Here is a 144,179-nt window from a genome sequence, read left to right on the forward strand (position 1 = left end):
CAGTGAGGGGGTTCAGACCTCTGCAGAACAGTAGTGAGGGGGTTCAGACCTCTGCAGAACAGCAGTTAGAGGGTTCAGACCTCTGCAGAACAGCAGTGAGGGGGTTCAGACCTCTGCAGAACAGCAGTGAGGGGGTTCAGACCTCTGCAGAACAGTAATGAGGGGGTTCAGACCTCTGCAGAACAGCAGTGAGGAGGTTCAGACCTCTGCAGAACAGCAGTGAGGGGTTCAGACCTCTGCAGAACAGCAGTGAGCGGGTTCAGACCTCTGCAGAACAGCAGTGAGGGGGTTCAGACCTCTGCAGAACAGCAGTGAGAAGGTTCAGACCTGTACAGCAGTGAGAAGGTTCAGACCTCTGCAGAACAGCAGTGAGGGGTTCAGACCTCTGCAGAACAGCAGTGAGCGAGTTCAGACCTCTGCAGAACAGCAGTGAGAAGGTTCAGACCTCTACAGCAGTGAGAAGGTTCAGACCTCTGCAAAACAGCATTGAGGGGTTCAGACCTCTGCAGAACAGCAGTGAGGAGGTTCAGACCTCTGCAGAACAGCAGTGAGGGGTTCAGACCTCTGCAGAACAGCAGTGAGGAGGTTCAGACCTCTGCAGAACAGCAGTGAGGGGTTCAGACCTCTGCAGAACAGCAGTGAGCGGGTTCAGACCTCTGCAGAACAGCAGTGAGGGGGTTCAGACCTCTGCAGAACAACAGTGAGAAGGTTCAGACCTCTACAGCAGTGAGAAGGTTCAGACATCTGCAGAACAGCAGTGAGGGGTTCAGACCTCTGCAGAACAGCAGTGATAAGGTTCAGACCTCTACAGCAGTGAGAAGGTTCAGACCTCTGCAGAACAGCATTGAGGGGTTCAGACCTCTGCAGAACAGCAGTGAGAAGGTTCAGACCTCTGCAGAACAGCAGTGAGGGGTTCAGACCTCTGCAGAACAGCAGTGAGCGGGTTCAGACCTCTGCAGAACAGCAGTGAGAAGGTTCAGACCTCTACAGCAGTGAGAAGGTTCAGACCTCTGCAGAACAGCAGTGAGGGGTTCAGACCTCTGCAGAACACCAGTGAAGGGGTTCAGACCTCTGCAGAACAGCAGTGAGGGGGTTCAGACCTCTGCAGAACAGCAGTGAGGGGGTTCAGACCTCTGCAGAACAGCAGTGAGGGGGTTCAGACCTCTGCAGAACAGCAGTGACGGGATTCAGACCTCTGCAGAACAGTAATGAGGGGGTTCATACCTCTGCAGAACAGCAGTGAGGGGGTTCAGATCTCTGCAGAACAGTAGTGAGGGGGTTCAGACCTCTGCAGAACAGCAGTGAGAAGGTTCAGACCTCTACAGCAGTGAGAAGGTTCAGACCTCTGCAGAACAGCAGTGAGGGGTTCAGACCTCTGCAGAACAGCAGTGAGCGGGTTCAGACCTCTGCAGAACAGCAGTGAGAAGGTTCAGACCTCTACAGCAGTGAGAAGGTTCAGACCTCTGCAGAACAGCAGTGAGGGGTTCAGACCTCTGCAGAACACCAGTGAAGGGGTTAAGACCTCTGCAGAACAGCAGTGAGGGGGTTCAGACCTCTGCAGAACAGCAGTGAGGGGGTTCAGACCTCTGCAGAACAGCAGTGAGGGGGTTCAGACCTCTGCAGAACAGCAGTGAGGGGGTTCAGACCTCTGCAGAACAGCAGTGAGGGGGTTCAGACCTCTGCAGAACAGCAGTGACGGGATTCAGACCTCTGCAGAACAGTAGTGAGGGGGTTCAGACCTCTGCAGAACAGCAGTGAGAAGGTTCAGACCTCTACAGGAGTGAGAAGGTTCAGACCTCTGCAGAACAGCAGTGAGGGGTTGAGACCTCTGCAGAACAGCAGTGAGCGGGTTCAGACCTCTGCAGAACAGGAGTGAGGGAGTTCAGACCTCTGCAGAACAGCAGTGAGAAGGTTCAGACCTCTACAGCAGTGAGAAGGTTCAGACCTCTGCAGAACAGCAGTGAGGGGTTCAGACCTCTGCAGAACAGCAGTGAGGGGGTTCAGACCTCTGCAGAACAGTAGTGAGGGGGTTCAGACCTCTGCAGAACAGCAGTTAGAGGGTTCAGACCTCTGCAGAACAGCAGTGAGGGGGTTCAGACCTCTGCAGAACAGCAGTGAGGGGGTTCAGACCTCTGCAGAACAGTAATGAGGGGGTTCAGACCTCTGCAGAACAGCAGTGAGGAGGTTCAGACCTCTGCAGAACAGCAGTGAGGGGTTCAGACCTCTGCAGAACAGCAGTGAGCGGGTTCAGACCTCTGCAGAACAGCAGTGAGGGGGTTCAGACCTCTGCAGAACAGCAGTGAGAAGGTTCAGACCTGTACAGCAGTGAGAAGGTTCAGACCTCTGCAGAACAGCAGTGAGGGGTTCAGACCTCTGCAGAACAGCAGTGAGAAGGTTCAGACCTCTACAGCAGTGAGAAGGTTGAGACCTCTGCAAAACAGCATTGAGGGGTTCAGACCTCTGCAGAACAGCAGTGAGGAGGTTCAGACCTCTGCAGAACAGCAGTGAGGGGTTCAGACCTCTGCAGAACAGCAGTGAGGAGGTTCAGACCTCTGCAGAACAGCAGTGAGGGGTTCAGACCTCTGCAGAACAGCAGTGAGGGGTTCAGACCTCTGCAGAACAGCAGTGAGGGGGTTCAGACCTCTGCAGAACAGCAGTGAGAAGGTTCAGACCTCTACAGCAGTGAGAAGGTTCAGACCTCTGCAAAACAGCATTGAGGGGTTCAGACCTCTGCAGAACAGCAGTGAGGAGGTTCAGACCTCTGCAGAACAGCAGTGAGGGGTTCAGACCTCTGCAGAACAGCAGTGAGGAGGTTCAGACCTCTGCAGAACAGCAGTGAGGGGTTCAGACCTCTGCAGAACAGCAGTGAGCGGGTTCAGACCTCTGCAGAACAGCAGTGAGGGGGTTCAGACCTCTGCAGAACAGCAGTGAGAAGGTTCAGACCTCTACAGCAGTGAGAAGGTTCAGACATCTGCAGAACAGCAGTGAGGGGTTCAGACCTCTGCAGAACAGCAGTGAGCGAGTTCAGACCTCTGCAGAACAGCAGTGATAAGGTTCAGACCTCTACAGCAGTGAGAAGGTTCAGACCTCTGCAGAACAGCATTGAGGGGTTCAGACCTCTGCAGAACAGCAGTGAGAAGGTTCAGACCTCTGCAGAACAGCAGTGAGGGGTTCAGACCTCTGCAGAACAGCAGTGGGCGGGTTCAGACCTCTACAGAACAGCAGTGAGAAGGTTCAGACCTCTACAGCAGTGAGAAGGTTCAGACCTCTGCAGAACAGCAGTGAGGGGTTCAGACCTCTGCAGAACACCAGTGAAGGGGTTCAGACCTCTGCAGAACAGCAGTGAGGGGGTTCAGACCTCTGCAGAACAGCAGTGAGGGGGTTCAGACCTCTGCAGAACAGCAGTGAGGGGGTTCAGACCTCTGCAGAACAGCAGTGAGGGGGTTCAGACCTCTGCAGAACAGCAGTGACGGGATTCGGACCTCTGCAGAACAGTAATGAGGGGGTTCAGACCTCTGCAGAACAGCAGTGAGGGGGTTCAGATCTCTGCAGAACAGTAGTGAGGGGGTTCAGACCTCTGCAGAACAGCAGTTAGAAGGTTCAGACCTCTACAGCAGTGAGAAGGTTCAGACCTCTGCAGAACAGCAGTGAGGGGTTCAGACCTCTGCAGAACAGCAGTGAGCGGGTTCAGACCTCTGCAGAACAGCAGTGAGAAGGTTCAGACCTCTACAGCAGTGAGAAGGTTCAGACCTCTGCAGAACAGCAGTGAGGGGTTCAGACCTCTGCAGAACACCAGTGAAGGGGTTCAGACCTCTGCAGAACAGCAGTGAGGGGGTTCAGACCTCTGCAGAACAGCAGTGAGGGGGTTCAGACCTCTGCAGAACAGCAGTGAGGAGGTTCAGACCTCTGCAGAACAGCAGTGAGGGGTTCAGACCTCTGCAGAACAGCAGTGAGGGGTTCAGACCTCTGCAGAACAGCAGTGAGGGTGTTCAGACCTCTGCAGAACAGCAGTGAGAAGGTTCAGACCTCTACAGCAGTGAGAAGGTTCAGACCTCTGCAAAACAGCATTGAGGGGTTCAGACCTCTGCAGAACAGCAGTGAGGAGGTTCAGACCTCTGCAGAACAGCAGTGAGGGGTTCAGACCTCTGCAGAACAGCAGTGAGGAGGTTCAGACCTCTGCAGAACAGCAGTGATAAGGTTCAGACCTCTACAGCAGTGAGAAGGTTCAGACCTCTGCAGAACAGCATTGAGGGGTTCAGACCTCTGCAGAACAGCAGTGAGAAGGTTCAGACCTCTGCAGAACAGCAGTGAGGGGTTCAGACCTCTGCAGAACAGCAGTGGGCGGGTTCAGACCTCTACAGAACAGCAGTGAGAAGGTTCAGACCTCTACAGCAGTGAGAAGGTTCAGACCTCTGCAGAACAGCAGTGAGGGGTTCAGACCTCTGCAGAACACCAGTGAAGGGGTTCAGACCTCTGCAGAACAGCAGTGAGGGGGTTCAGACCTCTGCAGAACAGCAGTGAGGGGGTTCAGACCTCTGCAGAACAGCAGTGAGGGGGTTCAGACCTCTGCAGAACAGCAGTGAGGGGGTTCAGACCTCTGCAGAACAGCAGTGACGGGATTCGGACCTCTGCAGAACAGTAATGAGGGGGTTCAGACCTCTGCAGAACAGCAGTGAGGGGGTTCAGATCTCTGCAGAACAGTAGTGAGGGGGTTCAGACCTCTGCAGAACAGCAGTTAGAAGGTTCAGACCTCTACAGCAGTGAGAAGGTTCAGACCTCTGCAGAACAGCAGTGAGGGGTTCAGACCTCTGCAGAACAGCAGTGAGCGGGTTCAGACCTCTGCAGAACAGCAGTGAGAAGGTTCAGACCTCTACAGCAGTGAGAAGGTTCAGACCTCTGCAGAACAGCAGTGAGGGGTTCAGACCTCTGCAGAACACCAGTGAAGGGGTTCAGACCTCTGCAGAACAGCAGTGAGGGGGTTCAGACCTCTGCAGAACAGCAGTGAGGGGGTTCAGACCTCTGCAGAACAGCAGTGAGGAGGTTCAGACCTCTGCAGAACAGCAGTGAGGGGTTCAGACCTCTGCAGAACAGCAGTGAGGGGTTCAGACCTCTGCAGAACAGCAGTGAGGGTGTTCAGACCTCTGCAGAACAGCAGTGAGAAGGTTCAGACCTCTACAGCAGTGAGAAGGTTCAGACCTCTGCAAAACAGCATTGAGGGGTTCAGACCTCTGCAGAACAGCAGTGAGGAGGTTCAGACCTCTGCAGAACAGCAGTGAGGGGTTCAGACCTCTGCAGAACAGCAGTGAGGAGGTTCAGACCTCTGCAGAACAGCAGTGAGGGGTTCAGACCTCTGCAGAACAGCAGTGAGCGGGTTCAGACCTCTGCAGAACAGCAGTGAGGGGGTTCAGACCTCTGCAGAACAGCAGTGAGCGGGTTCAGACCTCTGCAGAACAGCAGTGAGAAGGTTCAGACCTCTACAGCAGTGAGAAGGTTCAGACATCTGCAGAACAGCAGTGAGGGGTTCAGACCTCTGCAGAACAGCAGTGAGCGAGTTCAGACCTCTGCAGAACAGCAGTGATAAGGTTCAGACCTCTACAGCAGTGAGAAGGTTCAGACCTCTGCAGAACAGCATTGAGGGGTTCAGACCTCTGCAGAACAGCAGTGAGAAGGTTCAGACCTCTGCAGAACAGCAGTGAGGGGTTCAGACCTCTGCAGAACAGCAGTGAGCGGGTTCAGACCTCTGCAGAACAGCAGTGAGAAGGTTCAGACCTCTACAGCAGTGAGAAGGTTCAGACCTCTGCAGAACAGCAGTGAGGGGTTCAGACCTCTGCAGAACACCAGTGAAGGGGTTCAGACCTCTGCAGAACAGCAGTGAGGGGGTTCAGACCTCTGCAGAACAGCAGTGAGGGGGTTCAGACCTCTGCAGAACAGCAGTGAGGGGGTTCAGACCTCTGCAGAACAGCAGTGAGGGGGTTCAGACCTCTGCAGAACAGCAGTGACGGGATTCAGACCTCTGCAGAACAGTAATGAGGGGGTTCAGACCTCTGCAGAACAGCAGTGAGGGGGTTCAGATCTCTGCAGAACAGTAGTGAGGGGGTTCAGACCTCTGCAGAACAGCTTTGAGAAGGTTCAGACCTCTACAGCAGTGAGAAGGTTCAGACCTCTGCAGAACAGCAGTGAGGGGTTCAGACCTCTGCAGAACAGCAGTGAGCGGGTTCAGACCTCTGCAGAACAGCAGTGAGAAGGTTCAGACCTCTACAGCAGTGAGAAGGTTCAGACCTCTGCAGAACAGCAGTGAGGGGTTCAGACCTCTGCAGAACACCAGTGAAGGGGTTCAGACCTCTGCAGAACAGCAGTGAGGGGGTTCAGACCTCTGCAGAACAGCAGTGAGGGGGTTCAGACCTCTGCAGAACAGCAGTGAGGGGGTTCAGACCTCTGCAGAACAGCAGTGAGGGGGTTCAGACCTCTGCAGAACAGCAGTGAGGGGGTTCAGACCTCTGCAGAACAGCAGTGACGGGATTCAGACCTCTGCAGAACAGTAGTGAGGGGGTTCAGACCTCTGCAGAACAGCAGTGAGAAGGTTCAGACCTCTACAGCAGTGAGAAGGTTCAGACCTCTGCAGAACAGCAGTGAGGGGTTCAGACCTCTGCAGAGCAGTAGTGAGGGGGTTCAGACCTCTGCAGAACAGCAGTGAGGAGGTTCAGACCTCTGCAGAACAGCAGTGAGGGGTTCAGACCTCTGCAGAACAGCAGTGAGGAGGTTCAGACCTCTGCAGAACAGCAGTGAGGGGTTCAGACCTCTGCAGAACAGCAGTGAGCGGGTTCAGACCTCTGCAGAACAGCAGTGAGGGGGTTCAGACCTCTGCAGAACAGCAGTGAGCGGGTTCAGACCTCTGCAGAACAGCAGTGAGAAGGTTCAGACCTCTACAGCAGTGAGAAGGTTCAGACATCTGCAGAACAGCAGTGAGGGGGTTCAGACCTCTGCAGAACAGCAGTGAGGGGGTTCAGACCTCTGCAGAACAGCAGTGAGGGGGTTCAGACCTCTGCAGAACAGCAGTGAGGGGGTTCAGACCTCTGCAGAACAGCAGTGAGGGGGTTCAGACCTCTGCAGAACAGCAGTGACGGGATTCAGACCTCTGCAGAACAGTAGTGAGGGGGTTCAGACCTCTGCAGAACAGCAGTGAGGGGTTCAGACCTCTGCAGAACACCAGTGAAGGGGTTCAGACCTCTGCAGAACAGCAGTGAGGGGGTTCAGACCTCTGCAGAACAGCAGTGAGGGGGTTCAGACCTCTGCAGAACAGCAGTGAGGGGGTTCAGACCTCTGCAGAACAGCAGTGAGGGGGTTCAGACCTCTGCAGAACAGCAGTAACGGGATTCAGACCTCTGCAGAACAGTAATGAGGGGGTTCAGACCTCTGCAGAACAGCAGTGAGGGGGTTCAGATCTCTGCAGAACAGTAGTGAGGGGGTTCAGACCTCTGCAGAACAGCAGTGAGAAGGTTCAGACCTCTACAGCAGTGAGAAGGTTCAGACCTCTGCAGAACAGCAGTGAGGGGTTCAGACCTCTGCAGAACAGCAGTGAGCGGGTTCAGACCTCTGCAGAACAGCAGTGAGAAGGTTCAGACCTCTACAGCAGTGAGAAGGTTCAGACCTCTGCAGAACAGCAGTGAGGGGTTCAGACCTCTGCAGAACACCAGTGAAGGGGTTCAGACCTCTGCAGAACAGCAGTGAGGGGGTTCAGACCTCTGCAGAACAGCAGTGAGGGGGTTCAGACCTCTGCAGAACAGCAGTGAGGGGGTTCAGACCTCTGCAGAACAGCAGTGAGGGGGTTCAGACCTCTGCAGAACAGCAGTGAGGGGGTTCAGACCTCTGCAGAACAGCAGTGACGGGATTCAGACCTCTGCAGAACAGTAGTGAGGGGGTTCAGACCTCTGCAGAACAGCAGTGAGAAGGTTCAGACCTCTACAGCAGTGAGAAGGTTCAGACCTCTGCAGAACAGCAGTGAGGGGTTCAGACCTCTGCAGAACAGCAGTGAGCGGGTTCAGACCTCTGCAGAACAGGAGTGAGGGGGTTCAGACCTCTGCAGAACAGCAGTGAGAAGGTTCAGACCTCTACAGCAGTGAGAAGGTTCAGACCTCTGCAGAACAGTAGTGAGGGGGTTCAGACCTCTGCAGAACAGCAGTGAGAAGGTTCAGACCTCTACAGCAGTGAGAAGGTTTAGACCTCTGCAGAACAGCAGTGAGGGGTTCAGACCTCTGCAGAACAGCAGTGAGCGGGTTCAGACCTCTGCAGAACAGGAGTGAGGGGGTTCAGACCTCTGCAGAACAGCAGTGAGAAGGTTCAGACCTCTACAGCAGTGAGAAGGTTCAGACCTCTGCAGAACAGCAGTGAGGTGTTCAGACCTCTGCAAAACAGTAGTGAGGGGGTTCAGACCTCTGCAGAACAGCAGTGAGGGGGTTCATACCTCTGCAGAACAGTAGTGAGGGGGTTCAGACCTCTGCAGAACAGCAGTGAGAGGGTTCAGACCTCTGCAGAACAGCAGTGAGGGGGTTCAGACCTCTGCAGAACAGCAGTGAGGGGGTTCAGACCTCTGCAGAACAGTAATGAGGGGGTTCAGACATCTGCAGAACAGCAGTGAGGGGTTCAGACCTCTGCAGAACAGCAGTGAGCGGGTTCAGACCTCTGCAGAACAGCATTTAGGGGGTTCAGACCTCTGCAGAACAGCAGTGAGAAGGTTCAGACCTCTACAGCAGTGAGAAGGTTCAGACCGCTGCAGAACCGCAGTGAGGGGTTCAGACCTCTGCAGAACAGCAGTGAGCGGGTTCAGACCTCTGCAGAACAGCAGTGAGAAGGTTCAGACCTCTACAGCAGTGAGAAGGTTCCGACCTCTGCAGAACAGCAGTGAGGGGTTCAGACCTCTGCAGAACAGCAGTGAGGAGGTTCAGACCTCTGCAAAACAGCAGTGAGGGGTTCAGACCTCTGCAGAACAGCAGTGAGGAGGTTCAGACCTCTGCAGAACAGCAGTGAGGGGTTCAGACCTCTGCAGAACAGCAGTGAGCGGGTTCAGACCTCTGCAGAACAGCAGTGAGGGGTTCAGACCTCTGCAGAACAGCAGTGAGCGGGTTCAGACCTCTGCAGAACAGCAGTGAGAAGGTTCAGACCTCTACAGCAGTGAGAAGGTTCAGACCTCTGCAGAACAGCAGTGAGGGGTTCAGACCTCTGCAGAACACCAGTGAAGGGGTTCAGACCTCTGCAGAACAGCAGTGAGGGGATTCAGACCTCTGCAGAACAGCAGTGAGGGGGTTCAGACCTCTGCAGAACAGCAGTGAGGGGGTTCAGACCTCTGCAGAACAGCAGTGAGGGGGGTCAGACCTCTGCAGAACAGCAGTGAGGGGGTTCAGACCTCTGCAGAACAGCAGTGAGGGGATGCAGACCTCTGTAGAACAGTAATGAGGGGGTTCAGACCTCTGCAGAACAGCAGTGAGGGGGTTCAGACCTCTGCAGAACAGAAGTGAGGAGGTTCAGACCTCTGCAGAACAGCAGTGAGGGGTTCAGACCTCTGCAGAACAGCAGTGAGGGGGTTCAGACCTCTGCAGAACAGCAGTGAGAAGGTTCAGACCTCTACAGCAGTGAGACGGTTCAGACCTCTGCAGAACAGCAGTGAGGGGGTTCACTGCAGAACAGCAGTGAGGGGGTTCAGACCTCTGCAGAACAGCAGTGAGGGGGATCAGACCTCTGCAGAACAGCAGTGAGGGGGTTCAGATCTCTGCAGAACAGTAGTGAGGGGGTTCAGACCTCTGCAGAACAGTAGTGAGGGGGTTCAGACCTCTGCAGAACAGCAGTGAGGGGGTTCAGACCTCTGAAGAACAGTAGTGAGGGGGTTCAGACCTCTGCAGAACAGCAGTGAGAGGATTCAGACCTCTGCAGAACAGCAGTGAGGGGGTTCAGACCTCTGCAGAACAGCAGTGAGGGGGTTCAGACCTCTGCAGAACAGTAATGAGGGGGTTCAGACCTCTGCAGAACAGCAGTGAGGGGTTAAGACCTCTGCAGAACAGCAGTGAGCGGGTTCAGACCTCTGCAGAACAGGAGTGAGGGGGTTCAGACCTCTGCAAAACAACAGTGAGAAGGTTCAGACCTCTACAGCAGTGAGAAGGTTCAGACCTCTGCAGAACAGCAGTGAGGGGTTCAGACCTCTGCAGAACAGTAATGAGGGGGTTCAGACCTCTGCAGAACAGCAGTGAGGGGGTTCAGACCTCTGCAGAACAGCAGTGAGGGGGTTCAGACCTCTGCAGAACAGCAGTTAGAGGGTTAAGACCTCTGCAGAACAGCAGTGAGGGGGTTAAGACCTCTGCAGAACAGCAGTGAGGGGTTCAGACCTCTGCAGAACAGTAATGAGGGGGTTCAGACCTCTGCAGAACAGCAGTGAGGAGGTTCAGACCTCTGCAGAACAGCAGTGAGGGGTTCAGACCTCTGCAGAACAGCAGTGAGCGGGTTCAGACCTCTGCAGAACAGCAGTGAGGGGGTTCAGACCTCTGCAGAACAGCAGTGAGAAGGTTCAGACCTCTACAGCAGTGAGAAGGTTCAGACCTCTGCAGAACAGCAGTGAGGGTTTCAGACCTCTGCAGAACAGCAGTGAGCGAGTTCAGACCTCTGCAGAACAGCAGTGAGAAGGTTCAGACCTCTACAGCAGTGAGAAGGTTCAGACCTCTGCAGAACAGCAGTGAGGGGTTCAGACCTCTGCAGAACAGCAGTGAGGAGGTTCAGACCTCTGCAGAACAGCAGTGAGGGGTTCAGACCTCTGCAGAACAGCAGTGAGCGGGTTCAGACCTCTGCAGAACAGCAGTGAGGGGGTTCAGACCTCTGCAGAACAGCGGTGAGAAGGTTCAGACCTCTACAGCAGTGAGAAGGTTCAGACCTCTGCAGAACAGCAGTGAGGGGTTCAGACCTCTGCAGAACAGCAGTGAGCGGGTTCAGACCTCTGCAGAACAGCAGTGAGAAGGTTCAGACCTCTACAGCAGTGAGAAGGTTCAGACCTCTGCAGAACAGCAGTGAGGGGTTCAGACCTCTGCAGAACACCAGTGAAGGGGTTCAAACCTCTGCAGAACAGCAGTGAGGGGGTTCAGACCTCTGCAGAACAGCAGTGAGGGGGTTCAGACCTCTGCAGAACAGCAGTGAGGGGGTTCAGACCTCTGCAGAACAGCAGTGAGGGGGTTCAGACCTCTGCAGAACAGCAGTGAGGGGGTTCAGACCTCTGCAGAACAGCAGTGAGGGGGTTCAGACCTCTGCAGAACAGCAGTGACGGGATTCAGACCTCTGCAGAACAGTAATGAGGGGGTTCAGACCTCTGCAGAACAGCAGTGAGGGGGTTCAGATCTCTGCAGAACAGTAGTGAGGGGGTTCAGACCTCTGCAGAACAGCAGTGAGAAGGTTCAGACCTCTACAGCAGTGAGAAGGTTCAGACCTCTGCAGAACAGCAGTGAGGGGTTCAGACCTCTGCAGAACAGCAGTGAGCGGGTTCAGACCTCTGCAGAACAGGAGTGAGGGGGTTCAAGGCAAGGCAGGCAAGGCAAGTTTATTTGTAGAGCACATTTCATACACAAGGCAATTCAAAGTGCTTCACACAGCAGGAAAAATGCATTCAAAAAGAAATTACAGAAACAGAAATACAATAAAATTAACTAAATTAAAAATTATCAATCCAACTGATTTTCTAAACTAATAAAATCACAAACAAAAGAGAAGAGTGCAAAGAAAAAATCCTTTCAGTCATATGCGCAGCTAAACAAAACTGTTTTTAGCTTAGATTTGAACATTGTCAGAGTTGAAGCCTGTCTCACATCTTCAGGAAGACTGTTCCAGATTTTAGCTGCATAAAACTGAAATGCAGATTCCCCATGTTTTGTCCTGACTCTGGGCACCAGCAGGAGGCCGGTCCCTGAGGTCCTCAGAGTCCGAGATGGTTCATATGGCACTAACATATCCAAGATGTACTTTGGTGCTAGGCCATGGAGAGACTTGTACACAAGCAGAGCTGCTTTAAAGTCTATTCTCTGAGCCACAGGGAGCCAGTGCAGAGACCTGAGAACAGGACTAATGTGATCATACTTCCTGGTTCTAGTCAGGACCCGAGCAGCAGCGTTCTGGATGTACTGCAGCTGTTTTACAACTCGTTTGGAGAGACCAGTGAGCAGGCCGTTACAGTAGTCTAATCTACTGGAGACAAACGCATGGATAAGTCTCTCTAAATCTGGTTTTGACACTATATTTTTGATTTTGGCAATGTTTTTTAGATGGTAAAAAGCTGCTGATGTTATTGATTTGACGTGGCTATTAAAGTTCAAGTCTGAGTCCATTATTACCCCCAGATTTCTAATTTGGTTTGTAGGTTTTAGAGTGAGACTCTGGAGGTGACCGCTAACACTTTCTCTTTGTTTCTGTGGGCCAAAAACGATTATTTCAGTCTTGTCTGAGTTCAGCTGGAGAAAGTTGTTTTGCATCCACAAACTGATCTGTTGGATGCAGTGACAGAGTGAATCTACTGGTCCATAGTCACCTGCGACAGTGAAACATAGATCTGAGTGTCGTCTGCATCATTGTGATAGGACACATTTTCACTGCGTATCAACTGACCTAACGGCAGCATGTAGAGGTTGAACAGAAGGGGACCCAGGACTGACCCTTGGGGCACTCCACAGGTCAGGGTCATGTGGTCTGAGACACAGCTACCAATTTCAACAAAGTACTTCCTGTCTTCCAGATAGGACCTTAACCATTTTAGGGCAGTGCCAGTGATGCCCACCCAGTCCTCTAGTCTCTGTAAGAGGATCCCATGATCGACAGTGTCAAAAGCAGCACTCAGATCTAACAGAATTAAGACTGAGGCTTTGCCCGTGTCAGTGTTCAGGCGGATGTCATTTGTCACCTTGACAAGAGCAGTCTCAGTGCTGTGATGAGGTCTAAAACCTGACTGAAAAACATCAAATGAGTTGTTTATTAAGAGGAAATCTGTGAGCTGTTGGTAAACAACCTTTTCAAGGACTTTGCCCAAAAATGGCAGATTAGAGATGGGCCGGTAATGACTCAGTACTGCGGCATCAAGACTGCTCTTCTTTAGGAGAGGCTTTATGACCGCAGTTTTCAAAGACATTGGGAATGTTCCAGATTGAAGCGACATGTTAACTATGTGAGTGAATGGTGCTAACAAACTGTTCAGCACAGACTTTAGAAATTTGGTGGGTAACACATCAAGGCAGCATGTAGATGAACTCAGACTGGTGATGATCTCATGGACAGTTTTGTCAGTTACTGGTGCAAAGTGAGTTAGCTCTAAGTGTCTTGGTGGTTTTAGGGTAATTTTTTGCATTGTGGGATTTATAGCATTTTTAATGCCCTGAACTTTGTCATTAAAGAATAATGCAAACTCATTACACTTGGATGTGGAAATGAGTTCTAACGGCAGCTGAGCTGGAGGGTTTGTTAATCTGTTTACTGTGGCAAACAGGACACGCGAGTTGTTACTGCAGCTTCCAATTATTTCAGAAAAATATCTTTCCCTAGTTCTACATAAGATTAGGTTGTACATGTTCAGCTTTTCTTTGTAAATCTCTTTTTGAACCTGGAGCTTTGACTTGCGCCATTTCCGTTCGGCCCTGCGGCACTCCCTTTTCTGTGCCCTGACCGAATCATCATTTCTCCACGGCGCCTTCTGCTTATTTTTAACCATTTTAGCCTTTATAGGGGCGATGGTGTCCAGAACATTCAAAACACTAGATGTAACAGAGTTCAACAAATCATTTACATTAGAACATGAGACATTTTCAAAGTTTATCATTTCCATAAACAGTGCACCTGTGCCATCACTTATGTGTCTCCTCTGAACAACTGCAGGACCAACCGGAGGTTGGGGAGAAACAGACAGGTCAAAGAAGACACAGAAATGATCAGACAGAGCAACATCGATCACATTAACATTTGAAATATTTACCCCCTTTGTAATTATGAGATCTAGAGTGTGTCCTTTGCTGTGGGTGGGGCCTCTCACATGCTGAGTAAGACTGAAGGTTTCAAGGACAGCATCAAGCTCTTTAGCGTTTCTGTCACAAACATTATCAACATGCACGTTGAAATCACCTGTAATGACCAAACCATCAAAGTCTGTGCATATGACTGAAAGCATCTCAGTAAAATCATCAATAAAACTTTGGCAGTGCTGGGGAGGCTTGTATAAAACAATGAAGAGAATGGATGGAGACCGTTTTAGCTCCATTTTAAAGGATACATACTCAAATGATGAAAACACCCCAAAAGACAACCTGCGGGTAATTATTTCATCTCTAAAGACAGCACAGACTCCACCCCCTTTTTTGTTTTCTCGTGTTTCAGATTCAAACTTAAAGTTGGGTGGAGCAGATTCTATCAGAACTACATTTCCTGTGTTTTTGTCAAGCCATGTTTCAGTTAAAAACATAAAATCAAGATTATAAGAAGAAATAAAATTATTAATTAAGAGAGATTTGTTACATAAGGATCTGACATTTAGCACAGCAAGTTTCAGACTAGTTTCAGTGGGACTGGGCTTTATCTTTTCACAGGGAATATGAATCACATTTCTCAGATTGGGCCTGACTCGCATTTTGTTTTTCCATCTGTGTGATGATGTGACTACAGAAATAGCACTAGGGGGGGCTCTTTTTACATAGGGCCCCGGGTTGGTTTGATTTTTAATGTGACAATAAGTCCCGGCAACGCTGAGACCCAGTGCATCCTAGCTATGGGAGATACCAGGTAAAAGGCGAGGTTGGATGGGTGGTGGGGCTTTTGTAGCCAAGGAGAGTTTGGGACCAGGTGAGAGGCGAGGGGGGATGGGTGGTGGGGCTTTTGTTGGTGTAGTCGGTATAGCCCTTGCTATATTGGGCGTGAGTGGAGCCATCTTAATGCCTGATTTGATCAGACTTTCAAAATGGCTGGGAAGGCCCATGGGTGAGAGTGGAGATGAGAAGGAGAATGATGAATCTTTAGTGGGAGTAGATGTTGCAGGGGGAACCCAGGGCTGGTGTGAAGGCAGGGGCGATGACAGGGATGTTGTTGGGCTTGTCACAGATGGGTCCAAGGCCTTTGAAGATTGTTCCTTTGCTGGAGGCGGTGGAGGTGAATGTGGAGCAGCTGGAGCTGAATCCTTTGCTGGTGGTGGTGGAGCAGCTGCTGATGAATCCTTTGGTGGAGGCTGAGGTTGTGGTGCTTTTGATGTTGAAACATTGGCTCGGTCTCTGGCTGAGGGAGCAGGAATTCTTCTCTCATTCCTCTCTTCTCTAACTATCTGCTCAGGACCCTGTCCAGGCCCAGTCCAATGCCTCAGAGCGTGGAGCAGGTTCTCTGTCAGCACCCTCACTCCACCTCTGCATAGGTGGGGGCCATTTCTCTTAAACAGGTCCTCTCGTTTCCAGAATAGATAGAAGTTCTCAATGTAGTGTAGTCCTCTCGGGGAGCACTCTTTGGACAGCCATGTGTTCAGCTGAAGAAGCCGGCTAAACTTGTTTATCCTCCTGTCGATGTTTGGAAGAGGTCCACTAATGAAAGTTTTGATTTCCATTTTATCAAGCACGTCGAATAACTTCAAGAAGTCTTTTTTCAAAACTTCAGTCTGTTCCCGCCGCATGTCCACTGCACCCACGTGCACAATCAGCTGTTTAGCTCCTCCATGCTTAGCCATAATATTTGGAAGGAGTGACGTTATCTCAGAAACAGTGGCGCTTGGAAAAGAATGTGTGTTTATCTTTTCATGCGTCATGTGACTTATCGCGCCGTCCCCAACTAAAACAATCTGCGTGACCTTGGCAGATCCTCCTCGCTGTATTTTGGCCACGTCATCTTTCCTTTTTTCATTTAATTCCATCTCTGAAAGTGGTAAGAATCTGTTGGTGAGCTGTATTTTAGGTGACTTCACGTTATCTTTGTATCGTTTAGGCTTTGCTCCAAGTTTGTTCCAAGAAACAGCCTGGTCTTTCTGTTTTTTAGACAGTTTTGGAAACGACACAGAGTCACTGCGGTTTAGGTTGAAAGTAGCAGTTTTTCTTGTAAAAAGTGTGCTCTTCTTACCGTCGGTTGACACAGGAATGGTATCGTGAAGAACTTTTTCAGATTCCAAAACAAATATCCGTGTTTTCAGCTCATTAATTTCTTGTTGATATTTCCGACAGCGTTCACAGTCTTTCTCACTTCTTCTCCCGGACATGTCGCTGGCGTCAGATATGTCGTTAAAACTGGAAAAATGTTCTTAAAATCCTTGGTTTACTTGAAAAAGTCTAAAGCAAAAATGTTTGGAAGACAAAAACTGATTAAAAAGAAAAATAAATAAGGAAAGCAGCGATAGCAAGCGGAGCGAGCAAAAAAGCGTGTGCACTCTTCGGAAGCAGGAAGCATGACCTCTCAGACCTCTGCAGAACAGCAGTGAGAAGGTTCAGACCTCTACAGCAGTGAGAAGGTTCAGACCTCTGCAGAACAGCAGTGAGGGGTTCAGACCTCTGCAGAACAGTAGTGAGGGGGTTCAGACCTCTGCAGAACATCAGTGAGGGGGTTCAGACCTCTGCAGAACAGTAGTGAGGGGGTTCAGACCTCTGCAGAACAGCAGTGAGAGGGTTCAGACCTCTGCAGAACAGCAGTGAGGGGGTTCAGACCTCTGCAGAACAGCAGTGAGGGGGTTCAGACCTCTGCAGAACAGTAATGAGGGGGTTCAGACCTCTGCAGAACAGCAGTGAGGGGTTCAGACCTCTGCAGAACAGCAGTGAGCGGGTTCAGACCTCTGCAGAACAGCAGTGAGGGAGTTCAGACCTCTGCAGAACAGCAGTGAGAAGGTTCAGACCTCTACAGCAGTGAGAAGGTTCAGACCGCTGCAGAACCGCAGTGAGAAGGTTCAGACCTCTGCAGAACAGCAGTGAGGGGTTCAGACCTCTGCAGAACAGCAGTGAGGAGGTTCAGACCTCTGCAGAACAGCAGTGAGGGGTTCAGACCTCTGCAGAACAGCAGTGAGCGGGTTCAGACCTCTTCAGAACAGCAGTGAGGGGGTTCAGACCTCTGCAGAACAGCAGTGAGAAGGTTCAGACCTCTACAGCAGTGAGAAGGTTCAGACCTCTGCAGAACAGCAGTGAGGGGTTCAGACCTCTGCAGAACAGCAGTGAGCGGGTTCAGACCTCTGCAGAACAGCAGTGAGAAGGTTCAGACCTCTACAGCAGTGAGAAGGTTCAGACCTCTGCAGAACAGCAGTGAGGGGTTCAGACCTCTGCAGAACAGCAGTGAGGGGGTTCAGACTTCTGCAGAACAGCAGTGAGGGGGTTCAGACCTCTGCAGAACAGCAGTGAGGGGGTTCAGACCTCTGCAGAACAGCAGTGAGGGGATTCAGACCTCTGCAGAACAGTAATGAGGGGGTTCAGACCTCTGCAGAACAGCAGTGAGGGGGTTCAGACCTCTGCAGAACAGCAGTGAGGAGGTTCAGACCTCTGCAGAACAGCAGTGAGGGGTTCAGACCTCTGCAGAACAGCAGTGAGGGGGTTCAGACCTCTGCAGAACAGCAGTGAGAAGGTTCAGACCTCTACAGCAGTGAGAAGGTTCAGACCTCTGCAGAACAGCAGTGAGAAGGTTTAAACCTCTGCAGAACAGCAGTGAGGGGGTTCAGACCTCTGCAGAACAGCAGTGAGGGGGTTCAGACCTCTGCAAAACAGCAGTGAGGGGGTTCAGACCTCTGTAGAACAGCAGTGAGGGGGTTCAGACCTGTGCAGAACAGTAATGAGGGGGTTCAGACCTCTTCAGAACAGCAGTGAGGGGGTTCAGACCTCTGCAGAACAGCAGTGAGGAGGTACAGACCTCTGCAGAACAGCAGTGAGGGGTTCAGACCTCTGCAGAACAGCAGTGAGAAGGTTCAGACCTCTGCAGAACAGCAGTGAGGGGGTTCAGACCTCTGCAGAACGGGTTCAGACCTCTGCAGAACAGCAGTGAGGGGGTTCAGACCTCTGCAGAACAGCAGTGAGAAGGTTCAGACCTCGGCAGAACAGCAGTGAGGGGGTTCAGACCTCTGCAGAACAGCAGTGAGGGGGTTCAGACCTCTGCAGAACAGCAGTGAGGGAGTTCAGACCTCTGCAGAACAGCAGTGAGGGGGTTCAGACCTCTGCAGAACAGCAGTGAGGGGGTTCAGACCTCTGCAGAACAGCAGTGAGGGGGTTCAGATCTCTGCAGAACAGTAGTGAGGGGGTTCAGACCTCTGCAGAACAGCAGTGAGAAGGTTCAGACCTCTACAGCAGTGAGAAGGTTCAGACCTCTTCAGAACAGCAGTGAGGGGTTCAGACCTCTGCAGAACAGCAGTGAGCGGGTTCAAACCTCTGCAGAACAGGAGTGAGGGGGTTCAGACCTCTGCAGAACAGCAGTGAGAAGGTTCAGACCTCTACAGCAGTGAGAAGGTTCAGACCTCTGCAGAACAGCAGTGAGGGGTTCAGACCTCTGCAGAACAGTAGTGAGGGGGTTCAGACCTCTGCAGAACAGCAGTGAGGGGGTTCAGACCTCTGCAGAACAGTAGTGAGGGGGTTCAGACCTCTGCAGAACAGCAGTTAGAGGGTTCAGACCTCTACAGCAGTGAGAAGGTTCAGACCTCTGCAGAACAGCAGTGAGCGGGTTCAAACCTCTGCAGAACAGGAGTGAGGGGGTTCAGACCTCTGCAGAACAGCAGTGAGAAGGTTCAGACCTCTACAGCAGTGAGAAGGTTCAGACCTCTGCAGAACAGCAGTGAGGGGTTCAGACCTCTGCAGAACAGTAGTGAGGGGGTTCAGACCTCTGCAGAACAGCAGTGAGGGGGTTCAGACCTCTGCAGAACAGTAGTGAGGGGGTTCAGACCTCTGCTGAACAGCAGTTAGAGGGTTCAGACCTCTGCAGAACAGTAATGAGGGGGTTCAGACCTCTGCAGAACAGCAGTGAGGAGGTTCAGACCTCTGCAGAACAGCAGTCAGGGGTTCAGACCTCTGCAGAACAGCAGTGAGCGGGTTCAGACCTCTGCAGAACAGCAGTGAGGGGGTTCAGACCTCTGCAGAACAGCAGTGAGAAGGTTCAGACCTCTACAGCAGTGAGAAGGTTCAGACCTCTGCAGAACAGCAGTGAGGGGTTCAGACCTCTGCAGAACAGCAGTGAGCGAGTTCAGACCTCTGCAGAACAGCAGTGAGAAGGTTCAGACCTCTACAGCAGTGAGAAGGTTCAGACCTCTGCAGAACAGCAGTGAGGGGTTCAGACCTCTGCAGAACAGCAGTGAGGGGGTTGAGACCTCTGCAGAACAGCAGTGAGGGGTTCAGACCTCTGCAGAACAGCAGTGAGGGGTTCAGACCTCTGCAGAACAGCAGTGAGCGGGTTCAGACCTCTGCAGAACAGCAGTGAGAAGGTTCAGACCTCTACAGCAGTGAGAAGGTTCAGACCTCTGCAGAACAGCAGTGAGGGGTTCAGACCTCTGCAGAACACCAGTGAAGGGGTTCAAACCTCTGCAGAACAGCAGTGAGGGGGTTCAGACCTCTGCAGAACAGCAGTGAGGGGGTTCAGACCTCTGCAGAACAGCAGTGAGGGGGTTTAGACCTCTGCAGAACAGCAGTGAGGGGGTTCAGACCTCTGCAGAACAGCAGTGAGGGGGTTCAGACCTCTGCAGAACAGCAGTAAGAAGGTTCAGACCTCTACAGCAGTGAGAAGGTTCAGACCTCTGCAGAACAGCAGTGAGGGGTTCAGACCTCTGCAGAACAGCAGTGAGCGGGTTCAGACCTCTGCAGAACAGGAGTGAGGGGGTTCAGACCTCTGCAGAACAGCAGTGAGAAGGTTCAGACCTCTACAGCAGTGAGAAGGTTCAGACCTCTGCAGAACAGCAGTGAGGGGTTCAGACCTCTGCAGAACAGTAGTGAGGGGGTTCAGACCTCTGCAGAACAGCAGTGAGGGCGTTCAGACCTCTGCAGAACAGTAGTGAGGGGGTTCAGACCTCTGCAGAACAGCAGTGAGAGGGTTCAGATCTCTGCAGAACAGCAGTGAGGGGGTTCAGACCTCTGCAGAACAGTAATGAGGGGGTTCAGACCTCTGCAGAACAGCAGTGAGGGGTTCAGACCTCTGCAGAACAGCAGTGAGCGGGTTCAGACCTCTGCAGAACAGCAGTGAGGGGGTTCAGACCTCTGCAGAACAGCAGTGAGAAGGTTCAGACCGCTGCAGAACCGCAGTGAGGGGTTCAGACCTCTGCAGAACAGCAGTGAGCGGGTTCAGACCTCTGCAGAACAGCAGTGAGAAGGTTCAGACCTCTACAGCAGTGAGAAGGTTCAGACCTCTGCAGAACACCAGTGAGGGGTTCAGACCTCTGCAGAACAGCAGTGAGGAGGTTCAGACCTCTGCAGAACAGCAGTGAGGGGTTCAGACCTCTGCAGAACAGCAGTGAGCGGGTTCAGACCTCTTCAGAACAGCAGTGAGGGGGTTCAGACCTCTGCAGAACAGCAGTGAGAAGGTTCAGACCTCTACAGCAGTGAGAAGGTTCAGACCTCTACAGCAGTGAGAAGGTTCAGACCTCTGCAGAACAGCAGTGAGGGGTTCAGACCTCTGCAGAACAGCAGTGAGCGGGTTCAGACCTCTGCAGAACAGCAGTGAGAAGGTTCAGACCTCTACAGCAGTGAGAAGGTTCAGACCTCTGCAGAACAGCAGTGAGGGGTTCAGACCTCTGCAGAACACCAGTGAAGGGGTTCAGACTTCTGCAGAACAGCAGTGAGGGGGTTCAGACCTCTGCAGAACAGCAGTAAGAAGGTTCAGACCTCTACAGCAGTGAGAAGGTTCAGACCTCTGCAGAACAGCAGTGAGGGGTTCAGACCTCTGCAGAACAGCAGTGAGCGGGTTCAGACCTCTGCAGAACAGGAGTGAGGGGGTTCAGACCTCTGCAGAACAGCAGTGAGAAGGTTCAGACCTCTACAGCAGTGAGAAGGTTCAGACCTCTGCAGAACAGCAGTGAGGGGTTCAGACCTCTGCAGAACAGTAGTGAGGGGGTTCAGACCTCTGCAGAACAGCAGTGAGGGCGTTCAGACCTCTGCAGAACAGTAGTGAGGGGGTTCAGACCTCTGCAGAACAGCAGTGAGAGGGTTCAGACCTCTGCAGAACAGCAGTGAGGGGGTTCAGACCTCTGCAGAACAGTAATGAGGGGGTTCAGACCTCTGCAGAACAGCAGTGAGGGGTTCAGACCTCTGCAGAACAGCAGTGAGCGGGTTCAGACCTCTGCAGAACAGCAGTGAGGGGGTTCAGACCTCTGCAGAACAGCAGTGAGAAGGTTCAGACCGCTGCAGAACCGCAGTGAGGGGTTCAGACCTCTGCAGAACAGCAGTGAGCGGGTTCAGACCTCTGCAGAACAGCAGTGAGAAGGTTCAGACCTCTACAGCAGTGAGAAGGTTCAGACCTCTGCAGAACAGCAGTGAGGGGTTCAGACCTCTGCAGAACAGCAGTGAGGAGGTTCAGACCTCTGCAGAACAGCAGTGAGGGGTTCAGACCTCTGCAGAACAGCAGTGAGCGGGTTCAGACCTCTTCAGAACAGCAGTGAGGGGGTTCAGACCTCTGCAGAACAGCAGTGAGAAGGTTCAGACCTCTACAGCAGTGAGAAGGTTCAGACCTCTACAGCAGTGAGAAGGTTCAGACCTCTGCAGAACAGCAGTGAGGGGTTCAGACCTCTGCAGAACAGCAGTGAGCGGGTTCAGACCTCTGCAGAACAGCAGTGAGAAGGTTCAGACCTCTACAGCAGTGAGAAGGTTCAGACCTCTGCAGAACAGCAGTGAGGGGTTCAGACCTCTGCAGAACAGCAGTGAGGGGGTTCAGACCTCTGCAGAACAGAAGTGAGGGGGTTCAGACCTCTGCAGAACAGCAGTGAGGGGGTTCAGACCTCTGCAGAACAGCAGTGAGGGGATTCAGACCTCTGCAGAACAGTAATGAGGGGGTTCAGACCTCTGCAGAACAGCAGTGAGGGGGTTCAGACCTCTGCAGAACAGCAGTGAGGAGCTTCAGACCTCTGCAGAACAGCAGTGAGGGGTTCAGACCTCTGCAGAACAGCAGTGAGGGGGTTCAGACCTCTGCAGAACAGCAGTGAGAAGGTTCAGACCTCTACAGCAGTGAGAAGGTTCAGACCTCTGCAGAACAGCAGTGAGGGGGTTCACTGCAGAAAAGCAGTGAGGGGGTTCAGACCTCTGCAGAACAGCAGTGAGGGGGTTCAGACCTCTGCAGAACAGCAGTGAGGGGGTTCAGATCTCTGCAGAACAGTAGTGAGGGGGTTCAGACCTCTGCAGAACAGTAGTGAGGGGGTTCAGACCTCTGCAGAACAGCAGTGAGGGGGTTCAGACCTCTGCAGAACAGTAGTGAGGGGGTTCAGACCTCTGCAGAACAGCAGTGAGAGGATTCAGACCTCTGCAGAACAGCAGTGAGGGGGTTCAGACCTCTGCAGAACAGCAGTGAGGGGGTTCAGACCTCTGCAGAACAGTAATGAGGGGGTTCAGACCTCTGCAGAACAGCAGTGAGGGGTTCAGACCTCTGCAGAACAGCAGTGAGCGGGTTCAGACCTCTGCAGAACAGCAGTGAGGGGGTTCAGACCTCTGCAGAACAGCAGTGAGAAGGTTCAGACCTCTACAGCAGTGAGAAGGTTCAGACCTCTGCAGAACAGCAGTGAGGGGGTTCAGACCTCTGCAGAACAGCAGTGAGCTGGTTCAGACCTCTGCAGAACAGCAGTGAGGGGGTTCAGACCTCTGCAGAACAGCAGTGAGAAGGTTCAGACCTCTACAGCAGTGAGAAGGTTCAGACCTCTGCAGAACAGCAGTGAGGGGTTCAGACCTCTGCAGAACAGCAGTGAGCGGGTTCAGACCTCTGCAGAACAGCAGTGAGAAGGTTCAGACCTCTGCAGAACAGCAGTGAGGGGTTCAGACCTCTGCAGAACAGCAGTGAAGGGGTTCAGACCTCTGCAGAACACCAGTGAAGGGGTTCAGACCTCTGCAGAACAGCAGTGAGGGGGTTCGACAGGTTATTGGTCGATAGTTGGACGGGACTGTGTCCTTTGAGGATCCTTCTGGATCAGGATCGTACGCTCTTTGGTCAGACATTCAGGGTGCGTCCTGTCTCTTATCAGTATGTTCATTTGGGCTGGGGCCCGGTGCACGTATCATGTCGGGGCCCGGTGCACGTATCACGTCTTGGCCCGGTGCACATATCATATTGGGGCCCGGTCAACGTATCATGTCTTGGTCCGGTGCACGTATCATGTCGGGGCCCGGTGCACGTATCATGTCAGGGGTCCATTGCACGTATCATGTCGGGGCCCGGGGCACGTATCACGTCGGGGCCCGGTGCACGTATCATGTCGGGCCCAGTGCCACAGTGATGGTTACTATGGTAACTGGGTTCAGGGATGTTGCTGTGGTCCTCTCTCGGAGCCATCGGCCCCTGAGCATCTCAGTTGTGGGACGCTTCTCTTTCCCTCATGTCTTTCCAGCACTGTTCAGTTTCCAGCCTTGGTGGGTCTGCTCTGCTCTTATTACCCTGCCATTGAGCTACACTTTCTGCCATTGAGCTACACTTTCTGCCATTGAGCTACACTTTCTGCCATTGAGCTACACTTTCTGCCATTGAGCTACACTTTCTGCCATTGAGCTACACTTTCACTGGTTGAGACGAGAACAACTTGTTTATTCTCCTGCTTCATTCTCTCTCGTTGGCGGCTGAGGCTTGGAGCCTTTGTTTGGCAGTTTCAAGTATATATAAATATAAATATATATATATATATAAATATAAATATATATATATATATATATATATATATATATATATATATATATATATATATATATATATATATATATATAGTATATAAGTAAGTTCTCCAGCTGAACTAAGACACGATTGAAATCATCGTCTTTGTCACAGAAACAAAGAGAAAGTGTCAGCGTCACCTCCAGAGTCTCGATCTAAAACCTACAAATCAAGTTATAAATCTGGAGGTAATAATGAACTTTAACACATCAAATCAATAACATCAGCAGCTTTTTACCATCGAAAAACATTGACAACATCCAAAATATAGTGTCTAAACCAGATCTGAAGAGACTTATCCATGTGTTTGTCTCCAGTAGATTAGACTGTAACGGCCTCCTGCTGGTGCCAGAGTCAGGACAAAACAGGGACCGGCCTCCTGCTGGTGCCAGAGTCAGGACAAAACAGGGACCGGCCTCCTGCTGGTGCCAGAGTCAGGACAAAACAGGGACCGGCCTCCTGCTGGTGCCAGAGTCAGGACAAAACAGGGAGCGGCCTCCTGCTGGTGCCAGAGTCAGGACAAAACAGGGACCGGCCTCCTGCTGGTGCCAGAGTCAGGACTAAACATGGACCGGCCTCCTGCTGGTGCCAGAGTCAGGACTAAACATGGACCGGCCTCCTGCTGGTGCCAGAGTCAGGACTAAACATGGAGCGGCCTCCTGCTGGTGCCTGAGTCAGGACTAAACAGGGACTGGCCTCCTGCTGGTGCCTGAGTCAGGACTAAACAGGGACCGGCCTCCTGCTGGTGCCAGAGTCAGGACTAAACAGGGACTGGCCTCCTGCTGGTGCCTGAGTCAGGACTAAACATGGAGCGGCCTCCTGCTGGTGCCTGAGTCAGGACTAAACATGGAGCGGCCTCCTGCTGGTGCCAGTTTTGTTCATCTGTGTTTATGACTGAAATGATATTCTTTACTCTCTTCTCTTGTTTTGTGATTTATGTCATTTCTTTGTGATTTTAATGCATTTTTCCTGTTTTGTGCAGCACTTTAAATTGCCTCGTGTATGAAATGTGCGACACAAATAAACTTTCTTATTATTAAATCTAAAGTGCTGCTAATTATCAGTGTTTCATCGCCTGACCAGTGGAGGGCAGCAAAGCACTAGTCAGAAGAAGAACAAGAATTTTTTGCTGACGCTGCGTCTCCTGCGTGTCCCCTGCGTGTCCCATGTGCGTCTCCTGCGTGTCCCCTGCGTGTCCCATGTGCGTCTCCTGCGTGTCTCCTGCGTGTCCCCTGTGCGTCTCCTGCGTGTCTCCTGCGTGTCCCCTGTGCGTCTCCTGCCGCTGGAGAACACGTGAGTAACACCAGCCTGTGTAGCCTGTGTAGCATGTGTAGCAAAACATAACGGGCCACAACAGTTTGACACGAAATGTGATTTCACTAAACGTCACTAAGTTTACATTTTTAGACTCACTATCTGTGCAACATTCAAAGGCTGGACACCTCCTGTAGTGCAGGCTGGACACCTCCTGTAGCGCAGGCTGGACACCTCCTGTAGCGCAGGCTGGACACCTCCTGTAGCGCAAGCTGGACACCTCCTGTAGCGCAGGCTGGACACCTCCTGTAGCGCAGGCTGGACACCTCCTGTAGCGCAAGCTGGACACCTCCTGTAGCGCAGGCTGGACACCTCCTGTAGCGCAGGCTGGACACCTCCTGTAGCGCAGGCTGGACACCTGTAGCGCAGGCTGGACACCTCCTGTAGCGCAGGTTGGACACCTCCTGTAGCGCAGGCTGGACACCTCCTGTAGCGCAGGCTGGACACCTCCTGTAGCGCAGGCTGGACACCTCCTGTAGCGCAGGCTGGACACCTCCTGTAGCGCAGGCTGGACACCTCCTGTAGCGCAGGCTGGACACCTCCTGTAGCGCAGGCTGGACACCTCCTGTAGCGCAGGCTGGACACCTCCTGTAGCGCAGGCTGGACACCTCCTGTAGCGCAGGCTGGACACCTCCTGTAGCGCAGGCTGGACACCTCCTGTAGCGCAGGCTGGACACCTCCTGTAGCGCAGGCTGGACACCCCCTGTAGCGCTGCTTGTCACAGGTTATTCTTGGTACTGCAGTTGGGAACAGCTCAGATCTTTCGATGGAGTTCTTGGCTCGCACTGGCCTCGGCTCAGCTCTGGATGATCTAATAGATTTAAGAGCTCTGATCCAGCATGACGCCTTCTCCACCTGATGTAGAACATGGTGGAGAAGCATCTTCTTCATATTCACTGTTATAAACCTTTTGTAAGCTTCTCCCTCTTGGCCTGACAAACATTTGAATCGACGCCTATTATTTTATGTTCTTGATGTTCGTGTCAGCTCAAAGTCAAAAATTACACCCAGGTTTTTTTTATACTTTTCCTGACGGATTAAAAGACTGCTTTAGTTTGGGTAAAAGAGTCTGTCTGGGCCTCACGACAATGATTTAAAATCTGTCAAATGTGTTTTACATTGTGAGTAATTATTCAGTCGTGTCTTTACTCTAAGTGAATATTATGTATTTGTCACCGTGAAATACTCATGTTCTTGTTTACATCACCACTCACCTGTTGTCTTTTCAGATGGAACTAAAGACATGTGAGCGGGGCCCGGAGCCCGAGCAGCGGGAGCAGCGGGGCCCGGAGCCCGAGCAGCGGGAGCAGCGGGGCCCGGAGCCCGAGCAGCGGGAGCAGCGGGGCCCGGAGCCCGAGCAGCGGGAGCAGCGGGGCCCGGAGCCCGAGCAGAAGGGCTACTGTGGTGTATGTCGAATTCTGTACCAAGACCTGAACCAGGTGTGGCTCCATGCAGAGCTCGTGAGGCCCCTGTGAGCAGGTTTCCTCACTGTCCTGTTGATGTCCTCACAGCACCTGTCCAGTCCCCAGCACCAGGACGCAGTGGGCCGCTCCGGCCCCCAGCAGCATAGCAGCCTATCGACACACAACTTGCTTGAGCGCTTTCTTCATGACGTTCTCGAGCACCACCCAAATCGTTATGGGAAAAGGTACACTTTTTGTCTTGATTGGTTAAAACCTTTTCCCCTATCGCTTTTGTTACGTAAGTTCAGTAATGCATGGTCTGAAGGTAACGCATTACGCTCTGGTACTGTGTACCCTGTCTGGAGCCACATAAATGTAAAAGCCTTAAATAAGCCTTAAAATGAAGGAACACAGGCTGTAAGTGTATATTAGCTATATTAGCCACTATCAACATGACAAGGCTACAAATACATGAGCATTCCTGATTCATGTTCATTGTCCCTGCAGCGCCCCCTGGAGACAGGGACCCCACGTGACTCTGATATACCATATGTGGCGCTTTAAGTTTAACTTCCATTACAATGTTAATGTATCATATTTTGTTCCATTGATCAAAATATAGAAATACAATTAAGAAATCTGATTTTTGTGTCATTTTTATTTTGAGGATTCAAAAAAAACAAAAAAAACGCAGTCCTCTTCAAACTTCAACAACAATATAACCCTCTTCTCTTTCCCCCTAAGCAACAGTGGAATTGAATTCAGCCTGCAATTATATATCTATGCTGGACCATGAGTGTCGCCCACTGCAGGACACTCTGTCCCCTGCAGGACACTCTGTCCCCTGCAGGACACTCTGTCCCCTGCAGGACACTCTGACCGCTCTGGAGAGCAGCTTCAGTGACTGATCCACCCTCGTTGTGTGAAGGAAAGGTTTCGCAGGTCTTTCTTTCTGCTGCTGTCAGACTTTATAACAAACACTGCCCTGAACATGTGCAATACTGATGTAACCATGTGCAATACCTGTGAATAAGAGTGTTCTATTTTGTTTTTATTCGGTTTACTTACTTACTAATAGTATTTACCTAGTCTTGTGCTAGCTATTTTTACTTTATTTTTTTCTATTATCATTATTTTATTATTATTATCTTATTTTTATCTGTATCTTTTTATTTATCTATTTTATTTTATTTCCCCCCCTCCATTCCCTATTAAGACAGGAGAGGAGTTTTTGTCAACAAGAGTTTTTTGTTTTGTTCATAAGAGTTTTATTAAGAGTGTGTTTGAAACGTCCTATAATCTGTCCTTTCCTCCTGTTTCTACTGCAACAACCACATGTCCCTGTGGGACATTAAAGGATTATCTTATCTTATCTTATATTCTATCATTTCTTTCTTCGATATCGATCACACGATTCATCACAGGCACTTGAGTCGCTGGAGCTGAATTCATGTCCTTGATTTGACGATCGGTGATAATGTCCCTGTCCTTCAGTCTTTGCGGCGATTCCTTCATGTCCTGGAACTGTCTTTCCAAATGTCTCTTTTTTTTATTTGACTTCTCATTCCAAAGCAAACATGAGACGATCCATCTGCATTGGCAATGAAAGCAAATGATTCGGTCCATTCTTCCTTAAATCCTCTGTTCTCATCATTTCCTCCGTTACGGTTCTATGTCATCCCTTCTGACCGCCAGAGGCGCAACCTTAAGCACTGAATGATCATCTTTTGCACATGCGCAGGTCGAGAAACGAAACCGATGACAACAAAGTCACCTCTGACCTCTCTGTGACCTCTCTGTGACCTCTATGTGACCTTTCTGTGACCCACGTGACGCTATATAGTCACGTGACACCGAGAGCCCAGCCCCTTTCTTCTTCTCGCGCTCCCGTTTGTCGAGTTGTAAGCGGAAAAGCTTTAAATTGTTTGCTACCTGCCGGTTTGCTCAGCCCCACGACTTACGTGGAGGCAGCGAGTGCTCTCACCTCAGAGGCTGTGATAGCACCGGCGTTCTGCAGCTAGGTAGATGTAGCCGACTACACGCTGTTAGCATCTGCAGCTAGGTGGATGTAGCCGACTACACGCTGTTAGCATCTGCAGCTAGGTGGATGTAGCCGACTACACGCTGTTAGCATCTGCAGCTAGGTGGATGTAGCCGACTACACGCTGTTAGCATCTGCAGCTAGGTGGATGTAGCCGACTACACGCTGTTAGCATCTGCAGCTAGGTGGATGTAGCCGACTACACGCTGTTAGCATCTGCAGCTAGGTGGATGTAGCCGACTACACGCTGTTAGCATCTGCAGCTAGGTGGATGTAGCCGACTACACGCTGTTAGCATCTGCAGCTAGGTGGATGTAGCCGACTACACGCTGTTAGCATCTGCAGCTAGGTGGATGTAGCCGACTACACGCTGTTAGCATCTGCAGCTAGGTGGATGTAGCCGACTACACGCTGTTAGCATCTGAAGCTAGGTGGATGTAGCCGACTACACGCTGTTAGCATCTGCAGCTAGGTGGATGTAGCCGACTACACGCTGTTAGCATCTGCAGCTAGGTGGATGAAGCCGACTACACGCTGTTAACATCTGCAGCTAGGTGGATGTAGCCGACTACACGCTGTTAGCATCTGCAGCTAGGTGGATGTAGCCGACTACACGCTGTTAGCATCTGCAGCTAGGTGGATGTAGCCAACCACACCGCCGGGTAAGTACAGCTGATTACTGATTGAATTGTTTTGGGTTGGTTTATCACCACTGTCCTGAGCAGTTGCGTTAGCCCTGCTTTAGCGTTTTTTGCTGACAGTCTGTAGCGTCCTCTGCCCCAACGACTCGTTGCGTTTTTTTGTACAACCAACACACTAGAACCAGGTGGAGTCTCCGGCTCCACCTGGTTCGGCTTAGCCTCCATTGACCCTGTTCATTTGTGTACCCAATATATCTGATATTCTATACATATACATACATACATACATACATACATACATACATACATACATACATACATACATACATACATACATACATACATACATACATACATACATGTGTATGTATGTGTGTATATATATATATATATATATATATATATATATATATATATATTAGATTAATTATTTAAATAAATATTAACGGGCACACACCTAGTTGGCAGCGCCCGGTGCTACAGCGGGCATTCGTATTCGAGATGCTGGAGACACTTACCTGCAGGGCCTGTATGGCGCCGATGCAACAGTACGAGGGGCACGACTTATGTCCCTCATGCTTGGGCGTGGAGCATTTGACGCTTGTCCCAACTGTATCATTATGCCTCATTCGGCCCAGAGACTCCGTCTGGAGGCATTTGAGCCCGTTGACTGGGAGACTGAGTCGAGGTCAACCAGGCTGTTCAAGACACCCAAACCTTCCAGGGCCACATCAGGCATGGGGGACCACCAGCTGCACCAGGCATGGGGATCACCAGCTCATGGGGACCACCAGCTGCACCAGGCATGGGGACCACCAGCAGCACCAGGCATGGAGACCACCAGCTGCACCAGGCATGGGGACCACCAGCTCATGGAGACCACCAGCTGCGCCAGGGATGGGGACCACCAGCAGCACCAGGCATGGAGACCACCAGCTGCACCAGGCATGGGGACCACCAGCTGCACCAGGCATGGGGACCACCAGCTGCACCAGGCATGGGGACCACCAGCTGCACCAGGCATGGGGACCACCAGCTCATGGGGACCACCAGCTGCATGGGGACCACCAGCTGCATGGGGACCACCAGCTGCACCAGGCATGGAGACCACCAGCTGCACCAGGCATGGAGACCACCAGCTGCACCAGGCATGGGGACCACCAGCTCATGGGGACCACCAGCTGCACCAGGCATGGGAACCACCAGCTGCATGGGGACCACCAGCTGCACCAGGCATGGAGACCACCAGCTGCACCAGGCATGGGGACCACCAGCTGCATGGGGACCACCAGCTGCACCAGGCATGGAGACCACCAGCTGCACCAGGCATGGGAACCACCAGCTGCACCAGGCATGGGGACCACCAGCTCATGGGACCACCAGCTGCACCAGGCATGGGGACCACCAGCTGCATGGGAGACCACCAGCTGCGCCAGGCATGGGGACCACCAGCTCATGGGGACCACCAGCTGCACCAGGCATGGGGACCACCAGCTGCACCAGGCATGGAGACCACCAGCTGCACCAGGCATGGGGACCACCAGCTGCACCAGGCATGGGGACCACCAGCTCATGGGACCACCAGCTGCACCAGGCATGGGGACCACCAGCTGCATGGGAGACCACCAGCTGCGCCAGGCATGGGGACCACCAGCTCATGGGGACCACCAGCTGCACCAGGCATGGGGACCACCAGCAGCACCAGGCATGGAGACCACCAGCTGCACCAGGCATGGGGACCACCAGCTGCGCCAGGCATGGAGACCACCAGCTGCGCCAGGCATGGAGACCACCAGCTGCACCAGGCATGGGGACCACCAGCTCCACCAGGCATGGGGACCACCAGCTGCACCAGGCATGGGGACCACTAGCTCATGGGGACCACCAGCTGCACCAGGCATGGGGACCACCAGCTGCATGGGGACCACCAGCTGCACCAGGCATGGAGACCACCAGCTGCACCAGGCATGGGGACCACCAGCTGCATGGGGACCACCAGCTGTACCAGGCATGGAGACCACCAGCTGCACCAGGCATGGGGACCACCAGCTGCACCAGGCATGGGGACCACCAGCTCATGGGACCACCAGCTGCACCAGGCATGGGGACCACCAGCTGCATGGGAGACCACCAGCTGCGCCAGGCATGGGGACCACCAGCTCATGGGGACCACCAGCTGCACCAGGCATGGGGACCACCAGCTGCACCAGGCATGGAGACCACCAGCTGCACCAGGCATGGGGACCACCAGCTGCACCAGGCATGGGGACCACCAGCTCATGGGACCACCAGCTGCACCAGGCATGGGGACCACCAGGCATGGGAGACCACCAGCTGCGCCAGGCATGGGGACCACCAGCTCATGGGGACCACCAGCTGCACCAGGCATGGGGACCACCAGCAGCACCAGGCATGGAGACCACCAGCTGCACCAGGCATGGGGACCACCAGCTGCACCAGGCATGGGGACCACCAGCTCATGGAGACCACCAGCTGCGCCAGGCATGGAGACCACCAGCTGCACCAGGCATGGGGACCACCAGCTCCACCAGGCATGGGGACCACCAGCTGCACCAGGCATGGGGACCACCAGCTCATGGGGACCACCAGCTGCACCAGGCATGGGGACCACCAGCTGCATGGGGACCACCAGCTGCACCAGGCATGGAGACCACCAGCAGCACCAGGCATGGGGACCACCAGCTGCACCAGGCATGGGGACCACCAGCTGCACCAGGCATGGGGACCACCAGCTGCACCAGGCATGGGGACCACCAGCTGCACCAGGCATGGGGACCACCAGCTGCACCAGCAGCACCAGGCATGGAGACCACCAGCTGCACCAGGCATGGGGACCACCAGCTGCACCAGGCATGGAGACCACCAGCTGCACCAGGCATGGGGACCACCAGCAGCACCAGGCATGGAGACCACCAGCTGCACCAGGCATGGGGACCACCAGCTGCACCAGCAGCACCAGGCATGGAGACCACCAGCTGCACCAGGCATGGGGACCACCAGCAGCACCAGGCATGGGGACCACCAGCTGCACCAGGCATGGGGACCACCAGCTGCACCAGCAGCACCAGGCATGGAGACCACCAGCAGCACCAGGCATGGGGACCACCAGCTGCACCAGGCATGGGGACCACCAGCTGCACCAGGCATGGGGACCACCAGCTGCACCAGGCATGGGGACCACCAGCTGCACCAGCAGCACCAGGCATGGAGACCACCAGCAGCACCAGGTTACCCACAGAAAAGAAGTTCCAGACTCAAACCAAGCCACTTCATTTAGCCGAGCTGTGGGCAGTGTTCCCTCTAATGCTTCATGTGTCTGAGCAAACACACAAACTCCCTGAGCGGCCCCTTGGACCCCCGTGAGCACCGTCAGACACTGTGGCCACGCCCATGTCACATCCGTCCATGATCCTTTCCTTGTTAAAATAATCAAATTACAGCAGTACTTTCCGTTAGATAGCTTTTAATCAAGTGATTCAATCCACTTACAATGAAAGCAATACAAAACTCTTGTTCATGAGCTGTGCAGCAGGGGTGGACTGGCTAAAAAAAGTGGCCCGGGAGTTGAAGGCAGAGTGGCCCACTAGGACAGTACTTCTGGGAGTCTTAAATCTATTTATTTTATAAACTCAGTTGGCTAAAGTTGTATAATATCCTACTATATAATGTCAGCTTGATTTATTTTTATTTAGTACAGCATGTAACCAAGTATTTTGAGGCAATAAAAACTCATTTAACTTGGTAGATGAGATGAGATCTTATCACACTGTGGAGACACCAGAGTGCAGCTTTAAACATCAAACTGCCTCATTTCACCTGTGGAGCCTCATGTTCTGTGGGCCATTAAGGAACCCTCACCCACTGTTTGAGAACCACTGCTTTAAAGCATCTTTAACACACACAATGCAGAGGACAGCTTCAAATAGGCCTGGTATTTGAGGGCTATGGCCCGATCCCATCATTTGCATTGAGACAGTCCGTGAATGGCCCACATTTAGACAGCTCTGAGCTTGAATCCCCACAGGTCTTTAGATGAATAAACTGAACTAATTCTCCTGAAACTGTTCAGAGGGAGAAATGTATGACACGCTCCTTCACAGACTGCGCCGTGGCCACGCCTCTCTCATCACGCTCAGCCTTATGAAGTTTCTCCAGCGTTGTTCTTTTTTTAACCTGTTCCTTTGTATTTCTGTACAACCCAGATCTTCCTCTACAAAAATATATAACTGTCATGAATGTGGGATTTCTTTGAATTTAAATGTTTCTCTGGGGTGCACGGTGGCAAAGGCGGATAGACATGTTCTCTCTGGGTGGAGTCTGCATGTTCTCCCCGTGTTACCGTGGGTTCTCTCCGGGTTCTCAGGCTCCTCCCATCCGTTACCGTTTGTTGTAAAGACTGAGGCAAACATGTCCCTGCTTTTTGGTTTCTCAGTTCATCTGACCTCGGAGAGCCCAAGAAATATGCCCATCTCCTGCAGCAGCATGAAGCGACACCCCCTCAGACATCTGACCTCACTCCTCAAATCACATGGTCCGCATGGCAGCAAAAGAGGAGGTGGCAGCAGAGAGGCCAGTTCAGCTCAGAGCACAGCAGCTCCACCATTGAACAGGTCATACATAACCCATATTGAGTATATATAAGTCTTTTTACATATCAAACATCAAGGACCTTTAATGACTCTACTCATTAGAATGATGTTGATTTAGCTTAAAAACGTGTGTGTATGTGTGTATATATAATTATTTATATATATATATATATATATATATATATATATATATATATCTTTATTTTTCTTTCCTCCATTCCCTATTAAGATATGAGAGGACCTGTTTACAGGAGTTTTAATTAATTAATGTTAATAAGAGTTTTTAGTTTTTTTCATAAGAGTTCTTCTATTAAGAGTGTTTTTTAAACTTCCTATAAGTTATCTGTCCTTTTCCTCTGGATCTACTGCGTTGTAACACCAACATTTCCCCATGTGAGGACAGTAAAGGATTATCTTATCTTATATAGAGCTCCTTCTCCATTTTATTCTCAAACCTTTCTGGTGTTCAAAGGTGATCAGACACTACTGCTACAGCCAGGACGATGACAGCACAAACAGTATCCATTTCAGTCTCCCCATCTCCATAGAAACGCAAACTGACTGGGACATGGAGATACAGGTGAGAGGACAATGTGCATTTCTCTTTTTAGGGCTTGTGTGTGCGCACACGTGTATGTGCCGGCGTATGTGCCGGCGTATGTGCCGGCGTATACGTGCGCGTGCGTGCTTGCGTGTGTGCTTGCATGTTTGCGTGTGTGTGTGCTTGCGTGTGTGTGTGCTTGCGTACGTGTGTGTGTGCTTGCGTGTGTGTGTGCTTGCGTGTGTGTGTGCTTGCGTGCGTGTGTGCTTACGTGCGTATGTGCGTGTGTGTGTGCGTGCGTGCTTGCGTGTGTGTTTGCATGCGTGCGTGTGCGCTTGCGTGTGTGCATGTGTGTGTGCTTGGGTGCGTGTGTGCTTGCGTGTGTGCTTGCGTGTGTGCTTGCGTGCGTGCTTGCGTATGTGTATGTGTGTGTGCGTGTGTGCTTGTTTGCCTGTGTACGTGCGTGTGTGTGTGTGCTTACGTGTGTGCGTGCGTGTGTGCGTTCGTGCTTGCGTGCGTGCCTGCTTGCGTTTATGTGTGCGTGCGTGCTTGCGTGTGTGTGTGTGTGCTTATATGTGTGCGTTCGTGCTTGTGTGCGTTTGTGCTTGTGTGTGTTTGTGCTTGTGTGCGTGTGTGCTTGCATGCGTGCATGCTTGCGTTTGTGTGTGTGTGCTTGTTTGCTTGTTTGCATGTGTGCTTGCGTGTGTGCGTGCTTGCGTGTGTGTGTGCGTGTGTGCTTGTTTGCCTGCGTGCGTGCGTGTGTGCGTGTGTGTTAGTGTGTGTGCATGTGTGTGTGCTTGTGTGTGTGTGTGTGTGTGCGTGTGTGTGTGTGCGTGCGTCCTTGCGTGCGTGCTTGTGTGCGTGTGTGCTTGTGTGTGTGTGTGTACTTGTGTGCGTGTGTGCTTGTGTGTGTGCTTTTGTGTGTGCTTGTGTCTGTGTGCGTGTGTGTGTGTGCGTGTGTGTGTGTGTGCGTGCGTCCTTGTGTGTGTGCTTGTGTGCGTGCGTGCTTGTGTGCGTGTGTACTTGTGTGCGTGTGTGCTTGTGTGTGTTCTTGTGTGCGTGTGTGCTTTTGTGTGTTCTTGTGTGCGTGTGTGCTTTTGTGTGTGCTTGTGTGTGCGAGCGTGCGTGCGTGTGTACATACATGTCGGTGTAATCCCTCATTCGTCCAGGAGGGTTCCATTGTAGAAAAAGATTCAGTTGTATCATCTGTACTACAACGGAAGGCGGGACCTCCTGATAAAGGATGTTTTTTGTTTCTCTCAGTCCTGTAATGGGCTCCGCCCACCTTGGGTTACTCACTGAGCACCTGATTAGCATCCGAATGCGTCTACCTCTCCAGGGAATCAAAACCCCATTACATATATCACCTGTAGGTTGAATCTTAAACCACCTCTATTTAAGGATGGCTTTTCTTTTTTTAACAAAGATTGCCTCTTTAACTCTTCTTTTAAGAACTCGCCAGGATCACCTGGAAGTGTGGTGAAGGTGGTCCAAACAGAGGCAAGGTGGTCCAAACAGAGGGAAGGTGGTCCACACAGAGGGGGTCTCACTCCCAGAAGGAACAATAGCAGACATTGAGGACAGTTACAAGGACCTGAGAATCCCACAGGCAAATGACAACGAAGAGGAAACAATGAAAGAAGCTACGGCCAAATACAACAACGAGTGAGACAAGTCCTCAGAAACAGCTCAATGACAAGAACAAGTCCAGGGCAATAAACATCCACGCCCTGCCAGTGATCAGACCCTGCCACGCCCTGCCAGTGATCAGACCCTGCCACGCCCTGCCAGTGATCAGACCCTGCCACGCCCTGCCAGTGATCAGACCCTGCAGGAATAATCAGTTGACCAAAGGAGGAGATAGACCACAGATGTCCTGATCATGGAGGGTTCCATCCCAAATCCAGCACCCTGAGACTGTACACTAGCACCCTGAGACTGTACACTAGCACACTGAGACTGTACACTAGCACCCTGAGACTGTACACTAGCACCCTGAGACTGTACACTAGCACCCTGAGACTGTACACTAGCACCCTGAGACTGTACACTAGCACCCTGAGACTGTACACTAGCCGTAAAGAAGGAGGTGGGACTAGTGAGTGTGAGAGCGAGAGCCACTATCCAGGACGAAACGTCCAAGATTCATAAGTACTTCAAGGACAAGGTTCCTAGAGAGGACGTGCTCAGTGATTGTCTCAGACAATGAGGAACACAGGATGATGAGGTGCTGGAGGGACCATTATGAGAGGACACGCCCCTACGTAGGAGGACACGCTCCTACATGGGAGGACACACCCCTACATAGGAGCTAAGCAGCTACCAGACATGGATGTGTTCTGATCTATGAGCCTTAAAAGAGCTCTTTGTCTACTTAACCTGAGAAGCCTTGATCAAAGGGATAAGCTCTGGTAACACGTGTCCATATGAAAAGATCATGGCTTGAGTTCAGCAGTAACTTCAGGATGAATCCTTTTCCACCTGATGTCGAACGCAAAATAATCACATTTCCTCTTTAAAATGAAATATATGTTAAAATAAACTATGCATGATTTTTGTCCATGAAAATTGCAGCGTCAAACAGGTTTGCTCAGTCTTTATGAGCACAATCTCCTTTTATGGAGTTTCAGCAAATGTTTTCCACTCAGTGAGACACTATTGTATGAGGCACATGAGCGCCATCTGGTTGTGCAGTAGTGTACTTACAAATAGAAAACGATACAAAATGAGATGTGCCAGTTAAACCGGGCAAAATGTCTTCACTCGGCTAAACGCATTCTGACGGTTTATTGGTGAACCATGAACACCCCTTATACAGAGATTTACTAGGAAACATCATATTCACACGTAACAAGGCAGCTCCCAGAACTAGATAACTCATGTTTTCTCCTTTTTGAATTGTGCTACAAAGCGGACAGCTAAAGTCCAGACCAAGATCTCAAGTTGTGGAGATGTGTCCAGAGAGCGCTCTGCTGCAGACGGGTCGCCCCAGTGGCACTTATGTAGGGCCCCAATACAGAGAGTGGAATTTATTAAACTATTAAGTTGCCCCATAACTTAAGGGCTGGACACACTGGGAGCGACGTGGCCCCTTTTCCGTTCGTTTCCATTGGAACCTGCACCAGAACCGCTGGTACCTGAAGGTCATCACTGGTACCTGAAAGTCACCGCTGGTACCAGAAGGTCACCGCTGGTACCAGCGAAGGTCACCGCTGGTACCAGCGAAGGTCACCGCTGGTACCAGCGAAGGTCACCGCTGGTACCAGCGAAGGTCACCGCTGGTACCAGCGAAGGTCACCGCTGGTACCAGCGAAGGTCACCGCCGCCCATGTGTCGAGCTCGTTAAGGCTGAACCAGGTCAACACAATTACTACTGTAGTTCTAGCCAAGAACTTAAAGGTGGTATGGACGATTTTTTTCAGCAATTTTTTTATCATATTTCCTCGTGGCGTGGATAAATCATTTGTCCTGCCACGTATCAATCATAAAACGCACCTATCACTCATCTGCAGCCGCGTGCGATTCGTTCCCGTTTCCGCGTGCCTAAGCGCATGGATTTATCATAATAAAGTTCCCTCAGTGTACGGGGCAAAATGAAGACTGAGAAAGACAGTTCGAGCTGACGCAGAAGTGGACAGAAATCTACGGGAGACGAGAGATGCGATGCGCTCTGTTGCGCTAATAAACAAACGCACGTGTGTGTTGTATCAGTCCACACGGGGGAGTGGCATGTGCACGGGGGAGTGGCATGTGCACGGGGGAGTGGCATGTGCACGGGGGAGTGCGCATGCGCACTTCCGCCTGCGTTCTCAAATCGCCGAAAAATCGTCCATACCGCCTTTTAAGGAGAGGTGGACTAAGGTGTTAGATTTAGATGAGCTTGATTTAGAGTCAGTTTGATCCACGACTGTAGAACCTGGGAGTGGATTTGTTTGAACACTTTCCTGCACAATGTGTCCACAGGACGGCCCAGACCAGGCGGATGTGTCTCTGGTGGAGACTCTGCTGGAGCTGCAGGTGGATGTGGAGCCGGATTACACTCAGCAGCTGGAGTGGGCCCTGGAGGCTCCTGAGGACAGACGAGGGTACCTGTACCAGCCCATGGAAACCGTCCTACCACTGCCTCGGCACATCCCCCCCTCCTTCAGGGGGAAGTCTTGGGCAGATGTGGAAAAAGAAGATGAGGCCCGGGTGCTAAAGCTCGTCCAACAGTTCAAGACGGGACTCCGCACCTGCTACTTTGACTCGGAGTCACTGGCCAGGTCACTACCAGCACTATCAGTACAGAATACTGAATACCTGCATTCAAATGTATTTTGTTACTTGTCCTTATCAGAGTACTGTATTGTGACTACTTAAGCCCATTCTGAATACTTTCACAAAGAGTTGCATTACAACATGACATGTGTATAATATAGTATTTAGTAGAAAAGAGAAGCTTTATCACAAATTAGACTTGCTCTCACTATAAGAACTGTATTTTTAAAATGTCTCATTAAATCAGTGCAGTTTGAAGCCTAAATATCATACAAATCAAATACCACAATGCATTTCTCAGATTTGAGAAAAGTAACTGTTTTCTGAATACCACCAAATGAAAGATATCAGTGCAGTTACTCAAAAGAAATTCATATTCTGAATTGTAGAAAAAGCTTCAGTTGTTTCATCTGGACTCAGTTAGAAAAATTAGACGTTTCGACTCTCATCCAAGAGTCATTGTCAATAAGAGAATTTAGGTCGAGAACTCCGATATTTATACTCTTCTGTGGAAAGTCCAACCCATTGGGAGGAGCCTTCCTAAAGTGGAAAGAGTTGTTTGTTTCAACAGAAACTTACCCTCTTTGTGTGTCTACTGAGCTAGACTATTCAACCCTTTAATGGGCTATAAGTCTCCCCTTTGTCTTTGTGTGACACTGGCTCACACCCTGAGGACCTGATTAGCATCTAAATGTCCTGGTACTGGTCCTCTAACTCTCCAGGGGTTCAGTATACCATTATAGATAACAGGAAGATTAAACCTTAGCCCTCCGTTTCTGTTTAAAGAAGGTTTTTCTTTTTTAACAAAAATATCTTCCTTAACTCTTCTTTCAAACCATCTTTTCTCCTGCTTAAGATCTTCACCTCACGTCTTCAAACGAGTGATTAGAGGCTTCAAGATGGAGATGCACGGCGCTCTGTGGTCCTGAACTTGTATTTCTTCTGTGCTGATAGTCTCTTGTGTAGAGGCTGTTTAGTCTCACTTTCTTTACAACTTTCTTCACTGCATTGGACAGAATAAACTACATTGCTCTGTTTTAAAGTCTAATTTTTCTAACTGAGTCCAGATAAAACAACTGAAGCTTTTTCTACAATGGAACACGCCTGGACGAATGAGGGATTACACCGACATATTCTGAATATGTATTTTTGATACATGCATTCACCAAAACGCAATCATTATACAATAAATCAAGACGCTGCAGCTACAACATGACAAAGTAGCTCTGCAGACAGAAGTGATCACATAATATACTAATAATATATAATATCATACAGGCTGAGAAATAGATTTTCAAAGTTAGGGGCCCCCAAGCAATTTCAGGGGCCCACAAGCGCGCGCAGCATCGCGGCGTCATAAGAACAAGATAAATGTATTTTAAAGATGGTTATTAGCTGTAAAACTATGTAAAGTACTTTTATCTGTTATTTGATATGAAGAGCACAAATACTGAATCATATAAACCAGAGATCATGATCTTTAAAACTGTTTCATTCAATATAATGTTTGTTATAAAATAAATACAGTTTACATCATTTGACACAAGGAGATCTTGTGGAATATATGAAATCACGTCCTACAAAATAAACTACTAACATATATATCAAATCAAATCAATTTATTTTTGTAAGGCCCAAAATCACAACAACAGTTGCCTCTGAGGGCCACAGGGAGAAATGAATCAACAATGTCTGTGGTGGCGATGGAGTCAGACAATGTCTGTGGTGGCGAGGGACGATGTCCCAGGGTCCTCTGTCCTTAGACTCTCCTTCTCGGCCAGGAAAAACTACAAAAAAAAACCTCTTTGGGAAAAAAGCGTAGAAACCTGGAGGAGTTCCAGTGAAGGAGAAATCCGACTCTCACAGACGTGAGGGAGACTGGAGCTGGAGCCACTCTTCAGGCAGATGATTATATATACATTGCCCCGAAAATTAGACCGAGCATTTCCGAGGACACGTGAACGCAACATGAACGCAGCACGCACCGCTCGGCACCGCTCGGCCAATGAGAAGCGAGAAGACGTGCGAAGTGGGCGTGTCTGTCAAAACGAAACTTAAGCGATGAAAATGCCCCGAATATGGCCAAATTACTAGTTAAATCTCGATTTTTTTCGAGGAGGGGCCCCCCTCCTATTTCAAACCGCGGGCCCGCCGGAGATTCAACTGCTTGCGGGCCCCGGGCCCCTGTCTATTTCGCAGCCTGTAATATCATATATGAATAATATACTGATACATGTATTTGAGAGGAGATGTCTTATTGGTGACTTGTCCAAAACCTGGACCCGTGTTTGCTCCTGTGTGGGACAGGTATGGAAGGCGGGGCTAGGGAATGACCCGTATGTTTGCTCCTGTGTGAGACAGGTATGGAAGGCGGGGCTAGGGAATGACCCGTATGTTTGCTCCTGTGTGAGACAGGTATGGAAGGCGGGGCTAGGGAATGACCCGTATGTTTGCTCCTGTGTGGGACAGGTATGGAAGGCGGGGCTAGGGAATGACCCGTATGTTTGCTCCTGTGTGGGACAGGTATGGAAGGCGGGGCTAGGGAATGACCCGTATGTTTGCTCCTGTGTGGGACAGGTATGGAAGGCGGGGCTAGGGAATGACCCGTATGTTTGCTCCTGTGTGAGACAGGTATGGAAGGCGGGGCTAGGGAATGACCCGTATGTTTGCTCCTGTGTGGGACAGGTATGGAAGGCGGGGCTAGGGAATGACCCGTATGTTTGCTCCTGTGTGGGACAGGTATGGAAGGCGGGGCTAGGGAATGACCCGTATGTTTGCTCCTGTGTGGGACAGGTATGGAAGGCGGGGCTAGGGAATGACCCGTATGTTTGCTCCTGTGTGAGACAGGTATGGAAGGCGGGCTAGGGAATGACCCGTATGTTTGCTCCTGTGTGGGACAGGTATGGAAGGCGGGGCTAGGGAATGACCCGTATGTTTGCTCCTGTGTGGGACAGGTATGGAAGGCGGGGCTAGGGAATGACCCGTATGTTTGCTCCTGTGTGGGACAGGTATGGAAGGCGGGGCTACAAGGACCAGACCAAGCCGCATCTGCTGCCATTATTTCAGCATGACATTGAGATGGAGCCCAGGAAGAGGCGGGACTTTGGCAGGAAGAGGTGGGACTTTGGCAGGGCCGCCAGGTGTCAAGTAAGCTCTTCAGATGAGATTCACAATAGTTCATATTGTTATAGTACATATTATTATACACATGACTCACTGCACCAGTGCTTATCTTACCTTTTTCAATATAAAATATTACAACTGACAAAAAGAAAATTGCATTTTTACTCTTAACACTTGAATGAATGTGAAATAACTGTAATATGTTGATTTTAATACAATAAATGCCATTTATATTTAGTAGTAGTCATTGTTCTGAAGCCAGAAACTGACTCAACAAGAGTGCTCTCTTGTCAGCTGCACATTGTACCTGTCACTCACCGGTCACTCACCTGTCACTCACCTGTCACTCACCTGTCACTCACCTGTCACTCACCTGTCACTCACTTGTCACTCACTTGACTGCAGTGGCAAATCTGGCGCTGAATGAGGAAGAGACACTTGTCGGTCACTGTGGCTCACGTCCTGAACAGACTTGACCGCTGCACTTCACGTTTAGTGAGAAAAGTGTGAGACATGTGTTCACTAACCCTGAACCCACTTCTGTGCTGCCGCCGCCGCCACCGCCGCCGCCGCTGATGATGAGCCACCCATCCCCCCAGCACACAGTCCCCCTGGACTCACCCATCCCCTCAGCACACAGTCCCCCTGCCAACCATTGACTGTCACAGCAGCACAGGTGAGGAGTGAGCTAAAGAGGATTAAAGTGAGGAAGGCAGCAGGACCTGACGGCATCAGCCCCAGGCTCCTTAAGTCCTGCAGATGAACTGTGTGGAGTTATGGAGCATGTCTTCAACATGAGCCTGAAGCTGAGGCTGGTACCACAGGTCTGAAGACCTCCTGTGTGGGGCCTGTGCCCAAGACACCGCGCCCCAAAGACCTCAACAGCTTCAGGCCGGTGGCTCTCATGTCCTGATAAAGACACTGGAGCTGGTCCTGAACCACCTCCGCTCCACCGTGAGCTCAGCCATGGACCCGCTGCAGTTTGCATATCGGCCTGACATCGGAGTGGAGGACCCCGTCATCTCCCTGCTGCACGCTCTCTCTCTCACCTGGAAAAGCCTGGCAGCTCTGTGAGGATCCTGTTCTTTCATCTCTCCAGCGCCTTCAACACCATCAGCTCCTGAGGGACAAACTGGAGACGGCTCCTGAGGGACAAGCTGGAGACGGCTGGTGTGGAGTACGACCTGCAGAGTGGATCCTGGACCACCTCACGGACCGACCCCAGTTTGTGAGAGCCCGAGACTGTGTGTCTGACACTCGGACCTGCAGTGTGGGGGCCTGCAGTGTGGGGACCTGCAGTGTGGGGGACCTGCAGTGTGGGGACCTGCAGTGTGGGGACCTGCAGTGTGGGGACCTGCAGTGTGGGGGCGCCCCAGGGCACTGTCCTCGCGCCCTCTCTCTTCACCCTCTACACTGCAGACCTCAGACATGGACAGTTGTGTCCTGCAGAAGTTCTCTGACCACTCTGCCATCATGGGACTCATCACAGACGATGATGTGGAGGACAGAAGACTGGAGCAGGACTTTGTGGAACCACCTCCTCATCAACGCGGAGAAGACCAAGGAGATGGTGGTGGACTTCCACAGAGGCCACGCCCCCCTCACCAGTGAACATCCAGGGACGGGACAGGCCACGCCCCCCTCACCAGTGAACATCCAGGGACGGGACATTGAGTGAGTGACTCATACAAGGACCTGGTGTTTCATCTGAACCACAAACTGGACTCATAACACAGACTGAACAGGAAGAGCCAGAATCGGCTCCACCTCCTGAGGAGACTCAGGTCTTTTGGAGTGACAGGGCCACTCCTGACAGGGCCGCTCCTGACAGGGCCACTCCTGAAGACCTTCTCTGACTCTGTGGTGCTTCAGGTCCTGTAGGTGTGGTCTGCTGGAGCAGCAGCATCACAGAGAGGGAGACGAAGAGACTGGACAAAGCTCCGTCCTGGGCTGTGCTCTGGACTCTATCTATGCTGGACCATGAGTCTCACCCCCTGCAGGACACTCTGTCCCCTGCAGGACACTGTCCCCTGCAGGACACTCTGTCCCCTGCAGGACACTCTGTCCCCTGCAGGACACTCTGTCCGCTCTGGAGAGCAGCTTCAGTGACTGATCCACCCTCGCTGTGTGAAGGAAAGGTTTCACAGGTCTGTCCTTCTGCTGCTGTCAGACTTTATAACAAACACTGTTAGTCCTACTCTGCAATTACTGTGCAATTCATGTGCAATTACTGTCGTGATCACATGCAATTGTATTTATTTATTCATTTATTTTTTATCTTTATTATTTTTCCCCTCCATCCCTTGTTGGGTTTTGTCTATGGGAGTTTTTGTTTATAAGAGATTTTCTACTGAAAGTGTTTTTCAAACTTCTTATAAATGATCTGTTCTTTTCCTCTGTATCTACCTGCGTTGCAACACTGAAATTTCCCCATGTGGGACAATAAAGGATTATCTTATCTTATATGCATATAGATGAGTATATGCAAATTATGAGTATATGCATATATATGAGTATATGCAAATGAGCTTCATAAATGTAGCTTTTAAAAATAAAGAAGTATAATTCTGATGCATATTATGATAACTTTATTATATTTTTGCAGGTTGTGAAGTTGAGCAGGGCCACGCAGACGTTGCACGTATCATCTCCTACAGTGGCTACATCTCCGAAGGCCCCGCCCTCTAAGGAGCCCATGTGTGAGAGCCCCGCCCCACAGGCTGCACTTCCAGGGCTGTCCTCAGGGGTTTTATCAGAAAAGTACACCTCAGTACTGTGTCCTCTTCAGCGCCAGACTTCCATGTTGTATTTACTCTGCTCTCCGCATGGCCATACCTCTCATGGATCAGACCTTACCCCGTCTCCGCGACGACGGCGGCGGCCCACTCTTCATCTGGGGTCAAAGGTCACATACAGACGTCTGCCACTAACTCCTTTCACAGTCAAACCCTTTTCTGGCAAATCTCTCCCAGCGAAGGCGCGCTGCGTTCGTCAGCTTTTCCGTAATCTGAGCCCAGAGCTCAATACAGGCCCCGCCCCCAAAGTGACCCCAGCCACGCCCAGGAGAGAGGGGCTCCGCAGCTGCCGGCCCCTCATCTGACGAGACCAAACACACTCTCATCATTGACACTTTGATGAACTCATTCCTAACCTGAACATCTTCTGTCTCCTCTTAACACCTCTGAACATCAAGTCAAAGACAAATAATAAGTTAATTTGTGATTTATTGTTTAATGCAGAACCTTTTCAGCTCTTTGCAATACATACTGTTTATGGGGAGAAAAGGAAAGAGGAGATAGAAAAGTACTATTGCACCAGAGTATTGAATGCATGTTAGTTTGAAGGTCTTGCAGGTGCTCAGTAGACTTCCTTCCACGGAGATCCCTCTGTAAAGACAAGAGCCAATCACAAGCTGCTCATGTGACCACAGCGTGTTATAAAACATGTGTAAGATGGACTAGAAAGACCTTACTGTTTGTCATGAAGTCCTGAGTGCTCTTTTTCCTCTGGAGGACAGAGAGAAGACATGCATGTGTTAGGGACAAACTGGCAACTCTAAATTGGCCCCATGGACATGTCATGACCCTCATGCTTTAAACACATGGACATGTCCCTCATGCTTTAAACACATGGACATGTCCCTCATGCTTTAAACACATGGACATGTCCCTCATGCTTTAAACACATGGACATGTCCCTCATGCTTTAAACACATGGACATGTCCCTCATGCTTTAAACACATGGACATGTCCCTCATGCTTTAAACACATGGACATGTCCCTCATGCTTTAAACACATGGGCATGTCCCTCATGCTTTAAACACATGGACATGTCATGTCCCTCATGCTTTAAACACATGGACATGTCCCTCATGCTTTAAACACATGGACATGTCCCTCATGCTTTAAACACATGGACATGTCCCTCATGCTTTAAACACATGGACATGTCCCTCATGCTTTAAACACATGGGCATGTCCCTCATGCTTTAAACACATGGGCATGTCCCTCATGCTTTAAACACATGGACATGTCATGTCCCTCATGCTTTAAACACATGGACATGTCCCTCATGCTTTAAACACATGGACATGTCCCTCATGCTTTAAACACATGGACATGTCCCTCATGCTTTAAACACATGGACATGTCATGTCCCTCATGCTTTAAACACATGGACATGTCCCTCATGCTGTAAACACATGGACATGTCCCTCATGCTTTAAACACATGGACATTAAACACAACATAACTGGGAAGCATGGGATTAGGACCACCAACCGTAGCCACAGTCTCCACAAACAATCCTCTTTATTTATAATGTTGTTGTGGTTTGTTTAAAATATATGATAATAAAAATAATAATAATGATTTGCATTATTTTTATTGTTTTTGGCCTTTAAACATGCCCCGAGTACCTTTATTTGGGCATCTCATGTTTTAGAACTGGACAGTTTTTTTTTTTATTTTTTTAACAAAAACAATATTACTTTTGTACTAATTCAACACCTCCTGGAGTCATGTCCCAGCTTCAAGTTGTCCATCATCGTCCCTGTCCCCAAGAAGCCCCGGATCACTGGACTTAATGACAACAGACCTGTGGCGCTGACGTCTCTCATGAAGTCATTGAGCACCTGGTCCTCCCCACCTCAAGTTCCTCACCTCCTCCCTGCTGGACCCCCTGCTGGACCCCCTGCTGGACCCCCTGTTGGACCCCCTGTTGGACCCCCTGTTGGACCCCCTGCTGGACCCCCTGCTGGACCTCCTGCTGGACCCTCTGCAGTTCACCTACAGAACCAACAGGTCTGTGGACGACGCCATCAACCTGGCTCTCCACTTAACCTGCAGCACCTGGACTCCCCGGGAACCTACACCAGGATCAACACCACCTCCTGCTCTGCTCTAGGACAAGCTCTCCCAGCTCAACGTGCCTGACTCCACCTGCAGGGGGAGCGCCGACTCCTCCCGCAGTGGGAGCGCCGACTCCACCCGCAGTGGGAGCGTCGACTCCACCTGCAGGTGGAGCACTGACTTCCTGATGGATCAGAGACAGTGCGTGCGGCTGGGGAAGAATGTCTCAGACACTGGGACTATCAGCACAGGAGCTCCACAGGACTGTGTACTTTCTCCCCTGCTCTTCTCCCTGTGACAAACTGCTACACCTCCAGCCACGACTCCGTAAAACTCATCAAATTTGTGGACGACACCACCCTCATCACCATGACGACACCACCCTCATCACCATGACGACACCGCCCTCATCGGATGAGTGTACAGGAGGTGGAGCGGCTGGTGCAGCGGTAACAACCTGGAGCTCAACGCCCAGAAGACAGTGGAGATGATCGTGGTCTTCAGGAAAAGCAAAGCCCTTATCTCCACTGTGGACTCCCTCCATATATATATATATATATATATATACGTGTTGACATTTTGGAACATTTCAGATGAGTAAATTGAATAAATTCACTCAAATTTACTACTTATTTGGGACTGGGACATTTGTCTAAGGACACGGGACGCTGGGACATTTGTCTATGGACACATGTTCATTGTTGTCCTTTGAGGAAACTGCTGTTGTGATTTTGAGCGTTACAAAAATAAACTGATTTGAAAAATGTCCTGGAGACAAGCAGGGGACAAGCAGGGGATGGGAACTAGTTACAAAATGTACTATTAAATAAATAAATATTTAGGGATCATCTCAAAATGGGTTGAAGCTGAAAAGACGTAATATGTTTCGTCTTGGGGGGCGGGGCCTGGGGTGATTGAACCTACATTTCGTCTTTTTGTTGCTTTGAAGCTTCAATACATTGTTGTGGCACTCATTGTTTTGAAATGCTAAAAAACTCTCAGCAACGAGCATTAGGCCGACATTAGGCGGCGTGCACGGAGCACGGCGGGTGCGTGAGCGGAGCACGGCGGGTGCGTGCGCGGAGCACGGCGGGTGCGTGCGGGGGAGCACGGCGCGCCGTGGCCCGTGCGGGGTGTGGGGCGGGCGTCGCCATCGCCAACGCGGCTGGTGCAGAAAAGTTGGAAAAGCTTTTTTGCTGCAAGACGCGGCGCAGCAAATGATCAAGAGATTTGGCTCTAGTCACGTGCTACGCACTGAAGAAGGACCAACACACACCCACATGAGGTTTCAGCCAATCAAAGAAGACGTGAGATTCTCACTGAGACAAAAGGGCGTGTCCTGCTTCTGTCACTCTGACATAAACTCAGACAATTGGCCGAGAAGGAGAGTCTAAGGACAGAGGACCCTGGGACATCGTTCCTCGCCACCACAGACATTGTCTGACTTCATCGCCACCACAGACATTGTTGATTCATTTCTCCCTGTGGCCCTCAGAGGCAACTGTTGTTGTGATTTTGGGCCTTACAAAAATAAATTGATTTGATTTGATTTGACAATTGATAATGACAGGTTTTGACAAGAAACATGAGTTTCTCACTCTCTCATCCTCTTGAGACTGTCTCAATGTGGTCATCTCACAATTTGGGTTGAATGGGATGGTCCTAGGGGCCCCTAGGGCCCATGGACCATGTGGATTGAGTAAACAAACATGTGACATTATTTGGAGAGTTCATAACTTCTATTGATAAACATACCAAAGGATGTTCAGGGACTAGAGGTGAGCAGGTCTATCAAGCTACTATCGTTTTATCAACGCGTCAAATTTGATATGAAGACAGGACATTTGTGTTTGAGTCTTTTGAGGGGGGGAGGGAAAAGATTTTGTCTTTTAAGCTTCAACTAACCCCAACAATTTTGAGATGATCCCTTAATTTGTCTAGTACTTTTGTCATCGTGTCTGTGGTTCTACCTTTTTCTTTGATCCACTGCTCAGTGCAGCCAGTTTACTCTCAATGTCTGAGACCTGCAGCGGAACATCAGAGGAACATGAGAGGAACATCAGAACAACATCAGAACAACATCAGAACATGAGAGGAACATCAGAACAACATCAGAACAACATCAGAACATGAGAGGAACATCAGAACAACATCAGAACAACATCAAAACAACATCAAAACAACATGAGAGGAACATCAGAAGAACATCAGAACAACATCAAAACAACATGAGAGGAACATCAGAACAACATCAGAACAACATCAGAAGAACATCAAAACAACATGAGAGGAACATCAGAACAACATCAGAACAACGTCAGAAGAACGTCTGAACAACGTCAGAAGAAGGTCAGAGGAACATCAGAAGAACGTCAGAGGAACCATGTCATCCACTTGTGAATGACTCCGAACAATAACTTGACTTTATACTTTAGAACGTTTGAATTCCTAAAGCTGTATAAGACAATGGGATTTGCCTCTTGCTTGGTGAAGGTTTCCATCATTGTGAACAAAGGTGATGGAACTGACCTCGCTCTCGGCGCTCTGGACGCGTGCTGCAGTCCGGGCCACCACGTCCTCCAGCTCGGACAGGTCTGAGTCTGTGGTTCCTCCAAAGCGGTTATTCGCACTCTGCTCCAGGCGTCGCAACTTCCCCTCCAGATCATAGGACTTCCCTGCGGATATGTACACCTGCAAAGGACAAGAGCTCTAAGTGCACCTGCAAAGGACAAGAGCGCTAAGTGCACCTGCAAAGGACAATAGCTCTAAGTGCACCTGCAAAGGACAAGAGTTCTAATTACACCTGCAAAGGACAAGAGCTCTAAGTGCAAAGGACAAGAGCGCTAAGTGCACCTGCAAAGGACAAGAGCTCTAAGTGCAAAGGACAAGAGCGCTAAGTGCACCTGCAAAGGACAAGAGCTCTAAGTGCAAAGGACAAGAGCTCTAAGTGCAAAGGACAAGAGCTCTAAGTGCACCTGCAAAGGACAAGAGCTCTAAGTGCACCTGCAAAGGACAAGAGCTCTAAGTGCACCTGCAAAGGACAAGAGCTCTAAGTGCACCTGCAAAGGACAAGAGCTCTAAGTGCACCTGCAAAGGACAAGAGCTCTAAGTGCACCTGCAAAGGACAAGAGCTCTAAGTGCACCTGCAAAGGACAAGAGCTCTAAGTGCACCTGCAAAGGACAAGAGTTCTAATTACACCTGCAAAGGACAAGAGCTCTAAGTGCAAAGGACAAGAGCGCTAAGTGCACCTGCAAAGGACAATAGCTCTAAGTGCACCTGCAAAGGACAAGAGTTCTAATTACACCTGCAAAGGACAAGAGCTCTAAGTGCAAAGGACAAGAGCGCTAAGTGCACCTGCAAAGGACAAGAGCTCTAAGTGCAAAGGACAAGAGCGCTAAGTGCACCTGCAAAGGACAAGAGCTCTAAGTGCAAAGGACAAGAGCTCTAAGTGCAAAGGACAAGAGCTCTAAGTGCACCTGCAAAGGACAAGAGCTCTAAGTGCACCTGCAAAGGACAAGAGCTCTAAGTGCACCTGCAAAGGACAAGAGCTCTAAGTGCACCTGCAAAGGACAAGAGCTCTAAGTGCACCTGCAAAGGACAAGAGCTCTAATTACACCAGCAAAGGACAAGAGCTCTAAGTGCACCTGCAAAGGACAAGAGCTCTAAGTGCACCTGCAAAGGACAAGAGCTCTAAGTGCACCTGCAAAGGACAAGAGCTCTAAGTGCACCTGCAAAGGACAAGAGCTCTAAGTGCACCTGCAAAGGACAAGAGCTCTAAGTGCAAAGGACAAGAGCTCTAAGTGCACCTGCAAAGGACAAGAGCTCTAAGTGCACCTGCAAAGGACAAGAGCTCTAAGTGCAAAGGACAAGAGCGCTAAGTGCACCTGCAAAGGACAATAGCTCTAAGTGCACCTGCAAAGGACAAGAGTTCTAATTACACCTGCAAAGGACAAGAGCTCTAAGTGCAAAGGACAAGAGCGCTAAGTGCACCTGCAAAGGACAAGAGCTCTAAGTGCAAAGGACAAGAGCGCTAAGTGCACCTGCAAAGGACAAGAGCTCTAAGTGCAAAGGACAAGAGCTCTAAGTGCAAAGGACAAGAGCTCTAAGTGCACCTGCAAAGGACAAGAGCTCTAAGTGCACCTGCAAAGGACAAGAGCTCTAAGTGCACCTGCAAAGGACAAGAGCTCTAAGTGCACCTGCAAAGGACAAGAGCTCTAAGTGCACCTGCAAAGGACAAGAGCTCTAATTACACCAGCAAAGGACAAGAGCTCTAAGTGCACCTGCAAAGGACAAGAGCTCTAAGTGCACCTGCAAAGGACAAGAGCTCTAAGTGCACCTGCAAAGGACAAGAGCTCTAAGTGCACCTGCAAAGGACAAGAGCTCTAAGTGCAAAGGACAAGAGCTCTAAGTGCACCTGCAAAGGACAAGAGCTCTAAGTGCACCTGCAAAGGACAAGAGCTCTAAGTGCACCTGCAAAGGACAAGAGCTCTAAGTGCACCTGCAAAGGACAAGAGCTCTAAGTGCACCTGCAAAGGACAAGAGCTCTAAGTGCACCTGCAAAGGACAAGAGCTCTAAGTGCACCTGCAAAGGACAAGAGCTCTAAGTGCACCTGCAAAGGACAAGAGTTCTAATTACACCTGCAAAGGACAAGAGCTCTAAGTGCAAAGGACAAGAGCGCTAAGTGCACCTGCAAAGGACAATAGCTCTAAGTGCACCTGCAAAGGACAAGAGTTCTAATTACACCTGCAAAGGACAAGAGCTCTAAGTGCAAAGGACAAGAGCGCTAAGTGCACCTGCAAAGGACAAGAGCTCTAAGTGCAAAGGACAAGAGCGCTAAGTGCACCTGCAAAGGACAAGAGCTCTAAGTGCAAAGGACAAGAGCTCTAAGTGCAAAGGACAAGAGCTCTAAGTGCACCTGCAAAGGACAAGAGCTCTAAGTGCACCTGCAAAGGACAAGAGCTCTAAGTGCACCTGCAAAGGACAAGAGCTCTAAGTGCACCTGCAAAGGACAAGAGCTCTAAGTGCACCTGCAAAGGACAAGAGCTCTAATTACACCAGCAAAGGACAAGAGCTCTAAGTGCACCTGCAAAGGACAAGAGCTCTAAGTGCACCTGCAAAGGACAAGAGCTCTAAGTGCACCTGCAAAGGACAAGAGCTCTAAGTGCACCTGCAAAGGACAAGAGCTCTGAGGAACAAGTCAAGCACACTTTGATTAGATCCATGCTACTTTTCCTGGCTTGTTAACAGCAGTAGGATAAAACACATGGATAAGTCTCTCCAAATCTGGTTTAGACACTATATTTCTGATTTTGGCAATGTTTTTTCGATGGTAAAAAGCTGCTGATGTTATTGATTTGATGTGTTAAAGTTCAAGTCTGAGTCCATTATTAACTATGCAACAAACTCCAGATATCCAAGTGTCTTGCCTATGGACACAATGAAAGTATGCACCACAGCGATGGCCACCAACAGAAGTCTCCCATCCATAAGCTTGACTGAAATATTAATTGTCTTGTTTTTTGTGAGTTCACAAACTCTTGAGAATCCATCTTGTTAGCCTGCTGCTGATTAATTTGCAGTCCACACCAGTAGAAAAAGCTTCAGTTGTAGTCATCTGGACTCAGTTTGAAAAAAATAGACGTTTCGACTCTCATCCAAGAGTCATTGTCAATAAAAGAATTTAGATCGAGAACTCCGATATTAATACTGTTCTGTGGTAAGACCCGCCCATTGGGAGGAGCCTTCCTGAAGTAGAAAGAGTTGTTTGTTTCAACAGAAACTCCCCCTTGTATCTACCGAGCCTATTCAGAATCTTAATGGGCTATTAGAATCCTCTTTGTCTTTGTGAGACCCTGGCTCAACCACCCTGAGTACCTGATTAGCATCTACATGTCCTGGTCCTGGTCCTCTACCTTTCCAGGGGTTCAGTAACCCATTATAAATAACAGGAAGATTAAACCTTAGCCCTCTACACAAGAGGCTTTATCAGCACAGAAGAAATACAAGTTCAGGACCTCAGAGTGCCGTGCATCTCCATCTTGAAGCCTCTAATCACTCGTTTGAAGACGGTGAGGTGAAGGTTTTAAGCAGGAGAAAAGATGGTTTGAAAGAAGAGTCAAGGAAGCTATTTTTGTTAAAAAAGAAAGACCTTCTTTAAACAGAAATGGAGGGCTAAGGTTTAATCTTCCTGTTATTTATAATGGGATACTGAACCCCTGGAAAGGTAGAGGACCAGGACCAGGACATTTAGATGCTAATCAGGTACTCAGGGTGGTTGAGCCAGGGTCTCACAAAGACAAAGAGGATTCTAACAGCCCATTAAGATTCTGAATAGGCTCGGTAGATACAAGGGGGAAGTTTCTGTTGAAACAAACAACTCTTTCTACTTCAGGAAGGCTCCGCCCAATGGGCGGGTCTTACCACAGAACAGTATTAATATCGGAGTTCTCGATCTAAATTCTTTTATTGACAATGACTCTTGGATGAGAGTCGAAACGTCTATTTTTCAAACTGAGTCCAGATGACTACAACTGAAGCTTTTTCTACTATGGAACACGCCTGGACGAATGAGGGATTACACCGACATACAGTCCACACCAGTGTTCTAACAGGCCAATCACATGGCATTTAGGGTCCGTAAGCGGGATCACAGAGCAGAATTGTGGTTTAAAGTGGCCCCTAAACGGCCCCCGGATTCACAGACGTTTATCAGAACGTCTGAACCCAGAAGTCATAGAACTACAGTTACATCAGGAAACTGAGATGTATATGTGGTATGTACGGTCTTCACTACTGGGTAAAACCTACACGATGGCTGTAGGGCACTGTACTCCCATCAGGCCTGGAGTAGCATGATTGGAGCGTGCCCAAGCAACAACAGACCACAAAGTCTTAAAGGCACCTGCAAAGCGCTTGCACACAGGCTTCTCCTACCAAGGACACTTGTACCAAAGTGCACAAAAAATAAACAGTGAAAACCAATCAGCCGCCTCTCCATGAGCCTCTCCAGGAGCGCTTCTCCCGTGAGCGCCTCTCCAGGAGCGCTTCTCCCGTGAGCGCCTCTCCAGGAGCGCTTCTCCCGTGAGCGCCTCTCCAGGAGCGCTTCTCCCGTGAGCGCCTCTCCAGGAGCGCTTCTCCCGTGAGCGCCTCTCCAGGAGCGCTTCTCCCGTGAGCGCCTCTCCAGGAGCGCTTCTCCCGTGAGCGCCTCTCCAGGAGCGCTTCTCCCGTGAGCACCTCTCCATGAGCGCCTCTCTATGAGCACCTCCCCATGAGCACCTCTCCCGTGAGCGCCTGTACTTTACAAAGCAAAGAGGAGGATGTGCAAAGGCCGTCTCTCCCAAGAACACTGGCACACCTGTAAAAGCAAAGCTATGAAGAGCCCACGAGCACCCCTTCAAGAGCGACCACACGGATCACCCCTTCAAGAGCGACCACACGGATCACCCCTTCAAGAGTGACCACACGGAGCACCCTTTCAAGAGCGACCACACAGAGCACCCCTTCAAGAGCGACCACACGGAGCACCCCTTCAAGAGCGACCACACGGAGCACCCCTTCGAGAGCGACCACACGGAGCACCCCTTCAAGAGCGACCACACGGAGCACCCCTTCAAGAGCGACCACACGGAGCACCCCTTCAAGAGCGACCACACGGATCACCCCGTCAAGAGCGACCACACGGAGCACCCTTCGAGAGCGACCAAGCCTTAATGGAAAGGGGGACTATTGTAGATTTCCCCCATTTGATTGTGTAGTTAGATATAGCTGAGTATGAGTTTATAATTTTAAATGCTTCATTTAGTGATTGGGATTTTGTAAGTTACATAGAATGTCATCTGCGCACAAGCTAATTTTATGTTGTGCATCAGTGGTATGTTTCTTTTAATGCTGTCACACTGGTGTAGGCTGAAAGTGGTTCTATAAATACAGCAAAGGGAAGGAGCGAGTGGGCATAGGTTAGGGTTAGAGTGGGCATCCTTGTGGTGTTAGTTAGTGTGGATGTGGGAGGGACTGGGCATCCTTGTGGTGTTCCCCGGTCAGTGTTGATGTGGGTGAAGTGATACCAGTAGTTGTGACTGTGGCCTAAGGTGATGTGTACAGTATCATTATCCAATGGACGAATGACTCCCCGAAGCCAAGTTTATGGAGTGTATGGAATAAAAGTGTCTCATACCTCATTTTTCTGCTATTGTTGATGTTGCACACGTTTTGATGTTTGAGTGCTGTGAGTCTAGGGAGGTTGTCTGAAGAAGCCTTAATGAAGCCTGCTTGGTCAGGATGGATTAGGTCCATGGGCAAGTACTTTGGTGATTATTTTTAAATCTGTATTGAGTCATAAGAGTTCTATAGCTGAGGGCTGTGTGGGGTCTTTGTTAGGTTTGAGAAAGAGTCTTATGGGTTGGAATGTGAGATGTGTTTTTCATTTCATCAGCTGTGCCTATAAAGAGTGATAGTAAATTCCAAAAGTGCTTTTAAATTCAGGTGGATATCCATCTGGTCCAGGGGCTTTGTTATTTGGCATGTGAAGAAAGGCTTTATGAAGATCTTGCAGTGTTAGTAGAGCATTCTATGAGCTCATAGTTCAGCTGTTGCAGTATAAATTTGTTATAATAATAATCATTTCGGAAACTGTCCATTTTCCTGATTTTCTGATCATATTTTCACTTTCTGTTGTTTGGGTTTGTTTTAATTCTTTCTCCTCTCTCTTTTTGTAGAATTTGTAGAAAATGAAATTATTTTCCCCCATGAAAATGCTTTGCTGGCTTTCCATAATGCCTCTGGGAGTCATTCAGGACCATAAAGACTGTCCAGTCCCTCCATCATCTCCTTAAATTCTGGGTCTTTTAGTAATGAAAGGTCAAAGTGCCATTTAGAAGTAGATTTGATGCAGTGACTAAACTGTAATGTCAGGCTGACAGGAGCAGCTGACAGGAGAATAGTCACTGATAGAGAGTGCATTGTGGTGTCTTTAATGTTCGATGATAATATCAACTATCAACAATCTTAGACAAAAACTATACTCTCCTTTTTCCCACTATAAAAATGATCACATAATTTAAATCTAAGTCAAAAGATTGAAACTATGAAATGATTTCCATCCCCAACCGGCCGTTTGATGAGTGGAATAAAGCAATCTCAAGATTTGTATGGCAAGACAAGAAACCTTGAATCTGATTTAAAACTCTACAATTATCAAAAGGAAAAGGAAGCAGTGTTTACCTTGTCTGAAATATTACTTTATTTCATGTGAAATGAGAGCGTTACTGGTGTGAGCCAGAATGTTGTGCTCAATGGTCTTATACTGAGAGTCATGTGGTGCCGGGGGTTCCTGTACAGGTCTTATACTGAGAGTCATGTGGTGCCGGGGGTTCCTGTACAGGTCTCATACTAAGAGTAATGTGGTGCCGGGGGTTCCTGTACAGGTCTTATACTGAGAGTCATGTGGTGCCGGGGGTTCCTGTACAGGTCTTATACTGAGAGTCATGTGGTGCCGGGGGTTCCTGTACAGGCCTTATACTGAGAGTAATGTGGTGCCGGGGGTTCCTGTACAGGTCTCATACTGAGAGTAATGTGGTGCCGGGGGTTCCTGTACAGGTCTTATACTGAGAGTAATATGGTGCCGGGGGTTCCTGTACAGGTCTTATACTGAGAGTCATGTGGTGCCGGGGGTTCCTGTACAGGTCTCATACTGAGAGTAATGTGGTGCCGGGGGTTCCTGTACAGGTCTTATACTGAGAGTCATGTGGTGCCTGAGGTTCCTGTACAGGTCATATACTGAGAGTCATGTGGTGCCGGGGGTTCCTGTACAGGTCTTATACTGAGAGTCATGTGGTGCCGGGGGTTCCTGTACAGGTCTCATACTGAGAGTCATGTGGTGCCGGGGGTTCCTGTACAGGTCTTATACTGAGAGTCATGTGGTGCCGGGGGTTCCTGTACAGGTCTTATACTGAGAGTCATGTGGTGCCGGGAGTTCCTGTACAGGTCTTACTGCAGATGACAGACGCTTGAGTCTGACGGAGAAAGTTAAGAATCCCTGGGTCAAATCTGTGCTTACAACATGGAAGGAGCAGAACATACAAACTAAACACATATGTTACAATCTTAAACTGGTAAAACTTTATGACCAAAGGTTTTTGTACCAAATAGAACTGACCTGAGACTCAAGTTTATTTGTGTTGCACATTTCATACACAAGGCAATTCAAATAACAAAGAAATGACATGAATCACAAAGGGTTAGGGTTAAGACATAAAAGAGAAGAGTGGAAAAAAATCCTGTTTAGGACCGGACCGGCCTCCTGCTCCAGCAGGAGGCCGGTCCATGTTTAGTCCTGTTTAGTCCTGACTCTGGCACCAGCAGGAGGCCGGTCCATGTTTAGTCCTGACTCTGGCACCAGCAGGAGGCCGATCCATGTTTAGTCCTGACTCTGGCACCAGCAGGAGGCCGGTCCATGTTTAGTCCTGACTCTGGCACCAGCAGGAGGCCGTTCCATGTTTAGCCCTGACTCTGGCACCAGCAGAAGGCCGGTCCATGTTTAGTCCTGACTCTGGCACCAGCTGGAGGCCGGTCCATGTTTAGTCCTGACTCTGGGCACCTCCATGTTTAGTCCTGACTCTGGCACCAGCAGGAGGCCCTCTGGCACCAGCGGGAGGCCGGTCCATGTTTAGTCCTGACTCTGGCACCAGCAGGAGGCCGGTCCACACACTGATCTGTTGGATGCAGTGACAGAGTGAATCCACTGGTCCATATTCACCTGCAACAGTGAAACATAGATCTGAATCGTCTGCATCATTGCGTATCATGTGACCTAACAGCAGCATGTAGAGGTTGAACAGAAGGGGTCCCAGGATTGACCCTTGGGGCACCCCACAGGTCAGGGGCATGTGGTCTGAGACACAAAGTACTTACTGTCTTCCAGATAGGACCTTAACCAGTTTAGGGCGGGGCCAGTGATGCCCACCCAGTCCTCTAGTCTCTGTAAGAGGGCCCCACCCAGTCCTCTAGTCTCTGTAAGAGGGTCCCACCCAGTCCTCTAGTCTCTGTAAGAGGGCCCCACCCAGTCCTCTAGTCTCTGTAAGAGGGCCCCACCCAGTCCTCTAGTCTCTGTAAGAGGGTCCCACCCAGTCCTCTAGTCTCTGTAAGAGGGTCCCATGATGGACAGTGTCAAAAGCAGCATCAGATCTAACAGAATTAAGACTGAGGCTTTGCCCGTGTCAGTGTTCAGGAGGATGTAATTTGTGACCATGACAACAGCAGTCTCAGTCACCATGACAACAGCAGTCTCAGTCACCATGACAACAGCAGTCTCAGTCTGATGAGGTCTAAAACCTGACTTAAAAACATCAAATGAGTTGTTTATTAAGAGGAAATCTGTGACTGTTGTAAACGACCTTTTCAAGGACTTTGCCCCAAAATGTCAGATTAGAGATGGACCGGTCATGACTCAGGACTGCAGCATCAAGACTGCTCTTCTTTAGGAGAGGCTTTATGACCACTCCCCCTGACCCCTGCTCTTCTTCAGGAGAGGCTTTATGACCGCAGTTTTCAAAGACATTGGGAATGTTCCAGATTGAAGTGACATGTTAGAGGCGCAATGGACAATTTTTCGGCGATTTGAGAACTCATGCGGAAGTGCGCATGCCACTCCCCCGTGCGACTGATACAACACACACGTGCGTTTATTTATTAGTGCGACGGATCGCATCGCGTCTCCCGTCTTCTCAGTCAGCTCCCGTACACTGAGGGATCTATATTATGATAGATCAATGCTCTTAGACACGCGGAAATGTGGGGACGAGCCGCACACGGCTGCAGGTGAGCAGTAGGTGCGCTTTATGATTGATACATAGCAGGACTAATCGGCAGTCCACGCCACGGCTTTTGCGCCAACAAAATCGTCCATTCAACCTTTAACTATGTGAGTGATGATGCTAACAAACTGTTCAGCACAGACTTTAGAAATTTGGAGGGTCAGACATGGAGGCAGCTGTAGATGACAGTTTTGTCAGTTACAGGTGCAAAGTGAGTTAGCTCTAAGTGTCTTGGTGGTTTTAGGGTAATTTTTTGCATTGTGGGATTTATAGCATTTTTAATGCCCTGAACTTTGTCATTAAAGAATAATGCAAACTCATTACACTTGATGTGGAAATAGTTCTAACGGCAGCTGAGCTGGAGGGTTTGTTCATCTGTTACTGTGGCAACAGGACACGCCCGTTGTTACTGCAGCTTCCAATTATTTCAGAGAAATATCTTTCCCTAGTTCTACATAAAATGAGGGTGTACATGTTCAGCTTCTCTTTGTAAATCTCTTTTTGAACCTGGATCTTTGACTTGCGCCATTTCCCTCTTCTGTGCCCTGACTGGCACAGTACAATCACATCTCACCACGGTGTTATCTGTTAAACGTATATAAATATATATATATATATATATATATATATATATATATATATATATATATATATGCTATTTTATACATGTGCTATTGCCTGATTGTGGTTTAAAACCTTCAGACGAATCTCAATGTAAATTGGAAAGCGTGAAATGCCCATAGTGCTGAATGATCTAGGCAGCAGGTGAAGGCAGGGGCCTTGACGACCCACTCTTCGGACACAGAAACTGGCTTTTGGGACATGGGATGTCATCTTGTTGGGGGAGGAGGAGCCTACACTTGTGCGGGAGGTCAAGTGGTATCGACTAGACATATATCTCCGCGCACAGTTTGTGATCGGGAAACCATCTCCTCAAGAGAGGCTGGATGCTCCACGTCTCTGGTGTTGCCTGCGGGGGTGGAAGAATGGTGTGGGCGTGCTTATTGCCCCACCGCTCAGCCGCTACATGTTGGAGGGGTCGCGTCCCTAGGCCTTGAGGTTGGGGACAGGTCTCTGACTGTTGCAGAGTACCAGTTGTTCTACTGAATCAGAATCTGAATCAGAAAAGGTTTATTGCCATTGTCAATTAACAGAATTCACATAAATAGGAACTTGCTTTGGTGCAACATAAAACAATGAACAATGAAAAAACAACCTGTATAAGTCAAATAGAGAAACAATTTAAATCTGATAAAAATAAAACTAGGCATACTATGTACATAAAATACACAGTTAAATTGGCATATGTAGTGCAGAAAGTGAACAGTGAGTGAATGATTAGATTATGGTTAAAGTGTTTAAGACGTGTTCATGAGTCCAACGGCAGAGGGAAAGAAACTGTTCTTGTGGCGGGAGGTTCTGGTCCGGATGGACCGTAGCCTCCTGCCTGAAGGGAGTGGCCTCCTGCCTGAGGGGAGTGGCCTCCTGCCTAAAGGGAGTGGCTCAAATAGTCCGTGTCCAGGGTGAGAAGGGTCGGCTGTGATCCGACTTGCTCGTTCCCAGAGTCCTGGAGACGTACAGGTCCTGCAAAGATGGAAGTCCTCAGCCGATCACCTTCTCAGCAGAGGGCGCTGTAGTCTCTGTTTGTCCCTGGCTGTGGCTCCAGCGTACCACACGGTGATGGAGGAGGTAACCCTTGCATCCAAACTCTGGCGCAGTCTTGATTCAACTAATACTGGTGGTGGTCCTAGATTTTCTCATTGCTGTCCCCTCGTCTTTCAGGCCACGCTTGCTCCGTCCACTCCCGGCCGTCCTAATTCCGTCCGCGACCCATTTTCCACGGTCAACCTCTGCCGTCTCTGCGCCCATTCTGGCGTCTGCCGGCACTTCCCGTTCTGCTATCTGCTGGCGCTTTCCCGTCCACGCTTTGCCGTCTGCCGGCGTTTTCCCCGCCACGCCGTCTGCCGGCACTTCCACGCCTTGCCGTCTGCCGGCACCTCCACGTTTTGCCGTCTGCCAGCACCTCAGACCCCGGGTTTTTGGGGGGAGACGTCTAATTCAATTAGATTATGGAGTGCCCATAATCGCTATGTCTTCCGCCAGGGTCTGAGCGCCAAATAACCTTCGTAATAAAACTTGCTAAACCAGGAGGAGGCCCCAGAGAGAGCTGCTGGTTGTGTCCATTACAGGAGGCCCGAGGCCCAAACACAGAGACCCGAGGCCCAAATACAGAGTCCCGAGGCCTTAATACAGAGCCGCGAGGCCCAAACACAGAATCCCGAGGCCCAAACGCAGTCCCGAGGCCCAAACACAGAGTCCCGAGGCCCAAACACAGAGTCCCGAGGCCCAAACACAGAGTCCCGAGGCCCAAACACCAGGCCGAAATACAGAGTCGTGAGGCCCAAACACAGAGTCGTGAGGCCCAAACAGAGTCGTGAGGCACAAACACAGAGTCCTGAGAACCAAACACAAAGTCCTGAGGCCCAATCACAGAGTCCTGAGGCCCAAACACAGAGTCCTGAGTCCCAAATACAGAGTCCCGAGGCCCAAATATGAGGTTTATTAACGATCGTGTGTAGGAACGTGTCTTGAAGGCTGCAAGGGTTATAGGAGACCTCCAGGGTTAAAGGAGACCTCCAGTGTTAAAGGAGACCTCCAGGGTTGAAGGAGACCTCCAGGGTTAAAGGAGAACTCCAGGGTTAAAGGAGACCTCCAGGGTTGAAGGAGACCTCCAGGGTTGAAGGAGACCTCCAGGGTTAAAGGAGACCTCCAGGGTTAAAGGAGACCTCCAGGGTTAAAGGAGACCTCCAGGGTTAAAGGAGACCTCCAGAGTTAAAGGAGACCTCCAGAGTTAAAGGAGACCTGCAGGGTTAAAGGAGACCTCCAGGGTTGAAGGACACCCCCAGGGTTAAAGGAGACCTCCAGTACAAAGGCAAGCGTGTCTTCTGTGCTCCAGATATTTCATATGAGGTTCATCAACAACGACAAAAGTTCCACTACATCTGTGAAGAGCTCAGGAGGAGAAAACTGAGACATGAGTTCTCTTTCCCCGCAACTCTTCTATGACTTCTGAAGGTAAAAAACATGTGCTCAGAACACCAGGAGGAGCAGAGGTGCTCCTCAGAACACCGGGAGAAGCAGAGGTGCTCCTCAGAACACCGGGAGAAACAGAGGTGCTCCTCAGATCACCAGGAGAAACAGAGGTGCTCCTCAGAACACCGGGAGAAGCAGAGGTGCTTCTCAGAAAACCGGGAGGACCAGAGGTGCTCCTCAGAATACCAGGAGAAGCAAGTATGTTTCTGCTGAACAATGTTAGAACATGATTAAAAGCTCAAAACTGTACATTTAGCATATTTGTCCTTAAATGTGCCTAATAATAGTTTGTGCCCCCTCAGGGGGTATTTTGAAAAAAAGACAATTTATCCAAAAAAACAAAACACAAATATCATGAAATAAAAAAGGCACATTTATACATTCCTCTAAAGCTCTTACTCCTCAAACCTTCAGAACATTTGTGATTCTTACATTTTCCTCCAGCTCCCTTAAAGCATGGTCAGAGATGTGGTCGGAGCCAGTGGGGGCATGGCTGTTACCAAGGGGGCAGGGCTCAGTCAGACCCAGCTGACCAATGGCCGTCTCAGTGGCGTTGATAGTTCTCAGAACCTCAGTGGTGAGGTCACAAAGGGCCGCCGCACTTGATTTCTGCGGAGCATAGGACACTGTTAGCCATGCCCCCAGGATTATTACGAGTGCTGTCAATCGATTATATTTTTTTTTATCTGAATAATCACACTCTTGAATTATGATTAACCACTATTAATTGCACTGTACACTTATTATGTCCTTTGAACATAATATAAACCTTTTTAAATTTGGTTAAATGCCCTTCATAGGCCTTTTTACGGTGATTTTGCGATTCCGCCATTTTTCCAAACTGTCAGTGAAACTCGCATCCAATGCTTTTTCAAGATCAAAACCAAAATGTCAGTATTTGTTGAAATTGGTAACTGTGTGTCAGACCACATGCCCCTGACCTGTGGGGTGCTCCAAGGGTCAGTCCTGGGACCCCTTTTTTTCAACCTCTACATGCTGCCAGAGTCAGGACTAAACATGGACCGGCCTCCTGCTGGTGCCAGAGTCAGGACTAAACATGGACCGGCCTCCTGCTGGTGCCAGAGTCAGGACTAAACATGGACCGGCCTCCTGCTGGTGCCAGAGTCAGGACTAAACATGGAGCGGCCTCCTGCTGGTGCCAGAGTCAGGACTAAACATGGACCGGCCTCCTGCTGGTGCCAGAGTCAGGACTAAACATGGACCGGCCTCCTGCTGGTGCCAGAGTCAGGACTAAACATGGACCGGCCTCCTGCTGGTGCCAGAGTCAGGACTAAACATGGAGCGGCCTCCTGCTGGTGCCAGAGTCAGGACTAAACATGGAGCGGCCTCCTGCTGGTGCCAGAGTCAGGACTAAACATGGACCGGCCTCCTGCTGGTGCCAGAGTCAGGACTAAACATGGACCGGCCTCCTGCTGGTGCCAGAGTCAGGACTAAACATGGAGAATCTGTGTTTCAGTTTTAAAATAAGGCACACGAAACTCAAACAAAACTTCCCATTTAGTCCAAAGTCTGTAGAATTAGTCAATTTTCAAATTAAGTCAGAATGTAATATTTTCCATGGTACGTATAATGTCAGTCCAGGCCTTGATCGTCGGAGCCTTTTGTGTCATCCTTTTTTGTGATGGCCTTTTTTACCGCTGCCAGGAGGAGGCCCCAGAGAGAGCTGCTGGTTGTGTCCATTACAGGAGTCCTGAGGCCCAAACACAGAGTCCGAAGGCCCAAATACAGAGTCCTGAGAACCAAACACAAAGTCCTGAGGCCCAATCACAGAGTCCTGAGGCCCAAATACAGAGTCCTGAGGCCCAATCACAGAGTCCTGAGGCCCAAATACAGAGTCATGAGGTCCAGTGGATGTTGATGTCATAAATGGTCTGTAAGAATTTGTTGATCTCAGTCTAAACTTGTGAACAACAGGACAATCTCAAAACACATGATAGTGGTTTGTCTCCTGCTGCCACATCCTCTCCAACAGTCTGCCTCCTGCTGCCACATCCACTCCAACAGTCTGCCTCCTGCTGCCACATCCACTCCAACAGTCTGCCTCCTGCTGCCACATCCACTCCAACAGTCTGTCTCCTGCTGCCACATCCTCTCCAACATTCTGTCTCCTGCTGCCACATCCTCTCCAACAGTCTGTCTCCTGCTGCCACATCCTCTCAAACATTCTGTCTCCTGCTGCCACATCCTCTCCAACAGTCTGCCTCCTGCTGCCACATCCTCTCCAGCAGTCTGTCTCCTGCTGCTACATCCTCTCCAACAGTCTGCCTCCTGCTGCCACATACTCTCCAACAGTCTGTCTCCTGCTGCCACATCCACTCCAACAGTCTGTCTCCTGCTGCGACATCCTCTCCAACAGTCTGCCTCCTGCTGCCACATCCACTCCAACAGTCTGTCTCCTGCTGCCACATCCTCTCCAACAGTCTGTCTCCTGCTGCCACATCCACTCCAACAGTCTGTCTCCTGCTGCTACATCCTCTCAAACAGTCTGTATCCTACTGCCACATCCTCTCCAACAGTCTGCCTCCTGCTGCTACATCCTCTCCAACAGTCTGCCTCCTGCTGCCACATCCTCTCCAACAGTCTGCATTTCCCTGTGAGTAATGGGCACTTTGACATGGGCTTAGAACAAATCCAGACACACTTTTCCAAAAGAACATGTGACCTGTGGTTCTCCAGTGAGATGTACATAAACTTTGAGTGATGTATTTTGTCCTTGTGACATAATAGTCAGATTGAGGGTCCAGAAAGGAATTTATATCGTCTTCTTTATGGTCTGGAATGTTTTGCAAAAAAAAAATAGGATAGGATAGGATTCAAATGCTGATTGAATTTGGTCTTGTTTCTTTCAGCTTGTTGTTTTTTAAGTTTCCAAGATAATAATTTTGAAAATTAAGATCCACTTTCATAATATCTTTGTTTGGTAGAGAATATTTCCTGTAAAGTCAGATCATTTATTTATCATCTTTTTAATTTCTTGTAACATTTACGGATCGTTCTCTTTTTGGCATGGCTATCTTCCAATAATTTCATTTTTCTTGCAGATCATTTAGATTTTCCTCCCTTTGTTTCTCTTTTTCAGAGGCTATGTCTATAATCTGTCCTCTCAAAACTGCTTTGGAAGCGTCCCAAAGGAGGCGGAGACATTTCCCAGTGTCCTTTTCCTCCGGATAAGTCTTAATGTTGTTGTACATTTTGTCCTTAAATAAAGGCTCATGAAGCAGCTGCATTGAACCTTCACAGTGAGTTCTTTTGTCTTTCCTCCAAATCTACAGAAATTTAGAGCATGAACACTCAGGACTATTGTGCTATTATCTGTGTCAGTGATTTTAGATCCGTCTTTTTTGAGGTCAAAAAGTAATAATGAGTACAAGAACAAGGCCAGTTACGTCGCTCGGATTGGCGTTACCGAGGCCCCATCCTGGAGCCAGGCCTGGGGTGGGTGCTCGATGGAGCGTCCGGCCAGCCACAGCCCGAACGAGTGACGTGGGGAAGTCCTTTTGTAGACCCACCACCTGCAGGAGGATCCGTAAGGGTGCAGAGAGATCTGGGCGGCAGTCGACGGCCAGATCTCCGGACACAGAAGCTGACTCGGGGGACATGAAATACGTGGGACTCCCCAAGACTGCCCTCAGTCACCGGTTCTGTTCATACTTTTTTAAGGACAGAATTTCTAGGCGCAGTCAGGGGTTGGAGGGTGTGGTCAGGGGTTGGAGGGTGTGGTCAGGGGTTGGAGGGTGTGGTCAGGGGTTGGAGGGTGTGGTCAGGGGTCGGAGGGTGTGGTCAGGGGTCGGAGGGTGTGGTCAGGGGTCGGAGGATGTCCGGTTTGGGGACAACAGGATCTCATCTCTGCTGTTTGCAGACGATGTTGTCCTGGTGGCTCCATCAAACCCGGACCTGCAACATGCACTGGGACGAGTGTGAAGTGGCTGGGATGAGAATCAACTCCAAATCTGAGGTCATGGTTCTCGACCAGAAAAAGGTGTCTTGTCCTCTCCAGGTGGGTGGGGAGTCCTTGCCCCAAGTGGAGGAGTTCAAGTATCTCGGTGTCTTGATGGAGCGTGAGATTGACAGTTGGATCGGTGCAGCGGCTGCAGTGATGCAGTCGCTGCATCAACTGTTGTGGTGAAGAAGGAGCTGAGTCGAAAGGCAAAGCTCTAGATTTACCGGTCGGTCTACGTTCTGACCTCACCTATGGTCATGAGCTTTGGGAAATGACCCAAAGGACAAGAATGCGGATACAAGCGGTCGAAATGAGTTTCCTCCTCAGGGTGGCTGGGCGCTCCCTAAGAGATAAGGTGAGGAGCTCAGTCAACGGGGGGAGCTCGGAGTAGAGCCGCTGCTCCTCCAGCTGAGGTGGCTCGGGCATCTGTTCCGGAGCCTCCTGGGCGCCTTCCTGAGGAGGTGTTTTCCCACTGGAAAGAGGCCCTGGGGAAGACCCAGAACACACAGGAGGGGCTATGTCTCTCGGCTGGCCTGGGAACGCTTCGGGATTCCCCCGGAGGAGTTAGGTGAAGTGTCTGGGGAGGTGGAAGTCTTGGGTTCCCTGTTTAGACTGCTGCCCCCGCGACCCGGCCCCAAATAAGGCAAGGCAAGGCAAGGCAAGTTTATTTGTAGAGCACATTTCATACACAAGGCAATTCAAAGTGCTTCACAGCAGGAAAAATGCATTCAAATCACAAAGAAATGACAGAAACAGAAATACAATAAAATTAACTAAATTAAAAATTATCAATCCAACTGATTTTCTAAACTAATAAAATCACAAACAAAAGAGAAGAGTGCAAAGAAAAAATCCTTTCAGTCATATGCGCAGCTAAACAAAACTGTTTTTAGCTTAGATTTGAACATTGTCAGAGTTGAAGCCTGTCTCACATCTTCAGGAAGAATGTTCCAGATTTTAGCTGCATAAAACTGAAACGCAGATTCCCCATGTTTAGTCCTGACTCTGGGCACCAGCAGGAGGCCGGTCCATGTTTTGTCCTGACTCTGGGCACCAGCAAGAGGCCGGTCCCTGAGGTCCTCAGAGTCCGAGATGGTTCATATGACACTAACATATCCAAGATGTACTTTGGTGCTAGGCCATGGAGAGACTTGTACACAAGCAGAGCTGCTTTAAAGTCTATTCTCTGAGCCACAGGGAGCCAGTGCAGAGACCTGAGAACAGGACTAATGTGCTCATACTTCCTGGTTCTGGTCAGGACCCGAGCAGCAGCGTTCTGGATGTACTGCAGCTGTTTTACAACTCGTTTGGAGAGACCAGTGAGCAGGCCGTTACAGTAGTCTAATCTACTGGAGACAAACGCATGGATAAGTCTCTCTAAATCTGGTTTTGACACTATATTTTTGATTTTGGCAATGTTTTTTAGATGGTAAAAAGCTGCTGATGTTATTGATTTGACGTGGCTATTAAAGTTCAAGTCTGAGTCCATTATTACCCCCAGATTTCTAATTTGGTTTGTAGGTTTTAGAGTGAGACTCTGGAGGTGACCGCTAACACTTTCTCTTTGTTTCTGTGGGCCAAAAACGATTATTTCAGTCTTGTCTGAGTTCAGCAGGAGAAAGTTGTTTTGCATCCACAAACTGATCTGTTGGAGGCAGTGACAGAGTGAATCTACTGGTCCATAGTCACCTGCGACAGTGAAACATAGATCTGAGTGTCGTCTGCATAATTGTGATAGGACACATTTTCACTGCGTATCAACTGACCTGAACGGCAGCATGTAGAGGTTGAACAGAAGGGGACCCAGGACTGACCCTTGGGGCACTCCACAGGTCAGGGTCATGTGGTCTGAGACACAGCTACCAATTTCAACAAAGTACTTCCTGTCTTCCAGATAGGACCTTAACCAGTTAAGGGCAGTGCCAGTGATGCCCACCCAGTCCTCTAGTCTCTGTAAGAGGATCCCATGATCGACAGTGTCAAAAGCAGCACTCAGATCTAACAGAATTAAGACTGAGGCTTTGCCCGTGTCAGTGTTCAGGCGGATGTCATTTGTCACCTTGACAAGAGCAGTCTCAGTGCTGTGATGAGGTCTAAAACCTGACTGAAAAACATCAAATGAGTTGTTTATTAAGAGGAAATCTGTGAGCTGTTGGTAAACAACCTTTTCAAGGACTTTGCCCCAAAATGGCAGATTAGAGATGGGCCGGTAATGACTCAGTACTGCGGCATCAAGACTGCTCTTCTTTAGGAGAGGCTTTATGACCGCAGTTTTCAAAGACATTGGGAATGTTCCAGATTGAAGCGACATGTTAACTATGTGAGTGAATGGTGCTAACAAACTGTTCAGCACAGACTTTAGAAATCTGGTGGGTAACACATCGAGGCAGCATGTAGATGAACTCAGACTGGTGATGATCTCATGGACAGTTTTGTCAGTTACTGGTGCAAAGTGAGTTAGCTCTAAGTGTCTGGGTGGTTTTAGGGTAATTTTTTGCATTGTGGGATTTATAGCATTTTTAATGCCCTGAACTTTGTCATTAAAGAATAATGCAAACTCATTACACTTGGATGTGGAAATGAGTTCTAACGGCAGCTGAGCTGGAGGGTTTGTTAATCTGTTTACTGTGGCAAACAGGACACGCGAGTTGTTACTGCAGCTTCCAATTATTTCAGAAAAATATCTTTCCCTAGTTCTACATAAGATTAAGTTGTACATGTTCAGCTTTTCTTTGTAAATCTCTTTTTGAACCTGGAGCTTTGACTTGCGCCATTTCCGTTCGGCCCTGCGGCACTCCCTTTTCTGTGCCCTGACCGAATCCTCATTTCTCCACGGCGCCTTCTGCTTATTTTTAACCATTTTAGCCTTTATAGGGGCGATGGTGTCCAGAACATTCAAAACACTAGATGTAACAGAGTTCAACAAATCATTTACATTAGAACATGAGACATTTTCAAAGTTTATCATTTCCATAAACAGTGCACCTGTGCCATCACTTATGTGTCTCCTCTGACCAACTGCAGGACCAACCGGAGGTTTGGGAGAAACAGACAGGTCAAAGAAGACACAGAAATGATCAGACAGAGCAACATCGATCACATTAACATTTGAAATATTTACCCCCTTTGTAATTATGAGATCTAGAGTGTGTCCTTTGCTGTGGGTGGGGCCTCTCACATGCTGAGTAAGACTGAAGGTTTCAAGGACAGCATCAAGCTCTTTAGCGTTTCTGTCACAAACATTATCAACATGCACGTTGAAATCACCTGTAATGACCAAACCATCAAAGTCTGTGCATATGACTGAAAGCATCTCAGTAAAATCATCAATAAAACTTTGGCAGTGCTGGGGAGGCTTGTATAAAACAATGAAGAGAATGGATGGAGACCGTTTTAGCTCCATTTTAAAGGATACATACTCAAATGCTGAAAACACCCCAAAAGACAACCTGCGGGTAATTATTTCATCTCTAAAGACAGCACAGACTCCACCCCCTTTTTTGTTTTCTCGTGTTTCAGATTCAAACTTAAAGTTGGGTGGAGCAGATTCTATCAGAACTACATTTCCTGTGTTTTTGTCAAGCCATGTTTCAGTTAAAAACATAAAATCAAGTTTATAAGAAGAAATAAAATTATTAATTAAGAGAGATTTGTTACATAAGGATCTGACATTTAGCACAGCAAGTTTCAGACTAGTTTCAGTGGGACTGGGCTTTATCTTTTCACAGGGAATATGAATCACATTTCTCAGATTGGGCCTGACTCGCATTTTGTTTTTCCATCTGTGTGATGATGTGACTACAGAAATAGCACTAGGGGGGGCTCTTTTTACATAGGGCCCCGGGTTGGTTTGATTTTTAATGTGACAATAAGTCCCGGCAACGCTGAGACCCACTGCATCCTAGCTATGGGAGATACCAGGTGAAAGGCGAGGTTGGATGGGTGGTGGGGCTTTTGTAGCCAAGGAGAGTTTGGGACCAGGTGAGAGGCGAGGGGGGATGGGTGGTGGGGCTTTTGTTGGTGTAGTCGGCATAGCCCTTGCTATATTGGGCGTGAGTGGAGCCATCTTAATGCCTGATTTGATCAGACTTTCAAAATGGCTGGGAAGGCCCATGGGTGAGAGTGGAGATGAGAAGGAGAATGATGAATCTTTAGTGGGAGTAGATGTTGCATGGGGAACCCAGGGCTGGTGTGAAGGCAGGGGCGATGACAGGGATGTTGTTGGGCTTGTCACAGATGGGTCCAAGGCCTTTGAAGATTGTTCCTTTGCTGGAGGCGGTGGAGGTGAATGTGGAGCAGCTGGAGCTGAATCCTTTGCTGGTGGTGGTGGAGCAGCTGCTGATGAATCCTTTGGTGGAGGCTGCGGTTGTGGTGCTTTTGATGTTGAAACATTGGCTCGGTCTCTGGCTGATGGAGCAGGAATTCTTCTCTCATTCCTCTCTCCTCTAACTATCTGCTCAGGACCCTGTCCAGGCCCAGTCCAATGCCTCAGAGCGTGGAGCAGGTTCTCTGTCAGCACCCTCACTCCACCTCTGCATAGGTGGGGGCCATTTCTCTTAAACAGGTCCTCTCGTTTCCAGAATAGATAGAAGTTCTCAATGTAGTGTAGTCCTCTAGGGGTACACTCTTTGGACAGCCATGTGTTCAGCTGAAGAAGCCGGCTAAACTTGTTTATCCTCCTGTCGATGTTTGGAAGAGGTCCACTTATGAAAGTTTTGATTTCCATTTTATCAAGCACGTCGAATAACTTCAAGAAGTCTTTTTTCAAAACTTCAGTCTGTTCCCACCGCATGTCCACTGCACCCACGTGCACAATCAGCTGTTTAGCTCCTCCATGCTTAGCCATAATATTTGGAAGGAGTGACATTATCTCAGAAACAGTGGCGCTTGGAAAAGAATGTGTGTTTATCTTTTCATGCGTCATGTGACTTATCGCGCCGTCCCCAACTAAAACAATCTGCGTGACCTTGGCAGATCCTCCTCGCTGTATTTTGGCCACGTCATCTTTCCTTTTTTCATTTAATTCCATCTCTGAAAGTGGTAAAAATCTGTTGGTGAGCTGTATTTTAGGTGACTTTACGTTATCTTTGTATCGTTTAGGCTTTGCTCCAAGTTTGTTCCAAGAAACAGCCTGGTCTTTCTGGTTTTTAGACAGTTTTGGAAACGACACAGAGTCACTGCGGTTTAGGTTGAAAGTAGCAGTTTTTCTTGTAAAAAGTGTGCTCTTCTTACCGTCGGTTGACACAGGAATGGTATCGTGAAGAACTTTTTCAGATTCCAAAACAAATATCCGTGTTTTCAGCTCATTAATTTCTTGTTGATATTTCCGACAGCGTTCACAGTCTTTCTCACTTCTTCTCCCGGACATGTCGCTGGCGTCAGATATGTCGTTAAAACTGGAAAAATGTTCTTAAAATCCTTGGTTTACTTGAAAAAGTCTAAAGCAAAAAATGTTTGGAAGACAAAAACTGATTAAAAAGCAAAATAAATAAGGAAAGCAGCGATAGCAAGCGGAGCGAGCAAAAAAAGCGTGTGCACTCTTCGGAAGAAAATGGATGGATGGATGGAAAAGTAATCTACTCTGGAATAGATTGTATGTGAGTTAGAAAAATGAGTGGTGCCTACTGGTGTTCTAGGGTTCATCTTCCTCCAGATGTCAATCAATCCTAATTTCTTCAATAAGAGACAGAACTTCTTATTTATTGTTCCTCCAGAGCCTCTTGAGCTCCACACGTCTAATGTAAGATTCCAATCACCACAGATCAGGGTTCCCTCAGAGTGGTTCAGGGTCAGGGTCAGAGGTCAGGTTCAGGGTCAGAGGTCAGCGTTCCCTCAGAGTGGTTCACAATCAGCTCCATAATCTCTGTATAGAAGGTGATATCGCCCCCTGGTGGAGCAGACACATTTAAATGAGTGAAAACCTTTACATTAACATTCCCTTTAACCAGTTCATATCTGCCTCTTTATCCTTACATTCAACACTGTTCAAAACTCTTCAGTTTGAGATCAACATAGTAACTGTCCTTCTATGTTTATCTTTTTAATGTTCAGTGTCATTAAAATATGTCTCTTTTAAAATGTTTGTTTGATTGGTTTCAATATGCAGTTCACATTGAAGGATGCTACTTGTAACACTTGCTGAAAATGGGCAACGAACCCAAAACCTGATCAAAAAAAAGGATCATAAAAGAGAGGAAAGTCTTAATGATGGGCCCCAAAAAACTTCCCAGGCACTCCTGACACCAATCCTCTGAAAGAAATTGATATTTGACCTTATTAATTCACCAAACCCCTGCTGCATTCTGCAAGTATTTTCCAGTTTCCTACATTTGGCACATGGATGAATTTAAGTACTAAAGCAGACGCCAACATGGGGCATAAAGTCTGATGTTAAAACAAATAAATCATGTCATCAGTCTCTTCAAATGAACACAAATGTATCTCCATGGTGACCACAACCTGAACTCACATGTCCCACGCTGGTGGCTCCATCTCTCATGTTGTTCAGTTTTCTGTGTTTTGCATCTTCCTGAGGAGCACCTCTGCTTCTCCTGGTGTTCTGAGGAGCACCTCTACTTCTCCTGGTGTTCTGAGGAGCACCTCTGCTTCTCCCGGTGTTCTGAGGAGCACCTCTGCTTCTCCTCTGCTTCTCCTGGTGTTCTGAGGAGCACCTCTGTTTCTCCCGGTGTTCTGAGGAGCACCTCTGCTTCTCCCGGTGTTCTGAGGAGCACCTCTGCTTCTCCTGGTGTTCTGAGGAGCACCTCTGCTTCTCCCGGTGTTCTGAGGAGCACCTCTGCTTCTCCTCAGCTTCTCCTGGTGTTCTGAGGAGCACCTCTGTTTCTCCCGGTGTTCTGAGGAGCACCTCTGCTTCTCCCGGTGTTCTGAGGAGCACCTCTGCTTCTCCTGGTGTTCTGAGGAGCACCTCTGCTTCTCCCGGTGTTCTGAGGAGCACCTCTGCTTCTCCCGGTGTTCTGAGGAGCACCTCTGCTTCTCCTCTGCTTCTCCTGGTGTTCTGAGGAGCACCTCTGTTTCTCCTGGTGTTCTGAGGAGCACCTCTGCTTCTCCTGGTGTTCTGAGGAGCACCTCTGCTTCTCCCGGTGTTCTGAGGAGCACCTCTGCTTCTCCCGGTGTTCTGAGGAGCACCTCTTCTTCTCCTGGTGTTCTGTTTTTTACCTTCAAAAGTCATAGAAGAGTTGCGGGGAAAGAAAACTCATGTCTCAGTTTACTCCTCCTGAGCTCTTCACAGATGTAGTGGAACTTTTGTCGTTGTTGATGAACCTCGTATTAAATATCATAAAATAGAAGACACGCGTGCCTTTGTACTGGAGTTCTCCTTTAACACTGGAGGTCTCCTTTAACCCTGGAGGTCTCCTTTAACCCTTGCAGCCTTCAAGACACGTTCCTTCACACGATCGTTAATAAACCTCATTTTCAGGCCTCGTGGTTTATCAGCTGCTGGTCTTGGTTGCCCAGGCGATGTGCTCTTTCTATTGTGAAGGGACTTCAACTCCTGAGCCATCAAGGAGCTTTGGGAGGATCTTCTCCAAAAATCATCCTGTTTCTTCTCCTTCTTCTCCTTCTTCTTCTTCTACGCCCACAAGCCTCAGGTCAGGACGACGTGATCTGGACTCCAAATCCAGGATCTTATTTTTCATATATTTGTTGACCCGCAGCGCCTCCATCTTGGCCTTTACTGTCTGCAGATTGTCAGCATTTGCTGAAACACGCTGTTCAATTCGTCCATACGACCACTGCAGCAGACACCGCATGCTGCATTTAACGTCTTATTTCGGACATCATGAGCAATAACTGATGATTAGTTATATTCTCTCCGCCTTCCGAAGCACAGAAGCCGCGAGAGTCTCCATCTAGGCCGGCGAGAGCCTGTTTCTCTGGCGGGGAAGAACTGCGGTTCTCTGCCTCAGGATTGCTAGCCATGATAGCCTCATTAGCTTTGTTAGCTTGAGATGTGGGCTGTTTTCCATGGGACCGTGGATAGTGTTACCAGACTTGTGCCTTCTTTTTTTACGTATCCCTCGCTATTCTTCTTTGAGATTAGGTGGGTCAGATGATGATTTTAAAGCCATGTTTTGCTACAGAAGTGTGGGTGCGTCGTCTCAATGCTCCGCCATGACCGGAAGTCGGCAATGTTCAAATCTAAGCTAATACAGTTTTGTTTAGCTGTGTTTATGACTGAAATGATTTTTTTTGCACTCTTCTCTTTTATGTCGTAAACTGTTTTGTGATTTCTGTCATGTCTTTATGATTTTAATGCATTGTTTTCCTATTATGTGAAGCACTTTGAATTGTTTTGTGTACAATTATTGTGCTCGACAAATACATTTGGGCAGCAGCAGCTCAGTGTGCTCCAGTGTGTAGTGCTCGTCTTCTGATCCGAAGGTCAGCGGTTCGACACCCGCTCTGGTAGAGTGGTCAGATCCACTGGCCCGCAGGTTGGCGGTGCGAGCGCCTCAGGTGAATGCTGCCGTTGTGTCCTTGAGCAAGGCACTTAACCGGACTCAGTGTCTGTGAACACGGGTGTGTGAATGTGTGTGTGACTGGTTCCTTGACGTAAAGCTCTTTGAGTGCCTTGATGGAAGAAAAGCGATATATAAATGTGACCATGTTGCCAATGTGATCAAGGGGAATAATATCTCAGTTGTATTATTACACTGCTAATCTGGACAGCTACTCTATTAAATATATTCAAACCAAATGGGAAAGCAAATGGGCAACCTTGTTTTGACAGACGAAGAGTGGGAAAATGTGTGTACAGTGGAGGAGCATAAATTCACCTTGTCAAAGTGCCTATTATTGACAAGGAAATGCTGCATTTTGGAAAAACTGTACCAGCCAGGAGGAAATTCACTTTTACGTGTTTTGGGACTGGCCTCTTGCTCAACAATATTGGACTGAAATTAATAATGCCCTGCAGACTGTTTTTGACTTTGCCGTCCCTCTTAATTTTAGAACTATGTATTTGGGCCTCAAAACTCCTGCCATGAACACAATTAGCATAGGCCTTTGGAATGGACAATCGACAGCAGGAAAACAGGCCATCACAAAGAAATCGACGACCCAAACATCACCAACAATCAAGCACTGGACTGACATAGTAACGGACCAAATGGACATTTTATTTTAATTTAGCTGTGCCATGATTATATTTCTTTTGTTATTTTCTAGATGTCTAGTTATACATTTATTTTAAAAATTGTTCTCTGGTCGTTTCTATTTGGTTTATGTTTTAATCTTTTTTTACATTGAAAAATGTAAATATGAGAAAAACATAAATTTCACAGTATGGCATAAAACTAATCTAGCTCCATGAGGAATGTTCATCAGTATGATTAAAATGTTATACTAACATGGACTCATGCAGGTGACTTTCCACCTCCAGAAAGTTACATTTTGTTGCTTTAATATGTACGTTGTAATTGTTGGGTCGTAACGGGGCTATATTTTGAATCAACAGACTTTGTACCTTCTGGGCTTTGCTGGGGCCCTCATCACTGGAAGAGCTGAGGGCAGGCTCTGCCTCTGGTTGGGAATCTTTGGACTCTGTGACCTTTGTTTTGGGGGTTTTGCTCGGGGTCATCTTGGAGTTGGTCTCGTCATCAGAGGAGCGGTTCCGCTCACTTAGGTTACCTGCCAATTCGCTCAGCTTCTGGCGCAGTTTCTCTTCCTCCGTCTGATCAAAAAACAAGATCATTACCAAATTCTCAAAAACAAAAATAACCACCAGGCATTAAAGAAGCCATATTTTGCTTTTGCCTTCCCTTACAACTTCCCTCCCATAAAAGGCCTGCACTCCATCAAATGAAAAATACTTTCAGATGGAAATCAAAACCTGTTGAGATGATTACCTTTGAAACTTTTTTTAAACTATGGACCACTCCAGCTGACTTCCTGTGACCGCAGATGGTGCCGTGGTTTAAGGCATTGCAGGTATGTGGTTGTTACCACCTTGTTGTCGTGGATTTGCTTCCTTCCTTCCTCCTTCTCTCACTCTCTCTCTTTCCCCATTTCAAGCTACAGCTGCCCTGTCAAATAAAGCCTCCTGGCTTCCACCTGTCGGCCCTGCCTATGGAGAGCTGCAGTTCACAATATTGATCAGAGCCTCTTCAACTTATTTTTTTTTTCTCCCCCTGCCTTGTCAGAGTGAGCTGTTCATCAAATTGTCAGAGGTTAGTGGTGTGACCTGACTCAACTGCCTCTTTGAAGAGCTCAAAGGCCTTTATACCATAACTGGGGTCTAAACCACAAAACTAATCGGGACCTCCCTCCTCTCTGTTCAGAACATTGCCCTAAAAGCACTGTTTGTTACAGGCCATGAAAATCATGGACCCTTCACACCCACATTCTTGTTTTTGAACGACTCTAAAGTCTGTCTAAGTCCATATCTAATAAATTAACAAGGATAAGTAGACAGAGATAATAAAATGCCATGCACATCAGTATAAGAAGGTGATTAAGTTAAACAAGCAATAGGAGAAATATTGACAATGCAGTTGAAAGCCTAGCAAATGTTAACTGGTAGTTTGCATTTTGGCAGTGCTGTCCCCTCCTGGACCAGCCGTTCAGTCTGGACCACACTTCATAGTTTGGTCAGAATCCACGCCGGCATGAAAGTGTCATGAATGTACAGTTAAGATTAAGGCTGAGAACACAGAGCTCATGGAGAAAGTATATGTAGGTTTAATCTGAAACAGTATTAGACTGAAAAATATAAGTATATAGAAAGTAAGACCAGTAAACAAATACAAGAAATCTAAAATGAATAACTGAGACTCTGTTCATTGAGGGAAACCTTTATTCTAATGTGTGTGTAGTGTCTAGGACCATTATTACAAGACCACATTTTAGGAGAATGACATGGATGCTAGTAGTTTTTGGTTATACCTGGTCCTCAGGGCCTATCTTCTCCTCCAGGCGAGTGAGCAGATTCTCAATGGCAAACATCCGCTTGTTGAGTTCAGTTATCTGCAACAGAAACACCCATTAAAGACATTAGCCTGTGAGTAACAGTAATTTCGGACTATTCTTAGCAAGGTTGAGTGTTTCAGTCTATTTTTTCACTGTTCCTCAACTCTATTATTACTTTCAAGCTTTGAGAATGGGTACAATTCCCTCCTTACCCTCTGTAGGTGGTCTTGTCCCTTTTTTCTAAGCTCGGATCCTTTACCAGAGGCCTGGGAACTCGAGGGTTCTGCACAGTATCTTTTCTGTTCCTACTTTTCTAGACTGAGATGTCTGATGTTTTTCCAGGGATCTGCTAACGCTAACCCTACTCCTCAAGTTTGGGGGTCACTTCCAAACTCTGATGACAACGAGCACCACTTTCGCCTTCAACTTCCACACCTTCTCCAGCTCTTTTCTGAGCCCTTGGTACTTCCCCAGTATCTCATGTTCCTTTTTCCTGATGTTGCCATCACTTGGCAACATCAGGATATTACTTCCTGCTTCCGAAGAGTGCAGATGCTTTCCTGCTCGCTCCAGCTCGCTATTGCTGCTTTCCTTATTCATTTATAGTCTTTGTCTTCCAAAATATTTGTATTATGACTTTTTTAAGTAAAGCAAGGATTTGAAGATTTTTTTTTACAGTTTCAACAACATTCCTTACGTGCCAAGGACATGTCTGGGAAAAAAAGGGAAAAAAATATTTTGAACGCTATTGGAAATATTAACAAGAAATTCATGAGCTACAAGCACGGATAATTGTATCCACGATACAATTACAAAGAAAAACTGCTGCTTTCAACCTTTCCCAAAATTCAGGGCTCAGATGAAGGAGTTTCACTTGTGCAGCAGCAGCTGCTGCACAATCCGCAATTTTTTTCATATTTGTATAGCAATTTGATAATTACACAGCAAAACACAAAAGTGACTAACAATCAATATTTTCCATTGATGTAACAAGATTATTTATTTCAAAAGTATTTGTAAATATTCTATTTTTAAAAAACTCTAACAAATGAACTTTTGAACACTTCTAAATAATTCTAATTCTAAATAAAACAGAAAACTTGCAAATGAAATTATTTGTTGAACAAATTAATTAACACCAAGTCAGATGGTCTTATTTACAACTTTCTTCCACATCATCATCAGATGACTATTGAGTCTCATTTACATATTGTCTTTACACTCACAAGTTACATATCACCACCAGAGTCGTCATGACGATGAGCTGTTTGTATTAGAATGACTTCTCTTACACACACAACACCTTTTGGTTTTGTCCTGGACATGAGTGAGTTTAACCCTTTGAATTCCACATCCTCGGGGTGAAACGGGGTGAAAACGGGAGCGCGGAGGCGACGAGGGGTTTTACGACAATAACTACATGTTACACAATAACTACATGTTACACAATAACTACATGTTACACATAGTTATGTGTGAGAACGGGAACATAGTTATGTGTAGCACATAACTACATGTAACACATAACTATGTGAGATCAGCGAGACGCGGCGCTCGTAAAGCGGCTAGTCGCGCTCCCGGCGGCTCCTCCCACTCTCCCGGTGGCTCCTCCCACTCTCCCGGCGGTTCCTCCCACTCTCCCGGTGGCTCCTCCCACTCAGCAGTTTTCACACGCGCGATCTGTGACAGCAGCGGGACCCGTCAGTGTGTCATAATGTTATTGACGATCGATTGACGAGTGATCAGTGCTTTTTAGGCGCTTTGGTTTTACAATTAAACACAATTTTTTGTATCACAAAAGCTGCGACACAAAAGCACTTTTTTCTGACGAATGCATCGCATTTGAGAGAAACTGCGTCGCATTTTGCGATGCAATACCGCTTATTCTGAACCCTGAAATTGTCTGAAGACCAGGCTGTATCTTGGAATAAACTTGGTGCAAAGCCTAAACTATATTAAGAAAATGCAAAGTCACCTAAAATACAGCTTACAAATCGATTTTTACCACTTTCAGAGACTTTGTTCAAGTAAATGAACAAAGTGAGAAAATGTAAGCCATGACGTGGCCAACAGACGGAGAGAATCTGTGCCAAACGTCAAGGTCACAGAGACGGCTCTGATGGTGCGATAAGTCACATTGTTTTCCCAGCATCACTGTGTCTAAGATGACATCACTCTTTCCTAATGTCGGTGTAGTCCCTCATTCGTCCAGGAGTGTTCCATTGTAGAAAAAGCTTCAGTTGTAGTCATCTGGAAAAAATAGACTGATCAGTATCTGCCCTTTGGTTCCAACCACCCACGACAGCACAAGCTGATCAGAACCTTACAACACAGACCTCAAGGTGTGCCCACCAGCTCAGAGGGCAAGAAGAAAGAGGAAAAACACGTCCGAAATGCCCTCTCAGCCTGTGATTACCCCGCTTGGGCTCTCAACAGAGTGAAGAGAACCAAGAAGCAGAACAAAAGGGAAACAGAACAGAGAATGAAGGGTGTTTCTATCCCTTATGTCTCTGGCCTGTTGGAAAAACTGCAGGGATTTTTTAGAGAACATGAAGTCCCTGTTTATTTTAAACCAGGACACTGGTTTAAAACAAAAACTGGTTCATCCTAAGGACAAGATGCAACACAAAAACAGAGCAATGTAGTTTATTCTGTCCAATGCAGTGAAGAAAGTTGTAAAGAACGTTACATAGTGAGACTAAACAGCCTCTGCACAAGAGGCTCTATCAGCACAGAAGACACTGGAGTTCAGGACCACAGAGTGCCGTGCATCTGCATCTTGAAGACACTAACCACTCTATCAAAGACAGTGAGGAGAAGATTCTGAGCAGGAGAAAAGATGGTTTGAAAGAGGAGTTAAGAAAGCTATTTTTGTTAAAAAAGAAAGACTTTCTTTAAACAGAAATGGAGGGTTAAGATTCAACCTTCCTGTAGTCTACAATGGAATCTTGAACCCCTGGAAAGGTAGAGGACCAGGACATTGGGATGCTAATCAGGTCCTCAGGGTGAGTGAGCCAGGGTCACACAAAGACAAAGGGGAGACTAATAGCCCATTAAAGGGTTGAATAGGCTCGGTAGATACAAAGAGGGTAAGTTTCTGTTGAAACAAACTTTCCACTTCAGGAAGGCTCCGCCCAATGGGCTGGATTTACCACAGAATAGTACATATATCGGAGTTCTCGACCAAATTCGTTTATTGACAATGACTCTTGGATGAGAGTCGAAACGTCCAGATGATACAACTGAAGCTTTTTCTGCTCTTTCCTAATGTTTGTCACACATCGAGGAGTTAAAGAGCTGATTGTGCACGTGGGTGCAGTGTATATACGGCAAGAACGGACTAAAGTTTTGAAAAGAGACTTCTTCTTGAAGTTATTCGACGTGCTGATGAAATAGAAATCAAAACATTCATAAGTGGAGCTCTTCCAAACATAAGGAAGATAAACAAGTTTAGCCGGCTGCTTCAGCTGAACACATGGCTGTCTAAAGACTAAGCACTTAGAGCAGGGGTGTCAAACTCATTTTGGGCCGCGGGCCAAATTTCGACGCTCAGGCAGAACATAACGTAAAACATAAACCAATTTAAAAAATATAAGAAACAAATAGCTTTTTTAGAGCCTAGTAATAGTTGTGGAGACTTTTGCACTAATCTTCAGCAGGGGAAAGACTGAGTCCACATTCATGCAGCAGCAGGAACAGGAACATGGACTTTTGATGTGATTTATGATGTGAAATGTTCTTATCACAGACATGTTTCTGCTCAAACTCAATTTGAGCTATTTTCATAGTTTAAGTTGATCTTAGTGACAAATGATTCATGTAGTGACTCAAATGATGTCATTGTGTTTGTGTCACAGTCACATTAGTGTGTCACAGTCACATTAGTGTGTCACAGTCACATTAGTGTGTCACAGTCACATTAGTGTGTTCACAGTCACATTAGTGTGTCACAGTCACATTAGTGTGTCACAGTCACATTAGTGTGTTCACAGTCACATTAGTGTGACACAATCACATTAGCGTGTTCACAGTCACATTAGTGTGTCACAGTCACATTAGTGTGTTCAGTGTCAAGGAGCTGGTCTTCTTGATGACTTTGTCCAGCTTCCTCCTCTCCCTCTTTGTGATGCTGCTGCTCCAGCAGACCACACCTACAGGAGCTGATGCCACCACAGAGTCGTAGAAGGTCTTCAAGAGTGGCCCTGTCACTCCAAAAGACCTGAGTCTCCTCAGGAGGTAGAGCCGACTCTGGCTCTTCCTGTACAGTGCGTCTGTGTTATGAGTCCAGTCCAGTTTGTGGTTCAGATTAACACCCAGGTACTTGTATGAGTCCACTCTCTCGATGTCCCTTTCCTGGATGTTCACTGGTGAGGGGGGCAGTGGGGTGGCGTCTGCGGAAGTCCATCACCATCTCCTTGGTCTTCCCCGCTGACACCAGTCCACAAAGTCCTGCGCCAGTCCCCTGTCCTCCACATCATCGTCATCTGTCATGAGTCCGATGATGGCAGAGTCGTCAGAGAACTTCTGCAGGACACAGCTGTCTGTGTCTGAGGTCTGCAGTGTAGAGGGTGAAGAGAAAGGGCGCAAGGACAGTGCCCTGGGGCGCCCCCACACTGCAGGTCCGAGTGTCAGACACACAGTCTCGGGCTCTCACAAACTGGGGTCGGTCCGTGAGGTAGTCCAGGATCCACTCTGCCAGGTTATACTCCACACCAGCCGTCTCCAGTTTGTCCCTCAGGAGCTGATGGTGTTGAAGGCGCTGGAGAGATGAAAGAACTGGATCCTCACAGAGCTGCCAGGCTTCTCCAGGTGAGAGAGAGAGCGGTGCAGCAGGGAGATGACTGCGTCCTCCACTCCGATGTCAGGCCGGTATGCAAACTGCAGCGGGTCCATGGCTGAGCTCACGGTGGAGCGGAGGTGGTCCAGGACCAGCTCCAGTGTCTTCATCAGGTGGGACATGAGAGCCACCGGCCTGAAGCTGTTGAGGTCTTTGGCACGCGGTGTCTTGGGCACAGGTACCAGACAGGAGGTCTTGCAGACCTGTGGTACCACCCTCAGTTTCAGGCTCATGTTGAAGACATGCTCCATAACTCCACACAGTTCATCTGCAGGACTTAAGGAGCCTGGGGCTGATGCCGTCAGGTCCTGCTGCCTTCCTCACTTTAATCCTCTTCAGCTCACCCCTCACCTGTGCTGCTGTGACAGTCAGTGGTTGGCAGGGGGACTGTGTGCTGGGGGGACGGGTGAGTCCAGGGGGACTGTGTGCCAGGGGGATGGGTGAGTCCAGGCGAAGTGGGGAGCTGATGGTCCGGGGCGGAGAAATGAAGAGGAACAGATGCAGGGCATTGTCCAGCTGTGGAGGAGGGAGCATGTAGCTGTGCAGGGGGAGGGGCGGGGGACCGATCAAATCTCAAGAAGTGAGCATTTAAATCAATCACCCACTGTAGATCCCCCTATGTCTGGGCAGGGGGGACTTTGAAGCCCGAGATGGTTTTCAGGCTTCTCCACACTCCCTGAATGTTCTTCTGCTGCAGCTGCTCCTCCATCCTCCTCTTGTAGCCGGCTTCAGCCTGCCTGATCTTCCTCCTCAGCTCCTTCTGCACAGTCCTCTGCTCCTCCTTGTTCCCTGACCTGAAGGCTCTCTTCTTCTCCTTCAGCAGAGCCTTCAGTTCACGGTTAATCCCTGTCTTGTTTTTTGGAAAACACTGCACCGTCCGGGAGGGAACAATGTTCTCAAAACAGAAGTTGATGTAGTCCGTGATGCACTCTGTGATGGTGTTGATGTCCTCCTCATGTGTGTCATAAAGCTCAGTCCAGACAGTGGTGCTGAAGCAGTCCCTTAAAATGTTCCTCTTTGAAATTGCTTATGGTCAGGCCAGTTAGGAACAGAAATATAAAGCTACAGTTTCAGCTATGCTGCCCTAGGAGCGACTGTGCTGGGGGAAGTATGGCAGCTTGAGCACTATCCTCTTCTTCTGACTACTTATTCTATCAAACAATGGCCCTCAGAGGCAACTGTTGTTGTGAGTTTGGGCCTTACAAAAATAAATTGATTTGATTTGAACAATATTTAATTTTGAATTCCACTTGCAAACTGTTCCCTGCCTTCTTTTTCTTTTTCTCACTCCTGAGGACCTGTGGACCCAGATGCCCCTCTCCTGGTGAATTGGTCCCTGCCCCGTATGGATGGTCCCTCATCTGCCTGAAGAGTGGGTCCAGCTCGACTCTGATGGTCCCTCATCTGCCTGAAGAGTGGGTCCAGCTCGACTCTGATGGTCCCTCATCTGCCTGAAGAGTGGCTCCAGCTCCAGTCTCCCTCACGTCTGTGAGAGTCAGATCCCTCCTTCACTGGAACTCCTCCAGGTTTATACTTTTCCCAAGTTTTTCCCAAGGACAGAGGACTCTGGGACATCGTCCCTTGCCACCACAGACATTGCTTGATTCATTTTTTACTGTCGCCCTCAGAGGCAACTGTTGTTGAGATTTTGGGCGTTACAAAAATACATTGAATTGAATTTCTAATGTCTGGATGCAAAATTAATTTACAAAAAACTGAAATTATTAGAAAGACCTACCCATTTAAATGGCAAATTTAATCTCTTAGATATTTAGGTGTGGTACTCCATAGAGACCTATCAACAATTCTGGTGAAAAGATTATCTATATTACAATTATTTCTACTACTATAAAAAAAACAATCTTAAAAAATTGAACTTTAACCCCTACTTAAGTCTAAATCAGAGGATTGAAACTATAAAAATGAATGTTCTGCCCAGGTCTATATTTTTTCCAGACTCTTCTGATTTCCATCCCCAATCGGCTGTTTGATGATGGAATAAAGCAATCTTAAGATCTGTATGGCAAAGAAAAAAACAAAACCTGTATCTGATTCAAAACTACACTATTATCAACAAAAAAAATAGGCTGGAGTTTACCTTGTTTGAGAAATTCCTTAATTTCAGCTCAGATCAGAAAGTTGCGGCGGTGCGGGCAACGACGTGGGGGAACCGCAACAGAGCGGGCAACAGAGCTACTACTGCAGCAGATTCGGCAGCTCTCACCTCGACTCTAAAAGACTCCATATCATTATATATTTGGGTCTCATTTCGGACATATTGAGCAATAACAGATGATTAGTTATATTCTCTCCCTTATGATTCAAAGAAGTTGTGAGAATCTTTATCTTGGCCGCGCAACCCTGTTTCTCTGGTGGGGAGGGCCGCGGTTCTCCGCCTCAGGCTTGCTAGCCATGATAGCCTCATTAGCTTAGTTAGCTTGAGATGTGGGCTGTATTCCAATGGGACCGTGGACCGCCAGCTTATTTGCTTTGGTCCCGTTGTGTTACCAGACTTGGGCCTTTCTAGTTTACATCTCTTGTTTTTCCTTCTTAGGTTGGTCAAACAATGATTTTAAAGCCAAGTTCTGTAGCAGTGGTGTGGGTGCTTCAGCTCAAAGCGCTGTCCTGTTGTTTCCCTTTTGACATTGTTTTATGTTGCACCGAGCCACCATGACAAGTCCCTATGTTTGTGAATTCTGTTCGTTGACAATGGTAATAAATAAATTAATGATTCTGATTCTGTCATAACCCAAAAGTCAGGGAAATGTTTCTATGGATTCTTCTAAGGTAAAAGTAATTAGCACTTGGCTGGTTCCCAAGTCCAGGAAGAAGTTGCAGTGCATCCTGGGCTTTGCTAACTTATAGATTTGTTGCGGCTACCCTCACAGCTCGCACTTCTTCAAAGGTGCCCTACAAGTGGTGTCCAGAGACAGATGATGAAAACCTGATTCACCACAGCTCAGAGTTCCTGATCTCGGACCAGACTGTGCTGAAGGTTGATACCTCAGAATTTAACAGAAAATGCCTCCAAAACTCACCAAAATCCTGGAAATTACTTTTTTTTTAATGTCTGAATTGCATCTCTGTTGTTTTTAAATGTGTACAAATGAAGCGGCTTGGCTGTAAGAGTCTATAGTTCTTACCGGTGGGGCTTGTTCCTGGGAGCCACGGCTCTGCCTGCGGCGGTATGGTCCGTGAACTGGAATCCGCTGATCTTCTTCATCAGATGTGTCCACATACTGCTGCCGCGCCACTGCCGAGATCTTGGACAGAGAGCGTGTGCGGACCATACGACTGTCAGCAAAGTCATCTAAAAGCACACACAAGAGATTTACACCTTGACCGCACACTCCTCCTGCCCTTCGTCTGGAACTGACCTGCTCTCATATTGTATCGATCCAGACTCTTCCGCCGATGTGCACGTTGGCTGTAAACATCGTAGTCCATGTAACCACGATCTTCTTGCATTACCTGCAGAGACACAGGTATTTCAGTTAGGTGGAAATAGCCACCTATAGAGTCCTTTTTCTTTAAGAGGAACAGAGAAGCTAAGATAAATTAAAGCAAACATTAAGATGGGAATACTTTCTCTTTCTATTGCACCTGTGCAGGCTACACCTTCACAGCCTGTCACATTCAGGAAATCTGTGCTGCCATTTAAGAAGATTAGTCTGTTTTAAAAACTCCAACCTCACATCCTGTTGTGTACCTCTTGTGCATAGCGTGTGGTTCCCTACCAAAGCCGTATCATCATAGTCCCTACACTTCTGTGGGTATCCTCAAAAAGGCAATCTGCTAGCAGTCACAAATTGCAACATTAACAAAAAATAAACAGACACATGACAGTTTACACAGGTCAAGTGCAGGTGCAATAGAATAGACATCAGAAGCTGGTTAGCATTTAGCATGTGCAAAAGGCAGAAAGTGCAACAGTATTGCACAGGGTTAAAGGACAAGGGATTACACAAATCATACAATAAGTGTCATTGGCCTCCTGGTTGATGTACTCCCACCTGGACTGAGGGACGCCGTGAATAGGAGAAGTACTCCTCATTGTCAAAGTCCATGGGGTGAACAGACAGCAAACGTTTATTCTTCCTCATCTGTGCACAAAGATACAAGAGAAATAGATACTACATTTGATAAAGTTGGGCAAAAGAGAATAGTTTCATAAAACATGGGCAAAGCCTTACCACTTTGTATCTCTGTGCTTCCATGTCGGCATGCTCCTCATCAATTCCATTGTATAAATCTGTGGTTCAAAACAATTAGGAACCTTCTATTCTCCATAAAGATGTCATATTTGTCATTTTTGTCTGAACTGTTTAAAGTAGGTTTTAAACTTCTGCATCCATGTTGAATTTATTCCATTACAAGCATTTTTATTGCTGTAAATACTCCATGGAGAAAGATAATTTATGCCATTGTGTCATAAAACTAGCAGGAATCTTTCACCAAAAATGCACCAAAAGTGCACCTTTAAAATAGAAATACATCTCCAAAAGGTTTAGATGAGTTAATGTCCATAATGTGCATCACTGTCCACTTTCAAACTGCACCTTAAACTGTGGATTTTGTCACGATCGTTTGGGGTTAATTTGGGTCACACTGGGGGTTGTGTTTCAGAAGTAGCTGACCTTTATTTAATGTAGCCACCGGGGGGTAATGTGTTGGGAAAGTCTACAGGGGTGTCAAACTCATTTGGGCCACGAGCCGAATTTCGACGCTCAGGCTGGGTTGCGGGCCGAACATAACGGAAAACTATAAGAAATATAATACATAAATAAACAGCTTTATAAAGCCTACGCTGTTTTTGAAGCAATTACTGGATCGATAAAAAAAATTACAAAACGTTTGTTCTCATAAACTGAAATGTATTTAGAAAAACAAGTGTAATTTCACCAACACTGAGCTTCAGTTCATGTCATTACAACTTCAGAGTTGATCTACAGTTCTACAGAGATAAACATTTGACTTTATAACAAAATAAACTTCTCAAGATCTAAAAAACCCTTAAATGTACAAACTAACATTTTCCACATCTGTGTAGTTATCTGTAGTTATCTGTACACCTGAACTGACACATCACTAAACTTCTGCTCAAAAGTGCTTAAAGTGCACTCCCTCAGCAGCTCACACAGCAGTGCAGCAGAGCCCTGTGGGGGAGGGGCGGCCACCGCGGCATTGTGGGACGCGTAGTTTTAGCGATAAAAACGGTTACGGATGTAACTACGGTTCTATGAATCGATTAAATAAAAATAAAAAATAAATCAAAATTTTAATATAAATTTGAAATGTTTGGTGGGCCAGATTAAAACGTCTGGCGGGCCAGATTTGCCAGAGTTTGACATCTATGGTCTATATTAACGCACAGGTGGGTGCTTGGTGATTGGGTACGGGAAGTCACACGGTTTGTACCGCGTTCATAGAACAGGAGTGGGCGATACTCTACTTTTCTCCTGCATTCTTCACTTTTGCCATCCATCAATTTTTCACCTTTTTCTTATGCTTTATTTGGTTTTGGGGCATCTACTCCAACACTGGGACACTGAAGCGCGTTATTCCAGGATCCCCCGGCACCCAGCAACCACGACAAAGGTTAGGCCCAAGCTGTCGTTACAAGCACTTTCAACCACCCTTTTATTGTCCTGTCATTTTAATTTGATAATGTCTTGTACTTGTATGTAACCTGCCTCGGGACTACAGATGGAAATGAGCATATTTGCTATAATCTGTCATATTTACACTGTCATTTACATGTTATTAATATGCACTGATCCCAATCAAATAAATAATTACAAATTTGACTGTATTTATCTATGAGGTTACATATTCTTATTGGGGTTTTTTTCATTGAGAAAAGTATGTGTAAAACACTGAAAGGGGACACAAACCTGGGATCATCTCTGGAAAAAGATATTTGTGACTTACACGAGCGAACGTCAGGCATACTCTGTGTGTCGTCATCCCGACCTGAAGCAGACATTCGTCATATTAGATCTACTGCCTTCACCACTGCCCTCAGATCAAGTCACGCACAGCAAAGACACTGACCATCTCCATTCAGTCTTTTGTATAGAGACCTCATTACTTTGGCACTTCCAAATCGCTTGAAACGGTTGCGGACATTGTCATGGTACCAGCCCAAAGTTCCCATCTTCAGGACCCTGACAAAGAGCAAAGCACAAAGAGGAACATTGAATGAAAAAAAACTGCAACACATCATTACATTCACAGATTTGTTCTGCCAAAGCATTAACAGTGTTGTGCTGCTTGGTTCTGATAGGCTGGCCTTAATGATTTAAAAGGAACATATTACACACAGTTGAATAGAAACATTTCAGAGCATGTCAAGGTCTCTCACTTTCTGGTCTATTGTACTGATCATGATTTGAGACATTTGGAGAGACCAGCTTGTCATGCACTGAAACTGTTTTTATGGACTTAAAAATAGTAGGGAAGATTCTCAGAGCCAGGTCACAGATCGTCGAGGACATTCAGTGTTTTGAATGCTTAGAAGGGAGTGGACTTTCTTTTGATTGTTTTAAAGAAGATTAAACATGAAAACCAGAACAGACCACGATCCTAAATAAAAAGTACACTAGTAGCACTAAACAGAAAGTTACAAAACAAAATCACGACTTAAAGGGGGTATGGACGATTTTTCGGCAATTTGAGAACGCAGGCGGAAGTGCGCATGCGCACTCTCCCGTGCGGACTGATAAAACACACACGTGCGTTTGTTTATTAGCGCAACGGAGCGCATCGCTCGTCTCCCGTAGATTTCTGTCCACTTCTGCGTCTTTCTCTGTCTTCATTTTGCCCCGTACACTGAGGGAACTATATTATGATAGATCCATGCGCTTAGGCACGCGGAAACGTGGGGACGAGCCTGACGCAGCTGCAGGTGAGCGGTAGGTGCGTTTTATGATTGATACGTGGCAGGACAAATGATTTATCCACGCCACAAGGAAATATGATAAAAAAATTGCTGAAAAAAAATCGTCCATACCACCTTTAATGATTGAAAATAAGAGTTCAACCTTTTCTAAAGTCGATAAAATGTGTCCAGTTTCAAGTGAAGTCCAAATGTCATTTTGCCATTTGTCTGATGTTTGTCACTATGTCAGTCCAGTCTTTGATTGTCAGTGTGGTCTGTGTCATCCCTTTCTTTGTTATGGCTTTTTTTCCAGCAGCCAAAAGTATATTCCAAACATATCATTCATTGTGTCCATGGCAGGAGTTTTGAGGCCCAAATGACTTATAATCTGAGTGGGATGTTAACTGGACAGTCTACAGCGCATTGTTGATCTAACATTTCTGAGCAACAGTCAGTCCCATCCGTCAAAACAAGCTTATCTTCTTTTTCCCATTTGTTTATAATTTTTTGGGGAAAATGAATAAATAAATAAATAAATATATATAATATATATATATATATATATATATATATATTAAAAAACTCTTTCTCACCCTCCGCAAGCGGTCTCTATTTACCCCCTTTCAAGCTTAGCTCTGGGAACTTGAGGGTTTTCTCTCAAAACTGTCACCTCACCCTCCGCGGGTGGTCCCCTCTCAAGCAGGGGTCCTCTCCCAGAGGCCCCTGGGAGCTTGAGGATTCTTCAGTATCTTTGCTGTTCCTGCACTTTTCTGGCCCGAGATGTCTGATGTTTTTCCTAGATCTGCTCAGGTCATTCCTCCAGTTTCTGGGTCATTCCTCCAGTTTGGGGGTCATTCCTCCAGTTTGGGGGTCATTCCTTCAGTTTGGGGTCATTCCTCCAGTTTGGGGGTCATTCCTTCAGTTTGGGGGTCATTCCTCCAGTTTGGGGGTCACTGCCCCAAGTGCTCCGGTCACTACAGCACCACTGATACCTTCACGCCCCAGACCTTCTTCAGCTCCTCTCTGAGGCCTTGGTATTTCTTTAGTTTCTCATGTTCCTTTTTCCGGATGATTCCATCCCCTGCACTGCAATGTCCACCACCACGGCTTTCCTCTGACCCTTGATGACCACCACTATGACCGGTTGGTTCTCCATTACCATTCTGTCTGTATATATACATGCATATATATATATATATATATATATATATATATATATATATATATATATATGTATGAATATATATATATATATATATATATATATATATATATATATATATATATATATATATATATATATATATATTTGGCCCCTTGATGCCACCGTAGCGACAGCAGGCAGAGGCCCCTGCAAAGAGGCTGCGCAGTGCAGCGTTTCTTCCTCTTTGTTCCGCCTTTGCGCCGTAACGTTCCAAGAGACAAGCAAAACACCTTTATCTTTACCAAAGAAAAGCATCTAAATAAATGTGCCTCTCACTGCTCGGTCCACAATGGAAAAGAACCACCTTGTCTGCTGTGCCACACCTGCCACGCCTACATCACCTAAACACAAGTGTCCTGACGCTGCTGTGCCGAGACTACGGGGACCACACATAGAGGGAAAGTCCAAGAGCGTTCCGTCTTGATTTTCACACAGACCTGGTTAACAGCAGAAATTCCAGACTCTATTGTATGTTTGGACAATTTTCATCTGCTGCGGGTGACAGAGCGAGAGAAAGTGGGAAGAAGAGAGGTGAAGAGAGGTGGAGGTCTGAAGAAGAGAGGTGGAGGGCTGAAGAAGAGAGGTGGAGGTCTGAAAAAGAGAGGTGGAGGGCTGAAGAAGAGAGGTGGAGGGCTGAAGAAGAGAGGTGGAGGGCTGAAGAAGAGAGGTAGAGGGCTGAAGAAGAGAGGTAGAGGGCTGAAGAAGAGAGGTAGAGGGCTGAAGAAGAGAGGTGGAGGGCTGAAGAAGAGAGGTGGAGGCCTGGCTGTGTACGTAAGCACAAGCTGGTGTAAACCCGAATACTGCACAGTGAAGCAGCAGCTATGTAACAAAGATATTGAACTATTGGCTATTGGCATGAGGCCATATTATCTGCCACGGGAGTTCTCACATGTGATTTTGATCGCAGTCTATGTGGCCCCTTCTGCCAATGCTGAATATGCTTGTGAAGCATTGCTCTCCTGCACTTGTAGGCTGCAAACACAGCACCCACAGGCTCTCTTCCTCGTCTCTGGTGACTTTAACCACGCTTCTCCCTCTTCTGTTCTGCCACATACACCCAGTATGTCACCTGCCCCACCAGAGACAATAGAACATTGAACTTGTTTTTTGCCAACACCAAAGAGGCTTATTCTTCTCCCCCCTCCCTCCCCTGGGCAGCTCGAACCACTCCCTTGTACATCTGAGTACTGTAGTAGTGAATGGGTTCATACACAGGAGTGTATGAACCGATCGTGCGCAGGCAGCCTGTGGTGTCCCGTGAGGTAAGGATGTGGTCTGCTGAGAGTGAGGAGGCTCTGAGGGACTGCTTCAGAACCACTGTCTGGACTGAGCTCTATGACCCACATGGGGAGGACATCAACACTATCACAGAGCATCAGGACTACATTAACTTCTGTTTTGAGAACATTGTTCCCTCCCGGACGGTGCAGTGTTTTCCAAACAACAAGCCGTGGATTAACCGTGAACTGAAGGCTCTGCTGAAGGAGAAGTAGAGAGCCTTCAGGTCAGGGAACAAGGAGGAGCTGAGGTCTGTGCAGGAGGAGCTGAAGAGGAAGATCAGGCAGGCTGAAGCCGGCTACAAGAGGAGGATGGAGGAGCAGCTGCAGCAGAAGAACATTCGGGGAGTGTGGAGAAGCCTAAAAACCATCTCGGGCTTCAAAATACCCCCTGCCCAGACAGAGGGGGATCTACAGTGGGTGATGATTTAAATGCTCACTTCTTGAGATTTGATCGGTCACCCGCCCCTCCCCCTGCACAGCTACATGCTCCCTGGACAATGCCCTGCATCCGTTCCTCTTCACTTCTCCGCCCCGGACCATCAGCTCCCCACCTCGCCTGGACTCACCCATCCCCCCAACACACAGTCCCTCTGCCAACCACTGACTGTCACAGCAGCACAGGTGAGGAGTGAGCTGAAGAGGATTAAAGTGAGGAAGGCAGCAGGACCTGACGGCATCAGCCCCAGGCTCCTTAAGTCCTGCAGATGAACTGTGTGGAGTTATGGAGCATGTCTTCAACATGAGCCTGAAGCTGTGGGTGGTCGGAGTGGAGGACGCCGTCATCTCCCTGCTGCACGCTCTCTCTCTCACCTGGAAAAGTGAGGATCCTGTTCTTTCATCTCTCCAGCACCTTCAACACCATCTGCTCCTGAGGGACAAACTGGAGACGGCTGGTGTGTAGTACGACCTGCAGAGTGATCCTGGACTACCTCACAGACCGACCCCAGTTTGTGAGAGCCCGGGACTGTGTCTGACACTCGGACCTGCAGTGTGGGGGCCCTGCAGTGTGGGGGCCCTGCAGTGTGGGGGCCCTGCAGTGTGGGGGACCTGCAGTGTGGGGGACCTGCAGTGTGGGGGCGCCCCAGGGCACTGTCCTTGCGCCCTTTCTCTTCACCCTCTACACTGCAGACCTCAGACATGGACAGCTGTGTCCTGCAGAAGTTCTCTGACCACTCTGCCATCATCGGACTCATCACAGACGATGATGTGGAGGACAGAGAACTGGAGCAGGACTTTGTGGAACCACTTCCTCATCAACGCGGGGAAGACCAAGGAGATGGTGGTGGACTTCCACAGAGGCCACGCCCCCCTCACCAGTGAACATCCAGGGAAGGGACAGGCCACGTCCCCCTCACCAGTGAACATCCAGGGACGGGACATTGAGAGAGTGACTCATACAAGGACCTGGTGTTTCATCTGAACCACAAACTGGACTGGACTCATAACACAGACTGTACAGGAAGAGCCAGAGTGGACTCCACCTCCTGAGGAGACTCAGGTATTTTGGAGTGACAGGGCCACTCCTGACAGGGCCACTCCTGACAGGGCCACTCCTGACAGGGCCACTCCTGAAGACCTTCTCTGACTCTGTGGTGCATCAGCTCCTGTAGGTGTGGTCTGCTGGAGCAGCAGCATCACAGAGAGGGAGAGGAAGAGACTGGACAGAGTCATCAAGAAGTCCAGCTCCGTCCTGGGCTGTGCTCTGGACTCGGTGCAGGAGGTGGGGGACAGAAGGGTCCTGGCTAGATTCACATCTATGCTGGACCATGAGTGTCGCCCCCTGCAGGACACTCTGTCCCCTGCAGGACACTGTCCCCTGCAGGACACTCTGTCCGCTCTGGAGAGCAGCTTCAGTGAGAGACTGATCCACCCTCGCTGTGTGAAGGAGAGGTTTCGCAGGTCTTTCCTCCTGCTGCTGTCAGACTTTATAACAAACACTGTTAGTCCTACTGTGCAATTACTGTCGTGATTCATGTGCAATTACTGTGCAATTACTGTCGTGATCACATGCAATGGTATTTATTTATTTATTTTTATCTTTATTATTTTCCCCTCCATCCCTTGTTGGGAAATGGGAGGTTTTGTCTATGGGACTTTTTGTTTATAGAAGATCTTCTACTGAGAGTGTTTTTCAAACTTCCTATAAGTGATCTGTTCTTTTCCTCTGTATCTACCTGCGTTGCAACAATGAAATTTCCCCATGTGTGGACAATAAAGGATTATCTTATCTTATCTTATATATAAACATAAAACATAGAACACGAGCAGAGCGCATCAGCCGCCCCAAGACTTCAGGGGGCTTTAGGCTACATGTTCCTTTTCCACCACATCATCAGAATCAGTTTTATTGCCGTTGTCAGTGAACAATGCCCAAACTAGGAACATGCTTTGACGCAAACAAAGAGCACCAAAATCCCAGGGCATGCGTTTGAGTTCACGAGTTCAAATATTGAAGACTCAAATCCCGCAACGCAACTCTGTATTCCACTGACATCATCTCTACTCCCTGTACAAATAACACAGCTGTATTTGTGGGTGTGAAGGGTCTACAGCCACATTAACAGTTTGGGGGTCTGTGTGCACTCCCCCCAACATTTTCAGACCTTTTTCATGTATTCTGGTGTAGGGTATTCTTAGTAGTACTGCAAAGTTATGAATATCCTCCACTTGTGAAAGAGGGCGGGACATTCAAGGTTGATAATGATTAAAGAATTGTTCAAGATTTCTATCATGACACACTGCATGTGTGGGTATGTTTGATATCATAATTAAGAGTTGGGGCGCCAGCCATACATTAGGCATTTAACGACTCTATAATCAAATGTCTGAATTAATTTATTTATTAAAAATGTATTTGCTCGTTGATCTGAAGGTTTGTGAGGACGTAACCGTGACATTGAGCCCTTTTCTGGAAATGAAGAAACACTTTACCAAATGTGGTTTATGAAGATTTATTGACCAAATAATTAAACAGATATAGATGAATTTGGAATATGCAAATGAGCCAATAACAGATGGAGACGCTAGACATGATGGTTCTACATCTAATTGTGTGTTAGAGTTAATTCTAAGATGATATTATCAGCCAAACTGTGAAGTGCATTTATACGAACAGAACCAGAAGCTGTGATCCTGAGGAGACGGGCCTGTGTGGAGTCTGAGGGCCTGTTTGTCTGTGTTGCCTCCAGGGGTCCCTCAGGGGTCACTCAGGGGTCACTCAGGGGTCCCTCAGGGGTCACTCAGGGGTCACTCAGGGGTCCCTCAGGAGTCACTCAGGGGTCACTCAGGGGTCACGCTGCAGCTCGGTCCACACACTGACCAGAGCACAGCTCCTCTGGAGCTCCAGGCTCTCACAGTGTCAGGCCAAAGAAGCCCTGGATCAGGTTCAGTGCTCTGCGTTCTCATTGGCTCTGAGTGCTCTGCGTTCTCATTGGCTCTGAGTGCTCTGCGTTCTCATTGGCTCTGAGTGCTCTGCGTTCTCATTGGCTCTGAGGCGTTCCTCAGATAAAGGCTGGTCTGAAGAGATGCAAAAGGTCCTTTTCTTGGGTTTGTATGATTCAGTCTCAATCACGTAAAAAAATGGCACAGAATTCTTATTTATGAGAGAGAAAAGTTTGCTTCCGCAGGCGTGTCTCGGGTGAGAGGGGATGGTGACGCGTGCTTGCCCTTATGACGCGGTCTTGCACCCACCGCCCGTCAGTTTGGAGATTTGCGGAAAGGAGATTGTCTGTACTATAGCTAAAAACTGTGGAAATCAATAAAAAAAACACTCTGGGTACATATATGAAGCACAAATAGCAATGTAAGAAGGTTAAAAGCTGTGAAAAGTCGATTTTGCATGTTATGGGACCTTTAATTACTCAATACAATATTGGCTATGAAAAAAATATGGTCAAATTGTGTTCATAACATAATAAATGTAAAAACATCAAGCTGTTTGTTGAATACCAAGTTAAATACCATAATGCACTATGTACCACCCGAGGGTCACAACTCACCAAGCAATCACCACTCACCACGGATGGACTCAACGCAAGGTCAAGTACAAACTGACCAAACATCGGCCAGTAATACTACAAATATGACAGTGATATAAGTTCAAATGTACATTCTCTATTTAACTGAAAATGTAAAAGTAATAGTTATCCTTATTAATTCATCTTTTACTGTTCCTGACACGGTGCAAACATGTGAATTCCCTCAGAGAATGAATAGAACGTGAAGACCCCTCCTAACCACTTTTATATTATAATATCTATTATTATATTACTACATACATCATTATAATAGGCCTAGTTATTTTTCACTATTTGTTATATTTTATAACAAATCTAGTGGTGATTTTAAAATAAAATTAAAAGTTGATTAGAATATAACCACTTCTGCCCCACTCTAGTACTTAGTATTTTCTTCAGACTGTTTTTCAACTCTTTTAAAATTATTTATGAACCTTTTATTCCGTCAAATATGTTTTTATTGTAAATCTCTCCAGCCTTGTCATCTCCCAGTGGTACTTTTTGGGGTTATCGAAGAACCTTAGTTACTGACATAATCACACTAGCATTAGCATTGTTAGATTGTGGGGGAGTCTGTTTTCACCCAGGGTTTAGTCCTTCTGTTTGAATTGTTTAGTTCCCAAAGCCTCCCGGGTTTAGTCTCTTACAGCATCTGGCTCCTCCATTTAGTTCCTGTAACTCATCCATAAAGTATGAGACATGCTGCTCCGCCCCCTCCTCCATGCTGCTCCGCCCCCTCCTCCATGCTGCTCCGCCCCCTCCTCCATGCTGCTCCGCCCCCTCATCCTGCTTTCAGTTCCAGTATTTCGGCTTTGATTCGGGCAAATCGGCTTTCGTTGTTCCCTGCTTTGACTTCAGCTCTAAATGATGTCATGTTATGCTGCATTTCATGCAACATATGTACCACTTGTTGTAAATTGATGTCTTCTCTCCTGTCCATCCCATTCGGGACCAGGCGGTCCCGCCACGGACTGGACTCAGCTGTGTGGTTTGCTGTGTTAACAACGGGCTAACGCTTTAGCATTCCTCTCCCGATTCTACTTCAACAGCCCGCACTACCGCTGTACGTTTGTGTAAACAGGGTCCTATTTGCACATTAAACGTGAACATTAAACACAGCAGTACACGTTGTATTCCTTTGTGTGATCACCCTGGGTTACGGTTAGGGCACATCTTTATTATTCACAGGTGCAGGCCATTCATCATTTTGGGTTCAAACCATGTGACAACATAAACACATGTCACTCTTAACAGTTTGGCAGCTCAATAAGCGTAATACCGTGTCTGATATCGCAAATGTAACCCAATTTGTGTTTTTACCTTGAAATATGCTCTTTGCGAACTGCCTTGCTGTTATTTACACTGACCTACGGAAGCCCAGAGGAATGCGCTACAAGGAACTGGGGGTAATAAAATGTATTTTCTTCCAGACAATTCTACTTGAACCCCAAATTCGATTAAATCGATGTACAATGTACGATGTCCGATGTACATGAGAATTAAAATTTATTCAAATCTATTATATGATTATTTTTTGGCCATATTGCCCTGCTCTCGATGACAGATACGGAGCCGACTGTTGAGGACTAAAATGACTTTGGACATTTACAGAATGGGAAAATGTATGAACTTGGATATGGACACATTTGTAAGACATTGGGACAAGGATGAACACATTTGTAAGACATTGGGACATGGATGGACACATTTGTAAGACATTGGGACATGGATGAACACATTTGTAAGACATTGGGACATGGATGGACACATTTGTAAGACAATGGGACATGGATGAACACATTTGTAAGACATTGGGACATGGATGGACACATTTGTAAGACATTGGGACATGGATGGACACATTGGGGGACATATGTTGAACTCAGATCTCATACTCAGTCTGGTGTCTTCACTCTTGTCTTGGTTTGTTTTATTTGTTCTGTACATCTGTACATGTTTTCTGATCATCTTTTTTCTCTTTCACTTTAATTGCTGGATATCTTCTAATTCACCCTCCAGCTCAAATCATCCCGTTCAGATCCTGACTAAGCATAGCTCAGCATCAGGAGATGGATCTCCGGGTAATCCAGTGCTCCTGACAGTTTGCCTCAGACATTGAAGGATGATTGGTTAAATGCAGAGGACAAATTCCCCAATGGGACAATAATCTGCACCTTAACTTTACCTATAGTAACGTTTTCATTTTATTCAAACTGTCGCATCCATTTTTTCCAACATTGTCAAATTCAAAACTTCATAGTTCAGAGGGCAAGCAATAAATAAAACCCCTTTGATATGATCTAAGTGTTGCTGAAGCCGAGTCTAAAGATGATACTGGATATGTAACCTGTGACTAAACTGTTCATCCTGATTTCAACAGGCGATGTGCGATATGAACTCAATCCACGTGGGACTCTCCTGTGAATGCATATTATGTATTGTGTGTTTACCTGGTCATTCGACAGTTGTCGCACACCCAACCATGCTCCTTCTTGTTATAGCGGGAACAGGCCTTGCAGGTATACAGCTGACAGTCAAGGCACTGGCGTTTAGAGTTGAGCAGAAACTTGAACGGCTGCAGACAGCAAATGCACATGGAGTCCCCCAGTCCAGTCTGAGCACCCAGCAGCTCTCGCTTCGAGTCCTCCTTCTCAATACGAGTTTTCAGTTCCCTGCAAGACAGCAGACCGGTCTGAGTGTTAAGGGTAACCTGGAAGTTAACTTATATGGGAACTCAAAAAATCATAGATACGCCCTCCAACAAACAAAAAGTCAGCCTTATTGGACTGAAATTCCAACATGAATTTAATTTGCCTATTATTTTTTTGAACTAGTCCTAGGATTTTTTCCCAAATTACCTCAAAATTGGTCCATGTCATTTACGTGAGGCGTACAAAACCTGCAAATGTTTTTACACTCATTGTAGTTTTTACATAGAGCTCCCTCGAAAAAATATTTCTTTACTCTAGTGCCACTAAATATACCTTAAACATTTAGTTTTTACTGATATGCATACTATTTTACAAATCATTATTTGTAACTTCTACCCTGAATTGTCACATCAAGTTGAAATTTGAATCACTGTTCTTACTTATAACTTATACATCTGAAAAATCAAATCGATGAGACCTAAGTCCTAATTTGGACAATTTATACTATAATACTGATTAAAGAATAAAAAGTACTCAACCCAGCATGAACCTAAAAATGTATTTGCTGATAAACCAAAATATAAACGATGATATAAAAAATGATTCGACTGTTTAATTTTTTTCAACATGAGAATACATACTTTTTGATACCTTAAATTATAAATCCAACATCACAACTGAAATGATGCATACAGAAAACTCTAAAACCCTATGACAGACATTACAAATGTTACTGTTTAATCATGATCATGTGACTGCTATGAGGTCAAAGGTCCCGATCCAATCACGTGATTGGAAATCGGGCCCGATCACGTCGTTTCAGACTTGATCCATATCGGACGTCACGTCCCGATCACTGATCGGATATACATTTTACTCTTATTAGTTTGATCAGTGCTTTACATTTCAAGCTTATTATTATACATGAATCCAGTAGAAGTATCTCACCTCCGTATAACGCATGAATGGATCACAACATTTTACTGCCGTAAAGCCACTTTACAGAAGTAAACTTTAGTTTTGTTTTGCGCTGTGCAACCCTGCATGTCACAGCAGAGCATCAAACAGATTAAGGAAAAATGCTCAATAACTGTGACATCGACAAGTAACGGGTCCATGTCATTTTGTGCAACAAACGTTGCAAATATGAAGAAAGCCCTGGGTGAGACGACGTGTGGTTTGGGCGAGGGCGTCGTCACCAGTCTAGAGTACAGACACAGGGGTGTGGTTTGGGCGGAGCACAGACACGGGGGTGTGGTTTGGGCGGAGCACAGACACGGAGGTGTCGTCACCATTCTGGAGCAGAGACACAGGGGTGTGGTTTGGGCGGAGCACAGACACAGGGGTGTGGTTTGGGCGAAGTGCAGACACCGGGGTGTGGTTTGGGCGGAGCACAGACACGGGGTGTGGTTTGGGCGGAGCACAGACACGGGGGTGTGGTTTGGGCGGAGCACAGACACGGGGGTGTGGTTTGGGCGGAGCACAGACACAAGGGTGTGGTTTGGGCGGAGCACAGACACAAGGGTGTGGTTTGGGTGGAGCACAGACACGGGGTGTGGTTTGGGCGGAGCACAGACACGGGGTGTGGTTTGGGCGGAGCACAGACACGAGGGTGTGGTTTGGGGCGGAGCACAGACACAGGGGGCGGAGTGCGGGGCTGATAGTGCGGCATGATAGTCACCGTGGCGACCGCGAGGATCAGAACACTGACTCACTCCCGACTCGACGTTCAGACGGATTTAATCAAGAAAAACATACATTTTATTCTTCTTCACCAGAGTTTTAAGAGTTCTGAAAAGCACATTATGTCTTACTTTATGACACTTTGTTTATTTGTTTACTGCTGCTGGTGTTTGAAGTTGAGCTGCTATTTTTATTTAATTCAAATGTTGCTCCATTATTTCTTATTCAAGCTCAAAGACAGTTGCACTGTGTAAGTGTTACAAAGGAAGGAAGGGCTTGAAGGAAGCCCTAATCACAGCAAGTAAAAACACATGGCAATAAACAACAACAACAACAACAGCTTGCAGTCAGCTCTGCTTCAGATCCATCTATGGACCTGGCGAGTGTGAATACCATTAGTGCTGGACTGTTTGGTCTCACAATACAAAGCTAATCCTGCCAGATCAGCCCAACGAACAGCCGTAGGTCGTCCACCAAGGTCTTGCAGAGTTTTATGGTGACCACGCCCACTCAACGCTGTCAAAGTGCAGAATTAACAACCTCTGTTTAGTGTGCTTCACAAAATGTGGTCAACAGCCCACCCAGAACCAGAAACTAGATCCCTCACACTCGGGAGGCAGTGTAAGTGGTGAACAAGAAACCCTTAATGAAGCTTGAGCTTGTTTATGTGAATCTACGCTACGCTTGTTCTACGCTCTGGTCCAAGTGGATAATGTGGAGTTAAAGGGCATGATCGATAAGCTGTAGGAGACTGGACCCAAGATTGGAAAAGCCAAGTCAACAGAGTGTGTCCTTCTGGTTGGAAGTGGCGGCGAGCAGACATATCCAGGACTGTATTTTGCTCCCCATCTTAGCGTTAAACGCAATTGACGACATCGCAGGGTGTGGAATTCCAAACAAGAGGTGTGATTATGCCAAAATATGAGGTGAAGTGGCAAAGCGATTCAAAATGCTTCACACAACAGGAAAATAATGCATTAAAATCACAAAGACATGACAGAAATCACAAAATCTTCATTTCTATTCATTCAATTTACGTATTTTCCGGACTATAAGTCGCACCAGCCAAAAAGGCAAAATAGTGGAACCTCGGCCAAAACTATGAAAAAGGTGCAACTTATAGTCCGGAAAAACAGTAACAATTTTGCTGACATGTATCATACATTTTTTCCGTGCTCAGTGATCCGCCAGATGGAAAACCAAATCTCTTGGACCACACTGGCCCACACTGGCCCACACTGGCCCACACTGGCCCACACTCCAGACACTCCTTCTCATTTGACATTGCCAGTGTGACAGGCGTCTCCAGGATGGGCACGTCCCATGTTTGACGGTCCCTGGACGTCAGCGCGCACAATGGCCTTTTGTGTCCAGCGGAATTATGTTCCAATTATAATTGTGTCTAAATAGTAGTCAAATAGTAAAGTATTTCTCGAAAGAAAGACCTTTTGATTTAAAGAAATGTATATCTGATCTCTCTGTTTTTTGTTTTTTTATTTCTTAAATTAAAAAACAAAAAATACATTTAAATATTAGAAAATGAAAACAAGACACAAAATAATATCTTAACATCAGCTACTGGTTCAGTGCTGACTCATTCCTTGTGCTATTGTTTTTAATGCGTGTTTTTGCAGTGAAGTCACATGACAGAGTACTGAGTCCCAGGGGCTGCTGGGAATCGCTTTCGCATAAAGACTCTTTGTCTGAGGATTGCCCTGTGACTTAAGTGTGACTCAGTCTGAATAAACAATTCTTTCTACAAGAAATCCCCCCCCCCCAAAAAAAGAGCACCACCTGCTAAAAAGGACGACATTAACCCTAACCCTTACAGTACTTTTCTGTTCCTCAAAGCATTCACACATTTTGATATAAAATGAGAAATGACAAAATGATCATAATTGAAAACTTATCTCACATATAATTTATAGAAGAAACGTATGCTAAAGTGTTTTTTTTTTCCTTTTTCTTAGATTAACCATAAAACAAAGAACCATACAGAACAATACAGAACTATACAGAACTATACAGAACAATACAGAACTATACAGAACAATACAGAACTATACAGAACTATACAGAACAATACAGAACAATACAGAACAATACAGAACTACACAGAACTACACAGAACTATACAGAACTATACAGAACAATACAGAACAATACAGAACTATACAGAACTATACAGAACTATACAGAACAATACAGAACAATACAGAACAATACAGAACTACACAGAACTACACAGAACTATACAGAACTATACAGAACAATACAGAACAATACAGAACAATACAGAACTATACAGAACTATACAGAACAATACAGAACTATACAGAACAATACAGAACTATACAGAACTATACAGAACTATACAGAACAATACAGAACTATACAGAACTATACAGAACAATACAGAACAATACAGAACTATACAGAACTATACAGAACAATACAGAACAATACAGAACTACACAGAACTATACAGAACTATACAGAACAATACAGAACAATACAGAACTATGCAGAACAATACAGAACTATACAGAACTATACAGAACAATACAGAATTATACAGAACTATACAGAACAATACAGAACTATACAGAACAATACAGAACTATACAGAACTATACAGAACAATACAGAACAATACAGAACTACACAGAACTACACAGAACTATACAGAACTATACAGAACAATACAGAACAATACAGAACAATACAGAACTATACAGAACTATACAGAACTATACAGAACAATACAGAACTATACAGAACTATACAGAACAATACAGAACTATACAGAACAATACAGAACTATACAGAACTATACAGAACTATACAGAACTACACAGAACTACACAGAACTATACAGAACTATACAGAACCATACAGAACAATACAGAACAATACAGAACTATACAGAACAATACAGAACTATACAGAACTATACAGAACAATACAGAACTATACAGAACAATACAGAACTATACAGAACTATACAGAACAATACAGAACTATACAGAACAATACAGAACTATACAGAACTATACAGAACCATACAGAACTATACAGAACTATACAGAACTATATAGAACCATACAGAACTATACAGAACAATACAGAACTATACAGAACTATACAGAACTATACAGAACTATATAGAACCAGACAGAACTATATAGAACACAACCAAAGAGATAAATATCAAAATGAGAACACAAGTAGACCCTAAACTCAGACCAGCTAAATATGAAAAGAAACACAATCACATTCACAGTTAGGCTTGAGAAATGAGTTTGTTTCCCTTCCTGATTTGTATTTATTTGTATGTTTGTCACGCTTCAAAGTTTTAGATCAACAAATTTAAATGTTAGTTAAATACAACACACAAAGTGAACATACAATTTAGTTTTTAAACTGTTTATATGTTTTTTAGACAAAAGAAAATCCAAACCCACGTGGCCCTGTGTGAAAAAGGGTTTGCCCCTCGTTAAAAGTAGACCAAAAGATCCTCAAAAGCTGGACACCAAGCTCTCCACACCTGTAGTGAGGACTTCCAAGAAGTGGACCAGTGAGACACTAGAGGAGCTACGCAACATTACAGACTGGGACTTATAACAACACAGACCAAAGTCACCTTCAACAACGACAAACCCTCGTTCACACCAAAACTGTGGCAGTTAAGGCGGCAGAAGAAGGCAGCGCACAAGGCCGGTGAAAGAGAGCGCTCGAGAGCTAGAAGACAATACGTGTTTGGAGCAGCAGTTTTCTGACGACAATCTCTGTGTGGACCCTTCACACAAACTACAAGCCTTGAGCCCCCCACGCTGCAGATGACCACAAACTGGCCAAAGAACTCAATACCTTTTACTCAATGTTTGAGACCACTCCACCTCCCTCACTGTGGCCACCCCTACCAACCCAACCCCAGACCCCCCACCTCCCCCACCAATCTCTGAGTTAAAAAACAAGATGTGAACAGACATTTTTAACACCTCCTAGAGTCATGCCATGTCCCAGCTTCAAGTTGTCCATCATCGTCCCTGTCCCCAAGAAGCCCCGGATCACTGGACTTACTGACTACAGACCTGTGGCGCTGACTTCTGTAGTCATGAAGTCATTTGAACGCCTGGCTTGGCCCCAACTCCTTCACCTCCTTCCTGCTGGACCCCCTGCTGGGGTCTGTAGATGACGTATTAAACTGGACTCCCCGGGAACCTACACCAGGATCCTGTTTGTGGACTTCAGCTCTGCTCCAGGACAAGCTCTCCCAGCTCAACGTGCCTGACTCCACCTGCTGGTGGAGCGCTGACTCCACCTGCAGGGGGAGCGCTGACTCCACCTGCAGGGGGAGCGCTGACTCCACCTGCAGGTGGAGCACAGGTGAGCACTGACTCCACCTGCAGGGGGAGTACTGACTTCCTGATGGATCGATGGCGGCGCATGCGGCGGGGGAAGAATGTCTCATTTGCTGAAGGCAAATCCAGATCTTCAAAAAGAACATTGTACAGCAGTTATATTTTAGCCCAGTACGTTTACTGCAATATTATTCAAACTTTTACTATTATAATACAGCATATTTAATGAGGCACATATGTTGCCAATATCATTTCACAGTTTCATCAGCTCTTTGATAACTTCACACTCTCACTAGAAGCACAATCAGCTGTGCACTATAGATTCTAGAGCACTATAGATTCTAGAGCACTATTGATTCTATAGCACTAAAGATTCTAGGGCACTATAGATTCTAGAGCACAGCTGATTGTGTAAACATTTCTTTGAGGCTGTGGGACAATAAATGGTCCTGACATTAGATTGTAGTCACTCATTTCACTGTCCGAGTCAGTAATTTAAGTTTTGTATCTAAGTAATTGGATCTCAAATGCATCAAAGTATTTTTAAAGTCTCATTTCAAAGTGGATGAGATCTCTTGTTAGCATTAGCTCGTAGCCTAGCTCTCTGCTAGTTGAGCAGAACAACAACAAAAACTAACCCTTCTGACAGCCCTGCTGCTGCTTCTTCTTCTGGCCCCTTCATGTGTCCCTACTCTTCTCCACATGTCCTCTGTCTTCTGGCCCCTTCATGTGTCCCTACTCTTCTGCACATGTCTTCTGTCTTCTGGTCCCTTCATGTGTCCCTACTCTTCTGCACATGTCTTCTGTCTTCTGGTCCCTTCATGTGTCCCTACTCTTCTGCAGATGTCCTCTGTCTTCTGGCCCCTTCATGTGTCCCTACTCTTCTGCACATGTCCTCTGTCTTCAGGCCCCTTCATGTGTCCCTACTCTTCTGCACATGTCTTCTGTCTTCTGGTCCCTTCATGTGTCCCTACTCTTCTGCAGATGTCCTCTGTCTTCTGGCCCCTTCATGTGTCCCTACTCTTCTGCAGATGTCCTCTGTCTTCAGGCCCCTTCATGTGTCCCTACTCTTCTGCACATGTCCTCTGTCTTCTGGCTCCTTCATGTGTCCCTACTCTTCTGCAGATGTCCTCTGTCTTCAGGCCCCTTCATGTGTCCCTACTCTTCTGCAGATGTCCTCTGTCTTCAGGCCCCTTCATGTGTCCCTACTCTTCTGCAGATGTCCTCTGTCTTCTGGCCCCTTCATGTGTCCCTACTCTTCTGCACATGTCCTCTGTCTTCAGGCTCCTTCATGTGTCCCTACTCTTCTGCACATGTCTTCTGTCTTCTGGTCCCTTCATGTGTCCCTACTCTTCTGCAGATGTCCTCTGTCTTCTGGCCCCTTCATGTGTCCCTACTCTTCTGCAGATGTCCTCTGTCTTCAGGCCCCTTCATGTGTCCCTACTCTTCTTCAACTATCAACACATAGATTTTAATTGTCTCAAAGTTGTAATAACTTACCCCACAGTCCAGTCTCCTCTGATCCTCCTCCCGGCTCGTCCTTCTTGTCTTCCACCAAAGACAAGCCATAAGCTCCTTGTGTTGACACACCGCACATCGTCTGCCATTGTTGTGGTGCCGGTTCTTCTCGGGGGAAATGTGTCCGTACGTCACCGGAGCGTCATCTCTGATTTGCTGCTGCGCCACCGCACCGCAGAAAAGCTCAACAATCTGAACTTATTTGCGGCGAACTGTTTTGAGGCATTGAATCTTATACGCCCGTCACAGCGTCTCGAGCGGAAAACGCAAAAGCGCGCCCGCCGCGCTCCACGGCGAATTGCGCCGCAAATAAGTGGAAACCGCGCCGCAAAAACGCAGGAGGTGCTCGACGCGGTGCTACACAGAGATTTTGTAGACGCTTATGCCGCACCGGTCTGAACGGGGCATTAGGAATGGCGCGAGACCCCTGGTGGCATAACCTTAAAAGCCGTCTAATGTGGCTGAATGACCACAATTCTGCAAAGTTGAGTGGGGCAGAATTCCTCCACAGCGCTGTAATAGACTCATTGCAAGTTATAGCAAATGCTTGATTGCATGTGTTGCTGTTAAGGCTTGCCCAACCAGTTATTAGGTTTAGGGGGCAATTACTTTTTCACACAGGGCTATGTAGGTGTGTGACAAACAGGGGGGTAAGGGAGTCCCACTTTGTCAATTTTTAGACAGAAACGCAAAAGAGCTTGATGCTGTCCTTGAAACCTTCAGTCTTACTCAGCATGTGTGTGGCCCCACCCACAGCAGAGAGGCTCCACCCACAACAGAGAGGCCCCGCCCACAGCAGAGTGGCCCCGCCCACAGCAGAGGGCACACGCTAAATCTCATAATTACAAAGGGGGTAAATATTTCAAATGTCAATGTGGTCGATGCTGATCATTTCTGTGTCTTTGACATGTCTGTTTTTCCCAAACCACCAGCTTGTCCTGCTGCTGTTCTGAGGCTGGTCCTGCAGCTGTTCAGAGGCTGGTCCTGCAGCTGTTCAGAGGAGACACATAAATGATGGCACAGGTGCACTGTTTATGGAAATGATAAACTTCGAAAATGTGTTTTGAATGTTCTGGACACCATCGCCCCTATGAAGGCTAAAATGGTTAAAAATAAGCAGAAGTTGCCATGGAGACATGATGATTGGGTCAGGGCACAGAAAAGGGAGTGTCACAGGGCCGAACGGAAATGGCGCAAGTCAAAGCTCCAGGTTCAAAAAGAGATTTACAAAGAGAAGCTGAGCATGTACAACCTAATCTTATGTAGAACTAAGATATTTTTCTGAAATTATTGGAAGCTGCAGTAACAACGGGCGTGTCCTGTTGCCAGAGTAACAGATGAACAAACCCTCCAGCTCAGCTGCCGTTAGAACTCATTTCCACATCAAGTGTAATGAGTTTGCATCATTCTTTAATGGCAAAGTTCAGGGCATTAAAATTGATATAAATCCCACAAAGCAAAAAATGACCCTAAAACCACCAAGACATTTAGAGCTAACTCACTTTGCACCTGTAACTGACAAAACTGTCCAAGAGATCATCACCAGAGTTCATCTACATGCTGCCTTCATGTGTGAGCCTCCAGATTTCTAAAGTCTGTGCTGAACAGTTTGTTAGCATCACTCACTCACATAGTTAACATGTCGCTTCAATCTGGAACATTCCCAATGTCTTTGAAAACTGCGGTCATAAAGCCTCTCCTGAAGAAGAGCAGGGGTCAGGGGGAGTGGTCATAAAGCCTCTCCTAAAGAAGAGCAGTCTTAATGCTGCAGTCCTGAGTCAGGACCGGCCCATCTCTAATCTGACATTTTGGGACAAAGTCCTTGAAAAGGTCGTTTACAACAGTCACAGATTTCCTCTTAATAAACAACTCATTTGATGTTTTTCAGTCAGGTTTTAGACCTCATCACAGCACTGAGACTGCTCTTGTCATGGTGACTGAGACTGCTGTAGTCATGGTGACTGAGACTGCTGTTGTCATGGTGACTGAGACTGCTGTTGTCATGGTGACAAATGACATCCTCCTGAACACTGACACGGGCAAAGCCTCAGTCTTAATTCTGTTGATCTGATGCTGCTTTTGACACTGACGATCATGTGACCCTCTTACAGAGACTAGAGGACTGGGTGGGCATCACTTGCCCCGCCCTAAACTGGTTAAGGTCCCATCTGGAAGACAGGAAGTACTTTGTGTCTCAGACCACATGCCCCTGACCTGTGGAGTGCCCCAAGGGTCAATCCTTGGACCCCTTCTGTTCAACCTCTACATGCTGCCGTTAGGTCACATGATACGCAGTGAAAATGTGTCCTATCACAATGATGCAGACGAGTCAGATCTATGTTTCACTGTCGCAGGTGAATATGGACCAGTGGATTCACTCTGTCACTGCATCCAACAGATCAGTGTGTGGACCGGCCTCCTGCTGGTGCCAGAGGGCCTCCCGCTGGTGCCAGAGGGCCTCCTGCTGGTGCCAGAGTCAGGACTAAACATGGACCGGCCTCCTGCTGGTGCCAGAGTCAGGACTAAACATGGACCGGCCTCCTGCTGGTGCCAGAGTCAGGACTAAACATGGACCGGCCTCCTGCTTATGCCAGAGTCAGGACTAAACATGGACCGGCCTCCTGCTGGTGCCAGAGTCAAGACTAAACATGGACCAGCCTCCTGTTGGTGCCAGAGTCAGGACTAAACATGGACCGGCCTCCTGCTGATGTCAGAATCAGGACTAAACATGGACCGGCCTCCTGCTGGTGCTAGAGTCAGGACTAAACATGGACCGGCCTCCTGCTGGTGCCAGAGTCAGGACTAAACATGGACCGGCCTCCTGCTGGTGCTAGAGTCAGGACTAAACATGGACCAGCCTCCTGTTGGTGCCAGAGTCAGGACTAAACATGGACCGGCCTCCTGCTGGTTCCAGAGTCAGGACTAAACATGGACCGGCCTCCTGCTGGTGCCAGAGTCAGGACTAAACATGGACCGGCCTCCTGCTGGTGCTAGAGTCAGGACTAAACATGGACTGGCCTCCTGCTGGTGCCCAGAGTCAGGACTAAACATGGACCGGCCTCCTGCTGGTGCCAGAGTCAGGAGTAAACATGGACCGGCCTCCTGCTGGTGCCAAAGTCAGGACTAAACATGGACCGGCCTCCTGCTGGTGCCAGAGTCAGGACTAATCATGGAGCGGCCTCCTGCTGGTGCCAGAGTCAGGACTAAACATGGACCGGCCTCCTGCTGGTGCCGGAGTCAGGACTAAACATGGACCGGCCTCCTGCTGGTGCCAGAGTCAGGACTAAAATCTGGAACATTCTTCCTGAAGATGTGAGACAGGCTCTACTCTGACAATGTTCAAATCTAAGATAAAAAAACAGTTTTGTTTAGCCGGTCATGTGACTGAAATGCATTGGGTTTTCTCTGCACTCTTCTCTTTCATGTCTTAAACTGTTTTAAGATTCTGATCACAAGGAAATGTTCTTTGTGATTTTAATGCGTTTTTTCTGTTTTGTGAAGCACTTTGAATTGCCTTGTGTATGAAATGTGCGACACAAATAAACTTGCCTTGCCATCCGTGAAAAGCATCCACGATGAAACAAAACAAGTGGATAAGGAAATAGTGATGACAGAAACAGCGTAAGCAGCATGATTCGGAGCAACATAGCTAGAATGAGTCAGAGATTGGAGCAGTGTGGCATGCATGGGCTCAGTTTTAAATAGCATGGCTAGTTTGGGGTGGCTCAGGAGGCAAAAACTCGGCATAGAGTCCCTGGTAAAGACACCCCCAGTAGGTGTCTTATTGCGTTGAATGCGATCCCTTCCATAACCATCAAAGAAATCAATGAGCTGATATACACCTCAGTAGCAGGAAACCTAGAGCTGATTGGCTGTAAGAGAAACCATGGGAGCCATGAAAAACAATACCCACTATGGAAACGAAAGTTAGAGGCTAAAATTAAGCAAGGGCTCAGAGAAGTGAGCCAAGTAACAGAGGCTGAGAGAGGTGCAATGTAAAAACAAGTACAAAAGAGGTACAACCAGATGCCCATACCTGAAGCACTTGAAACTGCAAAGGCTCCAAATCTTGGCCAGCACAAGAGACAATGAGGCCAGACAAATAAATAAGCTGTTCGCAACTCAACAATGAAAATGTACGCTCAATGGTAGGGTAATAATGGCAGAGCAGAACAGGATCCAGGATGAAACATCAAAGATCCTTAAGTACATCAAGGACAAGGCCCCAACAGATGATGTGCTAAGTGAATGTCTCAGGCAATGAGGAACAAATGATGAGTTGCTGGAGGGACCATCATCGGAGGACACGCCCCTACATGGGATGTACTACAGGAACATAACTGAAGTGGCTGATATCAAGAAATCCTACAAATGGCTAGAGCGGGCTGGTCTGAAGGACAGAGGCCCTGATCATGGCAGCACAGGCCCTGAACACCAGATCAATAGAGATGCAGATCTACCACATCAGACAAGACCTAAGGTGTAGGCTGTGTAAAAAGGCCCTGAGATAATCCTGCACATAACTGCAAGGTGTAAGATGCTGGTAGAGAAAAGATATACGAAGCGCCATAACCAAGTGGCTGGCATAGTGTACCGGAACATCTGTGCGAAGTATGGACTAGAACCCCCAAGGTCAAAGTTGGAAACACCTCCAAAGGCGGTGGAGAATGACCAATCCAAGATCCTGTGGGACTTCCAGATACAGACAGACAGAATGGCAATGGCAAACCAACCTGAAATTGTGGTGGTGGATAGACAGCAAAGGAAAGCTGTTGTGGTTGATGTGGTTGCAACATCAGGAAAAAGGAACACGAGAAACTACAACAATATGATTTGGTCACAGCCTACATTGTTGTTCTTTGGCAAAAGACTGATACTAACCCGAGGCGCTGCTCCTCCGTCTTCCTTAGGTTGAAGTCTCTCTGGATGACCTCCCACACATGCTTGGCCTCCTCATCTGTCAGACGAGAAAGGTCCAGCTTCCTTTCCATGATTTGCTCAAATTCTGTCACATAAAATTGCAAAATCAGTTAACTTTTTACTGCTAGAAAACTAATAATATAGGTTGCGTTATGTGACATTTCAACCCTAGAATGCTTGTAGATCGGTAAAAGGCAAAATGAAGTGTGATTGCAATGGAGGAAGGGGAATTACCCACAGAATACCACGCAATGTGCAATGTCAGAGCTTCATTTAATGGACAAATATTATGCATTATTTATTTTATTATTAGCCTTTAAATATCCTCTTGAGTACTATTAGTTTAGTATATCATAGTTTAGAAAAAAAGAGAAACTGGGACTTCTGGGTATGACTGACTAGTCGCTCTGCTACGCCCTGCTGCCAATATTTGCCTTTAAAATCTCCTTTTCGCCCACAAACCAAGGAGCAAGATAAATAAGAGTGGACTAAACCCAGAAAAGGCAAGGGAGTCCAGGTCCCGCAGAAACAGGACAACACGGAGGGCTTCCTCCAAACGATCATTCCGGAGCTTATATCTGGAACTGGAGTTGCTGTCCCTTTTATTACTATAAAAAGAGCACATCACCTGGGCCAACTAAGACAAGAAGCTGAAAAACCATCAGGCCTGATAATTAAGTTTCTTAACCACTGTGAGAAGAAGGGCGACATGAAGGCTGCAAAAGCTAAAGGAGACCTCCAATACAAAGGCAAGGAGGTCTTTATTATACAAGACCTACCATATATAAAATGTATCAACAATGAGCAAAGTTTCACCATGCCTGTCAGGAATTCAGGAGGAAACAACTTAGGCTTCTCACATTCAGAAGCTCATCTTGTGACTTTTGAAGATAAAAAACACCAGAAGAAGCAGAAGTGCTCCTCAGAAAAGTACAGAACACAGATAACTGAATAGCACCAAGAGATGGATCCATCAACGTGGGGAATGCAAGTTCCAGTTATGGTTACATAGTAATGTTGTTTTGAAGACACTGATGGTTGTTGAGTGACATGTTTGTTTTTGGTATCTGACTTTATCCTATCTTAGAAGCAATATTGTTGCTATGAAGAAGCAGAACAGAAAAACTCTTCCTTTGAATAATTGTCCTCTTTTCGCTTCTTTTGGTTATTAATTGACTGTCACAGTGATGATAATGTCACCAAATTGAAGATGGCATTTACATACATGCCTTATACTTTTGAGACACTCAGCTTCATTAGTTACTTTCACTCATCCGAGTGCTAAATGTGGGAGACAAAAATCCAGAGGAAGGCGGAGGAGCGTGATTTGGGGAGGTAGTGTGTCTAGTTCTTTGAGAGGATTGGCACCAGGAGAAGGCTGGAAGACATTCGGGGGGGTGCCCCCATTTCAGTCACATTTTTCTGAAAACTTCCCTGTCCATCATTTGCAATGCTGCTAAAGCTGTTTTGAGAAGAAACGTTTCAGCCATTGATTAGGCAAAAAAGAAACAAAGGGGGGAAAGGCTAAATGATCTGCAAGAAAAACTAAACTTGCTGGAGGTCGGGCATGTCAGGAAAGGGGAATACTCTAGAGCTTCAGGGTGTTAGAAACATAAGAGGAGAAATTAATGATCATATATATAATTTAAATGTATATGTATGTATCTATGTGTGTATATATATATATATATGTGTATATATATATATATATATATATATATATATAATATATATGTATGTATGTGTATATATATATATACATTTAAATTTTGAAAAAATGAAGAAACAATGGCGCTTCAGTCTAAATGTGTTTCATAATTAACTGCAAAGAGCAAACAACTTTATGAAGAAACAACATTGTTTCATGGCTCAATGCTCTAAAATGTGGGCATATCATGCATTATTGTGGCCCTGTTTTTGGACACCTTTGCATTGAAATAACTATACCTAGCCTAATAAAGTCAGTTTGCAAAAGACAATACACAAGACAGACAGTTATATTGTAAGTGCTATAAAGTGTTTTCTGCTTTTTGAAGAAGACATGATTACTCAAACCTAAGTTAATGAAGCAAAACACAACTTGGGTTTAATTGTTTTAGGGTACAACATAAATGCCAAGTTAAACCTTTTTTAACGTCAATTTTGTATACTATATTTATTTAAAGGAAAAATAAAGAGAGAGTCAAAGAAATAATTGCAACTTTAAATTAGATCAAGTCAAGCAAGATTTTTAATGCGAATTAATGGAACAATATTAAATTATATTCTGGAGAATGCAATAACCTACAAATCCAAACAAATCACTGCTGATTCAAGAGATTAGGCTTGGTTCCAAAAATGTCTGAACAGATTGGATTACATTTTGAGGGATTTGAATGATTAGCAGGACTTACCGTGCGATGGTGAAGCGTCTGAACAGAAGTGATCCAGAGTCAGCTCATCACATGACCCACACCCTGCTCATGACATCACCAAAGCTCATGGGCTGGGGCCAACAACCCGCCTGCAAGAGCCAGAAGGGCTGCACACAGACACATTTATGGAGGGCTTCCTAGAAATCAACTGTAATTGTTAATTTTGTAACATCTGCTTTTGACAAGACATATTCTGACAAGTAATAAAAAGTGAGTATAGTTTTAACACCGTCTTACCATAAACCAGGCATGTCCAAACTACGGCCCAGGGCCAAATGCGGCCCTCAGACCAATTTTTGTTAGCCCTCCGGCATCCTGCTAAGTCGGTCCAAACAATAAAAAGTAGTACTTTTTACTGTAAACTTGGAAAGATTCAAGCATTTTGATGTTATATCAATCTAATATTTATGTTCCAAGTCTTATTAAAGGTGTGGAGGCATCGAAACAATGCCAAATGCAAAATGTTGAATTATTCACTTTGTCATTCAACAAATTTGATATTGTTGGGTTGTTTGTGGCCCTCTGCTCCGTATAAGTTTCAAAATGCGGCCCCAACACACAGACATAGACACACAGACAACCATTCACTCTCACAGTCATTCACTAGGGCCAATTTAGAGTTGACACATGCCCGACACATGCATGTGTTTGGACGATGGGTGGAGCCTGAGAACCCGGAGAGAACCCACGGTAACACGGGGAGAACATGCAGACTCCACCCAGAGAGATCATGTGATGCTGGCCCTTTTTTTTTTAATTGCACATGCGCAAATTCACCACACTCAGCCCCCACCCTCCTGTTGTTTCCAAGAGGCCGCCTCCCATCAGACCAGGTGCAGAAGCACAAACAGCCCCGCCTCTACAGCCCCGCCTCTACAGCCCCGCCTCTACAGCCCCGCCTCTACAGCCCCGCCTCTACACATGTGTTTGTTTATTACCACGACAGATCTCATCATCTCTCGTCTCCTCAGATTTCCGTCTCTTCTGAGCTGGAACACAATCTTTCTCTGTGTCTGTCATCTTTGTAACTGAAGGAACTCACTAAACACACATCTGTATATCAACCACACATGTGCAGCCATGGAAACATGCCGCTATGGGAACCAGGCTGCAGGTGTGCAGTAGGACGAAATGGAATGATTGATATGTGGGAGAACTACTCGGCTGTCCACACCACAAGAAAATGCCCGCCAAAAATCTTCTATTATTCCTTTAAGTGGAGAATGAGTGAAAAGTATGTTTTGTGTAAAATGTTCATGTGACCAACAAGTCAACAATGCATGGATTCGCGGGTGGCCTGAAAACGGCTTCTTAGTCTGTGTAGATCTTATTTTCTCTCAAGACAGGCAGCCCTGTGTTAACTAATACAACCGTAAGAAGGATTACGTCGGATGGCAATGCCCAGAGGGGCTTCTGGAATAGTAATAGAGTAAGAAATTAAATGCGGAAAGTCACTTCAGAGGTGCCCCCAACCCTGGCTTTACATGGTTTTAAAAATAGTAGGTCTTGTGTTCATCTTAGTAACGAGACGTGGTTTAGTGAACAATTGAGCTACTGCTCAAGCCATTATTTACAGAGTTGTCATGTAGCATGTTACAGAGAAAGTGTCTCTTATATAGTCACTCAGACAACATGACTCGTTAGCGACATCTAGTGGTGGCATGTAATATAGTTACACATATCAAGACAGGTCTAAGTATTTATACAGAAATGTACACGAAAAAGTGCAGAAAGTGAAGAGTGCGTGAATAGTTTAGTCCTTTAGTCCTGTTTGGTTGTATTACAACCTGTTTGGTTGTAGGGTTAGGGTCAGGTTTGATTGTTTACAGGTTTACAGGCCAATCATTTAGATACTTCTGACCCACTTTTACCTTTGTTTGGTAAAGTGCCTTTTTGTCTAATCTCCAAAAATTCAGGATCTTTAATGTAATATTCTTCTTCTCAATCCACAGCATCACCACATGGGCCCTCAGCACCACCATCTCAGACCTCAGTGTCTGTAGATCATTTTTTTCTGAAACACACTCTTCACAGATGTGTGCTCTGTTTCCTCCACGTTCAGCTCCCTTATGTTGCATTCAAGTTGGTTGTATTGGGGTCGCTCCACCCGCCGCTCTCATTTTCGCTCTGAGTGACGCCATGTCACGCTGCATTTTGTGTTTCATTTCACACATCATGAGAGTTGACTGTTGCAGATTCATTTCCTCTCCTTCATCCGACAGGAGGAAGCTGTGAGATTCTTTATTAGAATATTATATATCTATATTAGAATTTATTATTGTGTCCCACAGTAGCAAGTGACACAACATCGATGCAGATGACAGTTCGGCATTGAAGAAACCTTAACCCTCACAGTTAAGCAGCCAAAACATATCACCAAGGTAAATACATCTCCTAAATTGATTGTTTTCAAAAATAACCTAAGTCTGTGGATATGTCTTAAGAAGACAAAATGAACGCTGGCGTGATTTGGCTTTAAGATTATTTGTCAGCTCTTCTATTACTATTAATGGAAGAATAGATACATTTTTGAGTCACTTGTGACACCTTTTGGAAAACAGCATACATACATTTTGTTTTAGTTGAATTCATAATCAATTTTAAATCAACGCATTTTGTGAAAATCTGCTTATTTTTTAATAAATATTAAATCTCTTGTACAATAGAAGGCACCCTAGCATATGTGAATATTATTATTATTATTATTTTTCCCTAAATGCATTGTAAATGCATTATTATTGTTATAATTATTGTTTGAATGATAATAATAATATTGATGATAACAATAATAATAATAATTGTTGTTTTTTAAGACCACCCACACTGCCCCGGCTAACCCAGCCCTCGCTCAAACTCAAGAAACAATTGACTTCAGCCTCAATTATGTCACTTATCTCACTTATGTCTTGGCAGAATCACATTGCTCTTGACATGCTCTTAGCTGAAAATCTGGTATTTGCTCAATGTTTAGTACTGATTGCTGCACTTTTATCCCTAACAATACTGCCCCTGATGGCAGGGTTACTAAAGCGCTAGTCTCAAATCTCTCTCAGCTGAACTTGCTAAAAACTCACATACTGCTGATAACTCATGGTTTGTCTGGTTATACAGCATCTTTGGCTCTTGGGCTGGCACTGTTGCTTCTGTTTTCACCACTATCCTTGTTATTATCAGTGTTTTGACTATTATTGGATGCTGTGTTGTTCCCTTAGATGTCTTAGATGACTTATAGAATGCTTGATTGCACCTGCTCTTGCTAGACAACCTGCACATCTTCTGACCCCGATGACACATGCTGACTATTACTCTGCTAAATATGACTCTTTCTCCGATAATGACAAAACTCCTATACTTTATCCTGAATCTGACAAATCTGATTACTACATCCATCATGTGTTTAGTTGGGGATGCTCCTTGTCTCACACCATTTTATGTCCATGATGGGTTATTTTTTATCAAATGTTTTCTTTTATGGATTTGCTGAATTATCTAATTTGTTTTTTAAACATTTAATATGTTTTTGGGGGTTTACGTTCTATTATTTTGCGAGGTTGCGTCTGGCGCCTCTTTAGTGTGATCACATGTGGATGTGATCAAAAGGGGGAATTGTGAATGTTGACCAAACTATTGTTATGGATTTAAATTATATTTGTGTCCTATTTATCATATGGGACACGATATTCTTACAGTGTACTTTCTGTATACTTTCTGATTATCTGTGAACATGTGCAAACAATCTTAAAGCTAAAGTCATGCCATTTTATCAGACCCAAGCAACAGCTCAGCTATACAGCTATACAAGACAAAGGAGGAGGAGCTCAGCTGCAAGACGAAACAACGAGCTACACCACACAGCTGCACCAAATAAAGTCGCGGGTGACTGGAGCCTATCCCAGTGACTTCGGGCCTTAGGCGGGGTACACCCTGGACAGTGGCCAACTTGTCACAGGGCCAACACAGAGACACAGACATTACAGACAGTTCACTCTCACATTCATTCACTAGGGCCAATTTAGAGTCACCAATTTTTGCCTAACACATGCATGTCTTTGGACGGTGGGAGGAGCTGGAGAACCCGGAGAGAACCCACGGTAACACGGGGAGAACATGCAGACTCCACCCAGAGAGATCATGTGACGATGAGATCATTCATATTGAAATGCAACAGCAGAAACAGCTTGAGCTCTATTTGTGAGGTAATCTGTAAACCGCTTTTATGCATCTGCATCAAACCCAATGGCGTACAGACAATCCGAGAGAATACAATGATCAGATGCAGGGACAGAGGGCTAAATAGGTTTAATCATGCTGACAAACTATTGCAACTGGATATAACATTTTCCCAAATGTTCCCAGTTTTAGATGGTGTTCAAGACAAATCATTTGTTAAAGAAGAACAATGATAATCAAACAGAGGGAAAATGACTGAGCAAAATAAAAGTCAATAGTGACTAAAATGACAGTCAACGTCTCATTAGTCTGACACCCTGTGCCTGCAGTGACCTATATTTATTAAAGGGCCTATATTTATTAAATAAACATAAAAACATTTCTACTTGCCACTACTGACACATAAATAATTCCAGGGATCCTTTTCTTGTGACCTTAGCTATTAAAGTCATGACAAAATAATCCAATTTGAGGCTATGTATTTATCATCATCTGAAATCTTGCCGAGGGCAACAAAAAAACTTAGGGCTGGCCTGGCATAACCTAAATTACCATATATCTTAACTTTTCACCATGTTTTTGAAAGATAATATGATCGCTAGCCCTGAATATTTACATTATGGGGGACATAATTATGTCCCCCATAATGTAAATATTCAGATTTCAATTTCCACAATGATGATAGATACTGTACACACACATATATATTTCTATACATTTACCCTAACAATTGTCCTTTATACATCCATCACACTTTGGCTTGACCGAGCCATGATCAACTAGGGAATATAGATTTACATTCTGACATTCTGACAGACAGAAGCTTCACATGCCTCCGCAGACCTGGACCTTCCCCACAGGAAGGCTGGAAGCTGGGTATAGGATGTGCTGGAGCTTTGTGCTGGGCACATTGCAGTTAAAAGGGATGGAGACTCAAGATCAGCCAACCCCACATAAGAACTGTCAGCCAGGGGAACTGTTGGGCTTTGGAAGTCCTGGAGCGCCTCTGGTTCCTTCTTAATGAACTCAACTATCACAATTTCCGTGGTCAGAATGTCCTCAAACACAAAAGTGCAGTGAGCAGAGGTCCAATTCTGAAAACAAGAAAACAGAAATACTTTAATGTCAGACAGCCCCATTACACTCAAAATATGACATGTTGACTTTCCAAAATGATGCTAGTGTAGTCTGTCGCATCACTGAGTTACCCGCTAACCACTGTTCCCTCTAAGCTGCGTGCCAGCGCTATTGTGCACTGCACGCACATACTCAGCGCACAAGAAAATGTATGGAGCGCAGGAAATGAAATTCACCATAGACTTATTAATTTAATGTTTAATATTAGACCTAAGAGAAGATTACTCCAGTGGACAATAGAACTGTCCAGGGGACACGTCGTATTCTCCATATTTCGAGTTTCAAAACGCTGTGTGTTTTATTACAATGAGAATCATATTCACGGAGAAATTAGTCTAATTAGTCCCGAGGCGCAGCATGGACCGCGGGCACGTTCAATAGACACTGGTGTGTCACTATTGTGTAATGAAAACTTTCTTGGCCAGACCTGACTCACGAGTCAAAAGACACATGCATCATTATCTGGACCATATTTCTGTGTAAATATCTCATGTCACAACGTAACACTCACTGGATGAGTACGAGCTCAGAAGCAGATGAACCAGATGTGAAGACGCAGGTAAATCAGCTCACACAGAGTCATCAAGGACAGAGGGGACAGAGGAGACAGAGGGGATAGTAAGGACAGAAGGGACAGCTGTGATTTGTTCTTTGTTTGTTAAACTTCAAAATGCTGTGTGTTTCACACAAATAATCCAAAAGACGCATCACCACCACGTTTATTTATGTGTAAATATCTCATGTTACAACATGGGCACCTGCCGTTTATGACAGTTGCGGCCCTGTTAGTTTAATGAATCATATCCAAACAGCATCCATAAATCGATTTGAAATGACACATTTGGACCAGTTGATGCGCATAAAGTCGAAGCAAGAAGATTTAGATTTTTTTTAATGTAACTTTTTGATTTTTTTAATGTAACTTGATATGATCCAAGATTTGAACAGCGTTCAAATCAGCATAGCCGCAGCGTGCACATCTGATATTGCTCACAGTGGTCCTCAGTGTGCTCAAGGAGCTTGTGTGCCCAGACACACTGCAGCAGATATTTTGGCCCACTCCTCCACACAGATCTTCTCTAGAAGATCCCAACACAGAGTTTCAGCTCCATCTGAACATTTTCTATTGGATTTAGTTCAGAAGACTGGCTAGGCCACTCCAGCAGAACCTTGATATGCTTCTAACAGAGCCACTCCTTGGTTCTCCTGGCTGTGTGCTTCAGGTCATTGTCATGTTGGAAGACCCAGCAAAAACCCATCTTCACTGCTCTGACTGAGGGAAGATTTTCACAAAATCTTGCAATATATGGCCCCATTCATTCTCATTCCTTAATACAGAGCAGTCGTCCTGTCCCCTGTGCAGAAAATCCCCCCGAAAGCATGATGTTTCCTCCCCCAAAGCATGATGTTTCCTCCCCCAAAGCATGATGTTTCCTCCCCCAAAGCATGATGTTTCCTCCCCCAAAGCATGATGCATCCACCCCCAAAGCATGATGCTTCCACCCCAAAGCAGGATGTTTCTTCCTCCAAAGCATGATGCTTCCACCCCCAAAGCATGATGCTTCCACCCCCAAAGCAGGATGTTTCTTCCCCCAAAGCATGATGCTTCCACCCGCAAAGCATGATGTTTCCTCCCCCAAAGCAGGATGCATCCACCCCCAAAGCATGATGCTTCCACCCCAAAGCAGGATGTTTCTTCCTCCAAAGCATGATGCTTCCACCCCCAAAGCATGATGCTTCCACCCCCAAAGCAGGATGTTTCTTCCCCCAAAGCATGATGCTTCCACCCGCAAAGCATGATGTTTCCTCCCCCAAAGCAGGATGCATCCACCCCCAAAGCATGATGCTTCCACCCCAAAGCAGGATGTTTCTTCCTCCAAAGCATGATGCTTCCACCCCCAAAGCATGATGCTTCCACCCCCAAAGCAGGATGTTTCTTCCCCCAAAGCATGATGCTTCCACCCGCAAAGCATGATGTTTCCTCCCCCAAAGCAGGATGTTTCTTCCCCCAAAGCATGATTCTTCTTCCCCCAAAGCATGATGCTTCCACCCCCAAAGGATGATGCTTCCACCCCCAAAGCAGGATGTTTCTTCCCCCAAAGCATGATTCTTCTTCCCCCAAAGCATGATGCTTCCACCCGCAAAGGATGATGCTTCCACCCCCAAAGCAGGATGTTTCTTCCCCCAAAGCATGATGCTTCCACCCCCAAAGCATGATGCTTCCACCCCCAAAGCATGATGCTTCCACCCCCAAAGCGTGATGCTTCCACCCCCAAAGCATGATGTTTCCACCTCCATGCTTCACAGTAGGGATGGTGTTCTTCTTCCTCTATACACGGCGAGTGGAGTTTATACCAAAGAGTTTTGCTTTTGGTCTGATCTGACCATAAGACTCTCTCCCCTGACTCCTCTGGATCATCCAGATGGTCATTGGCAAACTTCAGATGGGCCTGGAACCTTCCATGCAATGTGTGATTTTAAACCACCACAACATTTAACCTTTGGAACTGTGGTCCCAGCTCTCTTCAGGTCATTGACCAGGTCCTCCTGTGTAGTTCTGGGTAGTGGGCGGAGCTACAGCTCTGTCTTTGACTTGGGCACCGCTCCAGAGGAGCATAGGAGCAGGATGGATCCAGGGATTGTGACGGCTCTGCGGGAAGTCACTGATCACATAAACGCAGTAGATGTGAAGATTTATGCAGTGCTTACTGGTATGAAGGTCCTAAACAAGAATAATGAGATGGATAATTGAGCCGTGGCAGCCAAGAAGGGAATCTTGAACCTGAAAGAAACTGTCTAAGCTCCACATGCTAACGTGGTGAGCTGGAAACCTTAATCGCAGAAGAAACCTGTGGATTGTCGGTCTAACAACGGACACTCAAGGTAAAGATCAGAAAGAGGTTTATTGCCATTGTCAATTAACAAAATTCACAAACATAAGAACTTGTCTTGGTGATTCGGTGCAACTTAAAACAAGTCAAAAGAAGATAAATTTAAGTCTACTATGGGACAAGAATAACAATAAGCTATTAGATAAAAAAATAAGAAGAAAAATTTAAAATAGGTTCATGAGTCCAACGGCAGAGGGAAGGAAACTGTTCCTGAGGGGAGTGGCTCAAATAGTCCATGTCCAGTGTGAGGAGGGTCGATCTGTGATCCGACCTGCACGTCTCAGAACCCTGGAGACGTACAGGTCCTGCAGAAATTGAAGTCCGCAGCCGATCACCTTCTCACCAGGGCGCACAATTTGCTGTAGTCTCTGTTTGTCCCTGATGGAGGAGGTGATGGGGGAGGTGATGGATGAGGTGAGGATGGACTCAATGATGACTGTGTAGAACTGCACCATCATCTCCACCGGCAGATTGTCTTTCCTCAGCTGCCGCAGGAAGTACATCCTCTGCTGTGCCTTCTTCAAGAGGAGCTGATGGTGGCTCCAACTTGAAGTCCTGGTGATGGTGGTGCAGAGGAGGTGGAGGGAGTCCACAGTGGAGATGGAGGAGTCTGAGATGGTGAGGGGGGGGGGGATTGTGACTCTCCTGAAGTCCACGATCATCTCCACTGTCTTCTGGACGTTGAACTCCAGGTTGTTACCGCTGCACCAGGACACCAGCCGCTCCACCTCCTGCTCCACCTCCTAGACGGACTCATCCCCGTCCGAGATGAGTCCGATGAGGGTGGTGTTGTCATGGTGATGAGGGTGGTGTCGTCATGGTGATGAGGGTGGTGTCGTCCGCAAACTTGTTTTACAGAGTCGTGGCTGGAGGTGCAGCAGTTTGTGTACAGGGAGAAGAGCAGAGGAGTAAGTACACAGCCCTGTGGAAGTTGTCAAAGTTTAGTCTATAACGGATTGCGAGAGGCGAGGATTGTTCCCAAAGGAAAAAAAAACAGGGAAAACAGTAGCATGTTGTTCGTCTTGCAGCTGAGATTTGACTTTCCACAAGATTAAACTGTGTTTTATATCGCTGTTGCTTGGGCAGTTCAAGCACTGATCTTTCAGCTGAAGAGAGAATTTGTTACGTCCACGTTCTTGATTGTAGATGATTACTGAAGCAGGTGTGTTGTTCTTTGGTCCTGTGCCGGATGGAACTGCCTGTGGTGGTGTAGGGACACATACTAGTACTACAAGTACTGTAAGGTTAAGAATGTCCACCCACTTGTGAAAGGGGCGTGGCATTCAGGTTGATATTGTTTAAAGAATTGTTCATGACACACTGCATAAGTGTGGGTAAGTTTGAATCGTATTTTTAAGAGTAGAATGGGGCACCAGCCGGATAGTCGGCAATTTTAACAACTCTATAATCAGATGTCTAAATTAATTAATTAATACAAAATTAATTTGCTCGTTGATCTAAAGGTTTGAGAACGTAACAGTGACATTGACCCCTTTTCTGGAAATGAAGGAACACTTTACCAAATGTGGATTATGAAGATTTAATGACCAAATAATTAAACAGATAAATATGAATTAGGAATATGCAAATGAGTCAATAACAGATGGAAAACACTAGACATGATGGTTCTAGATCTATGAGATGAAAGATGAAATTCAGCCAGCCTGTGAAGTGCATTCATATGAACGGAACCAGAAGCTGTGATCCTGAGGAGACGGGCCTGCGTGGGATCCAAGGGCCTGCGTGGGGTCCAAGGGCCTGCGTGGGGTCCAAGGGCCTGCGTGGGGTTCGTGTCTCCTCCAGGCTTCACTCAGGGGTCACGCTGCAGCTCAGTCCACACACTGGCCAGAGCAGGCCTGCTCTGGAGCTCGGCTCTGACGTTGTCTGGCCAAAGAAGGACTGGATCAGGTTCTGCGATCTGCGTTCTCCTTGGCTCTGAGGCGTTCTCCTTGGCTCTGAGGCGTTCTCCTTGGCTCTGAGGCATTCCAAATGAAAAGGCCGTCGTGCTGCTCCACAGATGTAGCTGGTCTAAAAGGCTGTGGATTTGAAAAGTTGCAAAAGGTCCTTGCTTGATTTGCGTGATGCAGTATCAATCACGTTTTTAAAAACGGGCACAGGTTTCTTAGTTTTGGGAGGGAATATTAGCTTCTCTTGGAAAGTCTTTGTCCCGTAGCGTAGCATCGCTAATGCTAGCTAGGCCCAAGGCCTGCTCCCAAGGCCCGGTGTCATGGACCTGCTGGTGGGACCCTGAATGGAGGGTCGAGCTTTGAAAGAAACTCTGATGGAACTCTCTCTGGAGCTCAGATGGAACTGAGTCTCTGTAACTCTCTGTTCTTTCCTTTGTCTTTCCCCGCAGGGGTTTTGGCGCAGTGGCTTCAGCCAATCAGCATGCATGCTGGGGTCAGAGCTGATAAGGGGACTAGGTCTGGCTTTAGCCGCAAGAGTTACACAAAAGGTAAAATTGTCCACAAAACAGCTAAACAGTTAAAATGACATGTAAAACACAATAACACAATATGTACATGTAAAGTCATCTGGTGGACAAATCTTTGCAATCTGAGATCGTTACTATCTGTAATCCAAAAGGAGTCATTTGATGAAAAGTTATTTTCAAAGTTCAGAGCATCTCAATTGTCTCTATCACATCCTCTGCTCTCGAGGGCCGTAAAACTCCATACGAACAGCTGATAACACCTTTAGCCCGCATTCCATGGCAACAGGGGATGACATCTGCATATCCTACAGTGGGTTGTACTTGACCCATGACCGTTTCGCCCTAGCAAGCTGTTGGGTACTGCCTGACACTGGATTCTCTTCTGTCTTCCACAGGGCCTCTTCCCGGTGGGACATGCCCGAAACACCTCCCCAGGGAGGCGCCCAGGAGGCATCCGGAACAGATGTCCGAGTTCAACCAATTTGAATCCAATGTAAGGGAGTTGAAAGCGGGGGGAGGAAACGGAGCATGCATTGATGAAGCTGAACAGTGTATTTCAGACAACATGGATGAACTGCAGATATTGAGATGGTGATGCTGCAGACTGAGAACAAGAATAAGAAAAGTAAGATCCTGGATTTGGAGTCATGATCATGTGGGAACAATCTCAGACTTGGAGGGAGCGGAAGGAGAAGACACTGAACATTTTCTAGAGAAAGTGATTGCAGAGCTCATTTTGGGCTCTAGAGTTGTGGTCCTCCATCACAATAGAAAGAGCACTTCGTTTGATAACAACTGATAAACCACAAGCCCTAATAATGAGGTTTCTTAAAGATCATGTGAAGGAACGTGTTATGAAGGCTGCAAAAGTTATAGGAGGCCTCCAGTACAAAGGAGACATGGGTTTTATTTCCCAGCAACTCTTCTGGTGACTTTCGAAGTTAAAGGATCACATGCTCAGAACTCCAGGAGAGGTGGAGGTGCCCCTGAGGAAAAATCAAAACATAGACAACTGAACAGTGACAAGAGATGGCGCCACTGCCGTGGAGTAACATTTCTGTTGCTTTGAAGAGACTGATGATAGTCACGTGACTTGCTTTTTTTTAACGTCAGACTTTCTGCTCCATGTTTGCTGTCTGCTTTAGTACTTCAATTCTGTGTCCTGTTGCATCCACCCATCAGAGTGCCAAATGTTTGAGATTGGAATCATGGGAATCCAGAGGGCGGCTGGGGGGCATGGTGGACTGGGGAGGTAGTGTATCTATTTCATTGTCGGGGTCCCTTCATTAGGAATGGACTTCCCTCCTCTTTACAATCTTATACATGATCAGGTTTTGGGTTTGGTGCATGTTTTTTAGCATGAACCCTTTTGGTTTCTTTGCTTTTATTATTTTATTTGTTTCCTGTTTTTATAGTTCTTGTGTTTATATGTTGTTTTCGACCAGAGAGTTTAAAGACATTTAAAATGTATCTATAGCAAAATCCATACAATAAACCCAATGGAATCGGAAGTGTTACAAATACCATCCTTTAACGTAAATTACATATTGAACCCAATCAAACGATCAAACATTTTAACACAAATGAGAAAAGACAGAATTGTCATATTTGCAAGAGACACATTTGAAATACATTGAACATCAAAAAATAACCAAATGTTTTTATTTTTATTTTTGCACTGTTCATCAAACAGAGGCAAACACAAAAGGGGAGTTGCAATTATTATTTGGAACTGAATAGCTCTTGAATGTAAAAACAATAAAGTCAGATATGTACTGGTTAAAGGAACTAATAATGGAAAGATTTTTACTCTATTTTATGTATATGCTCCACCTTGGAGTGATATCACCTTTTATACTAATATTATAGACCTGATTTCAAACCACTCTGAGGGAACCCTAATCTGTTGCGGCGAATGGACTCTTCGCATTCAACCTATTATTGTCAAACTCAAGAAGCAACGGAGGAACAATAAATAAGAAGTTCGGTAAATAATTAATGAAGAATATAGGACTGATTGACATGTGGAGGAAGATGAACCCTAGAGCATGCCAGTATGGAATAGTATATTATTATAGTATATTTTTCTAATACTCATATAATCTATTCCAGAATAGACTATTTCTTTATCTTCAATAAAGACAGATCTAAAATCACAGAGGCAGATATAAGCACAATTAACTTAAGTGACCATGCTCCTGTCTACATCACTGTTGACTTGGAAGAAAGACAAAAAAACACACTTGGAAGGTTCAATGCCTGCTTAATGACCCTTTGTTTAAGGGAAAACGAGTTGAAGCACAGCTAAACAACTCTGGGGGGGTTTAAACAAAGAAATGATATGGCAGGAATAGTGTTCGTGAATGTATTTCCTAGAAGGGCAAAAACAAACCGGTGCAAAACAGATATTTATAGCAGTAGTCCGAAAAAACGATAGCCGTTGGCTGGCTCTGGAGCTAGTGCCTCCTGGAATTCACACCCCTTTTTGGTGCGAGAATGCCCCTTTTTATAATAGGAGGCTCCTCCCCCAAATCAATTAACAGTAAAAATCAATATTTATTTTCAAACAGAAAAATAACACTTTCATAAATACAATAAATTCCCAAATATATTTTTACAAAAAAATACTTTTATGTGTCAGGGTTTAAAGCAAAAAAAAGAAAAATTACGAAAATTATCAAAAAACGGCGAGTTACATGACGTCACTTGTGTCGTCATACACATGCGCCCAACACATGACACAATATAAGATGGAAGTCCGCGGAGTTTGGGTTGGCCGGCCGAGAGGATGACGAAAACAGGGAGAGTGTGTGGATTTATGGAGTTGTTGCGAGAAAAATGGTTTAGCAGCAATCAAGTGTGCACCCGTGACTGCTACGATGGCTTCGGAGTGAACAAGGAACGGTAAGAGGAACACTGGTACAGGTGTGCGTGTGCGTGTGTGTGTTTTGGAGCCCTGTTCTCCCCGCGCTGGCTAACGAAGCTACTTCGTCACAAAAACAAAACTCTGCCTTTTTCACAACCTCAGGGAGAGAGATTTGAGGTCCATAAAACTGAAAGGCAGATTCCCCATGTTTAGTCCTGGCTCTGGCACCAGCAGGAGGCCGGTCCATGTTTAGTCCTGACTCTGGCACCAACAGGAGGCCGGTCCATGTTTAGTCCTGACTCTGGCACCAGCAGGAGGCCAGTCCATGTTTAGTCCTGACTGTCCGAGATGGTTCATATGGTACTAACATGTCGAGGATGTACTTTGGTGCTAGGCCATGGAGAGCCTTGTACACAAGCAGAGCTTCCAGAACTACAGGAAGCCACCTGAGCACAGGACTAAAGTGATCATTCTTCGGGTTCTAGTCAGGACCCAAACAGAACCCAGGTGCTGAAAGACTGCCTCTGGACTGGCAGACCAGAGTGGTGGTTCCTCTGTTCAAGAAGTGGAACTGGCGGGTGTTCTAATTTCAGAAGGATCATACTCCTCAGCCTCCCATAAGGTCTATTCCAGGTCCTGGAGTGGAGATTCCGACTGATAGTCAAACCTCGGATTCAAGAGAAGCAAAGTGGTTTTGGTCCTGGTCATGGAAAAACTGGACCAGCTCTAGACTCTCCATCGGGTGCTCGAGGGTTCATGGGAGTTTGCCCAACCAGTCCACATGTGCTTTGTGGATCTGGAGAAGGCTTTCGACAGTGTCCCTCGGGGTGTCCTTTGGCAGGTGCTCCGGGAGTACGGGGTCCATGGCCCTTACGGAGTCCATGGCCCTTTGTTGGTCCCTGTATGACCGGAGCAGGAGCTGTGTTTGCATTTCCGGCAGTAAGTCAGACCTGTTCCCAGTGCGAGTTGGACTCCTTTTGTCACCGGTTCTGTTCATAGTTTTTATCGACAGAATTTTTAAGCGCAGTCAGGGGTCAGAGGGTGGCTGGTTTGGGGAAAACAGGATCTCATCTCCATGTTGTCCTGATGACTCCATCAAACCCGGACCTGCAGCTGCACTGGGACGGTTTGAGCCGAGTGTGAAGCGGCTGGGATGAGAATCAGCACCAAATCCAAATCCGAGGCCATGGTTTTCAACCGGAAAAAGGTGTCTTGCCCTCTCCAGGTGGGTGGGAGTCTCTGCTTAGACTGCTGCCCCCGCGAACAAGCCCCGGATAAGCGGAAGTAGATGGATGGCAATGTTCATCAGATGATGAAAAGCTGCTGATGTTATGGATTTGATCTGACTCCACCCGCAGGGGGAGCACCGACTCCACCCGCAGGAGGAGCACCGACTCCACCCGCAGGGGGAGCACCGACTCCACCCGCAGAGGGAGCACTGACGGTGGCACTGACTCCACCCGCAGGGGGAGCGCTGACTCCACCATCAAGGGGAGCACCGACTCCACCTGCAGCTCTTAATGGTCCCTCTGACCTTTAAAAATATTTACCCATCTAAATGAAAAACGGAATCTCTTAGATTTAGGTGTGGTACTCACTCCATAGAGACCTATAAACATTTCTGGATAAAATTATATCCGTCTTTTTACTACTATAAAAAAGATCTTGAAAAATGGAATCTTATCCCCTACTTAAGTCTATGTCAAAGGAATTAAACTATAAAATTAATGTTTTAACCAGATTTCTCTATCTGTTCCAGAATCTTAGGAGTCATTTGGGGGAGATGGAGAACCCTTTGGTTGAAATCAATACATGCAAACTTAACAAAGATGTTAAATAAAATGATTTGCTTATGATCAATACTTCACACCTACAGCACAGACTCAAGATTAAAAGTCTGGACAACAAAATCTATAAATGTCTCAGACAATGGGGAACAGAGGATGATGAGGTGCTGGAGGGACCATCATGGGAGGACACGCCCCTACATGGAATGTACCACCGGAACATAACTGAAGTAGCTGATATCACGAAATCCTACCAATGGTTAGAAAGAGCCGGTCTGAAGGACAGAGGCCCTGATCATGGCAGGACAGGACCAGGACCTGAACACCAGATCAATAGAGGCCCAGATCTACCACACCAGACAAGACCCAAGGTGACCCATCCTGCACATAACTGCAGGGTGTAAGATGCTGCAGGGACAGCACACATGGAGCTCCATCACCAGGAGCTGACATAGTTACAGAAACATCTGTGCAGAGTACGAGCTGGAGACCCCAAGGACAAAGTGGGAAACACCTCCAAAGGTGGTGGAGAACGATCGAGCCAAGGTCCTCTGGGACTTCCAGATACAGACAGACAGAATGGTAATGGAGAACCAACCGGTCATAGTGGTGGTCTCAAGGGTCAGAGGAAAGCCGTGGTGGTGGACATTGCAGTACATGGATGGAAACATCCGGAATAAGGAACATGAGAAACTAGAGAAATACCAAGGCCTCAGAGAGGAGCTGGAGAAGTTCTGGAGCGTGAAGGTATCGGTGGTGCCCGTAGTGACCGGAGCACTTGAAATAATTTCACTTGGGCCCAGCGAGACATGTGCTTATACTATGTCGCAATTTTCGCTAATAACACTGACATTACTTATTACTAAATGATCATTAAACAATTAATACCCCCTTTTTTGAATTAAAATAAAATACTTGCCTTTAGACAGCCATCATACTGATGAAAAAGAGGCTTGAAGAATGGGGCAGGTGACGGAATGTGAGTTTTCATTTTCTTCTTGTAGTACCTTATACAAAGCAGAACATGTCAGTGTTAGTTGTTTACATTCTAGAGTATACCTAAAGTCGTAACCCACCTGGTTGTGGAGATAGACAGAGCAGCGAGTAGCAGGGCACATAGCACACTTATCACAAGCATGCCTTTCGGCCCTGTTAATGAAACAACTGATTTCAGTGTGGTTATCAGTGAATTATTATTATTTTTATTTTTATTTATGTATTACTATTTACCAGAATGTTGTTCCATTTTCCAGCAGGTTTGTGGGCTCCATTCGCTCCACATACCCCTGTAGTCCTCATGTGAAGGCTTGGAACGCACCTGAGCACACTGCAGTGAACCAGGCTCGAGTTTGGATTTTTCCACGCACAGATATGGGGTTTGTGAGTTGAGATGATAAGACTATTACAATATAATTAATTTTAAAAATCATACACAGAATGCATATGAATAAACAGCGACAATGGTCTATATCTGCTTACTTTGCACTTGTCCGAGAAACACAAATCAGAAGTGCTCTGGAGAAGCAGCTCAAATTCCAACGCTCCATTCAGAGACCAGTGCTCCTCATAACCAGTGGTCCAGGTGATGTTCCACAGGTTGGCAGTCTGCGTCAGTACTGGGGCAAGAGGGGCGCGAGTCTTTACTACACTCAAAAGAAACAAGCACAAGTCTGTAAATAACTGCTAGTGTGTAGTAAACACAGTATTTCATTTCATTTCAGCATCCAGATAATACATCAACATAAACAAATGTGTGGAAAAGATAAAACATTATGGAGGCATTACTGCTGTACTGAAAAAATTAAATTAAATAGATGTGAGCATGATCGCTTAATTCTATTGTGCCTGTATTGAAAATAAAGAAATAATCTAATCTGGAGTAGATTGTATGTGGATTAGAAAAATGGGTGTACTGGCGTGTACAGTATTTATGGAATTTGTTATTTATTGCTCCTCCAGTGCCTCTTTGCTGGGGCTGGTTGTGTCCATGGCAGGAGTCCTGAGGCCCAAATACAGGGTCCCGAGGCCCAAATACAGAGCCCTGAGGCCCAAATACAGAGCCCTGAGGCCCAAATACAGAGTCCCGAGGCCCAAATACAGAGCCCTGAGGCCCAAATACAGAGTCCCGAGGCCCAAATACAGAGCCCTGAGGCCCAAATACAGAGTCTCGAGGCCCAAATACAGAATCTTGAGGCCCGAATACAGAGCCCTGAGGCCCAAATACAGAGTCTCGAGGCCCAAATACAGAATCTTGAGGCCCGAATACAGAGCCCTGAGGCCCAAATACAGAATCTTGAGGCCCGAATACAGAGCCCTGAGGCCCAAATACAGAATCCTGAGGCCCAAATACAGAGCCCTGAGGCCCAAATACAGAGTCCTGAGGTCCAAACACTTTGACATGTGCTAGAAAGATACCAGACACACTTTTCCAACAAAATTCCCTCCAAACATGTGACCCTGTGGTTCTCCAGTGAGATGTACATAAACTTTCACATTCATTATCAGCCAGAACAAAGTGACCTTCTCTTTCCCATTTAACCTTAATATAATCAGTAGAGTGGCCAGATATGAATGCATTTGAGAGTTAAACTTTAATGAATTTTTCAGTCATGATTTTTAATTTCTTAGTTATAATAACTCGGGTTAACCTAACCCTAACCCCAGTCCTATACACATAATCCTCCTTTACAATCTGGTAAAAGACCTTCTTACCTTTCGTTATCCAGACTTTAAATCTTGAGTCTGTGCTGTTAGAGGTGTGATATTTTGAGCCAACTAATGTAAGATTTTAACATCTTTGTTTAGTTTTTCATGTTTTGATTAGCTCCTTCCATGTTGTAAGAATAGATTTCCCGCAAGGGTTCTTCATCTCCCCCAAATGACTCAAGCATCTGTCATCTGCCAGTAAGGCCTGTACAGAAACCCCCGGCACAACATTATTCTCAATACTTTCCCCTTGGCTTCATATTCTGGGTCACACCAGAATAACAAGGCTCTGATCTGAAATAAAGTAATTTTTCAGACAAGGTAAACCTCCTTTTTCTTTTGATGATTGTAAAGTTTTGAATTGGATACAGGGTTTTTTCCTCGCCAAAATAAATCTTGAGATTGCTTTGTTCCACTCACCAAACAGCCTGTTGGGGATGGAAATCGGAAGAGTTTGGAACAGAAACCTGGGCAAGACAATCCTTTGACTTAGACTTAAAGTTCCATTTTTCAAGATGTTTTTTTATAGTAATAAAAAGAGGGATATGATTTTTCTCCAGAAATGTTGATAGGACTCTATGGAGTACCACACCTAAATATCTAAGAGATTATGGTTGCTATTTAAATGGGTAAATCTTTTTAAAGGTCAGAGGGGGTGAGTGTGTCGCGTTTTCAGAGCTGTTCGTTCTTAGAGCCTTTTACTGATTAATCCACGAATTATACACACTATTTACGCATCATATACACGAAAGTGAACGTTTGATTTCTCCGCAAACAATCCAGAGCCTCAAGCCGCTCGCTTTTCAGTATTTCGTGGATTAAAAAGCCCTCCTCACTTTCTAGCTCCAGCCTGAACTAGCCTAGCGTAGCCTAGCCGCTAGCGTCATGGCTGGATCTACCTTTACCTGTTTGAGCTGTCATATGTCGAGTCAGAACCCTGGCTCCTTCTCTGATGACAGGTGCGTGAAGTGCAGTGTAGTGGTAGTTTTGGAGGCCAGGGTTACGGAGTTAGAAGCGCGGATCCGCTGTTTAGAGGAGCTTAAGTCCAGTTATAGTTCGGTTTTAGCGCGAGGGCTACCGGACCGCGCTACAGGGCGTAGCATTAGCATTAGCAGTAGCAGTAAGGCCGAGCTCAGCCCCTCAGCGTCTCCCGTGCAGCCGGGACTAGACCAGGAACAGAATAGGGACCAATTTGTGACAGTTCGGAGGGGACAAGGCGCTAAACGCCGAACCTTAGAGCGCCGTGAGCTTCACGTCTATAATAGGTTTTCTCCCCTCAGCGATCACACGCCCGCTGAACACACGAGAGAAACTCTTGTAATCGGGAGTTCTATTGTTAGAGACGTGAAGCTGCCAGCTGCTAGCGTTAGGTGTTACCCGGGGGCCAGAATGGGTGACATCGAAGGAAACCTTAGGATCTTAAAGCAGAGTAGGACCCGTTTCCGGCGAGTCGTGGTTCACGCAGGCGGTAACGACGCCCGTCGGAGACAATCAGAGGTGCTCAAAATTCAAGTAGCCGCGGTGTGTGACCTAGCGAAGTCGATGTCAGACACTGTAATATTTTCTGGTCCCCTGCCCAATCGGATCAATGCTGAATTGTACAGCCGTCTCTCAGCATCAACAGCTGGTTATCCAGATGGTGCCCTCAAAACAACGTTGTCTTTATTGATAACTGGAGTGCGTTTTGGGGAAAGCCCGGGCTCATACGCAGGGATGGCATTCATCCGACTTCGGAGGGTACATCCCTATTAGTTCGGAATTTGACCGATAGTCTTAGTCGTGTTAAGTGATCATCTAGGGATGAGCCCCAGGTGCAGAGCAGCAGTTCAAGACGCTCCTCTGTCGCTGAACTCCTGCCCGCTCTGTCACATGTGAAGTGTTCAGATTCAAGACAGATAGAGACTGTGTGTGTCCCTCGTGTCCCTCGTGTCCCTCGTGCAAATAATGCCAAAAAGTCACATCTCAGAAAAAATATTTCAGGCGTCAGACCAAATAACTTAAGGAAAATAACAATCACAAATGACACAAATACACAAATGAATAAACACGTAAAATGTGGACTGCTAAACATTAGAGCAATTTCCTCCAAATCGCTCTTAGTTAATGAATTAATTAGTGACTATAACATAGATCTTCTAGCTCTAACTGAAACGTGGCTTCAACAAGACGACTACGTCAGACTAAATGAGTCCACCCCACCCACCCATGTTAACCCCACCCACCCACGTTAACCCCACCCACCCATGTTAACCCCACCCACCCATGTTAACTTTCAGACCGCCAGGAGCACAGGCCGAGGTGGTGGTGTGGCAGTGATCTCCCACTCAAGCCTACTCATGAGCCCTAAAACTAACAATGCATTTCACTCATTTGAAAGCCTTATGCTGTCGATCACATGTCCAAATATGAAAAACCAAAAAGGAGTTTTGTTCATAGTTATCTACCGACCCCCTGGTCCCTATTCAGAGTTTTTAACAGAGTTTTCTGACTTTATATCAAACTTAGTGTTAGCCTGGGATAAAATAGTTATAGTTGGAGACTTTAATATCCACGTGAACATGAGTGATGACGCTCTCAGTAATGCCTTCAGCGCCTTGTTAGACAGCATTGGTTTCACTCAGAATGTAAATAAACCGACTCACACTCACAAGAACACTCTGGATCTTGTCCTAACGTATGGAACAGAGATTAGTGACCTCATTGTCCTCCCTCAAAACCCTATATTGTCAGATCATTTCCTAATTACCTTTCAGTTTATTCTTAAAGATCATCCAGTCCCACAAAATAAAGTTATAATGAAAAGGACAATATCTGAAAAATCTATCTCAAAATTCAAAGAAATAATAGAGCCAATATTCAGTGACATGTCATGTGATCCTGCTGAGAACAGTTTTAGTCCCAGTTTAAGTGATCAATGTGTCGACTTGACCATGAATTCTCTGAAGTCTGCTCTTGACGTTGTCGCGCCGTTAAAACAGAAGGACATTAGGCCAAAGCGCGCCTCCCCATGGTACAACCAAGAACTGCGTTCACATAAACAAAGAGTTAGAAAGTTAGAGGGATTATTTCGTCGCTCTCACACAGAAGAATCCCTAAAAGCATGGAAAAGTTGCCTGCTGTCCTATAAGCAGGCTCTACGTAAGGCCCAAACCAGATATTATTCAAATCTAATAGAAGTCAACAAAAGTAACACTAAATTCCTTTTCAGCACTGTAGCTAGGCTAACAAACTGTCACAGTGCAGTAGAGCCCTCAATCCCAGCTACACTTAGCTCTGATGATTTCCTCCTATTTTTTAATAATAAAATAAAAACAATCAGAGATAAATTAGATGAAATTACCCCCGCTATTAGCCCTGAACTAGCCCAAGCTGTAAATCTAACGTCCCATATAAATCCACCTGTAAACCTAGAAAGGTTCACAGCTGTTGATCAAGCAGAGATAACTTCAGCCATTATGTCCTCTAAAAGCTCAACTTGTGTCCTAGACCCCATTCCAAGCTCCTCAAAGACATTCTTCCCCTAATTATAGACCCTATTCTTAATATAATAAATACTTCACTCCAAAGTGGCTATGTTCCACAGTCCTTCAAACATGCAGTCATTAAACCTCTTCTGAAAAAGCCTAATCTAGATCCCGACCTATTGGTAAACTACAGACCTATTTCAAATCTTCCCTTCGTCTCTAAAATCCTTGAAAAAGTTGTAGTAAAACAGCTTTGTCGCCACCTGCAGGACAATAACTTATTTGAAGTTTTCCAGTCAGGGTTCAGAGCCCATCACAGCACTGAAACTGCACTAGTTAAAGTCACAAATGATTTGTTATTAGCCGCTGACGATGGACTGGTCTCAATCCTGGTCCTGTTGGACCTCAGCGCAGCGTTTGACACCATCGACCACAACATTCTACTGCAGAGGTTAGAATGTGATGTAGGTGTTGGAGGAACAGCCCTCAGCTGGTTTAAATCCTATCTATCTGATAGGTTCCAATTTGTTAATGTAAACCAGAGCTCCTCACCAAGCTCTAAAGTAATTTACGGTGTGCCACAGGGTTAGGTACTCGGTCCAATTCTGTTTACTCTTTATATGCTGCCATTAGGCAACATTATCAGAAAGCATGGCATTAACTTCCACTGCTCTGCAGATGACACTCAGCTGTATTTATCAATGAAACCTGATCAGAGCGATCAAGTAGACAGACTTAGTGCTTGTGTGAAGGAGATAAAAACCTGGATGACACTAAACTACCTGCTTCTTAACCCTGAAAAAACCGAGGTCATTGTGCTGGTCCTAAGCATCTACGAGACGCTCTATCTGAGCAGATAGTCACACTGGACAATGTCAGTGTAGCCTCCAGTTCTACTGTAAGAAACCTTGGAGTCTTATTTGACCAGGAGCTCTCATTTAAAGCTCATATAAATCAAGCTTGTAAAACAGCCTATTTCCATTTGCGCAACATCGCCAAAATCAGAAGAATCCTGCCTAAAAGTGATGCCGAAAAACTTATCCATGCATTTGTAACGACTAGATTAGACTACTGTAACTCCCTGCTTGCAGCGTGTCCTAAAAGCTCCATAAAAAGCTTTCAACTGGTTCAAAATGCAGCAGCAAGATTACTAACAGGAACAAAAAGAAGAGAGCACATTACGCCGGTGCTGAAGTCTCTTCACTGGCTCCCCGTCGAGTCTAGAATCAAATTCAAAATTCTACTCTTGACCTACAAAGCCATTAATGACATGGCCCCATCCTACCTCAAAGATGCTATAGAACCATATCATCCAAACAGAGCTCTTCACTCTCAGAATGCCGGCCTTCTGGTGGTGCCAAGAGTCTCTAAAAGTACTGTAGGAGGTAGAGCGTTTAGCTACCAAGCTCCTGTGTTATGGAATCAGCTCCCGACCCATGTTAAATATGCTGACAAGTCCAGGCTTAAAACGTTCCTCTTCGAAATCGCTTATGGTCAGACTAGTTAGGAACAGAAACATAAACCCACAGCTTCAGCTACGCTGCCCTAGGAGTAACTATGCTGGGGGAAGTATGACAGCTTGAGCACTATCCTCTTCTTCTTCTGACTACCTATGCTATCAAACAATATTTATTTTTTGATTCCACTTGCAAACTGTTCACCGCCTTCTTTTCTTTCTCTCACTCCTGAGGACCTGTGGACCCAGATGCCCCTCTCCTGGTGAAGTGGTCCCTGCCCTGTGTGGACGGTCCCTCATCTGCCTGAAGAGTGGCTCCAGCTCGCTTCCGACGGTCCCTCATCTGCCTGAAGAGTGGGTCCAGCTCGCCTCCGACGGTCCCTCATCTGCCTGAAGAGTGGGTCCAGCTCGCCTCCGACGGTCCCTCTTCTGCCTGAAGAGTGGGTCCAGTTCGCCTCAGTCGGTCCCTCATCTGCCTGAAGAGTGGGTCCAGCTTGACTCAGACGGTCCCTCTTCTGCCTGAAGAGTGGGTCCAGCTCGCCTCCGACGGTCCCTCTTCTGCCTGAAGAGTGGGTCCAGCTCCAGTCTCCTTGTGTCCGTCTGTCCGTCTGTGAGAGTCGGATCTCTCCTTCACTGGAACTCCTCCAGGTTTCTACGCTTTTTTCCCAAAGAGGTTTTTTTGTAGTTTTTCCTGGCCGAGAAGGAGAGTCTAAGGACAGAGGACCCTGGGACATCGTCCCTCGCCACCACAGACATTGTCTGACTCCCTCGCCACCACAGACATTGTCTGACTTCATCGCCACCACAGACATTGTTGATTCATTTCTCCCTGTGGCCCTCAGAGGCAACTGTTGTTGTGATTTTGGGCCTTACAAAAATAAATTGATTTGATTTGATTTGATAAAATAAACTGGGCCAATGGTTCCAAATACCAAGCAAACAGGAGGAGAGACCAGGCACAGCCCTGCCTCACCCCCCTTTCCAGAGTCAGTGGACCAGTCAGATGACCACTAATTTTAATTATTGATGTTGGACCATCGTAAAGAGCCCCAATATTTTGTTTTAAATGAAATCGTCATTTTGAAATATTTGACTGACAGAATCAAAAGTCTTCTCAGTGTCTACACTAATGACTTTGTTGTTTTTGTTATGATTCATTATGTATGAGGATCATCTTATGATATCTTGTGTTAGAGTTAGACCACGCTCCAAGGCCAGGCTCTAGTCAGCATACCGGCTTCCCACCACGGAACACCCTCTGCTAGTCCTGGATTCAGACCCGTGCTCCAGGGTCCTCCCCACAGCCTCGCTTGTTAAACCTTTGCGCGCGCTCGTCATTCCTCTCTACATTGAGGCAGGTCTCCAGACCGCACTTGAAAAGCAAGGCATTAGTTTCCATCATGCCGTCAACAAAATCAGGTTGTTCAAACTTGTCTTTGTCTAGCACGATTTGCCCTGCCCACACTTGCGGGCTGTAGTGGCTTCTCCAGAAGAGCAAGTTTTCCTTCAGGGTTGTCTCATTTCTCCTGCACCGGGCTGCCCATAACGTCTCCCCCAAAGCACATCTCTGGAGCACCAGCTGCCATGTACACCTTTCTCCTAGGCACCGAGTTGCCAGACTTGATCACCCCTTTCAAGTATTTTATTAATCTATTTGCTAGCCTCTCCGGCTTCCAATCGTCGTTCAACAGTAGAAGCTGGCATCTCAATATTCTTTTATATATAAAAAATATGGCCGTGGCTGCAGAGCCGCGGCGCGGTCAAATGGCTGCGCAGTTTCAGGAACCGCGGCCACTTATAGCCTCATGGCTAATCCTAACCCTAACCCTAACCCTAACCTTAACCTTAACCCTAACCCTAACCCTAACCCTAACCTTAACCCGGCGCAGTCTAAAACGGCGCTAAAACGCGGTCAAATAGCGCAGCAGTTTCAGGAGCCGCGGCCGGCACAAAAATAACATGGCAGTTTCGTCCGCGGCTCTGTAGACACTCCCGTATTTTTTATTGTTTTATTTTGTACATAATATTTGGCCCACAATTTGACAAAAGAGTTTGGTTTAATGGAACACTGTGGTTCATGCACTTATTCTATATTATTTTCAAGGCAAGAGGGGTAACTTAACCTCCACTTAAACGCTCTCACATGTATTTAGTGGTGAGTCAGTTCAGGTGTAAAGAGAACTACAGAGAACTACACAGACGTGAAAATGTTAGTTAGTACATTTAAAAGGTTTTTTAGATCTTGAGAAGTTTATTTTGTTATAAAGTCAAATACAATATTTTTCCCATTTAACAATATTTAACAATAGACTAAATGTTTATCTCTGTAGATCAACTCTGAAGTTGTAATGACATAAACTGAAGCACAGTGTTGGTGAAATTACACATGTTTTTCTAAATACATTTCAGTTTATGAGAACAAACATTTTGTAATTTCTTTCAATCGATCCAGTAAATGCTTGGAAAACAGCATAGGCTATATAAAGCTATTTATTTATTATATTTTTTATTGTTTTATGTTTTACGTTATGTTGGGCCCGCGACCCAGCCTGAGCGTCGAAATTCGGCCCGCGGCCCAAAATGAGTTTCACACCCCTGGATTAAACAATCTGTCATTCAACCATATATATCAAATATAAATGGGAAAAAGGTAACTTTGATTTGACATATGAAAGTGGTGAAGTATATGTACATTTTAAATTCACATGTTTGGAGAGAGTTCTGCTGGAAAAATGTGACACTTTCAAATGACAATCAAACAGGAAAGTGTGGAGAGGGCTACGGCTTCTCAACTACAAGCTCAGACAAGTCTACTCTCCAGCCAACCGCAAACTGGCCAAAGAGTTATGTTACTCCTAACATATATGTTACAAGACCTTTTTAACATTGAATAACATTGGCCCAACTCTTTTAAAGCATTGGAGATTTAAAAGAATGAATGTGTGTCACTTACTGCATTGTGAAGGCTCAAATATGTCATGCACTCTGACTTTGGAGACGTTGTGCTGGACATCAATGGTGAGGGATGCTTCAGTGGATAAGCACTCCTCTGGAACCTGCTGAGTGCAGCTGTATTCACCATGGCTCTGAACCAACTCACATGTGAACAATGTAGTCCTGTCCGTTAAACAGCTGGAACAAAAACGGCCACACAAGTTTCTCTATGTTACTATTTTTATTTTATCAGAACTCTTGCACCGGATGTACACTGAAACCAAGACGGGTGCGGTCCAGAACCTGGACCCTTTCAAAACCATGTGAATCAGGATGGCATTCGTCTAATACGGACCGCAACGCACTGGAGTTGGTGTAACAAGCAATCTGCAAGTCACCTTGACCAGGCCTTGACCGCACCTGTCTGAGTCGGTGTACACCAGGCGTTACACACCCTGAGTTGGCAAGTTGATTATGTAGAGAGGTAGTAGTAGGGGTGTCTTGAGTGATCCCTTACTAATTGGTAGCAATTATTAATATAAATGAAATAAATCGATTGAGGAGGCAATCACTTGTCAAGGGTTATTGCCTGTGTGTGCTTGCAGCCTTAAGGCTCTTTCACACTAAAAAGATTATGCCCAGTTTGACCTGGTAAGGCAAGTTTTGACGACAGATGACCTACATGTTTTTAGTGTGGATGAGGCTATTGGAGCTCAAAAGATTACAGAGAGGGCAGTTGTGAGGGCAGGTTTTTGGAGGAATGGTTAAAAGAATCTGCAACTCCAGTCATCACAAGAGGAATGATCTAATTGGCTCCATTCACAAAATTGTGTTGTCACTTGTATTTAGCTCAACTTTTAATCAAACAACTTATAGCAAGTATGTTTTATATGTGACTATTCACTTTATTAAGGGTCCTGGCTAAACTCACATCTATGCTGGACCATGAGTGTCGCCCCCTGCAGGACACTCTGTCCCTGCAGGACACTCTGTCCCCTGCGCTCTGTCCCCTGCAGGACACTCTGTCCTCTGTCCCCTGCAGGACACTCTGTCCCCTGCAGGACACTCTGTCCACTCTGGAGAGCAGCTTCAGTGACTGATCCACCCTCGCTGTGTGAAGGAGACGTTTCACAGGTCTTTCCTTCTGCTGCTGTCAGACTCTACAACAAACACTGTCATACCCATGTGCAATACTGTCATACTCAAGTGCAATACTGTCATACTCATGTGCAATACTGTCAAACCCATGTGCAATACTGACATACCCATGTGCAATACTGACTTAATCTTGTGCAATTCTGACTTAATTATTGTTAGTATTATTTTGTCTTATGGTAGCTTATTTTTTATTTTATTTTATCTTTTTATTTTTTCTTTCTATTCCTTATTAAGATTATGAGAGGTTTTGTCTTTAAGAGTTTTGTTTATAAGAGTGTTTCTATAAAGAGTGTTTTTTAAAGCTTTCTATAAGTTATCTGTTCTTTTTCTCTGTATCTACTTGCGTTGCAACATCGAAATTTCCCATTGTGTGGACAAATAAAGGCATATCTTATCTTATCTTATTCCACCCCGCCTGCTTTTGTCTCTTTTTTCCTTTTGGATCGGCACTTCTGTTGTAATGGTATTTCTGGTCGAGCGGGAACTCGTGGAGAAAGAGGTCCCTGCACCAGGCGAAAATAAAGGTAACTATCACAAGTGTATCCGTTTTCCATAAATATGCAATAAGGCCGTGGCTGCAGAGCCGCGGTGCGGTCAAATAACGCAGCAGTTTCAGGAACCGCGGCACTGCCATATATCCTCATGGCTAACCCTAACCTTAACTGTGGGAGCCAAGTTTAGTTATATATTTATGTTAATTTGGAAAACTTGATATTTCGTTATAGATGTGTAAATTTATGTTTGACTAATGAATTTTTTTGGTTGTTTGGAAAGGCTAGATTATTCGATTACATTTGTTATATTTGTAACATTTATTAGTGGTAATTTGTCTGCCCTGGTGTGGTTGGGTTCCCGTCGCTTTAAGAGGGACAGCACTCAGGGGGCGTGGCCAAGGACACAGAGACGGAGGAGCCATATGGTTTTCTTACCGTAGTGTTTTGTTTTTTGAGAATAGCCAGCTTTCGATTTCTCCTGTAATTTTTGTTCTCATTGTAGAATAAATGCTCAGAACGATTTTTACACCGGAGTACGTGGGGTTATTGCTCATTTACAAGTGCACGAGTAACACCATTGGCAATCAGGACCTCAGCACCCACATTAACCTTAACCCTAACCTTAACCCTAACCCTAACCTTAACCCTAACCTTAACCCTAACCTGACCCTAACCTTAACCCTGACCCTAACCTTAACCCTAACCCTAAGCCTAACCCTAACCTTAACCCTAACCCTAACCTTAACCCTAAACCTAACCCTAACCTTAACCCTAACCCTAACCTTAACCCTAACCCTAACCCTGACCCTAACCCTAACCTTAACCCTGACCCTGACCCTAACCCTATATCCTCATGGCTAACCCTAACTCTAAACCTAATCCTAACCCTAACCCTAACCTTAACCCTAACCTTAACCTTAACCCTAACCCTAACCCTAACCCTAACCTTAACCCTAACCATATCCTCATGGCTAACCCTAACCTTAACCCTAACCCTGACCCTAACCTTAACCCTGACCCCATCCTTAACCTCAACCCTAACCCTGACCCTAACCTTAACCTTAACCCTAACCCTAACCTTAACCTTAACCTTAACCCTAACCTTAACCCTGACACTAACCTTAACCCTAACTCTAATCCTAACCCCCTAACCTTAACCCTAACCGTAACCCTAACCTTAACCCTAACCTTAACCCTAACCCTAACCTTAACCCTGACCCTAACCTTAACCCTAACCCTAACCCTAACCCTAACCCTAACCCTAATCCTAATCCTAACCCTAACCCCCTAACCCTCAAATGGCCCAGCAGTTTCAGGAACCGCGGCACTGCCATATAGCCTCATGGCTAACCCTAACCCTAACCTTGAACCTAACCCTAACCCTAACCCTAACTCTAACCCTGACCCTAACCTTAACCCTAACCCTAACCCTAACCCTAATCCTAATCCTAACCCTAACCCCCTAACCCTCAAATGGCCCAGCAGTTTCAGGAACCGCGGCACTGCCATATAGCCTCATGGCTAACCCTAACCCTAACCTTGAACCTAACCCTAACCCTAACTCTAACCCTAACCCTAACCCTGACCTTAACCCTAACACTGACCCTAACCCTAACCCTAACCTTGAACCTAACCCTAACTCTAACCCTAACCCTGACCCTAACCTTAACCGTAACCCTAACCCTAACCTTAACCTTAACCCTAACCCTAACCTTAACCGTGACCCTAACCTTAACCCTGACTCTAACCTTAACCCTAACCCTAATCCTAACCCCCCAACCTTAACCCTAACCCTAACTTGAACCCTAACCCTGACCCTAACCTTAACTCTATCCCTAACCCTAACCTTGACCTTAACCTTAACCCTGACCTTAACCCTAACCCTGACCCTAACCTTAACCCTAACCTTGACCCTAACCCTAACCTTAACCCTAACCGTAACCCTAACCTTAACCCTCATCCTAACCCTGACCCTGACCCTAACCCTAACCCACTAACCTTAACCCTAACCCTAACTATATCCTCATGGCTAACCCTAACCTTAACCCTAACCTTAACCCTGACCCTAACCCTAACCCTAACCCTAACCCTGACCCTAACCTTAACCCTAACCCTAATCATAACCCCCTAACCTTAACCCTAACCCTAACCTTAACCCTAACCCTAACCCTAACCCTAATCCTAACCCTAACCCCCTAACCCTCAAATGGCCGATCAGTTTCAGGAACCGCGGCACTGCCATATAGCCTCATGGCTAACCCTAACCCTAACCTTAACCCTAACCTTAACCTTAACCCTGACCTTAACCCTAACCCTAACCCTAGCCTCAGGGCTAACCCTAACCCTAACCTTAACCCTAACCTTAACCTTAACCCTGACCTTAACCCTAACCCTGACCCTAACCTTAACCCTAACCTTGACCCTAACACTAACCTTAACCCTAACCTTAACCCAAACCTTAACCCTAACCTTAACCCTAACCCTTAACCCTGACCCTGACCCGGACCCTAACCCTAACCCACTAACCCTAACCTTAACCCTAACCCTAACCCAAACCTTAACCCTGACCCTAATCTTAACCCTAACCCTGACCCTAACCTTAACCCTAATCCTAACCCCCTAACCTTAACCCTGACCCTAACCTTAACCCTGACCCTAACCTTAACCCTAACCTTAACCTTAACCCTAACCTTAACCCTGACCCTGACCCTAACCCACTAACCTTAACCCTAACCTTAACCCTGACCCTGACCCTAATCTTAACCCTGACCCTAACCTTAACCCTAACCCTAATCCTAACCCCCTAACCTTAACCCTAACCTTAACCCTGAAGAGTGGGTCCAGTTCGCCTCAGTCGGTCCCTCATCTGCCTGAAGAGTGGGTCCAGCTCGCCTCAGTCGGTCCCTCATCTGCCTGAAGAGTGGGTCCAGCTCCAGTCTCCTTGTGTCCGTCTGTCCGTCTGTGAGAGTCGGATCTCTCCTTCACTGGAACTCCTCCAGGTTTCTACGCTTTTTTCCCAAAGAGGTTTTTTTTTTAGTTTTTCCTGGCCGAGAAGGAGAGTCTAAGGACAGAGGACCCTGGGACATCGTCCCTCGCCACCACAGACATTGTCTGACTCCATCGCCACCACAGACATTGTTGATTCATTTCTCCCTGTGGCCCTCAGAGGCAACTGTTGTTGTGATTTTGGGCCTTACAAAAATAAATTGATTTGATTTGATTTGAACCCTGACCCTGACCCTAACCTTAACCCGGCGCGGTCTAAAACGGTGCGGTCAAATAGCGCAGCAGTTTCAGGAACCGCGGAACTGCCATATAGCCTTATGGCTAACCTTAACCCTAACCCTAACCCTGACCCTAACCTTAACCCGGCGTGGTCTAAAACGGTGCGGTCAAATAGCGCAGCAGTTTCAGGAACCGCGGAACTGCCATATAGCCTCATGCCAACCCTATCCCTAAACCTAACCCTAACCCTAACCTTAACCTCAACTCTAACCCTAACCCTGACCCTAACCCTAACCCAGCGCGGTCAAATAGCGCTGCAGTTTCAGGAGCCGCGGCACAAAATAACATGGCAGTTTGGCTCTGTAGACACTCCCTTGAAATAAACCTTAAATCTAGTCTGTTTGATCCATGTAACTGATCCCATGCAGTTACAATGCAACATTTATTTTTCAAAACATGTTTTTAACTAGTTTGTTCACAAAGTCTGCACTACCACAGTTTTAACCACTTGCTTCTCCTGCTCTTGTAGACAGGGGAAACATTTGGAGACGAGTGACGGGGGTGGGGAGATCAGACTGAGTGAGTTCTTACCCGCTGAAGTTCAGAGTGTAGGAGCTGGAATCTCTTGTACCAGTAATGTTCAGCACACAGGAAAGTGTGGTCCAGTAGTCAGTTACACAGTGGCAGGTATCCTCTGAGACACAAGACGAGAGACACTCTTAAGAAGATTCTGGCTCCAAATCAATTTCAAAGGAACATTTTTTTATGTGTTGGGTTTCCACTTTTTTAATCCAAGATGGATTGTAAATAATGTTTTTCCTTTCAATGTTCCAGCTTTTCCATATTTGTCTTATTGTGATAAAATGTAAATATATGATTATATTTGTGTGTTAAAAGTTATCTGCATCATTAGCCTGGGGGGAGGGAAAGGCATGTTTTTCTAATAACATGTGTGAAGATGTTGTAGAAGCAGCCGTGAGGAATGTTCCTCCCATCCTGGGGACCAGATGGGTAGAACATTCACCAAGGTTTTTATCTCTAAAGATAATACCAAAGAGTCGTAAAAGACAAGTGCCTTAATGTGAAGCTGACCAATGAGAAATGTGACCCGCCTCCTTTTTATGTGTGATTTTAATAAAATGACTTGTAAGAGGGAGGAACGCTGAGAGTGATTTTGGAAAGTCGTTCAGGTTGCTTACAACATCTTGACTCGGCTGAGCCTTCCTCTCCCTTGCAAGCCACACAAAAGACTGACGTTTCTGTGTCGTTTAATATTCTAAGTTGAATTATGTTCTCTG

General features: G+C 46.8%; 2 protein-coding genes across 4 annotated transcripts; one reads left to right on the plus strand and one right to left on the minus strand.

The window, feature by feature from the left end:
- The first annotated feature begins 24,966 nt into the window (after positions 1-24,966).
- LOC140373466 (uncharacterized) lies at positions 24,967-44,912 on the plus strand. Of its 2 annotated transcripts, XM_072459970.1 has the most exons (8): positions 24,967-25,110; positions 26,361-26,570; positions 26,643-26,779; positions 33,670-33,847; positions 34,299-34,406; positions 38,331-38,629; positions 41,633-41,740; positions 44,353-44,433. In XM_072459970.1, the coding sequence occupies exons 2-8, from the start codon at positions 26,361-26,363 to the stop codon at positions 44,357-44,359; spliced, it is 1,047 nt and encodes a 348-aa protein (XP_072316071.1). In that variant the 5' UTR covers positions 24,967-25,110; the 3' UTR covers positions 44,360-44,433. The 2 variants fall into 2 exon arrangements, with proteins under 2 accessions (XP_072316071.1, XP_072316070.1); XM_072459969.1 differs by lacking the exon at positions 24,967-25,110 and having other exon boundaries at positions 41,633-41,771; positions 44,353-44,912.
- Positions 44,913-45,000: 88 nt separating this feature from the next.
- Positions 45,001-112,183, minus strand: mlpha (melanophilin a). 2 transcript variants are annotated; one of them, XM_072459967.1, is made up of 16 exons: positions 112,139-112,183; positions 109,707-109,830; positions 97,060-97,281; positions 87,284-87,396; positions 87,161-87,202; positions 85,423-85,481; positions 85,243-85,332; positions 84,607-84,700; positions 84,373-84,539; positions 76,369-76,449; positions 74,951-75,157; positions 61,938-62,114; positions 49,130-49,291; positions 48,571-48,624; positions 45,220-45,253; positions 45,001-45,133 (listed from the first exon to the last, which is right to left on the minus strand). In XM_072459967.1, exons 2-16 carry the CDS (start codon positions 109,814-109,816, stop codon positions 45,105-45,107), a joined length of 1,641 nt encoding a protein of 546 aa, XP_072316068.1. In that variant the 5' UTR covers positions 109,817-109,830; positions 112,139-112,183; the 3' UTR covers positions 45,001-45,104. The 2 variants fall into 2 exon arrangements, with proteins under 2 accessions (XP_072316068.1, XP_072316069.1); XM_072459968.1 differs by lacking the exon at positions 61,938-62,114.
- Between the last annotated feature and the right edge of the window lie 31,996 nt (positions 112,184-144,179).

The sequence above is a fragment of the Eucyclogobius newberryi genome, unplaced genomic scaffold, assembly GCF_026437365.1.
Source record: "Eucyclogobius newberryi isolate DKJ021-1_F unplaced genomic scaffold, fEucNew1.0.hap1 SCAF_3, whole genome shotgun sequence".
Classification (NCBI taxonomy): domain Eukaryota; kingdom Metazoa; phylum Chordata; class Actinopteri; order Gobiiformes; family Gobiidae; genus Eucyclogobius; species Eucyclogobius newberryi.

What these genes read in the sequence shown, in the direction of transcription:
- LOC140373466 (XM_072459969.1), top strand. Translation starts at nt 26,361, where the DNA reads ATGGAACTAAAGACATGTGAGCGGGGCCCGGAGCCCGAGCAGCGGGAG. An exon ending in TGTACCAAGACCTGAACCAG is followed by an intron (nt 26,571 to 26,642) that starts GTGTGGCTCCAT and finishes ATGTCCTCACAG; the next exon opens with CACCTGTCCAGTCCCCAGCA. An exon ending in GCAGGGCCGCCAGGTGTCAA is followed by an intron (nt 41,772 to 44,352) that starts GTAAGCTCTTCA and finishes ATATTTTTGCAG; the next exon opens with GTTGTGAAGTTGAGCAGGGC.
- mlpha (XM_072459967.1), bottom strand. Translation starts at nt 109,816, where the DNA reads ATGGAAAGGAAGCTGGACCTTTCTCGTCTGACAGATGAGGAGGCCAAG. An exon ending in GACAACTGTCGAATGACCAG is followed by an intron (nt 87,397 to 97,059) that starts GTAAACACACAA and finishes GCTCTTTGTCAG; the next exon opens with GGTCCTGAAGATGGGAACTT. An exon ending in CACGGCGTCCCTCAGTCCAG is followed by an intron (nt 84,701 to 85,242) that starts GTGGGAGTACAT and finishes GTGTCTCTGCAG; the next exon opens with GTAATGCAAGAAGATCGTGG.